Source organism: Pinus tabuliformis, chromosome 5_2 (assembly GCF_031772625.1).
Source record: "Pinus tabuliformis cultivar Carrire ecotype Pingquan chromosome 5_2, CPIR1, whole genome shotgun sequence".
Lineage (NCBI taxonomy): Eukaryota > Viridiplantae > Streptophyta > Pinopsida > Pinales > Pinaceae > Pinus > Pinus tabuliformis.
The window spans coordinates 689,745,344-689,889,522 of NC_142306.1; the positions used below are offsets into that span (position 1 = coordinate 689,745,344).

The 144,179-nt window shown below is 39.0% G+C and overlaps 1 protein-coding gene across 2 annotated transcripts; it reads right to left on the reverse strand.

Moving 5' to 3' along the window:
* Window positions 1-401: 401 nt before the first annotated feature.
* LOC149160985 (maltose excess protein 1-like, chloroplastic) lies at window positions 402-117,278 on the reverse strand. 2 transcript variants are annotated; one of them, XM_089435457.1, is made up of 7 exons: window positions 116,421-117,278; window positions 114,387-114,677; window positions 114,187-114,276; window positions 113,548-113,649; window positions 113,280-113,398; window positions 113,105-113,167; window positions 402-486 (listed from the first exon to the last, which is right to left on the reverse strand). In XM_089435457.1, exons 1-6 carry the CDS (start codon window positions 116,868-116,870, stop codon window positions 113,149-113,151), a joined length of 1,071 nt encoding a protein of 356 aa, XP_089291583.1. In that variant the 5' UTR covers window positions 116,871-117,278; the 3' UTR covers window positions 402-486; window positions 113,105-113,148. The 2 variants fall into 2 exon arrangements, with proteins under 2 accessions (XP_089291583.1, XP_089291584.1); XM_089435458.1 differs by lacking the exon at window positions 402-486 and adding an exon at window positions 10,242-10,608.
* Window positions 117,279-144,179: the final 26,901 nt, after the last annotated feature.

Genomic DNA, 144,179 nt, shown 5'->3' on the forward strand with positions numbered 1-144,179 from the left:
AGATAAACACACTAGCAATATGTGTCATAACACTAACCAAAGAAACACCCCCCTCCCCCGTAAAGAACTTGCTCAGAGCATTTTTTCAATGTCAGTGTCAAAGCACTCATAAACGAAATAACCACTCGTGAAATGAAACCTTGAATACCCAAATTCATTATTTCTAGTTTATAGCTCTTTCTAGTTGTGCCTATTACATTACGAATTAAAGTTTATCTTCCTAGTTAAATTAATTTCGCGTCTACGAAATAAAGTTCCATTTGCACCCCCATCCTCCGCACATCCTTCATTTTGAGCAGATTCATAACTCTATGCAATTGCTCTCCTTCACAGCTAAATATGTAGACATTTTAAATGGAAAAGAGTTTAAAATTAATTTTGTCCATGGAATAAAGTTCCCTATGCACCCGTGTTCTTCCACACATACCTCGTCCCCCACACATCCTTCATTCCGCATAGATTCCCAACTCTATGCAAATTGTTCTCCTGTACAAGTAAATTTGTAAAAGCTTTAAATAGAAAAGAGACTAAAATGGAATAATAAAATATAAACGCACTAGAAATATGTGTTAGAGAACTAACAAAAACGAAACCTTGAATACCCATAAAGGACCTGCTTAGATCATTATGTTAATGAAAAATTGAAACCTTGAATACCCATATTTGTTATTTCTAGGTTACAAACTATTTTTTTCTAGTTGTGCCTATTACATTCCGAATTAAATTTGCATCTACATAATAAAGTTCCCCCTATACGCCCATTCTCCCGCATATACCCCATACGTCACACATCCTTCATTCCACACAAAGCTTTATGCAACTTTGCTCCTGCACGACTACATCTATAAATAATAAAAGAGAAACACACTAGCAATACCTATCTTGATGTTAGTCTCAAAGCACTAATAAAAGAAACACCCCCTTCCCCCCTATCATGTAAAGGACCTGATCAGAGCATTCTGTCAATGTCAGTGTCAGAGCATTCACCAGCGAAATGACCACTCACAAAATTAGCTTTTTTTTTTAATGATTTGTTAAGCATTGACAAATACCAAAAATAAATTTCCCTCCACTAGGAGAATTACGTCACATCAAGGCTTGCTTAGCCAATGGAAAATTAGAAATAAGATTTTTAGAAATTAGGAAATTATTTTTGAATTTACAATAAAATAGAAATATTCAACATTTTCTGAAATTTTTGGTTAAAATTGTAAAAACTCAGCGAAATAATACATATTCAACACACTTTGAGAGCAAGGTGAATGCTATAGTCCCTGACGAGGCATGGACTAATAATTAGGTTAATGTGAGCACTGAGAAATGATATATTAAATATAATCATTTACATTAAGACATTCAATTTTCATATACTATTTGTATATAAGAATGCTATATTATACTTTTTAAAATAACATTTACAAATTTCTATTATTGTCATTGTATGAAAATAGTAAAGAATTAGATAAATAAAAACATGAAAAACACCATTTTTAAAATATACAATTACAATATATTAATTACCCTATATTATTTGTATGTAAAAATGCTACACTAAAATTTATAAAATAATATATACCATTTCTATATAATATTTTTACTCAAAAATACTACATTAAACATTAAAAATATCATATACAAATTCCCATTATTTTTTTCCATACAAATTCCCATTATTATTATATGGAAAAGTAAATCATTACATGAACGTGAATAGTAAGAAATGTTATACTAAACAAAACCATTTACCTTTAAACCTACGATTTCCAATACATTAGGCTTTCAGCAACATTTTATCTTTTATATTATCACGTGTCCATTGCAAATCTCAAGTAGTAATTATACTAAAAAATTTAGATTTTTACCAATATTTATTATGTTATTTTAAAGTAAAAAAAATTGGAATGTATATTACTATAATTTATCTAAAAGACGAATTTAATTATTTTTCAAAAGTGGATAGAATTAAAGTTTAAAGTATATTATATTAATGGAAAATTTTTTGTTTTTTGCTTACTAAGTTATGATAAAAAATTACGTTAGTGATAGCCGCTAGGGGTAGTGCAATTCATGATCGATGTGATAATGAAGTGTCATGTTCCAAGAGTTATGATGTTCATATCCTCTCAATTTACTAATGTATGTGGAATTGGTATATGTAAGTACCTAGAAGTTACACTGATAGTAGTCAAAATCCATTTTGTATCATGCGAATACGAGACTGACCCCAATTGCCAGTTCCTCTAGTCATATATTAAAAAAAAAAAAAAAAGAAGAAAGTTTGAAGTTACTAATGAAGTTTTTTGACTCAGATAAATTATGCATTAATTTCCACTTCAATAATTAATTTTAATTTATGTAATGCATTTCTCGAGGAGATATAGTAAGCACTTTCCATGACTTTAAATATGATTGGACTATATAAAAGTTTGAAACTTCATCAACAATATATTCATTGAGAAATTCAAAATGTCATTGATGAAAGTAAATCTAGAAAAGGAGGATGATGTTCTTCTTCTTAACCACTAAGGCTATACCCAATTGACTTGATAATTATTTCATAGATATTTAGTTTAGAAATATCATACATATTTTAACAAATGTAAATGCAATATATGACATATCTATAATGGATCTAATTTTGTTGCTAAAACTAACAGTGAGCAAGTGGTCACCCTTTGAATTTATGCTCTAGTACGATTTATATATTTTCCCTTGAAAAAAAAGCAATTTAAAAAAAAAACATAGTTGTATATTAACATAATAATTATTAGTACAATTATAAAAATGACATTAATTTTCAATATTAATTAAACTTTTAAATTAAATAATCATAATTTAAAGCAAAATCACAAATAATCATGTCATCTATTTTAAAATCTCCCCCTCGATGTCTAGTTTCTTTATGTCGTTATAACAACTGGTCCAAGTTTCATAAGGTGGATCAAAAATTTCCTATTTTAAATTGGTATGTCAGAGCTCTTGCTATGAGGGTGAGGAATTTTGTTAACAGTTCTCTGGTTCTCTGGGTGGTGGGGAGAGTTGTAGCAAGTGGGGGTAGTAAGGTGGAAGATGGAGTATGTAGCGAGCACTCAGATGGCTAGTCGAGTTGGACTCAACGGACTTAAGACTCGGGGCCCCTGATTGTCCATACATAGTTCCTCTCCTCAACGTTAAACTAGTAATCTTGTCCTTTGGGCCTTATGCACTTCTTCCCTTAGTGTTTGTCTATGACTAGTCCGTTGTGGGATTTGGAATAATATTTGTGAAGTTGTTTATTGTTGGTCTCTGGCTTTTACGTTTACAGGTTTTGTTTCATTATCAAGGATTGGTGATCACCCACTTTGGGCGTTGAGTGATCTCCCCTAGTGACTTGTTTGGTGGATTGACTTGTCGTTGTCCTACATTCTATTGTATGTCTTTGAGTTTGTTTGGTCAGATCTAGGGTTTAGCTAATTGTTGGTCTCAGGTGTCCTGGGGAGAAGTAGTATGTCTCTTTTATTTTACTTTGTTGTTCACCTCTAAGGGGTCGTCCTCTGATTAAAGTTATGAAAGTTGAGGGATTTGTTGTTTCTAGCTTTGTACTACCTCAATGTTCAATTTTGAATTCATATTGCGTTAGTGAATGCAGGGGTGAGATGGGGTACCTGTTCATGGCAAGCAAAGCCTCTCACTGACCCAATCGTAGGCCCAGGAGGGTGCGACTACATATTATTCAACTAGCTCTCCAAGGGAGGGGGGGAGGTATTTAGAGGCTTGAGAATCATGTTTCCCAAGTGTGAAAAACTTAGATTATGAGTTATTGGAGGAAGTTTCTCCCTAGCTTCCTGAACCTTGCCACACTAGGGGAAGAAGGGACTAGTACATGCATTTTTTAACTCTCCATGGGTAGCTCAAGACCATATTAGGAAGGATCTTAAGAGGAAAACACGAGGAAAAGAACAACATCATTTCTTTCCTGAATGATATTCAATAGAATCAATGGAAACTGCAAGCTTTCCTTAACATAGTGGAAGCTCGTTTAGCTCACATGGAGAGTCATATCTAATGTGAGTTTAAACCTACATTACCACCATGTTCGAGTGCAAAGGATATGGTTCTTATGACGTCATCGAACACCTAAATTGGCTACCATATTGTAGTTATCTCTTAGTGGCCTTCTTTTGGTTTTATGTTATTAGTGTTGTTCTTTGTTTCCAATGGATACTATGAGCTTTCATAAACCATCCAATAACTATGGTTTCCTCGATGGCAAGTGAGTTCGACTCATTTTGGTTAATAGTTATGTAATCCATTTTCTGAGGTAATATAGTTAACTTACAAAAACAAAAACAAAATATAAAATAAAATAAAATAAAAAATTTTATTAATTATTAATAATTAAACTATCCTAGATCCATCTTAAATCAGGGTCTATCAAGCGCTAAAAGGGATTAAATCTCTCGAGGTGCAAACCTTTCCTCAATTTTTGCTTCGAGAGGCATTTTTTAGCCCAGTATGGAAGAGATGTTGTAAGGTTATGTTATGTTATGTTATATAAACATTTTGACTTGGTCAAATTACATAAAAATGAAATAAAAAATAAAAATAAAAATCAGAGTAGATCTATCTTGACTTTGGATATATCAAGCATTAAGAGAAATCAAATCTCTCAACATGCAAACCTCTTTTTTGAATGCAAAATTTGAGAAAAGGTTTACACCTTGAGAGATTGATCCCCCTAATGCTTGATAGATCTAGAGCTAAGATGGATCTAAGTTGGTTTAATTATTAATAATTATAATTAATAATCTTATTAATTTATTTTATGGTATTTATTCGTATTATTTTTATTTTATTTTATTTTTATTTTTATGTAATTTAACCAAGATAAAATGTTTACATAACATCACACCACATCACAAAACGTAACATACCCTAACTTTACAACATCTCTTCCATATTTGGTTGGAGAGAACCTCTCGACGCAATAAAATAAAATTATAATTATTAATTAAAACATTCTGATGTCAAATGGGTGTAACTTGGGTGGTAGGGAGGAGTCGCTCTTATACTCCCCACACGGGTTCTAGTCCCACTGAGATTGATATGTTCGCTCCTTGGAAGTAATTTTTACATGATAGATAATCGACTTCACCCATACACGGGTGGTTTTTCCATGGATGTAGCTAGTATCAATCTTTGGTACACTGAACCATGCAAAGAAAAAAAAAATTAAAACATTTTGACTAGGACAAATTACATAAAAATAAAAATAAAATAGAATAAAAAAATAAAATTATTAATTATAATTATTACTTATTACTTATTCATAAGGTGGATCAAATCCAATCTGTCTTAACTCTAGATATATCAAGCACTAAGAGGGATCAAATCTCTCAAGGTGCAAACTTTCCTTGAAATTTTGCACTCAAAAAGGACGTTTGCACCTTGAGAGATTTGATCTCTCGACACATGATAAATCTGGAGTTAAGAGAGATCTAGGCTCATGATAAAGCACACCTAAATTTTAAATTGGTGCAATATTAAAAATAGTAATTCGAATAAATTTTAAAATATTTGATGTTTGTGATATTAAGTGGCCTTTTTTTCTCTATTCCCATCCATGTGTAATCACATTAAGCGCATAAAATTATAACTTTGAATTATCTCAAACATGGTCGAGTATTCTGGTGGAGTTATATCATGGTTTTGGTACCGCTTTAATCATATTTATTGGAATTATTTCAAAATTAATTATTATAAATTATTTAAAAAAATTATATACAATGGTTTTACATGTTTATTGCAACTTACTTTTGAATAAAAATTTTGTATTTCAATTTATCTTAATTATAAAAATAAAATAGAAATTAAAAAATGTTGGAATAATTTTTAAATTATTTGAATTGTAAAAAATATATATATTTAAACTTTATAAAATAAAATATATATATTTCCATTATTGTCGGGGTAAATAATTAGATGAACGTGAGTGTTCAAAAATATTGTATTAAATATAACCGTTTACATTAAAACATACAATTTCTGTATATTATTTGTATGTAAGAATGGCAATACGGTTCGCTGTATACAAGACTATTATATTTCCTTAATATAATCTATTTGGTTTTTTTTTCTTCTGAAAAAAAAAAAAAGAATGCTACATTATGCTTTATAAAATAGCATATACAAATTTCTATTGTTGTCATTGTATGCAAAAGTAAAAAAATTAGATTAATAGGAGCATTGAGAAACACCATATGAAACACAATCATCTACATTGAGACTTACAATTTCTATATACTATATTTGTATATAAAAATGCTACATTAAATTTTATAAAATAGTATATAGAAATTTTCATTGTTACCACTATATGAATGAGTAAATAATTGAATAAATTTAAGCTTTGGGAAATGTCATATTAAACACAATCATCTACTTTAACACAACAAAATTTCATATATTATTTGTATGAATGCTACATTAAACATTAAAAAATAACCTATTAAACACAATAATCTACTTTAATTTTCCATATACTATTTGTATGAATGCTACATTAAACATTAGAAAATAACATATACAAATGGTCATTACAGTTATTATTGTTATTATATGGAAAAGTAAATAATTAGATGAATATAAATATATTTTAAACAAAACCATTTATATTTAAATATATACTCTACTAAGATTTATATATTTTCACTCACTCGAAGAAAAAAATATTAAAAAAAACATATCTATATATTAACATAATCATTATTAATAATAGTTATAAAAATGTCATTAATTTTCAATATTAATTAAAATTTTAAATTAAATAATCTTAATTTAAAGCAAGATCCTAAATAATAATGTCACTTATTTTGTATGCTGGCACTTTTAAAAATATCAAATGAAACCATACTTGAGTGAGAAAACTATGTGGAAAGAATATTAAAATACTTTCAAAAAGGTCGTTGAGTGCCACCTATGGTCCATGTCCAAAAGTCAAAACGTTACCATAACTCATATACAGATGGATATCTCCTCAAAAAAATTAAGGAAAAGGGAACCATTAGATGCATAGATCTTTGGGCTAAAGACACCAAATATCAAAAACCCTGTCTAATCATTCATGTGACTTTTGGAGTAATGTATTTCCATCACCCTACCAAATCAACGAGTCTTCTTTATTTTGCAATTGTTTCATAAGGCCCATCAAAGTCTGTTGGGCAATGAAACTCAAAATGGGTTGCACCTCATCGTCTTTTTCATTGTTTTGCTTTAAATTTGATTATGTATAAATAATAATAATAATGTTAGATTTCAAGCTGCTGTGGTAGTCTTTTTTGGAGTAGCATGATCCGGATCATGCTCCAAAAATAATAATAATATCGAAGATGTGGCCATACGGTCTGGTGGTGGCCTGTGGTGGTGGGAGCAGACGAACCGGAATCCCTTAGGAGGAGCTACAGGAAATCGTAATAATCATATGCCATGGTATGTATGATCAGCGCTGCAATGTCACAGTGCGGTGTATTAAATGTTGAATATTGCTTACCCCATTCTCATCACCATGCATAATGATCCGCGGATGCAGAGGTGTACTTCAGGCTGACCAGGATGCAGAGGTGTACTTCAGGCTGACCATGACTCTCTTAATGGTATAGTCCTCTCTTATGGGTATTAAATATCCTATAGACTCGTAAATATGGCTTGCCATGACAAAGTGGGGCACAAGGTCTACCATGTCACCTTTCTTATCCCCTTAAAGTTGAAATTATTTTAATGTATCCCACTTTAATTCCCTTGGATTTTCTCGTCCACTTTTAACTTTATATTTTAATTTCTCCATATTTAAATCAAAGTAGAAACATTTACCATGCGTCGTGTCATGAACTCAACGTGGAACTTTGACTTGCTATTGACTTGTGCTTCATGTGATGGGAACCACATGGTTGCCCTATCGACTTTGACCTTCATTGGAATCTGCTATGTCAAAATTTGACTTATTTTGAACTTGTAAAATTTTCTAAATTTTTCCAATTAAATCATTTTTTTGAATTTTTTCCTCATTTTTGTCACTGACATTAGATAACAATGCTTTTGAAGGACTATAAGTCGTTTTTTGACCCTCAAAGTGGGTCCTAATATTGTGGTGGGTCTCTGAGAATCAATTTCGAGTAGTCGCACGCCTTTGACATTTTTACATCATTACATAGAAATTAATTAAAAAATCATGTTTTGCGAGAAATTTTTAATTATTAAAAAAATCTTACTTAGACCTAGTCAAATTTCGTAAAATTTTAGATATGACTTAGCATGGTAAATTACATTGGCTCTAGACACTAAGATGCATTAGGGACTCAACCTTCAAGCTGTCACCCTGGGTTTGGGATAATGCAATGAGTGAAAAAACCTAAAAAATTATTTGCCGCTAAAAAGCAAGAATAATTAACCAAGTAAAAAAAACACTCCAAGATGCACTTGCTTGTTGATAAAGTCCCAACACCCTAGGCATGTTACACGGCTTTATTCATCATGCTAGTGACATTTATACAATATCCCCATAGGGCTGCGAAATCTAAGAACTGAAGAAGAAACAAAAGTTTAAAAACTCTGCTGATAATAAGAACTTTGATGGTATATTGAAGCCTCTAACATATCCTCCGGCATGGAGTCTTCAAATAAAAAAATTCGGGTGCAACTTTAGTGGTCAACAGGTCCTAAGTTTATCAACTCTTACAAAAATGAGAGAGCAAGACATCACATATTTCGTTAAGGGTTTTATTCAACCATGTTTTCACAAGACTTGTGACAACATTTTCAGATCAGCGTTCTTTTGGCAAGTGTCTTGAACTTGACTTTATTAGTAACAATATTCTTGATTCTGCCTCTAGATGGCTTCTTAACCAGGATTCAACACAATCATTGGAGACTATCCAGACAAGCCTAAACGAAAGTTCTTGTCTAGGCTTCAATTTGGCTTCATTCAGTCTCATACTCAGTCTTGGTTCCTTTTTCACTGTAAATTTTCAAATGCCCTTGACTTGATCATATCCAATTGAGTATGCCAATTTTGATGTCTCAGGAAACCTTGGAACTTCTTAGGATTTTGATCAGCATCACCCATGCTATTGATTAGTGGATATATCTTCACTGGTTGTGACGTAGTGACCTTACAACATCATGTGTAAGGGTTGAAATCTGTCTCTTTCACACATGGCATTCCAGAGAACTTGATTTATGAATCATGACAGTGATCCCCTTCGTCATTGCTTTGATGTTCAGAGAATAGACTTCGGCAAATCATATTGATAGAGTGCTTGGAATGCTAGGATGTGATACTTGAAATGGTTCTTGAAAATACTTCACACGTATCAACCATGAAATTTTATTGCCATCTTGCAAGATTTGGCATAAATTTGGATGCTGCTACAGACTTCATAACTTAACACCTTTTAGCAGACTTCTTTTTCTGGGCTCTTTACAGGTCTAATATCTGATTTCCCAGACTTCATCTCTGTCATCAAACATCCCAGCATTGTAGGTGTAACAGTTGGCATGGAAACCTTATATAACAGAGTCCTTCACTGATAGAATGGACTTTCCACTTTGGGCCATACAATTTACAGTAATGACAAATAACATTTACCTGTGGAATGAAATATGTATCTTATTGATGTGACATATAGATTAACTGTGGCACTTCAGACTTCCCCGGATTCAGGCACCTCGGACTGAGGTTGTTGAGACTTTTTCGGTCCTTCTGTCCAAACATCACAGAGGTCCTTTGGTTTTGTCACAGGCTTAGGTTTTGACTTGACCAGTGATCTTAGGATAAGGATATGTTTGTCACGTCCTACCACCCCCTAGAAAAATGGATGGGACTAACCTAGATCATAAATCATATAGGCCGAATAGAACATGGATCTTCTAGGGCACAAACAAAAGAAACAGATCTTGACTTCCTTTAGGAATATTCTTTATCCTCCTTACAACCAGAGTTGGACTAGGGCTAGAACAAACCCTAGTGTTTAACTTGAAACAAGCTGTCTGCTTTTTCACCCATGCTCTGATACCATGTTGAATTTTCATGATTTCCTAGACTGATAATTACTTCCAATGATTTCTCCATTAATTTATCTTGTGTCACATACATCATTAATCAATTATACAAGAAAATCTTCAACAATAAAACAATAATGACAATAGGATCATGAAGAGACAGCTAAACACAAGAGACACAAAATTTACCCTGGGAAAACCCTAACTAGTGAAAAAAACAGCAGCCTTTTCTTAGAGAAATTTTCCAATTCAACAAGGGATACAATTTGATTTCCTGGTTAATAACAAAGTCAAACTGACCAGCCATCAAACCCAGGTCAAACCTGGTCAACTAGAGACAAATTTGGCCTCTTGCAATTTCAGCCTTCCAATCTGCCTCAGAACAAACAGAAATTCGTCCTCTAACTCTGCCTCAGGTTCGTCCTTCTGTTTTGCCTCATATTCGTCCTCTTTAGTCTCCCAATTGGTGCTTCGGAGGAGATCGATCTGCCTATATATAGTGGACTAATGGGTCCGAATGGGTGCCCCTACAAGCTGGGTCGACTTGAACACTTGGAGGGCCGACTTGATGTTCTTGGAGCCAAAAATTCAATTTTAAAAATTCAAAATTCCCTCTTTTTGAAATCGACATGAAGAACATGTTTTGTATTAATCATTACATATATTTTGGACAGCTAAATTATTAAATATGAAGACTGACCATAGCTACAAAATTCAACACTAGGTAACTAGAGAATCCAAGAATGATACCAAGAATGACAAGTAGCCACATTTGTTTGTTTTAAACCACCAGAATCATCTTCTTTCTTGGTCAGAAAATATCTTCTATTATAAATTTCCAAGAGGTGATTATATTTTTAGTCTCTTTCAATATCAAGCAAAGAGGTTGCTAACTACTAAAATTTTCTTAGCATCGCAGTTTAAGGAAATGACAATGGTAAGCGATTATAAACAGTTTTTCCAAAACAAAATTCAAATAAGAATTCAAAGGTGAAAGTACACACTAATTGAATGTTAAATTCATACTTTGAATGGACTTTCATATGCAACAAGAGAAGTGAATTCCATACTACCGCTTGAGTTGAAGAGATGTGCAATGTCCATGTGTAACACTAATAAAACAAAATAAATAAAAATTGAGGTCTGACATCAAATTAGTCACGATTTACATGCTATCTAATGGAAAAATAAAGCAAACCAGATTCTTATTTCAGAACTTAAAAGGATTTCCAAAAATGTTAGTGACGATCTAGGGCAGAAAACTATAGAAATATAGGAAATCTTGATTCTTGAAAGAAGGAAAAATAATTCCATATTTGCACGTGAAATTGAACATGAATTGTTCTTAAACTCTAGTTTTGCCAATCCTATCAAGAGTTACTAATAAAAATTAGGAACATAAAATTTAACAAAAATAGATAAGATTAGGAATGCGTATGAAAAAAAACCAAAAATAACAAAATGGGCTAACTAAAATAATACCAGGTAACAGATTTTGATTACAAATATATATTCAATTTTGTCCCAACCATAAGTTGTTGGTTGAATATCCTCAGTTCTCAGCCTTGTGGTTTATTCGAAAAAAATAGTAATGGCCAATGATTTGTTTCACAGTCATGAGGGGGGCCGGATCCCATGGCCATAGCTTTAGCAAAGTTTTGAGCTGGCCAACCCTGATAAGATCATGCTAGATAGAGTTTAGGATCTGGTTCTAGATCACTCTAAGTCTATTCTGAAGGTTGGTCTTTACTTGGCACACCACTGGTAGCAATAATGGAAATGGGGCAGATCCAAAGCCTTCACCAAATACAAGCTTGCCAATGGCTACAAGCAACTTTGCTCCAGGCCAATTCTTGATGGTCTACTCAGTGAAATATGGAGCTTCAGATCCAAGCAGAAAGACTTGGCCCTTCTAGCTGTGAATACTGTGCAAGGCAGCGTTACAACCCAAGAAATCTTTCTTCGTTTGGTAATTAGTCATGGATGGTCTGCCTATAGATAAAATACTTACTCACCTGGGAGTACAAAATCCATGTTGCTCCAATATGAGTGAATTTAAACATTGAGACATCATTTCTTGTTCTGTCCCTTAGCCAAGTTTGCATTGACCTGGGCAAAGTCGTTATGTAATATTCCAATTTTGACCCCTGGAATATATTAGATTGGATTATTTACAAATTTTAAATGTGTGATTATAATGAAAAGAGTCAAGCCATGCAAGTTTGAATAAATGACCCCATGTGACAAATGGTGTAAATATGCTTATATGGATTCCTAGTGCAGAGCTCAAGGCCAACGCTCAATTAGTGAATGCGTAATGAACTAGGGTAATTCTTCCCTATGTTTTCCTGTCACAATTACTATTCCTTTTTCTAGTACAGTGGTTGAACAGTGAAATTTTGTTCCAATGAGGTAGTAAACAATGTATCATCCAACAATTCAATTTCATTCAATCAGCAGTATAAACCTTGGCAAAACAATATATTATTCAACAATACATTCAACCCAGTAATGCAGAGTTAATCTGCCAAAACAACTCCATACAATATGTAGTTCAATTCAGGACAAATTCGGTTCCATAGAACAGATATGGAACAGGTTGGATGCCCCTACGTAATAATAACACACTTCTGGTCAACAGGTTGGATGCCCTAACCAGGGGCCACAGATTAAGAAATTCAAGTTCAGATAAACCCTCTGGCCTATATTGAATCCTAATCTATTTACAATGTCAAACCAGAGGATACTCCAGCATTTGGCCTCTCCTTCTGTTTACCAATTCTGAGTTTTCAGGAGCCCGATTTCGATCTTTCTCCTGTCTGATCTCGGCCCTGTCTGCTACAGAATTGAGCCACAGGGAGATTCGGCTACAAGAAGGTGTCTTCACAGATTGTTCAGAGGTGTCTTCTCCACAGAACTTAGTCGGATGGCCCAAAATGTTTGCTGGCTTCAGTCCAGAATCCAATCACAGAGCCACAAAGCAGCAAGTGCAGAACCTGAGTTTCCAACCAGAGGAATATGCCTAGTGATCTGAGCTTCAGCCACAGGGATGCGAAATTAACCACAGAGACCCGCAGATCAAGCCACAGTTCACGTTTCCCCAACCAGAAAACCTCTGTCCTTTGCCCAGAACCTTGTTATGATACTACAGGAACTTCGATCTCCTTATTCCTCAACCATCAAGGATTAAACTTCACTCCAGAAACTCGTCTGCTGCAGAAGATGTCTCCTTTGCTGTGCCAGAACAGAGATAAGAGAGAAAGATTGATTGATGTCAACTAGGGTGGAATCTTTCACCACCGAAATTGACAATAGAGAAAGGGGTCTTAAAACCCTCAGAGCTAATGCTCAAGAAGCAAATGAGTTGATCCACAATGATGATCCTTTGGTCTAAACTCTTCTCTTATTTATATATTTCCCCATAGGCTTCAAGATGTGAGGGATTGTGGGTGCAACCCCTAGTTTTGGATTCTTTCCCCCAAATTGGGAAAATTTGGGTTTTCACCCCTTTATCAAGACTATAGCCTAAAAGGTTGGATAGGCTAATTCCTCATTAATCCTCAATTTGAAGAGGACATTACAGAATGGTTATGCATTTAGATGATTTAAATATACTTGTAAGCACCATGCCGTAAGCTTGCCATTGCAAACTTAAGATATGTAAATACTAATGCCTGAATATAATAAATAATGGTCAATATGGTTACAAGGGCACAAGCAAGGTTGTAAGCCACCAAAGGGAAAGAGAAAGAGGGCCTATTAGAGAATAATCCTATATTGCCAAGTGTCAACCTATAAACTCATCTCTTTTCCACCGTGTGCTTTAAACAAATCCATCTACCTCCTTTGACTTAGAGAGCCAATAATAAAGGTAGATAGAGGTTGGTAAGGAAGTCAACCTCACATAGTTATTTAAGTACTACCTCAAGTAATTATTGAAGCTTGGGTCAAGTAGAATTATTATGGGGGGAATGCAAGAGTACTTCAACTTCCTACTAGAAGGAAAATCTACCATCATTCATATTACCCATCCAAGTGGGTGACCCGTAGGACAAAAAATTTCTCCTTTTTGTTCAGCTTGCCAGCCAGCAGCCATATAGTAATCCACAAATAGCTTTGCCTAAAATCTCTCCATGCATGCCCCAATCAGTGCTTTCCATCATTTAGTTTATTTCTTGAAGGAAGGTGGGTCATCTATTATAAGGTACATTAACCATTTCTATCATCATGTTATTTTATTTAATGTTAAGGGCATTCTAGTATGAATCACAAGTTGAGTTAGATGATCGACAATTCTTAACTGTATCCTTGTTCCCACACTTCACCCCGGAGGTTATCCCTTGCCTCCAGCCCAATGTGACCTTCCTTAAGGCCTTTCTTTCCATTGTCCAAGAGGGGCATGAATAGGATACACTGATTGGCATAGTGTGCCCAAGGTAATTCATACTTATCACATTCCATCTGTCCCTTGTATCCATCTCCATTCTTCAAGCTGGTTGTCATTTGTCACCAACACTAGCACCCTTTGTCCTCATCTTTGAGTAAGGGCCTGAATACTTATCCCTTAAGAGGTTGATGCAGCTAAAAGGGAGTTAAAAGCATATATAACCACAAAGGAAAGAAAATGTAAAAATTTAAAATGCAAAAGATGGTTGGGAGAATTAACAATGTGTGGACAAAATCCTAACCTGAGTTCTACCCCTCTCATTAGCCCTCACCCAGTTCCTAGCTTATCATACTCTATCTAAATGAAATGAATTAATCAATGTTAGGTTTTGTAGCATCGTATGGTGTTCTAGTCTCGAAACTCTGTGAAGAGGCTAAAACACATGAGATCTCCAAAACCCATAAATCGTTTCTGGAAATTCCACCTAGAAATGGCTCAATTAAATTAATTAGCCATCATTTAATTTTTCCTAAGTCTAACTTAGGAAAATGGGTTAATTAATAGTAATTAATTGAGAAAGGTGTGAATTATCTAAAGACTCACACGGATCGACTTAGTGATGATCTCAGTTATTGATTAAGATTTAATCTTGGCCGTTGGAGTCCCAACTAGAGGAGTCGATGGGTAGATGGAGAACAAACTTTGCAGATACTCAGTGATCTAGACAGTTTGAGAGATTGAATCAGAGATCGAGTAGCAAGTGTCAGAGGGGCAGGGGCAGTGATCCGAAGGAAGATTTCCAGATCCGAAGAGGCACAAGGTGAGTGACTAAAGTATTCCACATCACAGCTAGCCCAGTTCAGCTGCAAGGGTCGCATGGATTTTTCTAACGCCACAGATTAGGGCCACATGGGTTTTCCCAGAACAAACACGCGGATCGCGCAGGATTTCCTAGCACAACGGCGCAGATCGTCATAAACAAATTCAGCGTGCACAGAGGTTGTCGGCCAGATTTCAGAGGCCGTAGGTTTGCTTGTGGAGGGAGAGAATTATTCTCTCTAAGTATTTTCTATCAGATCTTGTTATTTGGATAGCCAGATGGTCTTCCAAATATTGTACTCAGAATTCAATGTTGCATGATAAAATAAACCCTTAGTCGTTGCACCACTTTTCCCACATTGGGTTTTTCGGGGACTTTTGTCCAAAAATAATTGTTTTAATTTTGTGTGTGTGCTAGCATTTCTCAGTTCCTATTTTACTTCCACAGTATTTATTTTTGGTGAAGAAATTACAATGTGATTAATTCGATATTAATCTGAAAATTAATAAACTGCTAATCAATTAGGAGAATTAATTCTAGTTGTGTTTCAAGGAATTTTCACATGGTATTAGAGCGTATTTGGCGGACATGAAGCTCAGAGGTGGAAAGAAGAAATTCGCAGCTAAGGGGGAGTTGCAGGATGAATTTTTCGGATGGACGTGCGAGTTAGCTCAGAATAGCCATGATAGTCGCGCGATATTTTTTTGTACAGTAGCGAGGATCGTGCGAGTTCAGATTGAACAGCCGCGTGAGTATGGAAAAGCCGCGAAGTATAGCACAGGAAAAGTAGCAGCAGCTCATATTTTTGCAGAGAAGATTCTTGTCTAGGCACAGAGGGTTCGCAGTAGTTTGCTAGAGCAGATTCAGTGGCAAATGAAAGAGAAAAACACACACTAGAGGGAAAATTTCTCTCAAGGAACTTCGAGTTTCAAAAGTTCGATTTTCCAGAGCAGATTGGCAGTAGCAGCTTTACGACCTGCACATTCCAGAAGGGAGTGTGAGTAGCAGAGTAGCAGCAGGGAAAATTTTAAGAACCACCCTAAATTTATATGTATAATAAATGGGCAAATCCCCATGATACATAGGAAAAATGGGAGGCGATTTTATCAATAATATAATATGTATATATAATTTTTTTGGCGAATCTCTCACCGGATTATATTATCTTGTAAATTCATGGCAAATCTATCACTAAATTATAAAATCTTGTAAGATCTTGGCAAATCTTTCACTGAATAATAAAAATTGAAGTCTTGGCGAATGTTTTGTTAAAGTATGAAACCATATATGATAATAGGAAAACATATTCATTAAATTGTAATATACTAACATACATGTTTGGAAAAAAGAAACATAATTTTCTCTTCCTACAAACAATGTTGCAAGTTTTAGTGGCCATGTTTGTCAAGGTTCTCACTGTACACTCTTTCATATCCTTCTATTAGTTTTGATAATATTCCACAACAAAGTTCTTGTAGGTGTTGATCTTGACCACCAGTTCTGTCAAGGTAGGAGAGATTAATCTTTTCTCTACCACTTTTGTCAAGCTATCAAATTTCTTTCTTATTCCATAGAGTCCAACTACGAGATAAAAAAAAACATATTTTGTACCACTTTTGTCAAGCTATCAAATTTCTTTCTTATTCCATAGAATCCAACTGTGAGATAAAAAAAACACATTTTGTTTACCCCAACACGCCAACAAGTAGCAAGCCCCAACTATATAATATAAGAAAGTAGTAGGTATCCCAAAGGCCTGAAGGGGATCTAATGGAAAGAAGTGACCGTTGTTAGAAGCCTTCCAATCAATATATTAATATATACATATAGATTTATTATTATTTTAATTGGAAATCTTCAATTAAATAATAAAATTTAATTACGTCTCTCCTAATCTAAATTGCTTATTAGCATAATTCACTACCTTCATACGTCTTGCATTTTTCAACAACGTTGTAACATGTGGATTAATTTCCTTTTTGGTGCATAATCTCCGTCTTTTAGGACAATATGGTGCACTGGCCCAACCCCTACAGATCATTACGACAAATTAAGAAAAACAGAGAAGATGAAAGGTTGTACAAACCAGCATATTTTTCAAGCACTGGCCCAACCCCTACAGATCATTACCACAAATTAAGAATAACAGAGAAGATGAAAGTTTGTACAAACCAACATATTTCTCAAACAACTAATCCAACATCAGTACCTTAACTTTTTCATGAAGATATCATATTGAGAACATTTGAAAAATGGTGGGAAATCTGGGCACTGACTATCTCTCTTCTGCAAGGGTGATGCGGAAAGAGTGATAAGATTTCACTGTTTTGAATTTTTTTTTTTGTTAAATCAGAAAAACCAATATTAATGGAGATATTGGTATTTTTTACTAAATTTTGTGAAGTGACTAAATGTAGCTTTAACCATTCACCTTAAGATGTTTTTTATAATATAATTTCCTAAGTCTATTTAATATCTTCATTATCATAAAAACCAACCTATATCCATCTTAACTCCACTTCTACCACTCTTGGAGGGATGAAATCTATTTATCCCTCTCAGCACTTGGTAGACCCGGAATTAAGATGGATCTAAGCTGATAGAATTTCCCCTTTAAATAGTCTATGCTCACATGAATACCATGATATTACCATGGGTCAATACCATGGGTTATCATAAACCTGGAGCTTAAAAACTACTATTAGTAATTTATAAAAATTAATAAAATTAATAATTGATTTTTATTTTATTTTTTTATTTTAACCAAATTAAAATGTTTAAGTGACATTAAATTACAAGATCCATTTTTACCCTTGATCTACCAAGCCCGAGGATCAAATATTTTTTCACTCTATGCTAGTTTGCATATCACGATATTTGATCCCTCCCGGGGCTTAGTAGATCCAGAGTAAAGATGGATCTATGCTGGTTTAATTCCCCCCTTTAAATAGCCTACATTCCACGTGAATACCATGGGTCAATACCATGTGCCATCTTTTTTTTATTAATACTAATATTAGGGTTAATAATGGGTTAATAATGTTTTTTTTGCATGGTATTAATAATAATTTGGCCCATGGTATTTGGCCCATAGTATTTGGCCCATAGGCTTCACCTAAATATAACACATTTTTTGAGTGTTCTTAAATATAATGTGACTTCTGGAGTAAATATAAAAAATGTTTTATTTATTTACCATACCTCTCGTTTATTTATATTTTTATTAATTTACCATACCTCTTTTATAAATATGGTATTTGGCCCATAGGATTCACTTAAATAAAACCTCTTTTTTGAGCCTTCTTAAATAGAAAGAGGGTTATGGACTAAATATAAAAAGAGGTTTTATTTATTTACCATACCTCTAGTTTATTTATATTTATATTTATTTACCATACTTTTGGAGTAAGTATAAAAAGAGGTTTTATTTATTTACCATACTCCACTTTATTTATATTTTTATTTATTCACACGTAAATATAAAGTGACTTATGGAGTAAATATAAAAAAATGTTTCCATTATTCTTTATATGATTATGACTAAACAGATGCAAACTTGGAATATGGCAAGAATATTATTCAATCTTTAAATAAACATGAAAATAAGAGACTTGAATTTTTAAATAAAATGAATTATTCTTTTGTGACCATTTGTTCCAAAAAATAAGGTCATTTTCTCGAAATTAACCCCAATACCATGAAATACGGGAAAATGAAAGAAAAAAACCTTTTTTACACCGAATGTGGAGGGTGAAATAACTATCATAAATACTTATTCTTGAAAATTAGGGGAATGGAAGGTTGTAACTCCTAATTTCAAGGGCTAAATTTACTTTTTTTACTCTCTCCCTTAAAATAAGGTGGGTTAACCTCCATACCTAATTTTTTTATAAAATAAATTTGAGGTGATTTGTAACAATGTACTGTGATACAAAATATTCGCCCAATAAAAATATAAAACCCCTTAATTTCGCCCAAGGGCGAAAATTCGCCCCTAAAATTTTCCATGAGTAGCAGTCAAGTTGAGGGAAAGAGGGAGTTTTCGACTAAATCAGAGATGGCCACAACTAGGCTTAGAGATCAGGATAGGTTGGAGGGTTCCTCTAACTATTTCATCTAGAAGGCCAGGATGTCCTTCTTGTTAGATGAATATGGCCTGAAGCTCTATATAGACAACTTTGTGGCAGTAACCTAGGATGTCGATTAGCTGAAGGAATACAGGAAGGAGATAGTGAAGGCGAAGGCGAAGCGGTTGATCCTGGATGGAGTCGGGGACCATATAGTCTCACATATATCTGGCAAGGATACTGCCAAACAGATGTGGGATGCTCTCGCCCAGCTATATCAGGGTACTTCTAAGCAGCGGAAGATGTTCCTGGAAGAAAAGTTGAGGTGTATCAGGATGCAGAAAGTGTTGGACATTGGACAAACCAACTCTCCCTATGTATTTCACGACATGGACTAACCGTCTCTGTGGATCCTTATCTCTAGCAATGCGGTTGTTGACTAACACTTGCGGTTTTGGTCTAACGACAATCGTGATTCCCAACAAGTGGTATCAGAGCGTAGGTCACAAGTTTAATACACACCCAGCTCGCATTGGGGGGGAGATTGTTAGACATTGGATAAGCCAATGTTCCCCGTGTGTTTCGTGACATGGACTAACCATCTCTTGTGGATCCTTATCTCTGGCGATGAAATCATTGACTAACACATGCGGGTTTTGGTCTAACGACAATTGTGATTCCCAACAGAAAGGGGAAGGCATAGATCCCTTCCTCACCAAGATTCAAAAGGTCTGAAATCAGCTTGTGGCTGTAGCACCTCAACAAACAGAGCTAGTACAGTTGGCACTGAACAGTGTCTCGGATGAGTGGCAAGTTTTTGTCCAAAGTATATTTGGCAGAGACAAGCTACCAGAATGGGACAGGATGTGGTCCGACTTGCAGCAGCAAGAGTTGAGGCGAGTTCTACTAAAGAGCTCCATTAGTGGTAGTAGTTGTAGCTGATCGAAAGGGTGTGAAGGAGGAAGAGAATGTGGCCCTAGCATCAAAGGGTCCCAATCACGGACAGGGGGAACAAAAAAAAAAGAAGGACGTGTCAAAGGTCAAGTGCTGCAGATGTGATGAGTACAGTCACTACAACACGCAATGTCCTCTCAGGAAGAAGGACAAGCAGAAGAAGCAGGACCAGGTGGCAACATCAACTGAGATCGACAAGTTATCCTCTAGGCTGGAGGAAGACATCGCTGTGTTTGCAGCCATACTTCTAGGAGAGAGGTGGGGCGATTTGGAGTTGTAGTCCCAGAGATTGCAGAGATGGGCAGGGTCCTTGAGGTGTCCTCCTCATGGGTCATTACCTGGCTACGGGGGCCCACAGTATTCAGTAGCAGGATGAATTAGTGTCAGTGCTGCAGTCAGATCCAGAGTGACAGTTGTAGACTAGCAATAGTCAGGTGCTGAGGACCGTAGTGCAGTGTTGACAATAGAGCAAGTGGCTCAGTGTAGAGTTGGTAGTAGCGTAGATTCTTCAATGACAGTGCAGTAGCTAGTAGCAGTCAAAGACTCAGGAGACAGAGGCATCATACTGAACACAGTTGATCCAGTATTTCGGATGCTTCTCAGTTGCAATAGTTGCAGTTGGAGTAGCAACAAATGAGAAGGAGTTGCATTGCAGATGCAGAGTTGGCAGCAGTATGGCAATGTCAGCAGCATCAGAGTTGCGCAGTAGTTGGTGGGCAGTATCCAAACATCAGCAGCGTGATAAAGGGTGGTACAAAGACAAAGGTGTTGTAGCAACAGTGGTGCAACACTAGAACACCTTCCTTGCTAAGAGGGAGTGCTAGTTTTTGTAGCATCGGTGGTGGTGTTCTAGTCTCGAAACTCTATGGAGAGGCTAAAACACACGAGATCTCCAAAACCTAGAAATCCAATTGGAAATTCCACCTAAAAATGCCTCAATTAAATTAATTAGCCATCATTTAATTTTTCCTCAGTCTACCTTAGGAAATGGGGTTAATTAATAGTAATTAATTGAAAAAGGTGATGATCTCAACCATTGATTAAGATTTAATCTTGGTTGTTGGAGTCCCAACTAGAGATTATAAGGAGTTGATGGGTAGATGGAGAACAAACTTTGCAAATAGTAGATACTCAGTGATCTAGACAGTTCGAGAGATCTAGTAGCAAGTGTCAGAAGAGCAGGGACAGTGATCCAGAGGAATATTTTCAGATCCGAAGAGGCAAAAGGCGAGTGACTAAAATATTCCATGTTGCAGCTAGCCCCGATCAACCGCAAGGGTCGCACGGATTTTTCTGACGTTGCGGATTAGGGTCATGTGGGTTTTCCCATAACAAATGCGCGAATCGAGCAGGATTTCTCAGCAAATTTGCGCGAATCGTTAGAAATAAATTCGGCCTGTGCAGAGTTTGGCGGCGAGATTTTAGAGGCCGCGGGTTTGCTTGTGGAGGGAGAGAATTATTCTCTCTAAGTATTTTCTGTCAGATCTTGTTGTTTGGACAGCCAGTGGATCTTACAAAGATTGTACTCAGAATTTACTACTACATAATAAAATAAACCCTCATCTGCTGCGCCGGTTTTTTCAAAGTGGGTTATTCCGGGGACTTTTGTCCAAAAATAATTGTTTTAATTGTGTGTGTGTGCTAGCATTTCTCAGTTCCTATTTTACTTCCGTGGTATTTATTTTTGGTGAAGAAATTGCAGTGTGATTAATTCGATATTAATCTGAAAATTAATAAACTTTTAATAAGTTAGGAGAATTAATTCCAATTGTTGTGTATCAAGGAATTTTCACAATCAGTGTCCCAACCCTAATGAACAATGAACTGTTACACCTGTAAGGGGGATTGAAGTGCATTAAGTAAGTTGGTAACCCAAGCAATGCAAGAAAGAAAAAAGAAAAATCATTGAAGTAAAAGGCACACCAAAGGGAGGTAAAAATAGATCAACGAAAGAGGTAACTCAGGGCTCACGATTACTCCCTCTTCACATCAATACACTCAAGATGTTGGACCTCCATCAACTGGTGCCACTATGGTGGCATTCTCCTCAAAGTCAATCCCCTTCCATGTCCTCATTTCTCATATGTATTTATTGATTGACATGTCAACATAGGCATTGTCCTTCCCCTTAGGGTTGGAAACACCTAATAGGACCTTTGGATAGCTCTCCATACATAAGCGTAGTAACTTGCTTACAAATAGGTTGTTATGGTACATTTTTCCCTGTCCAAGGCCTGCCACATTTTGTTTTAACAGTACCTAGGAAGAAAAATTTGAGACATACCCTTAAGATCAAGTGAGATAAACATCATTAGGTAAAGAAACCATAACAACATCATAGTGGACGTTTTTCCAAACTATCCCGATGATGTTTTCTGAGTAAACATCCGGAACAAACGCCATCTATGCAATATACCATAGGAAGACCTGTCACCATATTTTCTTTACATAGATTTTGAAGGGAGCAATAAGCTTAATTGACCAAATCGCTCATGCCAAAGTTTGTTCACTTCATCATTATGAGCAACAAATACCGAGGGAAGAGTTGATGACCCAAAGTTGTCAAACTTATACAACCTTGTAGAATCATCAGCAATGCTAGTAGCTAAAATCTGTCTAGGATCTCTTAGGTCCTTAATTACAACATCATGAAGTGAAAATTCGATGGTTTTACCTTCACTTGAATGAGTTATCTGATATACAGATAGAAGGTTGCAGGATAAGGTAGGAACACATAATACATCATTAAATTAACCATTGTTTAGATGAATAGTTCTAGTTCCTACAACACTAAGAGATCTATCATCACCAACATATATATTTTTGATGTTACAATCATTTAAAGAAGAAAACATGGCTTTGTTTTTGGCCATGTGATAAGAAGCTCCAAAATCAATGAGCCACTCATGCGAATGAGAAAAAGAAGATACATTTAGTGCATAACCAGACCGAGATGCTTGACAACGACATGCAGAAAGTGTTACTCCTGAAGATGAAGTTGAAGTTGAAGAGTCCTCCAAATGAATGTTATGCTTCTTCATTGCTACTTCCAAAGCTTCCATCTTCTTAAAGCATTTGGATTCTAAGTGGTCATCACGATTACAAAAGTTGCAATGTCTATCAGTCTTCTTCTCTTTGTTTTTATTTGCCTTATCATTTTGTTGAATTGATTTTTCATTTTGAGACTAAAATTGCTTAAGACCCTTGTTTGGTTTAGGACCATTCTTTTTAGGATGCTGCTTCTTAGGATTCTTTGAACTTGGTTGTTGTTGGGTTGCTAAAGCTTTCTTAGAAGAGTTTCCAATATTAAGAAGATCAAAATGTAAGATTTTTTCTTGTTCTCTTATTAAAGAATCACAAAAGGCATCAAAAGAGGGGGACTTGTAGTTTTTTCCTTGAGAAATAAAGACTTCTCTAGTGGAATGGAAGGTGGAAACAAACACAGAGTACGCTGGTCCTAACTTAGTAAGAATAGAATAGATATGGCTACCATCTTCTTTCTTAACCTCAACACCTTTCAAGAGAAGTCTAAGGGTGTTAAACTTGGACAAAAAAAATTCAATGGAAGAAAAATTATTGGGGTCTAAAGTAAGCAACTCATTTTCGAGTTGATGGGCTCTAATTTCATTTTTAATTCCAAAAACAGTACTGAGCATTTTCATGCTTCATCGAGGGTATCAATTTTTGCTATATGGAATCTAAGGTCTGGAGAAATAGAGATCCCTATCAACCCATGTGCTTGATCTTGCTTATTTTCCCATTTGTCTAGCTTATCTTCATCTTTAAGTTTAGACTCTTGGCCTGAGGCTAGTCTATAAAAACATTTACTTTTAAGTAAATCCACCATGTAGGATAGCCATTAGAAGTAGTAGGTGTTGTTAATAATTAGGGATGGACTTTCCATTTTAAAAGAAACTGAAGCTGTAGATTCTGAAACTAAGTGTTCCAATGGAAATATCTTGAAAAATTAGACCAATTAAAAAAAATGGCTCCGAAAATGGCTTCCGGATGAAGAAGTTATGCCTTTTTGAAGAAAAGTTGTTGAAGATGTCAAGGAACCACGTGAATATTTGGAAATTAAAGATAATGTTATATTTTTTTAAAAAAATCCCTCGCCCCCCCACCTTCCAAACTTAATCTAATTAGCTCACCTTTTAAAAAAGATTACTTTATGTGACCCATTTTTATAAATAAGTGAGAGTCACTTTTACAATGGTACTTTATGAACTATCTACTAAATTGTAAATGAAATAAAAAATAAACTGACTTTAGAATTATAAGTGACTCACATTTTATAATGGGTGAAAACACTTTTACATAAAGTAACTGTAAAACATAAGTTACATGTGTTTTTTGAAAAAGTAATTCAACAAAAAAATAAACTTGAACCCAAAATCTCTAATCTCATAAAGAAAGTTTAGACCAAGTGAGCTAGTTAAAAGATTTAGTAATGGTTGGAAAGGAGGAAGTTTTTTTTTTTAGCTCACTAAAGCTTTGGGGTGCGTGCTTACTTGAAAAACCTGTTTTTTCCTACAAAACAAAAAACAACCACACAAACCAAACAAACAAGCAAAAATATCCAAACCTTATGGCTTAAAGTTAGATTTAGGATTAGTCCCCCGGAAACTAGATATTTTTCTCAATGTTTCTGATTTTCTAAGATCACACTAAGGCGCGACTAAAAAGAGCATACACATGAGAAAAATCCTTTCTTTCTGTTTCTAGTTTGCCTAGATCGCACAGAGACGCGGGGCAAAGAGCATACATTGAAATGAAATGTATAAATCCAATAACAAAAAAATTATATATGACTATAAACCGAAATAAACAAAGATAAATAACTATAACTGCAAATTAAAACTATATACCTCCAGATCTTAAAAATGACGTAGCTAGGGCTATTGAAAACCCTCTCGCGTGGAACGAAAGAGGTTCTTCACTGGAACAGATGCTCCTAACACAATAAAGCAGTCCTTCAGCCCGAAAGCGGTTAGAAACAGTAGATCTAGGAAACGACAGTCGGATGCAATTGTACCAGCATCAGGTTTAGATCACCAACGAATGCGGCTCTCAAATGGCTCTAATACCATGTAGAGAATGAATCGTCAGATCACTTCATGTCTAGAACATATTGTGACCGTCAGATTGTAAGTTACAAAAAGTACATACTAAAGAAACACACACTTTACCTAACTATACACTAGACCAAGTTCACATAGGAAATAATTAAGTATAACTTGGTCTAGTGTATAGTTAGGTAAAGTGTGTTTCTTTAGTATGTATTTTTTGTAACTTACAATCTGACGGTCATAATATGTTCTAGACATGAAGTGATCTGACGGTTCATTCTCTCCTTAGTATTACTGATACTTGATCAATGGCTTGACACCCAATTGGTCCATGATCTCTATTTAAAGAGCATGGAGAGTCATTTGTCTATGACCGTTTATGAGAGAATCTTGTGTAAAGTTTATTCCTTTTTATTAATAATATTGCCTGAAGTGGTAGCATTGGCTCAAGCCGTGGACTGTTTCCCTCTTTGAGGGTTTTAACCACGTCAAGAATACTGAAGTATTGATCTGTGATTTGTTTGTGAGCGGTGTCCTTTGGTGTTCAATCTAAGAAACTTACCCTGTAAATTCCTACATGGTATCAGAGCCATTCTAGGGCTGCATCCGTTGGTGATCCAAATCCAAAGCTAGTACAACTGCATCTAACTGCCGTTTCCTAGATCTACTGTTTCTGACCACTTTCAGGCCGAGAGGATTGCTCTATTTTGTTAGGAGCATCTGTCACTGTGAGGAACCCCTTTCGTTTCACATGAAAAGGTTTCCGGTAGCCCTAGCTACGTCATTTTTAAGGTCTGGAAGTATATAGTCTTTATTTGCAGTTATAGTTATTTATCTCTATTTATTTCGGTTTATAGTCATATATAACTTTTTTATTACCAGATCTATACCTTCCATTTCTGTGTATACTCTTTGCCTCGCGACTCTATGTGATCTGGGCAAACCAAAGACAGAAAGAAAAGATTTTTCTCATGTGTATGCTTTTTTCCGCCGTGCCTTAGTGTGATCTTGGAAAATCATAAACATTGAGGAAAATATCTAGTTTCTGGGGGACTAACCCCAAATCTAACTTTAAGCCATAAAGTTTGGAGACTTTTGCTTATTTGTTTGATTTGTGTAGTTGTTTTATGTTTTGTAGGCAAAAATGAGTTTTTCAAGTAAGCATGAGGAGTTTTTCAAGTAAGCATGCACCTCAAAGCTTCAATGAGCTAAAAAAAAAAACCCTTCCTCATTTCCAACAATTACTAAATCTTTTAACTAGCTCACTTGGTCTAAAGTTACTTTATGAAAATAGAGTTTGGGTTCAAGTCTTTCTTTTTGTTGAGTTACTTTTTCAAAAAGCACATGTAAACTTGTGTTTTAAAATTACTTTATGTAAAAATGTTTTCACCAATTATAAAAAGTGAGTCACTTATAATTCTAAAGTCACTTTATCTTTTATTTAAGTTACAATTTAGTGGATAGTTCATAAAATACCATTGTATAAGTGACTCACTTATTTATAAAAGTGGTTCACATAAAGTAATTTTTTTTAAAGGTGAGCTAATTAGATTAAGTTTGGACGGGGGGCGGAATTTCTTTTAAATATAACATTATCATCAACTTCCAAACATTCATGTGGTTCCTTGGCATCTTCAACAACTTTTCTTCAAAAAGGTATAACTTCTTTATCTGGAAACCGTTTTCAAAGCCGTTTTTATTAATTGGCCTAATTTTTCGAGATATTTCCATTGGAACACTTAATTTCAGCATCTACAGCTTCAGTTTCTTTTAAAATGGAAAGTCCATGCCTAGTTATTCTTAACATCACCAACTACTTCCAATGGCTATCAAGATGGTGGATTGACTCAAAAGTAAAGGTCTTTATAGAATAGCCTCAGGCCAAGAATCTAAACCTAAAGATGAAGATACGCTAGCCAAATGGGAAAATAAGCAAGATCAAGCACATGTGTTGATAGGGATCTTTATTTCTCCAGACCTTAAATTCCATATCGCAGAAATTGATACCCCCCATGAAGCAATGAAAAAGCTCAATATTGTTTTTGGAATTAAAATGAAATTAGAGCCCATCAACTCGAAAATGAGTTGCTTACTTTGGACCCCAATAATTTTTTTTCCATTGAATATTTCTTGTCCAAGTTTAAGACCCTTAGACTTTTCATGGAAGGTGTTGAGGTTAAGAAGGAAGATGGTAGCCTTATCTATTCCATTCTTACTAAGTTAGGACCAGCGTACTCTGTGTTTGTTTCAACCTTCCATTCCACTAGAGAAGCCTTTATTTTTCAACGAAAAAACTACAAGTCCCCCTCTTTTGATGCTTTTTGTGATTCTTTAATAAGAGAACAAGAAAAACTCATACATCTTGGTCTTCTTAATACTGGAAACTCTTCTAAGAAAGCCTTAGCAGCCCAGCAGCAACCAAGTTCAAAGAATCCTAAAAAGCAGCATCCTAAAAAGAATGGTCCTAAACCAAACAAGGGTCTTAAGCAATTTCAGTGTCAAAATGAAAAATCAACTCAACAAAATGATAAGGCAAATAAAAACAAAGGGAAGAAGACTGATAGACATTGCAACTTTTGTAATTGTGATGGCCACTTAGAATCCAAATGTTTTAAGAAGATGGAAGCTTTAGAAGCAACAATGAAGAAGCATAACATCCATTTGGAGCACTCTTCAGCGTCAACTTCATCTTCAGGAATAACACTTTCTGCATGTGGTTGTCTAGTATCTCGATTTGGTTATGCACTAAATGTATTTTCTTCTTCTCATTCTCATGAGTGGCTCATTGATTCCAGAGCTTCTTATTACATGGCAAAAAACAAAGCCATGTTTTCTTCTTTAAATGATTGTAACACCAAAAATATGTATGTTGGTGATGATAAATCTCTTAGTGTTGTAGGGTCTGGAACTATTCGTCTAGACAATGATCAATTTAATGATGTATTATGTGTTCCTACCTTATCCTGCAACCTTCTATCTGTATATCAGATAACTCATTCAGGTGAAGGTAAAATTGTCGAATTTTCACCTCATGATGTTGTAATTAAGGACCTAAGAGATCCTAGACAGATTTTAGCTACTGATATTGCTGATGATTTTACAAGGTTATATAAGTTTGACAACTTTGGGTCATCAACTCTTCCCTCGGTATATGTTGCTCATAATGATGAAGTGAGAAAACTTTGGCATGAGTGATTTGGTCACTTAAACTATCGCTCCGTTCAAAATCTATGTAAAGAAAATATGGTGACAGGCCTTCCTATGGTATCTTGCAAACACTGTGTTTGTTCCGGATGTGTACTCAGAAAACATCATCGGGATAGTTTTGAAAGACGTGCCTTGTGGCACGCCTCAGCCCCTTTACAGCGTGTGCATAGTGATTTATGTGGTCCACTTCTAGTTGTTTCATTTTCTAGCTACAAGTATTTCTTAACTTTCATTGATGATTTCTCCAGGCGCACTTGGGTATACTTCTTAAAACTCAAGAGTGAAGTATTTAACATGTTCCTGGCCTTTAAGGCCTTTGTTGAGAAACAATCTGGACATCAAATTCTTAAACTAAGATCTGATAATCGCAAAGAATATGTTAACAACAAATTCATCAACTTTTGCACTGAGCATGAAATTCAATTGCAACATATTGTTCTATATACTCCACAGCAAAATGGTGTAGCTGAAAGGAAGAATCGCACCTTAAAGGAAATGGCTAATTGTATGCTTCAATCTAAAGGACTTAGTCTTAATTTTTGGGCAGAAGCAATTAACTGTGCAAATTACATAGTAAATCACACTCCTACTAAGGTTTTAAAGAATATCACTCCAGAAGAAGCATGGAGCTCAATTAAACCAGATGTAAGTCACTTTCGTGTTTTTGAAAGTGAAGCATGGGTCCATATTCCAGATGAGAAACATAAAGCCTTAGAACCTAAGAGTGAAAAATGTATTTTTGTTGGATATTCTGAAGATGTCAAAGGATATAGACTTTGTCAACCTAACTCCAAAAATGCTATCATTAGAAGAGATGTAAAGTTTGATGAAAATATATCGACCTCCGAGCCTACTTCGGCGTATGTGCCACCTCTCTCTATCTCTTCTACTTCTGAAAATATTCCTTCTTCAAATGATGACAGCGAGGATGACAATCCTCCCCCACCTTCTCAAGATCTTCCTTCAGCTCCCTAGCGTCCAAAATGGGTCCGTGCTACTCGGGATGCAGCAGGTGATCCTACAGATCAACGTCGTACACGTTCTCAGTTCGATAGAGCCTCTTCTTTGCTGGCTCAAGTTTCAACAAATTATGATCCTAACACCTTTGCAGAAGCTTCAGGCCATCCAGATTGGGACGCAACTATGAATGAAGAATATCGTTAATTATTCGCAAATGATACATGGGACCTTGTTCCTCTTCCAAAGGGACAAAAACTTGTTAGATGCAATTGGGTTTATAGCACCATGTTTGGACCAGATGGAAAAGTTGATAAACATAAAGCTCGATTGTTGCTAAGGGTTTTTCACAAGTTGAAGGCATTGACTATACTGAAACCTTCTTCCTAGTGGCCAAAATGAACTCTATCCGCCTTATTCTTTCCCTTGCTGTCTCTTTCAAATGGGAAGTCCATCAGATGGCTGTTAAATCTGCCTTCTTGCATGGGGACTTGCATGAAGAAATCTATATGGAACAACCTCTTGGCTTTATACAAAAAGACTCTAGCCTTGTATGTCAACTTAAGAAATCCCTTTATGGTCTCAAACAAGCCTCTCGAGCTTGGTATTGCAAAATGGATAGCTTTCTTTTAGATACAGACATTTCTAGGAGTCATTCTGACAATACTGTCTACACCAAGAAAGTGGGTAAGTCCCTAATCATTCTTGTTCTTTATGTTGATGATCTTATCCTTACTGGTAGTGATCCCAATCTTATAAACCATGTGAAGTTTAGCCTTAAAAAGAAGTTTGAAATGACAGACTTAGGACACTTGCATTTTTTTCTTGGTCTTCAAGTCTTGCAATCCAAAGAAGGTATTTCCCTTTCTCAATCCAAGTATGCCTGTGATCTTCTACGCCACTTTCACATGGAAGACTGTAAGCCAGCCCCTTCTCCCTTTCAGTCTGGAGTCAAACTTTCAGTCACTTGTACTTCCCCTGAAGTTGATGCTACCTTATACCGTCAACTTGTTGGAAAACTTTTGTATCTAACCCATACCCGTCCTAACCTTTCCTTTGTTGTTGGCCTTGTTGCTCAGTTTATGCACAAACCACATGAAAGTCATTGGAAAGCAACTAAAAGAATACTTTGTTATGTTCGAGGTACAGTTCAGTTTGGGATTCATTACAATGCAGAAGTATCTCCTCTATTGGTTGGTTTCATTGATTCTGATTGGGCTATTGACCCTGATGATCGAGAGTCTACTGCAGGTTATGTCTTCACTCCTGGTTTTGGACCTATTACATGGGATTGCAAGAAACAAAGTGTCATTTCTCTTTCTTCAGCAGAAGCAGAGTATCGTGGCGCCGTTGAAGCTAGTAAGGAAGCCCTGTGGCTTCGTCAGATCCTGTCAGAGTTTGGTTTTCAGCAGCAACATCCGACTACACTTTGGTGTGATAATCAAAGTGTCATTCAACTATGCAAAGATCCAGTCCAACATCAGCGCAACAAACACATTAAACTATACATGCACTTCATCATAAAGCTCATTCATGACATGTTCTTGAAGTGCAATATTATTCAAGTGATGATGAAGTTGCAGACATCTTTACAAAGGCTCTCACAGAGGCGAAATTTACTAAACTTTGATTTATGGTTGGAGTTCAGGAAGTTGTCATTACAGGGGGATAGGATCCAATGCCTCCTTCCTTCTCCTATTGTGTCATCTTTGTACATCCTTCAATCCTATCCCAAGTTGTTCTTAAGGGGGGATGTTGGGATATCTCAACACATAGGAAATAATTAAGTATAACTTGGTCTAGTTTATAGTTAGGTAAAGTGCGTTTATTTAGTATGTACTTTTTGTAACTTACAATCTGAAAGTCACGATATGTTCTAGACATGAAGTGATCCAACAGTTCATTCTCTCGTTGGTATTACCGATACTCGATCCATGGCAAAACACCCGATTGGTCCATGATCCCTATTTAAAGAGCATGGAGGGTCATTTGTCTATGACTTTTTATGAGAGAAGCTTATGTAAATTTTCTTTCTTTTTATTAATAATATTGTCTGAAGTGGCCGCATTGGCTCAGGTCGTGGACTATTTCCCTCTTTGAGGGTTTTAACCACGTCAAGAATACTGGTGTACTAATTTGTGATCTATTTGTGAGTGGTGTCCTTTGGTGTTCAATCTAAGGAACTTACCCTGCAAATTCCTACATGAATAATGTGAATGAACCTATTAGGTGTTCCTAGCCCCTAAAGGGAAAGACAGGTCCTTGGTACATACTTCAATCAAAATGTGTCATGTGAATAATGATGGAACGGAGGGGGAAAAAGGGTCTCAAGGCCAAATGCCATGGTCAAAGGGGTAGCAATGATGAGGAATTCCACATTTTGGACATACAAATGTGAGGAGGAAGCAACCGTGGATGCATGAGTTACCTCGGCCTTTGTTTTTCCACCCCTCTTATTTCCTTTTGTTTTTTCTTGATTTTTCTTTGTATCACTGCTCGAAGCTCAAAGATATGAGAGCATGCTTTGAATGATGTGCAGCAGTGGTGAGGCAGTTCATCACCCACCAGGTGTTGGGGCATGCAAGGGTTTCTTTCCATGACGTGGTAGCGCAACATTGGCCCCAGGAACTAAGTGATGGCCATAACGATAAGGAGTAGAGCTCATGCTTAGCTTTTGCCCATGTGCAAATGTTAATGTCCCAGTGATCTTTTGCATTTTATAATTTTTTTTCTTTTGTTTCTTGCTTGTGGCCATGATATGCTCTTTCCTTTTCTTTTAGCTATATCAACCTCTCGGGGCAAAGTTTCCAGGCCCGACCTAGATATCCGGAAAAGGGGAGGGGGTGTGCTAAATCCCAATGGACCTAGAGATGGGAGGTGGAGTATAGGGCTTGTAATGTATGGCAGGAAGTCATAAGTATGGAATGGGGAAAATGGAGCCATGCTATCTCGATCAAGGTTCCCCAAGTAGAGTCCTTCCTAAAGCCATGGGCCATTAGGGGAGTTCCCACTGAACTAGGATTAAAGATTAACCCCCAATTTAAGGTGAGGGAACAAAACCACGGTTAAAACCCTTCCTTTTTCCAAGTCACCCCATAATCCATGCCAAATGCCCAAATGAAAAACAAGCATAAGCACCCAATTGCATAATGAATAAAGTACCTTTTGGGTCAGATTGCCCACCTTCCAACATATGTTCTTAACAAAATGGGTGAGGAAACATACAACTGATGCAGGTGGTAGGAGATAAGAATGGCACATCACAATGGCTACTCGGTGGTTGTCAGGGGTTGTTGGTTTCCGGCTGGAAGAGATGACTAGGAGAAAATTCTCCTATGGGTAGACCAAGTAACTTAGAAACGAACGCTTTCCCCCAATATAGGAGCAAGGATACAAGTTGCTTGTCCCGACCATCGGGAGGGCAAGGGTAGACAAGAGGGCAAGGGTAGAAATACATAATGACATATATAATAGCAGCATTTTTGAAGGATTGATCTACACTACTTTCCCCCCCACTCTAAGTCAACTCGTATCGGAAAAGTGAATTCAAAATCAACGTGTCATCAGGTCACTCGACCCTTTTGGTGGGTAACATCTGGCTCCAACTAGGACATAAGCTCACTGTAGAGCGCATGATCCATGGACTTGAACGGGGAGTTCATGAGAACTCCAACAATCTCCTGGGATCGCAAACCTATATCATGCACATTACAATACAACTATTTGGGAGCATGTGCACAGGGTGTACTTTAATTGCCCATGTTTTTCATCAAATAATAAACCATACAAAAAAGTAAATCTATTCTAAGTGAAATCTAAACTACATGCAGTCTAATCTAGCATGAGAACATGATATGATGGTGTTAGCTATGCAGACATAAAATGCAATGCACCTAAACTAACATGCATGACACGTAAGAACATGTCCCTTCGAGAAAATACTCTTTCAAGGGTTGCCCATTCACAGGGAGGGGAACAGGTTCTCCATCAAATATCCTATAGGGACCAATCCCCAAGTTGTTAAGCTTTTTATGCATGTTGGGATTTTCCCTCCTCTTGTCCCACAAGACAACGAGGTTTATGGGCTCAAAGGTTCTATTCTTGACATGTTTATCAAACGAATCCTTCATCTTCTCTTAGTTTCGAGCCAGTTGGTCGATGGCTTTCCTACGAACCTCATCAGCCTCTATAATTTGGTCAATTTGTGTTTGTATGGCATCTTGTTGATCAAGGAATGCTTTTAAGCACTCCAGCATAGTCAACTTTAGTTGTACAGGTAAATTTTGCTTCAACTCCATAAACCAACTGAAATGGGCTATATCCAGTGGAAGCCTTTATAGTGGTACGATCAGCCCACAAAGCATACTTAATCTTACTATCCCAATTTTGCTTATTTTCTCCCACTATTCTCTTGATAATCTTTATGAGATTCTTATTACTGGACTAAGCTTGACAATTTCCTTGAGGGTAGTAATTGGAAGAGTGTGCCAATATTATACCATAATTGCAACACATTGAGGCTAACGCCATAGACTCGAACGCCTTAGCGTTGTCGGTTACAATCTTGGAGGGTACACCAAACCTCGTAATGATTCTTTCCTCGAGGAAATCGATGACTACATGATCAATAGCTCTCTTTGTGGTAATAGCTTCTACCCACTTTGTGAAATAGTCAGTAGTAGTAAGTATACATTTATGCTCATTGCTTGAATTATCTTTGAACTCTCCAATGAAATCAAGGCCCCATTGTTGGAAAGGTGCTTCAACTATGATATTTTTGAGGGGCGTAGTAGGCAGTTGTTGTTTTCCCGTGAATAGTGGGCATGGTTGGCATCTCTTAACGAAGTCTAATGTATCAGCAAAGACAGAAGGCCAGTAATACCCTACCCTCAATATTTGTGCGCAGTGGTTCTAGCAGCATAATGCCCTCCGCAAAAGCCTGCATGAAACTCTTTACTAAGCTCTGGGATTATTCCTTATTGACACATCAGAGAATAACCCCATTAGGGCTCATCCAGCCAAGGCCATCTTGGGTTAGGCAATACTTAGTGACCTTTAGACTAAGGACCCTCCTCTTGTGATCTACTAATCCTGGGAGAGCAGTCAATAATTGTAAGTAGTATGTAGTGTCAAAATATCATTCATCATTCTCAAGTTAAATAGTTGTGGCACATACCTGCTCACCCTCACCCTCTTCTATAGCCTCACTATTATTTTCAATGAACATTTCAGTCAACCCCTGCCCCTTGATAATCTTCTTGGGACAGATTTCCAAATCATAATCCTGGATTTTAGATACTCATTTTCCCCTTGATCCAAGGCAACCAGTTTGTGATAATACACCTTTCACTGCATGATATGGGACAAAGACATATATCTTGTTGTACCCCACATAGGCCCAAAAATACTTAAGCAACCTGAAGAAGGTGTACGCTTCTTTCTCAGAGAGAGTGTACCTTGTCTCTGCATCTCTCAATGGTTTGCTCATAAATGCTATGGGTTGCTCATTTCCTTCGTCATCCCTTTGCATTATTGTTCCTGTAATTGTGTCCTTTGAGGCGAAGGAATAAATGATGAAATCCTTGGAGTAATCAGGGCTAATGAGGGTGGGAGCCAAAGCAATCCTACTCTTAATTTCTTCAAAAGAAGCATCTTTGTTGCTATCCATACATAAGGTACATCCTTTTTAATAGGTCAATCAATAGTTTGGAAATCTCAGCAAAATTTGGCACAAATCTTCTTACAAAGTTGATCTTGCCAACGAATGACCTCAAAGCTCCCTTTTCCTTTGGGCTAGAGGGCTTTTTAATAGCCTCTATCCTTTTGGGGTCAATGTTAATCCCTTTCTTAGAAACAATATGACCAAGCAATTTCCCATGATCTACCCCAAATATGCATTTCTTAGGATTGAGAGAAATATTATATTGTCTACACTTCTCAAATACCTTTCTTAAATGTTTACAGTGATCATGTTGTTCTTTGGAAGCAACAATCAAATCATCTTGATATACTTCCATAAACTTCCCCATATAATTCCTGAAAGTAAAGTCCATAGCTCTTTGAAAGGTATATCCAGCATTTAATAATCCAAAAGGCATCCTAGGAAATTTACAAGTCCCCTAAGTAGTGAATGAGGTCTTTAGTTGATCTTCTTCCTTGGCCACTACTTGATTATACCTAGAGAAGCCATCAAGGAATGACATTATCTTAGATCCAGATATGTGTTGTAATAAAGTCTCCATATTTGGCAATGGGTAGATGTCCTTTAGACACACTTTGTTTAGATCCCTAAAATCAACACATCCTAATATTCCCAGTTTTCTTTCGGGTAACAATAAGATTAGAGATCCATGAAGAATGCTTAATGGGGGTTATTATACCAGCGTCTACCATCTTTTGGAGCTCTTCCTTAACTATTAGTTTTTGTAGCATCGAATGGTGTTCTAGTCTCAAAACTTTGTGGAGAGGCTAAAACACATGAGTTTTCCAAAACCCAGAAATTGTTTCTAGAAATTCCACCTAGAGATAGCTCAATTAAATTAATAGACCCATCATTTAAATCTTTCCTAAGTCTAACTTAGGAAAACTAGTTAATTAATATTAATTAATTGAGAAAGGTGAGAATTCTCTAGAAACTCACATGGATCAACTTGGAGATAATCTCAGCCATCGATTAAGTTTTAATTTTGGCCATTAGAGTTCCAACTGGAGATTAGAAGAAGAGGTCGATGGGTAGATGGAAAAACACACAACAAAGAGCCAGCAGAGCGAGTTCCTTGGGGTAGTTCGAGCCAGAGAGGGGATGCAAGGCTAGAGAGGTGCAGAGACAGTGATCCGAAGGAAGTTTTCCAGTTTCGAAGAGGCATAGAGAGGAGGTCAAATTATTTCTCTAGGAGGCAGCGCAAAGCTTGCGTAGAGCCTCAAAGAGGCAATTCGACTTAGCTGGAGTGGAGGTCGTCTCAGGTTCTATTAAGGCTGGGAAGATATTCCAGTAGACAGGAGAGACCCTTCCTTAGTCAGCAGCAGGCAGGACAACTTGAGTAGCGGTTGTTTCGGGCTGAGCATGTGATAGGCTGTGCAGAGGGTTTGGACATCTTGTTTGGAGTTGTTAGTTTGTGTCAGGATTGCTTGGAGAAGAGGGTAATTTCCCTCAATTGATTTTGTTAGTATTTTTCTCAGATTGGATAGTCAATTGGGCATCCATATTTATTGTACTCGGAATTTCACTACTACAAAATAATAAAACCCTCAGTTGTTGCACCGGTTTTCCCACATTGGGTTTTTCCGAGGACAATTGTCCAAAAATAATTGTGTCATTATTATTATGTGTGTGTGCTAGCATTTCTCAATTTCCATCATTTTTATTTCCACGATGTTTATTTTTTTTATGGTAAAGAAATTTCAGTGTGAATAATTCGTTATTTTGTCGTAAACAAAATATAGTTTATTTTGTCGTAAACAAAATATAGTTTATTTTGTCGTAAACAAAATAAACTGCATAATTAATTTTTCAATTATAAGAATTATTTCCAGTTGTTGCATTTCAAGGAATTTTCACATGGTATCAGAGCATACAGGAGGCTCAGAGTTAGAAGAGGAAATTTTCACTGTTCAAAGGGAGCAACAGGACCAAATTTTATGGGGCTACACAGTGCCTAGCAAGGCAATGCAAATTGTTGGACAGTGGCTCAATTTTCGAGTAGCAAGTGGCAAGAAAATTCGATTTGTCTGGGGAAGTGATTCTAGCAAGCAGAGGGAGCAACAACTCAGTATTTTCATAGAGCAGATCTCTTGTTTGGGTAAAGAAGGGTTTTGCAGCGGTTTGCAGAAGCGAAATTAGCATTAGGTGTGTTAAGAAATCAATGCTAGTAGGAATTAGGGTTTTAATTCCTCTTCTTGATTATTACTCGTGAATTATGTTGGTTTCTTTATTAAATTATGTTTCATCAAGCAATTACCAAATTATATGTGTATGAGATCACAAGAATAAGAGACACAAGATGTAGGCGAACAACCAGGGCAAAACCCCTATGAGGGGAAAACCCACTCAAAACTCTTCCTTCAATAGATTCAAAGACAAGATGAGATAATCAAAGACTCTTTGACCTAGACACAGACTTCCTCCAATCACCAAGTCAACCCTTCCTTCTTCTCCAAGTGATAACTTCCCAGCAGCAACTTTGATTTAGAACTTCGACCTTGCAACAACAGAATTTCAACCTCCCTACAACAGAACTTCGACCTGTAGTAAAATTCATATTTTCAACCCCTGCAAATGCCCACTAACTTCGCACGTGTGAGAGATACATAGATGACCCAAAACTTCAAATTTGTTTCCCCTGCAATCTTCTTCCTTCTATAGGAATTTCGCAATTTTTTTGCCTCCCTTTCTTGTGTATCAAACTTGTTGAGTGAGTGGTGCAAATGGATCGAACTTCCTCTCTATATATAACCCTTTTTGTGGGTCGAATTGCCCTAATGTAGGCTGAATTCATCAAGATAGGGCCGACTTGGTGTGGAGGTATCAAATGACCTATTTGACTCAAAAATAATTATTTTTACATGATACAAAAGCTCAAGAAGGGTCTAATAAAATTGACAATGACTCTATTGACTCAATATAAAACCTAGAAGCCTACAATGGAGGCTTTTGACCTAAAAATGATGACCCAAGCATGAAACTCATGCTTTAATAAGTCATTTTTATTAATAATAAAATTTCTTTTGACAAATATATTACATTATACAATTATGAAGACCAAACCTAGTTACATTCTTCAACACTCCCTCTTAACTAGGGACATATTCATATATATATACAAGTACATGGAAGATCTCAAAAACACATGAACTACGAAGAGTTCAGGCACACTCAATGCCATGGACTAGATACCTGACCAGGGTTATCTATCCGGGTGGGACTAAGATGGACTAAAGTTTTCAGCCAGTCTAGGTACCATCAGGCTTACTAATTAACCATCAACCCAGAGATCTAAGTGTGTATCCAAGGTCAGAGATCCAACACCAACGCCACCCTCCCTCTTCAGGATCTAGACATCAAGCACACATAGGCCGGCCAGATGTCCTCCCAAGCATCTGCCATTAGATGCTTCATCTCTCCTTATCAACTAAATCTGCAATGTCAACCAACCCAAGCATGATTCGAAAATACTCAAACTTCTTATTCGGAAGAGAATTCGTCAGCACATCAGCCACCTATTCATCTGTGGGAATATATTATAGCTTTACGACCCCATCTTGTACCAAGCTTCTAATGTAGTGGTACTTGTTGTTGAAACTTAATATGCTTCATCCTTGCATGGAATATAGGATCTTCGAACATCTTGATGTTGCTTTGATTATCAAATTTATTATTGCATGATCTATAAGCTTTCCAAACAAATCTGATAAGAGTTTTCTTGACCAAACAACTTTCTTTCCTACTTCACATGCAGCGACATATTCAGCTTCGGTACTACTTAACGCATCAGGATCTTGCTTTCTACTCATCCATGAAATCATTGCAGCTCCCAAACTAAAATATCCACTGGTAGTGCTTCTGCCATCAATCTCACTGCCACGCAAATCTGAATCTGTGAAACCTGTCAACTTGACTTCCTTTCCATCATACTTTAGGCAGTGATGTATAGTGCCACGTAGATATCTCAAAATATGCTTAGCATCTATCCAATGGTCATGACGAGGGCTCCAACTGAAATTGACTAAGAATATTTACAGTGAAACATATACTAGGCCTTGTATTTACCAGGTACGTCAGAGAGCCCACCAACTTATGGTAGCTAGTAGGATCGACGAGACTGGAGTCAGAGCTTCTCGACTTCTTGAGATTAGTGATCATGGGAGTAGTCATAGGTTTGGAATCCACATACCAAATTTTTGTAATATCTCGATTATGTATTTACCTTGACCCAGATATATCTCTCCAGGTTTCTTCCAAACACAAGTAATAGTGCATAAGTTCCAGATCTTTCATTTCAAATTCAACCGCCAGCATCTTCTTGCATTCTCTTATTCTTCGCTCCACTCCTGTAATGAATAAATCATCTACAAATAGTAGTATAATGACTAGTTCATTGTTCACTACCTTGATGTAGAGATTTGGATCTGCAGAACTTTTGACGAACCCAATTCTTAAGAGATGTGCATCCATCCTTGCATACCATGCCCTATGAGCTTGCTTCAAGCCATAGAGGGCTTTATTAAGTCTACAAACATGTATCCTTGCTATTTATTTCAAACCCTTTCGGTTCTTCATCGATGGTCCCATTTAGAAATGTTGTTTTTACATATGCATCCATCCTTGCATACCATGCCCTAGGAGCTTGCTTCAAGCCATATAGGGCTTTATTAAGTCTACAAACATGTATCCTTGCTATTTATTTCAAAGTCGTTCGGTTGTTAAATGTATATTTCTTCATCGATGGTCCCATTTAGAAATGTTTTTACATCCATTTCATGAATATTCCATCCCATTGTAGCAACTAGCGAAACCAAAGATCTTATAGTAGTATATGTTGAATTTCCACGACCTTGGATCTAGGATAGAATCTTAAAATCTCTAACGCTACCATACCAAGAATCTCAACGATACTACTTTGCACAATAGAATATAAACAACAATAAATCACACATGCACAGAATATAAACAACTTTTTACACTTTTCAACCCAACTTCGTTATATTAAACAACATATAATACAACAATCTAGGGCTTTCATACCAGGGATAATGGCCCTCATACATCCATTAATACAAGATACAAAACTGGGACTTGGTGTCAATACATCGACAACCAATCTACTCTCAACAAGATACTCTATCCATCTGGCTGATGTAGTCGACTCTCTTAGCTCCTCTAGGTCGTACCCTGAACCTGCCCAGTCCTTAGAGTCCCGATTTGTTGCAACTCCTGCCTCTATCAATGCTCCAAGTCCATCTGGTCACTGAATCTTGGCTATCCAATCTGCTCTCTAGTTGTGCCTTAGTCCATCAAGGCCACAACACATCGAGACTCCTGTCGAGTTGTTCACAGCTCCACTTGTGAACAACTCTCAACTGCCCACTACTTCTCCTCAGCTACTCAGGGACTTCAGCCCACTATGGTCTTCCTGCACTGCTCCGATGAAGACCAACATAGGGCACAGAGGGCTGCCACCTATCACTGCAAGATGTCCATCTCCCACAATGAACATGGGCTAGGAGGACTGCCCATCATCTGCTGTAGAAGTCCTCCACACACATCTCGGGCTACTCAAAATTGCCCCTGGCTGATCAGACCCTTGAGCTCAACAACTGCCTCTCTCGCAACTACCTTTGTCCATCAAGGTGTTGCTCACCGGGCTCCAACTTGGACACTATCTCATTGTCCTCCAGCAGACCATAAGTGCCCAATCACGTCCACACTTGGTCCACTCTCATGTTGCCCTCCAACAATCCACGAGTGACCAATCCTCGTTGTAGCATCTACTCCTAGTTAGGGCATCCAACACCTAGGAAACCCTTCCACATGGCTGCTAACAGACTTCCAAACTGTCATGTCCTAGGACATCATCCACTAGCATCAATTCAACCTTAACACATCAATACAATACATACCTAGCCTGTTCCTGCACTTGTGCGTTCTTGTACTCGCATTCCTACACTCGTGTGTTCCTGCACTCGCGTTCCTGCACTTACATGTTCCTGCACTTGCGTGTTCCTGCACTTTGCGCGTTCCTGCACTCATGCGTTCCTGTACTCATGCGTTCCTGCACTCGCATTCCTGCACTCATGTTCCTGCACTCACGCTGCCCACACCCGAGCTAGCTTTCTTGATGTGTAGACTATGAAAGATGCTTCTTGGATGTGTTAAATGACTCTCCTCCACCTTATATTTATACACAATACAAGGGCTCCATCAAATCACATGTGTGGGCTTGACAACCTGTCACAAGGCTTATTAACATCAAGCCGACCTTGACACTTGTTGTTCATGCCCACTCTTTAACTTCAAAAATTCATAACTCAACAACGACAACTCGGAATTAGACGATTCTCAATGCGTTGGATTTGTCTCGTCATCTACTATCATCCTCATCCATCACATGTCGTAATCTTGTCACGGTTTTGGCCCAAACACCGATGGGTGCAAAACCCCAAGCTTGCGTTTCAAGCCCACAAGGCCATTTGTGGAGCTCCTTCCTCCAACCCTTGAACACTAGGGCTTGGAGTACCTCCCATGCTACACAAATCAACAGTGTACCTAGCAATAGGTGCAAGGTTTCTTCATAGTCTATACCTTCCTTTCGAGAGAATCGCCTTCCAACGAATCTAGCTTTGTATTTATCTATACTTCCATCAATAGCATGTTTGATTTTGTCAATCCATTTTGTGGTGACAACTGATTTGCCACTTGGCCTAGGAACAATTTCCCAGACTCCATTCTTCATGATGGATTGGTATTCTTCTTGCATTGCCTTCTTCCATTCTTCTTGATGAGAAACTTCTTCAAATGTAGTTGGTTCAACTTCTATTAATTTTTTCATATATGTTGCATATCTGTTGGCTTTATATGGGCCTGACCCTGGTTCGGAAGAATTATTCAGCCAAGCAAATCCCGCAGCTACCGGCCCTTTCGGCAACAGCCCGCGAAGCACGGACTGAGGTCTCACCCGAGGTAGCAGGGGAGGGTGTTGGAACCAGGTTTCCGCACCCATGGGATGTCTAGATGTGGTCTAAAAGGTTTGCACGTCGTCCTGTAGCTTTGCACTGCGCTAGAACCGCGGAGATCCAGGTAACCTTAGCTTTCTTTTACCGTGCAAATTACAGATCTAATTTATTGATTAATTATTATAACCCAGATCTCCTTAGAGAGGTCTTTAAGCAAACATTTATTCAGTTCGCGTATTAAGATTAAACCCGATTCACCAGTACTTAATAAACATACGTGCGCAGATCAAAACAGTTTCATTAACCATAAAAGAACAGAGTTGCGATAGTTCAGAATTAACATAAACTTCAGAAGAAACTTATCTTTATTTCCACTTATCACTCTTACATCCAGATCTGCCTTGCGTACTCAGCGGCAAGGGTCCGCGCACACAACGGCGGACTCTTCTAGGCCTCTGCGCACACAGCTGCAGAGCCTCTATCCTCTACCCAACCCTCTGACTCGGACTTACAGACGCTCTTCGAATGCTCTTCTTAGACACCCATTACATATCAGATCTCCAATTCATACTCTCTAAAGAACTGCTTTTCCCCCCATACAACCACGCTCTATTTATACCTATCTATGGTCCGCAGACCGACTTACTTCCTATTATTTTACATTATTTCTTGGGGGGACAACCCTTTGACTCGACCTTTTACATTTCGCACTCTGCATACTTCGGAGTTTTTACAATAATTTAATCCTCATTTCTAGGCTTTCTATCCCAAAACCGTTACGTGGGACCTCCGCTACCCAACAATATCCTGAATACATTTTTGGTCTTTTGCTTTCTCTAAAAGTTCCTTTAGCATCTTCCTTGTTTCAGGTATGATCACGAGTTGAATCGGCTCACTTGGTCCTTCATCTTCTTCTTGGTTTGTAGTTGTCTTATGATGATGTTCTTCTTCTTCAAATAGTGGTGTATCTTCGTCATCAGAATCAATTGGAATTTCCTTGGATCATTTGTAGGCATGATTCTCATCGAATATAACATCCCTGCTTCGATTTGTCTTCCTTCCTTGATATAGATTCTATATGCTTTTGAAGAAAGACTGTAGCCGACGAAGATCCCTTTAATAGTTGTAGAATCTAGTTTCTTTCGCTTGTCTTTTGGAACATGGATGTATGTGGGACACCCAAAGATTCGAAGATGATCCACACATGGCTTCTTCCCTGTGAATGCTTCTTCAGGTGTCATATTCTAAAGGATTCTATGAGGACTTCTATTTTGTAGATATACTGTTGTCATGGCTACTTCACCCCATAGAATTTTTGGTAGATCTTGATCAAATATCATAGTTCATATACATTCTTCAATTGTTCTATTTTTCCTTTCTACAACTCCATTTTGTTTGAGATTGTAGGGAACAATGGGCTCCCTCTTAATCCCCGCTTCTTTACAATAAGCAACTAGTTATTTTGAAGTGTACTCCCCACCATTGTCGGATCTCAAGGTCTTTATCTTTCTTTTGGTTAAGGTCTCCACTTTAGATATAAACTCCTTGAATTTTTCAAATACTTTGTCCTTTGTCTTGAGAAGGTAGAGCCATGTCTTCCTAGAGTGATCATCAATAAAGGTTACATAATAAAGATGGCCTCCAAATGATTTGTTAGACATAGGCCCACACACATCAGAATGAATGAGGCCTAATATTTCCTTAGACTTTGTATCACTACTTGTAAAAGGCTTCCTTGTATTCTTTCCCAAAGCACATCCCTTGCATGCTCCTTCACGATCTTCCTTGATGTTAGGGATTCCATTTACCATTTGATTTAGAGAGGGAATGATCTTGTAACATATATGCCCATATCTTCTTCTATGACATAGTTCGATAGGATTGATTTCCATGTGAACTAAGGCTTGAGGAGATGGTGTTATATCTCTATATAGTCTTCCTTCACGAACACCAATAACCCTTGCTTTTTCAATGCTTGAATCCTTTCCCCAAACCAAAACTTTACCATCTACAAATGCAACCTTATCTCCTTTATCTTCTAAACAAGAAATTGAAAGTAAATTATTTTTCAAACCTGGAACATAGAGTATACTGTTGAGGTGTAGCTTTGCTCCATTTTCCATCTTCAAAGTTGTAGATCCAAGGCCCTTGACTGCATAATTGTTGTTGTCTCCTAGCTCCACTGCACGAGATGATTGTTCCTTTGATAGAGTATGAAGTTGTTCACTTTCTCCTGTCATATGTCTTGATGCTCCATTATTAATGATCCATACATTGTCATCATCAAGAGTACCTATAAGTGCATCCAAGAACCCTTTGCTTTTGACTTTCTTAGATAAGTTGTAGATGATCTTTCCAATCCAGCTTCCTACAATTCTTATGATATTGAACCCCATCTTCAAGTAACTTGTCACGGAGGGAGTAACCTTTTCTTTCAAGCCAACAAAGTGATCTCCAACCTTCTTCAACCTTAGCTTTGATACCATGTTGATAAATCAATGCCAGTAGTAATTAGGGTTTTGATTCCTCTTCTTGATAATTGCTTGTGAATTATGTTGGCTTCTTTTGCTGCTTTATTAAATTATATTTCATCAAATAATTACCGAATTATGTGTATGAAGATTACAAGAACAAGAGACACAAGATGTAGGCGGACAGCCAAGGCAAAACCCCTATGAGGGGAAAACCTAGTCAGAACTCTTCCTTCAGTAGATTCAAAGACAAGATGAGATAATCCAAGACTCTTTGACCTAGACACAGACTTCCTCCAATCACCAAGTCAGCCCTTCCTTCTTCTCCAAGTGATAACTTCCGAGTAGCAACTTCGATCTAGAACTTCGACCTTGCAGAATTTCGGCCTCCCTGCAACAGAATTTTGACCTGCAGTAAAATTCATATTTTCGACCCCTGCAAATGCCCAGTAACTTCGCATGTGTGAGAGATAGATGGCCCAAAACTTCGATTTTGTCTTCCCCTGCAATCTTCTTCCTTCTCTAGGAATTTCACACTTTTTATGCCTCTCTTTCTTGTGTATCGAACTTGTTGAGTGAGTGGTGCAAATGGATCGAATTGCCTCTCTATATATAGCCTTTTTTGTGGGTCGAATTGCCCTAATTTAGGCCGACTTCATCAGGATAGGGCCGACTTGGTCTAGAGGTGTCAAATGACCTATTTGACTCAAACATAATTCTTTTTACATGATACAAAAGCCCAAGAAGGGTCTAATAAAATTGACAATGGCTCTATTGACTCAATATAAAACCTATAAGCCTACAATGGAGTCTTTTGACCTAAAAATGATGACCCAAGCATAAAACCCAGGCTTTAATAAGTCATTTTGATTAATAATAAAATTTCTTTTGATAAATATATTACATTATACAATTATGAAGACCGAACCTAGTTAAATTCTTCAACAAGATGGAAAAGGAAGTGCACATACATAGGGTTTCTAGCTTTAGAAATCCAATAGTTTCCAGTTGCAAAAGGAAATAACAGCAGGCAGATTTTCTCACTCCAAGAAGGAGTGCGAATAGTAGAGCTAGCAGTCGAGTAGGTGAAAGAGGGAGATTTTCATATCAGTTCGAATTTTTGCAGAGATGGCTTCAGCAGGACTCCGAAATCGGGACAGATTAGAGGGTGCATCAAACTATTGTATCTGGATAGCCAAGATATCCTTCCTGTTGGACGAGTATGGTCTAAAGACATACGTATAAAGGGTCGTTGCAGTACCTACAGATGCGGAGCACCTAGAAAATTACAATAAGGAGATGGCCACGACAAAGCGGTTGATTCTCGATGGTGTTCCAAATCATATTGTCTCGTTGTGGCGGCCATGAATACGGCCAAAGAAATGTGGGACAGTATTGCGTTACTATATCATAATCCTTCCGAGCAGCGGAAAATATTCCTGAAGGAGAAGTTGAGGAATGTTCGTATGAAGAAAGGTGAAGGCATAGATCCCTTTCTCACCAGAATTCAGCATATCTGGGATGAGCTTGCAGTCATAGGAGAAGCGCCTTCAACTACATAGCTTATGCGTTTGGCCCTGAACAGTGTCTTCAGAGTCCGAGGAGTGGGAAATCTTCATCCAAGGCATTTTGGGTTGAGATATGTTACCTGGGTGGGACCGGATGTGATTAGACCTGCAACAGGAGGAGATTAGGCGTTCTCTAGTAAAGAGCTCCATCAATAGTAGCAGCAACAAGGGATCGAAAGGTGTGAAGGAGGAAGATAATGTGGCCCTTGCATTGAAGGGGAAAGCAAAAGGTCCCAGTCAGGGACAAGGCTCACAGGGAGAGAAGAAGAAGAAAAAGGATCTATCTAAGATCAAGTGCTTCAGGTGTGGCAAGTTTGGCCACTACAATACTCAGTGTCCTCAAAGGAAGGACAAGAAGAAGCAGGACCAAGCAGCAGCATCTGAAGAGATAGACCAGGTGTCCTCCAAATTGGAGGAACAATTCGCCATGTATGCAGCTATACCTCCAGGAGAGAGGTGGGGCAATATCGAACTTTAGTCCCAGAGTTGTGCAGAGATTTGGGCAGGGTCCATTGAGGGGAGCATCAGATGGTGGTTCCTCATGGATCATTATCTTGCTACAGGTGCCCACAATATTCAGTAGCACGAGGATCAGTGTCAGTTGATGCAGTCAAATTCCAGAGTGATAGTTGCAGTCAGATGCTGAGGAGCACAGAGCAGTGTTGATAGTAGCGCAGGGGGCTCAGTGCAGAATCAACAGCAGCACAGATTTCCCAGTGGACAGTGCGTAGGTTAGTAGCAGTGAGAGACTCTAGAGACAGTCGCAGTACAGAGACATAGTTGATTCAGTATTTTGGATGCTTCTCAGTTGCAATGTTTGCAGTGGTAACAGCAACAGTGAGAGGGATGATAGTTGGGTTGCAGTGCAGATGCAGAGTTGGCAGCGGTATAGGTTGTACAGTGCAGTGTCAGCAACAACACAGATGCAGCATGGATGAGCTACAGTCAGTGGCAGACGAATCAGAGTTAGCACAATAGTTGATGGATAGTGGTAGACAGCTACAATTGTCAGACATCAGCAGTGAGGGAAGATGTTATGGAGACAAAGTTGGAGAACAACTTCCTCGCTAAGAGGGAGTGTTAGTTTTTGTAGCATCATATGGTGTTCTAGTCTCGAAACTTTGTGGAGAGGCTAAAACACATGAGTTCTCCAAAACTTAGAAATCATTTCTGGAAATTCCACCTAGAGATAGCTCAATTAAATTAATTGACCATCATTTAAATTTTTCCTAAGTCTAACTTAGGAAAACTGGTTAATTAATAGTAATTAATTGAGAAAGGTAAGAATTCTCTAGAAACTCACATGGATAGACTTGGAGATTATCTCAGCCATTGATTAAGTTTTTATCTTGGTTGTTGGAGTTCCAACTGGAGATTATACGAAGAGGTCGATGGGTAGATGGAAAAACACACAATAGAGAGCCAACAATAGAGTTCAAACCAGACAGGGGACACAGGACTAGAGAGGGGTAGAGACAGTGATTCAGAGGAAGTTTTCCAGTTCCGGAGAGGAATAGAGAGGAGGTCGAATTATTTCTCCAAGAGGCACCGCAGAGCCTCAAAGTGGCAGTTTGACTTAGCTGGAGTGGAGGTCGTTTCAAGTTCCAAAGGCTGGGAAGATATTCTAGTAGGCAGGAGAGACCCTTCCTCAATCAGCAACAGGCAAGACAACTTGAGTAGCAATTGTTCCAGGCTGAGTGTGTGACAGGCTGCGCAGAGGTGATGCAAAGCCTGCGCGGAGGGTTTGGACGGCTTGCTTGGAGTGGTCAGTTTGTGCTAGGATTGGTTAGAGAAGAGGTTAATTTCCCTCAGTTGATTTTGCCAGTATTTCTCTCAGATTGGATAGCCAGTTGGGCATCCATATCTATTGTACTCAAAATTTCACTGCATCATAATAATAAAGCCCTCAGTTGTTGCACTAATTTTCCCACATTGGGTTTTTCTGGAGACAACTGTCCAAAAATAATTGTGACATTTTCATTGTGTCTGTGCTAACATTTCTCAGTTTCCAGCATTTTTATTTCTGCAACGTTTATTTTTTTTAATGGTGAAGAAATTGCAGTGTGATTAATTCGTTAATTTGATGTAAACAAAATAAACTGCATAATCAATTTTTCAATTAGAAAAAATATTTCCAGTTGTTGCATTTCAAGGAATTTTCACATTAACAAGAGGGGCCAATTTCAGATTCATTCTTCTTAACTTTTGCCTGACGGGCTTAGAACCATCTTGGAGAGGGATGGTGTGTTGTATAATTTCAGGGCTATAAGCTTTCAAATCTTGATAAGACCAAGCAAATACATCCTTGAATTCTCTTAGCAACTTCTCAAGCTCATTTCTCTCTTGCTTGGACAAACTCTTGCCTATTTTGAACATTTGAGGGGTTGAAAAAGTTCCTAGGCTGAGATCTATAGTATCAGACGATTCTTGGACAATGGACTTCTTCTTTGGCTAAACTTTCATCATCTCTATCAAACTATTGCTCACTAACCAAATCCTCGTTTCTATAGTCAGGGATAGCTGAACGATATAGTATCAACTACACACCTTCCTAATTTAGAGATTTCATCATCAAGGTGTTGAGAGTTGGATGTTGCTACCAACAGGGCATCGACAATGGAATTATTGCTTATGGGAACCGCCATGATTGAGAATTTTTCAAATCCCTTTATAACATTTACTACCCATTGTTTATACGGTATCAAATTCTCATACTTGGTACTAAAAGAGCCTTTAACTTGGGAAACAATCAAATCAGAATCACCTATGGAAATCAATTGTTGGATTTTTTTGGAACATGTAGCATCCAATCCTAATATCAGAGCGTCATACTCAGCTACATTGTTGGTACAATCGAACTCGAGATTTAAGGAAAACAATGTATAATTTTCAAATGGAGAAATCGAAACTATGCCAGCTCTAGAACCTACCTTTGGACAAGCATTGTCAAAGTACATGGTCCAAATCCCCTCAAGTTTAGAGTCAAGGATAGGCTCATTTTTGTAAAGCTTCCATTCACCAAACTCATAATCTTCTTCAAGCAATTCTTCTTCAAAAACACAAGAATGGGCAACCATAAGACTAGTGGGGGTTTGTTTATTTGTGATGGCATAAGAATTTGCCCCCATAGAGATCTTAATGCAAGACCTATCCTTTAAGGTCAGCTACCCATGAATTGGAGAGAAGCATCCCCCACTTAGGAGACATATTTACCACCACTATATACATGGTCATTTCTTGTTGAGGGTAACCTTCTAGAAACACCTTCTTCTTTTCAATGATTCCACAAACCTCGGCTTCTTTGGAGTTATTTCTGCATGTATTTCTGAATTTTCTGGATATGCTTAATCCTAGATGGAATTATTTTTAGAGGCATAAGGTTAACCATGGACCAAGAATCAAGCACACAATTTCGTAGGGTACATTCATCAATGTGTACGGCTATATAGAATGGAGAAGAGCTTAGCTCGTATTTGCTACTGTATACAATTAGGGAATCCACAATGGCTGGTTCAGTTTACTATCTCTTTTTGTTGGTCCTATTTACTTGGGAATGGACTACACTATGGTCGTAAGAGTTGGTAGGAGTTTTCTTTATTTTGAAATTCCGGTGTAGGATCATTATGTTCATCAACTACCATGTATATGACATAGGCCATCACTTCATCAATGGCCTGACTAGCTTCAAGGACCAAATTTTGGGCTTGGAAGTCACTTGTTGGCTTCTTATCCCTTGCAGCATAGGCTATTTCCCCAACAAATGCTTGGAGATATGCAGCAAGGGTTGCTTCATCTGGAGGTTTAAGCTTTTCAGGGATCAAGTGAACAAGGGTATTGAACCTTGATTGAACTCTTAGATGGGTACATCCTCCTTTCCTTTGACAGAGAGAAGGTCCATATATAATTCAACCACATTTTTCTCTTCCACCCACCTTTCCCTATACGTTATGAGGAACTTATCCCAAGATTGTACAATCTTAGAGGAGAGAGACATGAACCAATCCTGGGCATTATCCCTAAATGTGAGAGCAAGGAGAGTCAAAACGATGTCTTATTCAAATGATTTACCAACAATGAAGTATTCAAATAATGCCAAGTGTCTCTTAGGGTCCTCATCCTTCCTACCATGAAAGATATGTTGGAAAATGTAACTAGGTTCAATTTTCATTAAATGTATTTGAGTCATCTTGTAATGTACTTGTCAAAAGAATAAAGAAAAGAATTTTTATTATTATTATTATGACTTATTAAAGCATGGGTTTCATGCTTGGGTCATCATGTTTTAGGTCAAATTCCCCATTGAGGATTTCTAGGATTTATTCTGAGTCAATAGAGTCATTGTACTTCAAAAGAAACGCTTCTTGGGTTGTTGAATCATGTAAAAAGGTCAAGTATTGAGTCAGATATGAATTATGTTGTCTCCACACCAAATCGGCCTTAAGATGATCAAGTCGGCCTCAAAGGAGGCTATTTGACCTCACCAAAGGGCTATAAATGAAGCCATTTGAAGCACTCTCTCTCACAAGCAAGTTCGATCTCTCTTGAAGTCGGAAGAAGTGCGAAATAGAAGGAGGAGGAGAAGGAAGTGTGAGTTCGGTCTAAGAGAAGGAGAAAGGGAAAATCAAACTTTTGGTACAACTATCTCTCTCTCATGCCCTAGTTTGGAAGATTGAAGTTCTCTTATTGATGCCGTAGCCAATTGTCATATGATGTCGTAACCAGTTGTCATGTTGATGTTGTGGCCAGTCATCGTGTGATGTTGTCACCTCAAGAAATTATATCGAGCCAAGATTGAAGGTTCTAAGTAAAGATCGAAGTCTTTCAGTGAAGATCGAAGTCCCTAAAGCTAGGTCGAACTTGTTGGGTCGAAGAAAGTGTTGTCGTTGTTGTCGCTGTTGCTAGGTCAAGCAGGATCATTTGCAAGTAATGAAGAAGGTTGACCTGGTGTGGAGAAAAGTTTGTGTCAAGGTCAAGAGTCTTGGAATATCTCTGCAAACTATTGAAGGAAGAATTACTAACAGGGGTTTCCCCTAGAGAGGGGTTTTGCCCTCGCTGTAAGCCTACATGTAATGTCCATTGTTTTATGTGCTATTGCTTTGGTAATTGCTTGATGAACTTAAAGAAAGAAGATATAAAGAAACGTAATAACAAATTGAGAACATCACAAGTAATTGTCAAGAATAAGAAAATCTTTATGCCTTTTGGATTTTCTAACATGGTATCGGAGCTTTGGATAAGAAAGAAAGAAAAAGGATAGTCTCAAGCAGTTGATCAGGGAACAATTCAAAAGGATTATCTCAGAGAAGGAGTCTACTATATTCAAGGAAGATGTCTAACACAATCAAGGGAGAGAATGAACTTGAAGGAGCCTCAAACTACAAGTCCTGGAAAAAGAGGATTGACCGCATCCTTGAAAATAACAAAGTACTTGACTTGGTCAAAGGAAAATTAAAGAAGCAGACAGAAGACTCTAGTGATGCTAACAAAGTGAAGTTAAAAGAATTAGAATTGGTGGCCATGACTCTAATGGTAGAAGGAATAAAGGACAACCTTGCCCCATTTATAGCCAACATCAATCATGCTCAAGAAATTTATGAAGCCTTGTTAAAGTTATTGACTATTAAGAACATTGGTCAAGTGGCAAGCTTGAAGAAAGAACTAAGGACCCCTAAGATGACTAAAGAAGATACAGTGGCCTCCTTCTTTGTGAAGATAGCAAGAATCAGGGATTATCTTTTGGCCATTGATGAAATTGTCCCAGACAAAGAACTCGTGAACATTGCTCTATTAGGATTGCCACCTACTTGGGGTGCATTTGTTTAAGGACTTAACAGTTGGAAGGAAGCTCCCACTTTTGAAGAACTATGGACTGCCTGCAGTCAAGAAGAAATTGAGGATCTCTTTAGTTGTCAATCCTGAAGGAGTATCAAATGTTTACACTACTCAACACAACAGAAAGAAATCGAAAGGACCAAGGAAGAAAGTAGACATGTCCAAGGTAGAATGCTATCAGTGTCATAAGAAGGGTCACTACAGGAGTGACTATCACAACAATCCAAAGAATAAGAAGAGGGAGATCATGTTAACATTGTTGAAGAAGGAGACCCAAAGAGAGTCAAACTCGAAGAATCCAATATAAGGGATTTACACTATTAAGACTTTTTCTTTTAGTCTTAGATATTCTATTTTGTATTTTTTATGTTTAGAATTTATAGGTTTTAACATGCTTTTGGAAAATACTTTTTCTTTTGTTTTATAAGTTTATAGGTATCCCTCAGGCTTTGGAGGAAGCCCCCAACATCTCCCAAAGATAAATATCTCATTTCTTTTCAGTTTTTGGTTTCATGTACTTATTTAAGTTTTGATTATATTAATACTAATCACCATTCTCCCTCTATTGTATTGATTAGGAAAACATTTGCCATATCCTCAAGGAGTATGGAAGAGAGCCACCCAAGATAAGGTTTGTCAAGAAACAAAGGTATGTCGTAAACTACAAAACACTAATTTCTTTAAATGTTTATTCATTTGACAGTCTATTACTAACATTGTTGTGACTAGCCATATTGAATCATATTGATTCTTATTTTGGGAGATTCATCACTTGATAAATCTACCCCACTCCTATTCTTCACTGATTTTATAGAACCCTAGACAGGTTCTCTGGAAAACCCTGACCTAAGGGTATGCTAATGTGAATGTTTGAAATCTTAAATTGCTTAGGGATATTGGGAAATGCTATTTGACGTTTTTATTGATGATGTCATGTTTAGGATTTTGGTATGATCAGGAAAACCTAACTTGTTATGGTTGAATGATAAAGTATAAAATCCCGAACCTTTGGAATATTGGTAAGCTTGGGTTTGCTATGTTCCTCTATTGAAACCCTAACTCATTAGGGTTTTGTGGAATGTGTAAGCAAAACCCTTATAATGTCTTAGAAGTGATTTCCTTGGTATGTATGTGTTTGTCTGATCAAACCCTAGTCTAATCAAGTTTGTTGTATGTCTAACTCTTATTGATCTTTGTGAAGTTGGGTTTGACTAACACATGATATGAAATGCTTATGCATGATGATGAAGTCCTAGATGTATGAGTTGACCTGTTTGTCGGTGGTCATGAATCCTACGGTTTGGAAACAAGCTCTAGTCAAAGTTTGTCTGTCTAGGATAATAGTATTTGTGAAATTCTAGGGTTTTGGAGTTAAACTTTAGTAGAAGTGAAAATATCTGATGAATGATGACAATATGATAATATGATAATTTGAGATTTATGTAAGATTGTTGAAATCTGAGTTTTCGTTGGGATTGATGTTTGATTGAAAATCTAGGGTTTGCAACTAACCCTAGTGGAAGTTGGTCATATTAATGACTAAGTTATGATTGGGTTTGATTGATTCTTTTGAAAGCTAGGATTTGTATGAATCCCTAGTGGAAAGTTTAACATATGAATTCTGAAAGTTGTTAGATGCCTTGTAGATCTATATTTGTTTGAATTGTTTCTAGGGTTTGCTATATGTTGTAGCAGGGTATGTCACACCTTTGAAAGAAACATTGAAACCCTAGATGGAATGAAAGTTTTTATGAAGTAGTCTAGGGTTTATGACAAAGTCCCTAGCAAGATGTTGAAGAGTATGTATCTCTTGTTTAAGTTTGGGTATCTGATATATGTAAAATGCTTCTGTAATTCTGATATGGCTAACTTCATGCTTCTATAGATTTGGTTGTACTTGCTATATAAGTTGTGTAGGTACACAATCTTCAATATGGTGAAGATGTTCGTTGATGTGATAAGCATGATGGGGATGATGATAACTCTGATGAAATGGTTGGAAGCCACAAAAGATTCTTCGATGACGAAAAGAAGAAGTTGATCTCCCTAAGATTAAGAGGGAGTCTGGATAAAAAGATGCTCCCTGGTTGAGAGGGAGGGCATAGCTTGGTTTTGATTAAAGAATGAATTTCGGAGGATATGTTGCTGCATGAGAAGTAGGAAAGGAAAGTGTATGATTGAGGAATATTCTGTCAAAGATTCGGTTGATAGTCCTACAATGAAAAGTTGAGAAGCAACATCAAGTTGTCTGGAAGACTCCAGGGATTTGTATTTTATTATGTACATATGAAAGTATATTATTGATTGGGGTTGTGTTTGTACATGTGAATCTCTCGAAGGTTTTGATAGCATGCTGGTTACCAATCAGTTTGATTGAGAGAGATTGGTCATCCTTGATCTAGCCGGCACTTTGTGTTGATGTCTAGGTCCCGAAATTGGAAAAAGTGGTGTTGATTATAGAGCTTTGTTTTCAGATACACGCCTAGATCTTTGGGTTGATGGTTAGCAAGTACGCTTGATGGTACCTACAGAGGCTGAAAGCTTGAGTCCATCTCAATCCCACCCGAATAGATTTCCCTAGTCAGGGGTCTAGTCTGTGGCATTGCAATGCCTAAATTGTTGAGAGACCAATGGATAGATTGCCCTAGTCAAGAATCTAGTCCATGGCATTGTGGTGCCTAAAGTTCTTCATGGTTCATATATTTGAGATCTTCCTTGTACTTGTATATGATGAATACCTCCCTAGTTAAGAGGGAGCATTGGAAAATGTAACTAGGTTCGGTCTTCATTAAATGTATTTGAGTCATCTTGTAATGTACTTGTCAAAAGAATAAAGAAAAGAATTTTATTATTATTATTATTATGTATTAAAGCATGGGTTTCATGCTTGGGTCATCATGTTTTAGGTCAAAGTCCCCATTGAGGACTTCTAGCAATTATTCTAAGTCAATAGAGTCATTGTACTTTTAAAGAGACCCTTTTTGGGCTTTTGAGTCATGTAAAAAGGTTAAGTATTGAGTCAAATATGAATTATGTTTTCTCCACACCAAGTCGGCCTTAAGATGATCAAGTCGGCCTCAAATTATTCTAAGTCAATAGAGTCATTGTACTTTTAAAGAGACCCTTTTTGGGCTTTTGAGTCATGTAAAAAGGTTAAGTATTGAGTCAAATATGAATTATGTTTTCTCCACACCAAGTCGGCCTTAAGATGATCAAGTCGGCCTCAAAGGAGGCTATTCGACCTCACTAAAGGGCTATGAATGAAGCCATTCAAATTCCATTTGAAGCACTCTCCCTCACAAGCAAGTTCAATCTCTCTTGAAGCCGGAAGAAGTGAGAAATAGAAGGAGGAGAAGGAAGTGTGAGTTTGGTCTAGGAGAAGGAGAAAGGGAAAATCGAACTTTTGGTACAGCTATCTCTCTCTCTTGTGCCCTAGTTTGGAAGATCGAAGTTCTCTTATTGATGTCGTAGCCAGTTGCCATATGATGTTGTAACCAGTTGCTGTGTTGGTGCCGTAGCCAGTTGTCATGTGATGTTGTCACCTCAAGAAGCTGTACTAGGTGAAGATCAAAGGTTCTAAGTAAAGTCTTTCAGTGAAGATTGAAGTCTCTAAGGCTAGGTCGAAATTGATAGGTCGAAAAAAGTGTTGCTGATGTTGTTGTTGCTGCTAGGTCAAGAAGGATTATCTACAAGGAAGAAGGTTGACTTGGTGTGGAGGAAAGTTTGTGTCAAGGTCAAGAGTCTTGGAATATCTCCGGAAAACTATTGGAGGAAGAATTATTGACTAGGTTTTCCCCTAGAGAGGGGTTTTGCCCTGGCTGTGAGCCTACATGTGGTGTCCATTGTTTTATGTGCTATTGTTTTGGTGATTGCTTAATGAACTAAAAGAAAGAAGATATAAAGAAATGTAATAACAAATTAAGAACATCACAAGTATTTATCAAGAACAAGAAAATTTTTCTACCTTTCTAATTTTCTAACAATATAGGTATCATGTCATAGTTATGAGAGAGAGGATGGGGAGCTCCTAGGATTTTATCCAAATTTAAAGGCTGCATCACACGTTGCATCCAAGTAGCAGTATTTCTTCTCATGCTAACCCTTTCCAAGAAAGGAGTACGAGGAGATCCTTCATCCCTCCTATGATATGTGAACATGGGTTGGGCATCAACTCCTATTGGTAGGGATTATTGGAGTCACCATAAGAGGATCTATAATGCTATCAAGGAAATTACCTCTTCAAATGTCAATCTAGAGGAAGTAAGACTCGCTTCCTCCCCGACAACGGCACCAAAAATGTTACCAAAAAATCTAGCAGGGCTTGGAGAGGGAAACCCTACAAGACAAAATCTAGACAAAGTGTTAACAATGGGGCAGAGGTCCAATGTCACATCAGCCAAAACCCCCCGCTCTTTACAAATTCTCACTGATGGGAGGAGTCCCGATAAGGATGAGATCACTTGAAATAGATATGTTATGGATAAGGTGCACTATGATCTCACTAGGACTCATTCAAAGAGAGAATCAAAGTTCAAGGCTTCACAAGAAGCAATTTGTTCTCTATGAAAAGACCTAGAAAAGAGAGGTGCAAGACCTAGGGTTTGATGTGATTGACGATAATAGGAGTTTCAAAAGGCTAAGACCAAAGAGATAAGATTTCCTATGATAGATGCCAACAATTACAAGGCTCATGAAACCTTCAAGAAAGTCCTCAAGTTGAGGGAGAAGAAACTAAGGTTTCCCTCTTAGGGCAAAACCTAAGGCAAGAGATTTTATGGATGAAATTTGAGTGGATGCCCACCAAAATGATAGGTCATGTAGTCAAGACCTACCTCTTGATGTTTAGGCTCTCAAATCACCAAAAAGCCTCCTCCCTAAAATTTCGCTCTAAACCCTAGTTTTTCTTTCTAGCCTTAAAACTTAAAACGACTGAATTTTAAGGAGAGAAATTTATGGAGGAAACTTTGGGATGATCACAACTGACTTGGACTAGTGCCTTGTCCTTTAGGCATATGGAGTCAAGGATGCTCTAGATAAGCCTAATTCATTTCTAAGGAGGCTGAAATTTGATGCCCTAGGTATCAAAATTCCAGCATTTACCCACTCAATGATAAATGGAGTTTCTTGGGAGAGCTTTAAAAAGATTCACCAATAGGAACATTCATTACATGTTATGCATGAGTAACATATGCAACATTCATCTAGATAGCCTTCAAAATTTATTTTCAACAAATTAGGGCACAAACTAGCATAATCTAGAAGCAATAGTTCCATACATTAGACATTCAAAATGATAATATTCAACAAAGAGCACTTACAAGATAACATGCAATATATCCATCCATTTGCCAAAGAATAGCTCCAAAGACAATCCAAATTTAGCTTCCACACATCAAAATGCATTCCAAGAATCTCCAATAGCCACAAAGAAACAAATGCGAGTTCCTCTAAGAGGTCTAAAATCTCCCAGTGTGATGACGAGAGAGATCAAATGAGGTCTCTCTAATATATATGAGTCCTACTAACTTGAAGTAGGACAAGAATCCCCTCCTAATTCATAAAGTAATGTTAAATAACACTCTAGGTCAGAGGCCGACCTAGTAGTCAACATATAAACATAAGAATTAACCCACAAGATGGTCGAAATGCTAACGTCATGCATGTGTAGGCCTCTTGGAGGCATGCGTTGAGATCCTCATATGCCAAAATGTGTGTAGAGGGCTCCTAAAATCAAGCCTTAGGGGTTGGCCCCTAGAATTCCATGCAAATCATCCTGTGGATTCGAGTTTGGGACTTGGGGCACAAAATTGGTCTCATGGGTCTCCTAGTGGTGAAATAGCCTAGTTTTGCTCCAACGTTGAGGGCTCTAAGGATGGTTCTAGCCCTCCCATGTCTCAAGGGGTGAGACAAACCTCATATGGGCCTCAAATCAACTGCCAAACCATGTGATCACTGCTAAGTCTGTTGGGGCATTCTGTTCCAAGTGCATCATCTCATGAATAATGTAGGGCAAAGTGCAAGCCTGCTGAGGTATTGAGGGTGCCCACAAATATGAAGGATGCTCTCTACAAGTGACAGAAGTCCCATGGCTCTCAACGCTTCACCTGCAGGGTGTCATATGCTCCTCTAGTGGGCTTGGGTCCCAGTTAAGTTGCCCAGCCCATGATGAAAACCACCTGCCAATCACACACAATATCTAGCATTGCATCTTCACCATTAGGTACAATAATCATTACTGCATCTAAGTGGACCAAGCTTGTTAATCAAGGGCAAAATGACACTTCATTCAAGGCTTCCCTTCAAAATTTAGGGCTTTGATCATGTAATAGTGTTACCTCCCTAAGTAGGAGTGGCTAATGAACAACTCTATTAGGTGTTCTCAGCCCCTAAGGCGAAAGACAAGTTCCCAGTACATCCTTCAATTAATAGGTGTCATGTGAAGAATGATGGAACGGAGGGGAAAAAAGGGTCTCAAGGCCAAATGTCATGGTCAAAGGGGTAGCAATGATGAGGAACTCCACATTTTGGGCATACATATGTGAGGAGGGAGCAATCGTGGATGCATGAGTTACCCCAGCCTTTGTTTTTCCACCCCTCTTATTGCCTTTTATTTTTTCTTGATTTTTCTCTATATTACTGCCCAAAGCTCTAGGAAATGAGAGCATGCTTTGAATGATGTGTAGCAGTGGTTACCCCCTTAGTGGTGGGGCAGTTCATTGCCCACCAAGGGTTGGGACATGCAAGGGTTCCTTTCCATGATGTGGTAGGGCAATATTGGCCCCAGGAACTAGGTGGTGCCCATCATGACTTAGATCACAAAGTTCGTCGAACTTCAAGTTCAAAATTTGGTGAACCTAAGCTTTGAGGTTTCAAATTTGGTAAACCCAAAAAAGTTAGAGGTTTTGGGAACTTCATAGTCATTAGCCAAGTCCATAGTTCAAGACCATAACCTCGTGTCACAAGTTAAGCTTCTAATCTATCCTTGGAATTTCCAAGTCCATGATAGCATTTTTTTATTATCTTTGTTGATGTTGACTTCCATATTTGATTTTTAAAAAAATATAAAATAAAATAAAATATATATATATTAACATAATGGAAAACTTGGCAAACTTCATCGAAACCTCATCAAAAAACAAAAAATTCAAACTCGAACCGAACCTAATCATTGTCAAACCCAAACCGTGTGACTTAGATCATGATAAGGAGTAGAGCTCATACTTGGCTTTTGCCCACGTGCTAATGTTAATGTCTCGGTCATCTTTTGCATTTTATAATTTTCTTTCTTTTGTTTCTTACATGTGGCCATGATATGCTCTTTCCTTTACTTTTAGTTGCATCACCCTCTTGGGACAAAGTTTCCAAGCCCAATCCAAAAATGCGGAAAAGGGGAGGGGGTGTGCTAAATCCCAATGGACCCCGAGATGGGAGGTAGACTATATGGCTCATAATGTACGGAAAGAAGTGATAAGTATGGAATGGGGAAAACGCGACCACTCTATCTCAATCAGGGTTTCCCAAGTAGTGCCCTTCCTAAATCCATGGGCCATTAAGGGAGCTCCCGCTAGACAAGGATTGAAGATTAACCCCCATTTAAAGCGAGGGAACAAAACCACGGTCAAAACCCTATGAATTTCCACAACCCTGGTGTTTGGGATTGAATCTTAAATCACTAATGCTACCAAACCAAGAATGATAACGAAAATACTTTGCACAACTGAATATAAACAGCAGTAAATTTACTAGTGCACAAAATATAGACAACTTTTTACAATTTTCAAGCCAACTTCATTATATTAATCAAACTGCATAATACAACAGTCTAAGGCTCCTATACCAGGGATAATGGCCCTCATACATCCACTGATACAAGACATACCAACTGGGGCTTGGTGTCAATCCATCGACAACCAATCTACCCTCAACCAATCTGGCTGTCGCACGCACTAAGCTCCTCTCGGTCGTACCATGTACCTACTCGGTCCTTCAACTCCTGACCTGTAGCACTGCCTCTATAAATGATCCAAGTCCATTTGGCCATTGAACCTCGGATATCTAATCTGCTCACTAGTTGTGCCTTATTTCATCAAGGGCACAACACATCGAGACTCTTGTCGAGTTCTTCACAACTTCATTTGTGAACAATTCTCAATCTGCCCACTACTACTCCTCGGCTACTCAGGGACTTCAACCCACTATGGTCTTCCGACGCTACTCCAATGAATACCAACATAGGGCAAAGAGGGTTGCCACTTATCACTGCAAGATGTCCATCTTCCACAATGAACATGGGCTAAGAGGATTCCCATCATCTGTTGTAGAAGTCCTTCTCCACACACAAGTCTAGGGCTGCTCAACTGCTCCTTTGGCTCATCAAACCTTGAGCTCAACAACTGCCACTCTAGCAACCACCTAAGTCCATGAAGATGGTGCACATCGGGCTCCAACTTGGGCATTATTACGTTTTCCTCCACCAGACCATAAATGCCCAATCCACGTTCACACTTGGTCCACTCTCACGTTGCCCTCCAACAGACCACGAGTGACCAATCCTGTTGTAGCATTTGCTCCTAGTTAGGGCATCCAATCATCTAGGAGACCCCTTCTCTTGGCTACCAATAAACTCCTCAATTTGTCCTCTCCTAGGACACTCGTCCTCTAGCATCCAATCATCAATCAAGATTCCATCTACAACTTACTATTATTGTCCTCTTGCCTTAGGTTATGTGCATACTTCTAAGCTCTGGTTAGGGCATCCAACAACAACCCTAAACCCTGCTTCAAGACTGTGGTTCCCTTCCTCAACAAGTTTGGTTCACTCGCTGTCACTTCCATCCCTCTTAATGCATTAGTTTAGCCTTGGGTTCCTCCACAAGGCACCTTACTGCCTACAGCTAAGCTATAACAAGAAATCTGAACCTTCTAGCAAGGGTATCCACCCTCCATTCCACTTCGTTGCTCATTGTACACCTGCGGCATGCCTTAGATAGACTGTGTCTAGGGGAGAATGGCTCTAAAATAGGCCTCTCGACCCTAAATAGTCCTCCACACAATACGCTACTATAGTAAGTCCCTGCGGCCCTTGGACAGAGGTACAACTACAATTAATTAAGCACAGAACAAACTACAAAGTTACTTTTTTAGTTGTGGCATGATCTAGCAAGGGAGACACCTTAATTTTGCCCACAAACCTAACCTTACTGGCTACCTTGGGCTGCGTCCTATTCCACAGAATATCTACTCCAAAAACACAGAGAAACCCTCACAAAAAAACTCGATTGCACTGTCTCCTTTCTCTTGCCTCAGAACCGCACTAAATCGCAAAGGTATGTTGATGTGAATGCTCCCTTGGATGTCTCCATGAGGTCTCACAAGGTCACTTATTTAAATGTTTCATGTGGGGATCGAACAAGGCCAACTTGCCTTTATGTCCCTCCTTGCCCACCATAACACATAAAAACTAATATATTCACTTGTAGACCTCAAAATTTGATGATTTTCATTGCGTTAGATTCTTCTCAACATCCTCTATCATCTCGATCCATCACATGTCAAAGTATCGTCACGGTTTTGGCCCAAACATCAATGGGTGCAAAACCCCAAGCTTTGGTTTCAAGCCCACAAGGCCACTTGTGGAGCTCCTTCTTCCATACTCTCGATCCTCAAGGCTTGGAGTACCTCCCAAGCTACAAAAATCAACACTCCCTCTCAGCGAGGGAGGTACTTCCAACACTAGGAAGTCTCCATCAACATCACCCCCGACGAAACTAGCCCATCTGACGTCCATCACTGCAACATAACCTATAGAATGAACCCTACAATCTTGGTAGTGCCTCTGCCTCATCTCATATGAACCTGAAGATCCCAAACTTCCATAGGGCCCTACAATCTTGGTAGTACCTCTGCCTCATCTCATCTGAACTTGAAGATCCCAAAACTCCATAGGGCTGCTCCCTCTAAGCCTACATGATCTCCACTGGCTCAGTCTTACAAGCACTCATCTTCTTGGATCAAATACCATCCGTGCAAATCCCTCCAATCTTGGATATGCAACATCACAATCCAATGAAGACTCTAGCCTGCCAACCAGTAGTCCATCACATGAAGCAATCTCGATCATGTTGATCTTGTCCATGCCAAAGAAGTCCTCAAGTTGTCCCAACCATCCATGACAAGACATACGAAGTCCACAATCTGCAACATGTACTATAACAAACTATTGTTCACCAGGCTCACCACCAATCCACCAGAACTCCCAACCAATCTCGTTGCCAAGCCAGTCAAGATCACATCATCATGTCTTCAGTTGAACCCTCTGCTCCATGATCTAGACACCAACAACTCCCTTTGATTTGCTTTGTTGTGGACACTCTTATTCACTGTCCCTCAAAGTAGCTCAGATACCCTCTGATACCATGTTGAATTTCCACAACCCTGGTGTCTAGGATAGAATATTAAATAACTGACGTTACCAAACCAAGAATCACAACAAAACTACTTTGCATAGTGTAATATAAACAATAATAAATTTACTAATGCATAAAATAGAGACAATTTTTTACAATTTTCAACCCAACTTCGTTATATTAATCAAACTAAATAATAAAACAATCTAGGGCTCCCGTACCAGGGATAATGGCCCTCATACATCCAAGACATACAAAACTGGGGCTTGGTGTCAATCCATCGACAACCAATCTACCCTCAACAAAATACTATGACCATCTGGCTATCGCACGCACTCTCAACTCCTCTCGGTCATACCCTGTACGTACCCGATCCTTCGGCGTCTGATTTGCAGCATTGCCTCTATCCACAATCCAAGTCCACCTGGCCACTAAACCTCGGCTATCCAATTTGCTCACTAGTTGTGCCTTAGTTCATCAAGGGCATAACAAATCGAGACTCATGTCGTGTTGTTCACAACTCTGTTTGTGAACAATTCTCAATCTCCCACTGCTGCTCCTCAGCTACTCAGGGACTTCAACCCACTATGGTCTTCTTGCGCTTCTCCAATGAAGACCAACATAGGACACAGAGGGATGCCACCTATCACTACAAGATGTCCATCTCCCACAATGAACATGGGCTAGGAGGATTGCCCATCATCCGCTCTAGAAGTCCTTCTCCACACACAAGTCTAGGGCTGCTCAACTGCTCCTCTGGCTCATCAACCCTTGAGCTCAACAACTTCCACTCTAGAAACCACCTACGTCCATGAAGATGGTGCACACTAGGCTCCAACTTGGGCAATATAAAGTTGTCCTCCACCAAACCATAAATGCCCAATCCACGTTCACACTTGGTCCACTCTCACGCTTCTTGGCTTGGTTTGGGTTGACCCAAGTTCAATCTATACTGCGCACCAACAAAACCCTCAATCATTGGCCCTTTCGGCAACAACCTACAAGCAGATCGCAATCTCACCTAAGTGACTATGGAAGGATGCGGAACCAGGTTTCTGCAGCCTTGAGGGACTAAGGGATGTGGTATTATTAGATTTCTTTATTCTTAACATTCATAAATCACTTCGCCGCATTACATCAATCACTTAAACATGCCATCTAAAACCATAAACCATCATTGTGCTGAAATTAAATGTAACTATAATAACTGCAACTCTAAAACATATAATAAGCAAATATACACATGAAGACACCAAATTATTGTGGTTCACTCCAATGTGGGGCTACGTCCACAAGAACTATTGCTTAATATAATAAATCTTGTACAACAAACAGTTCTTGGCCTGCGCACTAAGCTACAGGTTGTCTGCACACTCAGCTATAGACTCAGGCCTCTGCGCACTCAGTTGCAGAGCCTCTCCTTCGCTACAAAACTACAAATCACAATAATTCAACCATAACACTAATCTAGATCCAAAGATAGATGATTTTCTTCATATCATTTTACCGTATATGTACTATTACATCGAAGGGTTACATCGTTACAATACCATGATCCAAACTTCAAATACCATGGATTCCACAAAACAAGCAACTATGTTCCAAAACCCATTGATCCTTTAAAAAACAACATGCTTTTACAAAAAGGAGGAGCTTCGACTCATCCCGAAGCCCTTACACCGTGCAATATATTTACTTCCTCAAATTGCACTCCGTTGTGCGGTCCACTGCATGCTCCATTACGCGCTCCGCCCTGCAAAATGTGGAGTTTTTGCCAAAATCGAGGCCAAGTTGGGTTGCGCCCAACAAACCCCCCAACACTCACATGTGACTCGTCCCAAGTCACTCAGCCGATTTGCCTCTGATCTTTGCTGCAATATTGTTGCCTCCTGAATTCTATCCCTGTTGAAATTTGGTACCGGAGGACAGGTGGTTCCCTTAGGCTTTGACCTTTGGCCTAGGGAAAAGTGTCCAAAAGAATTTAATTTTTCTCCTAAAGTGACTTTATAATTTTATAAAGTTAAATCTAATTTAAAAGTGACTTTAAGTGATAAAGTTACTAAGTCTAATTTTAAAGTGACTTTTATAAAGTCAATGAAAAATTAGAAAGGAAAAGTGACTTTGGAAATAAATGACTAAGTGGGTCTTTATTAAAGTGGGGTGAATTAAAAAATAAAAAGTGAGATTTAAATGAGCATTTAATCTCAGCCATTAATCTAAATCTATTTCAGCCATTGGATTTAGAGATCACCCAAAAGTCACTTGGGTCACCCAAAAGTCATTTGGAGTTATATTAAGGGAGGAAAAGGAGGAAAAGATCACATTCGATTCAATTCTTTCATGAGCAGATTGGGAGAAGGAGAGCAAGAGAGATTTCTGAGCAGGGAGGAGAAGGAGACAGCAGCTTGGCACACATTCCAAGGCAGCAGTTGAGCAGATTTGTACAGCTGATTCAGCACACAGTGAAAGGCAGATTTTGGCACGATTTTCGAGGAGAGGTTTGCACAAAAATCGAGGAGCAGTTTGCTGGTTTTTCTGCACGCAAAACGAGGGCCATACAGCAGCATTTAATGCTGAAAGTGGGCACGAAAATCGAGGAGACCGTACAACATTTATTGCTGTCCTGTTTGCTGTAATTTCCAGTTTGCTGTGAAGCATGGGAAAAGAGATAAGTTGTAAATTTGTTTGCTGATTTTTTTTTTTTCGCTGAAAATTTCTCACTGTAAAAGGCAATTTTCAGAAATAAAGAAGAGCACTCAAACTGGTTTTCCCCAAGAGTTGTAGGGGGTTTTTCCAGGGTCACATTGACCAAAAATCTCAGTGTTTAAATGTGTTTTAATGGCTGTTTATTACTGCTGATTTTTATTTCTACAATTTCCAGCATTCTGTAAAATTTCCAGAATTTGTGTTTTCAGCAAATTTATTTTTTTCAGCTTGTTAAATATATGGTTATGGGAAAGGGCATTTAACTATATGGGAGAAATAAGGAGAAACTGAAAACCGGGGTGGGAAAACAGAAATTTCTACATGGTATCAGAGCTTGAGTGCTGAAGGGCAGTTTGGGACAGCAAAAGGAAAAATTACAGTTGCTGATTTTTCACTCAGAAAATTCCAGCAAGCTGATTTTTTCATAAACAGCAGTTTTATCTTTACTACAGCAGTGCTATTTTTCAGTTTTAGGACAGCAGGATGTCATTGGGATTGAGGGTGGAGGATAGGCTAGATGGGCATATAAATTACAGCGTTTGGAAGGAGAGAATGCAGAGTATCTTTGAGGAGGCAGAAGTCTGGGATATCATGGTGCATACCACACAGAACCCTGTTGTTGTGCCTACTGATGCTACTCAGTTGACAGCTTATAATAAAAAGAACAACACGGGTAAGAGACTGATTCTAGACGGAATCAAAGACCATTGCATTCCTCATGTGAGAGGAAAGAGCAATGCCCATGAGATGTGGACAGCATTGTCCAATCTCTACCAGAGTACCAATGAGAACTGGAAGATGGTCCTGAAGGAGAAGCTGAAGAACATTAAGATGGGTAATGATAGTGCAGCTGGATATCTCACAAAGATTACTAATGTGAGAGATGAGTTGGCAGCGATTGGAGAGGCCATTCCACCCACTGAGTTGGTGCGGATTGCAGTGAATGGCCTCCCCCGTTCATGGTTGAACTTTGCTGATGGGGTTTGTGCACGTGAGACCCTTCCCACATGGGAGAGGTTTTGGGATGATTGCATTCAGACAGAGATCAGGAAAGGTCAGCTTGGGGCAGCCAAGCCAGTTGAGCAGGATGAGGATGTAGCACTGGTGGCAGGAGGCAAGAAAGGCAAAGGGAAGAAGTAGGCTTCCACAAGCAGTGGTGGGGGCAAAGGCAAAGGTAAAGGTAAACAGGGGAACACACAGAAGGACTATTCCAAGGTGAAGTGTTGGAATTGTCAAAAGATGGGACATTATGCAGTTGTGTGTCCGGAGAAGAAGAAGAAGAAGGGGAAGAACCAGGACGTGGCAGCTTCAGCAGAGATTGAGGACTTTGCTGGTCGTTTTGACCGAGAGTTTGCGTTCACTAAGTGTGAGTCCTCTAGTGCAGGATCACCTGCCACACAGGTTCAGAGGGAGCATGCTTTTCCCTCGATTAGCGGAGCATCTTCAGGTAACTGGTATGTGGACAGTGGGGCTTCACGTCATATGACAGGAGTCCGTGAGTACTCAGAGCTTTCAGAGAGTGGCACTGATATTGAGGTAGTACTCGGTGATGACAGAGTTGTTAGAGCAGTCGGGGTGGGGACAGTGACATTTCAGAGGGAGTCCAAACCTCCCTTGAAGGTGTCAGAGGTTCTTTATGTGCCAGGGATGAGTAAGAACCTCATATCCGTCTCAGCTTTGGAGAACAGAGGATACGAGGTACTGTTCAGGGGAGGACAGGTGTTGATGTATCCCAGGGGCACTCCAGCTGATTCAGCTAGAGTGATAGGTGTACGCCATGCAAAGGTGTACAAGTTTGCATTCCAGCGCCTTTTGGCATTGAGCAGTAGTACCGACAGCAGAGCTAGCAGTTCTGAGCTGTGTGAGATTTGGCACCGCAGGATGGGACATATGTATCATGGAGCCTTGAGGACATTGCGGGAGATCACTACAGGTGTGCCAGATTTCAGTACTGATCACTTTGATACTTGCAGAGATTGTGCGATGGGAAAATTTGCCAAATACCCTTTTCCCAGCAGTGACAGCAGAGCGACGGGGATACTTGATTTGATTCATTCCGATGTGAGCGGTCGGATGTCTCATGTTTCCTTGAGTGGATATGAGTACTATGTTTTATTCATTGATGATCACTCCAGGAGGACCTGGATTTATTTTTTGAAGACCGAGAGTGAGGTCTTCAAGCGGCTTCAGGAGTTCAGAGCTCTTGTGGAGACTCAGACAGGTTGAAAGATCAAGTCCTTGAGGTCGGACAATGGAGGAGAGTACACCCTTGGAGAGTTTGTTGACTATTGTGCGGAGGCAGGCATTAGGAGGGAGTTCACTGTTCCTTACAACCCCCAGCAGAACGGGGTTGCGGAGAGGAAGAACAGATCCATCATAGGGGCTGCCAAAGCCATGTTACATGATCAGGGGTTGCCATTGTTCTTGTGGGCAGAGGCCTGCAACACAGCTGTTTACTTGCAGAACAGGAGTCCGCATCGTGCCTTGGGGCACATGACTCCGGAGGAGGCTTTCTCTGGGAAGAAGCCTGATATTGGTCATCTTCATATCTTTGGATGCATTACATACTCCTATATACCCAAGGAGAAGAGGACCAAACTAGAGCCCACCGCAGAGAAGGGTATCTTTGTGGGCTACAGTGAGACCTCAAAGGCCTTTCGAATTTATATTCCTGCACAGAGGAGAGTTGTTGTCAGACGGGATGTGAAGTTCGAGGAGGACAGGGCCTTTAGGAGGTCACGGGAGTTAGAGTATCTGGATCAGCTAGACCCTCAGCAGCAGTTGAGTCAGTCGCAGGGATCCAGTAGGCAGGGATCAGGAGGATCCGGAGGTACATCTATGAGGATGTCAGGTCCGTCAGTGAGTAGTGGCTCGCCGAGCCAGAGGGGTGGTGCTCCGGGCAGCATGCAGAGCAGTTCACAGAGCAGTTCACTAGGGAGTCCATTGATGGACAGTTCACACAGTGCCTCAGCTTCTACAGGTTCAGGTGCAGGCAGGAGGACAGCGGACAGACAGTCAGGAGTTCAGGCTGCTGATGGTGATGAGGAGGAGGAGTTTCATTCTCCTATGGGAGAAGCATGCTCAGGGAAGAGAAAGCCCAAGTGGCTTCAGGACATCTTGAAAGATGCCACATCTGTTGCTGAGCCGAAGAGGCCGGTCAGAGAGAGTAGACCACCTGAGAGGTTTTGTAGCTATATGGCGATGGTTACCAGCATCCTTGACTCTGAGCCTTCTAGCTATGAGGAGGCAGCTAGCCAGCAGGTCTGGAGAGAGGCCATGCAGGAGGAGTATTCTTCTATCATGAAGAATGATGTTTGGGAGGTGGTGCCGAGGCCTGAGGGCAAATCCGTGGTTACTTCCAGATGGCTTTACAAGGTAAAGCATGCTGCAGATGGCAGCATTGAGAAATTCAAAGCGAGGTTTGTGGCTAGAGGGTTCTCCCAGGTAGAGGGAGTTGATTATGAGGAGACCTTCGCCCCCGTGGCTCGATATACTTCGATCCGCTCCATTATATCGATAGCAGCAGAGATGGGTTGGAAGATCCACCAGATGGATGTGAAGATGGCATTTCTCAATGGCTTCATACAGGAGGAGGTGTACATTGAGCAGCCACAGGGCTTTGAGGTGCATGGGAAGGAGTCCCATGTGTGCAGACTGAAGAAGGCCCTTTATGGCCTCAAGCAAGCTCCCAGAGCTTGGTACTCCAGGATAGATACATATTTGCAGGGGATGGATTTCACAAAGAGTGAGGCAGATCCGAACCTTTACTTTATTGTGATTGGTGAGGAGCCTCTCATTCTGGTGTTGTATGTGGATGACTTGATCATTACAGGTGCAGAGAGACTCATAGAGCACTGCAAGAGAGATCTTGCGATGGAGTTTGAGATGAAGGACATCGGCTTGATGCATTACTTTTTGGGTTTGGAGGTGTGGCAGGAGGAGGGGCATTTCTTCCTGGGGCAGGGGAAGTATATTGTGGACATCCTTAGCAGATTCCACATGGAGGATTGTAGACCCATGTCGACACCGATGATCACCAACTGGAAGAAGCTTCATGCTTCAGATTCCGAGTTGGTGGATCCCACATTGTACAGGCAACTGATTGGTTACTTGATGTATTTGGTCAACACTAGACCAGATATCTGTTTTGCAGTCAACACGATGAGTCAGTTTATGTGTGAGCCTAGGAAGGTTCACTGGGTGGCTGCAAAACACATTTTGCGATACTTGCAGGGGACAGTGGATTATGGTCTGGACTACAGGCAGGGAGATGGAGTGAGATTGGCAGGATACACTGATTCTGATTGGGCAGGTTGTGCTTCTGATAGGAAGAGCACTTCAGGGTGCTGTTTTGGGTTGGGTTCAGCAGTAGTGTCATGGTTCAGCCGGAAGCAGCAGTCAGTAGCACTGAGTTCAGCGGAAGCAGAGTATATGGCAGCCAGTCTAGCTAGTTGTGAGGCTATCTGGCTTCGCAAGATGTTGTTTGGCTTATTTGGTCAGCCGTTGAGACCTTCAGTGATTTACTGTGATAATCAGAGTTGCATTAAACTCACGGAGAATCCAGTATTTCATGACAGGTCAAAGCATATCGGGATCAGATATCATTTCATCAGAGACTATGTTCAGAAGGGAGTTGTGAAGCTTGAGTATATTTCCACTGATGAGCAGGTTGCAGATATCCTTACCAAAGCCTTACCACGGGGCAAGCATGTCTACTTCAGAGACAAGATGGGTGTGGTGAGGAACACCTTCCTCGGTAAGAGGGAGTGTTGAAATTTGGTACCGGAGGACAGGTGGTTCCCTTAGGCTTTGATCTTTGGCCTAGGGAAAAGTGTCCAAAAGAATTTAATTTTTCTCCTAAAGTGACTTTATAATTTTATAAAGTTAAATCTAATTTAAAAGTGACTTTAAGTGATAAAGTTACTAAGTCTAATTTTAAAGTGACTTTTATAAAGTCAATGAAAAATTAGAAAGGAAAAGTGACTTTGGAAATAAATGACTAAGTGGGTCTTTATTAAAGTGGGGTGAATTAAAAAATAAAAAGTGAGATTTAAATGAGCATTTAATCTCAGCCATTGATCTAAATCTATTTTAGCCATTGGATTTAAAGATCACCCAAAAGTCACTTGAGTCACCCAAAAGTCATTTGGAGTTATATTAAGAGAGGAAAAGATCACATTCGATTCAATTCTTTCATGAGCAGATTGGGAGAAGGAGAGTAAGAGAGCAAGAGAGATTTCTGAGCAGGGAGGAGAAGGAGACAGCAGCTTGGCACACATTCCAAGGCAGCAGTTGAGCAGATTTGTACAGCTGATTCAGCACACAGTGAAACGCAGATTTTGGCACGATTTTTGAGGAGAGGTTTGCACAAAAATCGAGGAGCAGTTTGCTGGTTTTTCTGCACGCAAAACGAGGGCCATACAGCAGCATTTAATGCTAAAAGTGGGCACAAAAATCGAGGAGACCGTACAGCATTTATTGCTGTCCTGTTTGCTGTAATTTCTAGTTCGCTGTGAAGCATGGGAAAAGAGATAAGTTGTAAATTTGCTTGCTGATTTTTATTTTTTTTGCTGAAAATCTCACTGTAAAAGGCAATTTTCAGAAATAAAGAAGAGCTCTCAAACTGGTTTTCCCCAAGAGTTGTAGGGGGTTTTTCCAGGGTCACATTGATCAAAAATCTCAGTGTTTAAATGTGTTTTAATGGCTGTTTATTACTGCTGATTTTTATTTCTGCAATTTCCAGAATTCTGTAAAATTTCCAGAATTTGTGTTTTCAGCAAATTTATTTTTTTCAACTTGTTAAATGTATGGTTATGGGAAAGAGCATTTAACTATATAGGAGAAATAAGGAGAAACTGAAAACCGGGGTGGGAAAACAGAAATTTCTACAATCCCCAATCTCATCCAAGTCCCCATCAGTGAGGAAGCTCGCGTTATATCCTTTGTCTTGTTTGCCTTTTGTTTCTTTTTGGTTCTTGTGGCAGCTTCGGCGCTTGCCTTCCTCTTTTCTTTGTGACAGCTAGGTCTGTCTCTGTCTTTCCAGATCCTTTGTTCTGTTCATCACCTTCAAGAGGATCCTGGTGACCCTCATCGTGTTGCTCCTCTTGTTCTGACTCCAGCTCATCCTTATCCTTCCCACTAGCTTCCCCATGATGCGTTATGTCCTCCTCTATCGGACTATCCTCTACCTTTGTCTCCAACGCAATCATCCATTCGGCGGGCCACTATTGTACCTGTGCTAGGAGGTCATCTTCTGTTACTAAATATGGCAGGGTATGCCATTTCTTCTTTGTGTCCCTGTGAGTCTGTATATAAACTTTGTGGAAATCAGCCTTAAACAGAGCTATACTGCTATATAGGTTTAGCGAAAGGCGAGGGTGCTGGTTCACCAACATGTGTAAGCCCATATGATATAACACAAAAAACATCATGTTCTCTTGTGCTCGTGACAGTTTAATGGTATACCACAGCAAGGCATACCGCGCGGCTTCACAAATGTCTGAAGCTTCCAGAGGGAACTACGAATCTTCCGGCTCTTTCCATGCCAGCATCACAATTATCAAAATTAACCATGCGTAATGAAATGTAGTACATTTCTCCTGAACCTCGCGATAGTCATCCAGAAACTCATGGCATAGATATGCGGCCCAGTTGTAGTGAACCCCATTAGCGCGTTGCACAGCTAATAAAACCACCGATGCAGGGACTTCATTAGCCCGACACTTCCTCACGATCTTCCCAACCAATATATGTGCTGCGAAGCGAACTCCCTAGTCACTAGTTGAGTTGATATCGTAACCTCGCTTCCCTTTTGTTAGTCCAAACTTCTTCATGTTTTTGGCTTTTGCTCTGTCCTCAATGTTTTAAAACTCCAACTCCGACTCCGACTCGGCTGAGGATCGACTTCGACTCCGACTCCGAAACGGTAATGACTCGGCCAGCTCGATTTCAATGACTCGGTCGTTGTAAAAAATACATTAAATATTTATTTTTTTTATTAAAAAACATAATTTTAAATATTTTTAACATAATTTTAAAGATTTTCATTCATGTTTCCAAAGACACGGCATTATAATATAGATGGAAGACAACATATGATCAAAGTAGGCTCATGAACCAATCCACTATATCAAAATGGTACCCAATGGCAATACATAGTCAACTGTCATACATGATCAAAGACTCAAAACAAAATACAAATAACCAAGGAGGCTAGAAATGGCCTCTACAACAAAAGTAAACTGTGATGGTGACCAGACTGCAATACTAGTACTACTAGGCCCTGGCTAGTAGCTACTGCCAGAGGAGCCAAGATCATCTCGACCAATCTCTGGATCATCATCATCAGAGTCAGACAAGGGGCCCCATGGCTCCTCCTCATCATCATCGTCTCCAACTGCAACTGTAGAAGTGGTACCAGTACCACTAGCAGGCCGTGCAGCAGATGCAAGCTGAGATAGAATAGATATGCGACTGCGATTCTGTCGTGGCTGAGCAGAGGAAGCACCTACAACTGGAGTGCTTGCTGGCTGTGAGACTGAGGCTGCTGGATTGGGATCTGCATTCAACTGAACAGGCTGAAGTTGAACAACATGTTCAAGTTCAACTGATGTCTCCATATCTATATCTACATCAAGATCCTCATTAGGATCAAACTCTGGTGGACGACTCTCCACTACCCAATCTGATGTTGGATCAATGTCTTCCAACACAATGGGATCTGAATCAGGTCTTTTGTTTAGCAATTGGTTTCGTCTAAGCCGAAGGTTGTATTGGACATAAACTAGATCATTCAACCGTTTTTTATCCAAACGGTTTCTCTTCTTTGTGTGAATCCTCTCAAAGACAAACCAATTGCGCTCACACCCAGATGCACTGCAAGTTTGACTCAAAATACGAATTGCAAACCTTTGCAATTCAGGGCACTGGCCACCAAAGGCCTCCCACCATTGTGCTGCAAAAAACATAGGAGTGTAATGAATTATGAGTTAGATGAAGGCTGAAGCTCAACAAAATTACAAATTATATCTAACTTTCAAATTATAAATGATTTAACAAACTTTAATAAAAAAAGTAAAACCATTAAGAAATTGAAAATTGAAATTTTTGTTTACCTGGCTCATCTGCTTCTCTTGCAATCTTTGCTAGGTTCTTCCCAAAGGTACCTGATGCATTGCTGAAGGATGTGACCTGTCGATGTATCTCCAGCTGATCAGACTCAGATGGGATCATGCGTTCAATGCAATCAACCAGTCCATCTCTGACCTCCCCCCTCAAAGCTCCTGACTCCTTAGCTTTATAATGATACCGTGGGTTCAAAAAATACCCAGCTGCATGTATAGGGCGATGGAGTTGATTGTTCCATCTTTCATTAATGATTGCCCAAATGGGCCCATACTTTGCCACTCTATCCTTGTATGCTGTCTTTATTTGCTCCTTTGCTTGATCCATAGCCTCATAAATGAAGCCCATAGCCAACCTTTCCCCATCCACCAACCGCAACACCTTAACTAGTGGCTCAGCAAGCTTCACAATCTCTGTTGCCTTTCTCCAAAAAGTTTCTTCATGGACTTTCCTTTTCAATTCTTTGCCTTCTGGTTTGTTAGACCAATTGCTTTGATTCCATTCATCACTGGAAAACATCTTTTGCAAGTTTCTATGTTGGGAAAGCATAGATTGCAATGTCAAAAAATGTGTAGCAAATCTAGTGATGGCAGGCCTAATAATATCCTTGCCTCCAGTGTGTTTCCTCATGAGACTCAGAACCAGTGTATGATTGTAGATAAATTTTGTTATGCTTTTGGCATGATCTACAGTGTTTTTGACCCAATCTAATTTTCCAATATCCTCAAGCATGAGGTCTATGCAATGTGCAGCGCATGGGGTCCAAAAGATGGTCTTGTGTTTTTCCTCTAACAGTTTACCAGCAAGAACATAGTTAGAGGCATTATCTGTGATGATTTGAACAACATTAGCCACCCCCACCTCCTGAACAACCTGATCCAATAGCTGAAACAACAAGTGGCCATCTTTTACCTTATCAGATGCATCAACTGATTTTAAAAACATGGTTCCCTGTGGGCAGAAGACAAGAAAGTTTATGATGGTACGGTTTCTTTGATCAGTCCATCCATCTAACATGATGGTACACCCTGTTCTTGCCCATGAGTCCCTGAACTCTTGCAAATGCTCATTAATGGATTGAATTTCTTTCTGCAAACGAAACCCCCTTAGCTCATGCATAGTAGGGCCTTTGAAGCCTTTTCCAGCAGCATGTATGGCATCAAATATAGGCTCATAATATGGTGAACGAGCAGCATTAAAGGGGATATCAGCATCATACCACCATCTAGCTATGTACTCACAAGCAGTCTCCCTCAATTCTTTCTTCCAATGGTCATCTAAAGTGGGCTGAATTTGACCTTTACTAACTTCAGGACCATGTGCATCTGATGGAGAGGAGGGAGTGAAATAACTTTTGATAGTCACATCACCCTTTTTCAAATTCATTCTACCCTTTCCCTTATCTTGAACAGAACCAAAAGAGGGAGGAACATAACGGAAAGGGTTGGATGCCTCAGTTTGAGGGATAGAGGAAGAACCCTCAAAATCATAGTGGGGGTTGGTAGCCATCATTTTTTGTATCTCCCTCTTCCTCCCAATTTCAGCCTGTATCTCTTTTTGTCTAGCCTTATCTTCTTTAAATTTCTCAAAGCTGGCCAACAAATTCTTTCTAATCTCCCTAATTTCTGGTGAGGTACATGGGGTAATTTGGCCTCTAATCCCTGCCAAGTGTTGTTTCAGCCTATTAATGCCCCCAGGACCTTCCTTAATTTTCCTATGGCAAAATTTGCAATGCATTTGACTATCAACCATTTCAACATATGCCCAAGCAGGATCTCTTGCTCTAGGTGCCATTTTTTGACTAGGAAAACAATCTGAAAATGAAAAAAAAAAAAAAACATTGATTCAATGTTCATTTATTTGACAAAAAACACTCTCTAAGCTTTCTTGATATGCACCTAAAATTTACTAAGCAAAAACAGATTTATAGAGGTGGAAAAAAATACCTCCAGGCACAAACTGCCTCCTCAAGCTTGCTCCAAGAATCAGCTCCTCAACGCTGCTCCAAATGGCTGCCCAAGAAGCTCCTCACTCCAGCTACAATGCTCCTCCAAGACTCCTCACTGCTGCTCCAAAACAAGCTCAAGAACTGCTCACTAATTCTCAAAGAAGACTCTCACTCAAATGCATAAGACTGCTGTGAGTGAATGAGAGCATTTGGGTGTCTTAAATAGGGTTTGGGAGGGGGAAATGGACCCCAAAAACATTTAGCATATTATTATAACAGTTTGGGATCCATAAACTTCATTAAACAATTCAAAAATACCAAAAAAATGATTATTTTTATGTGTTTAACGCATGCCTGGCCGTTCCTTTGTGACTCGGCCGAGTCATATCGGAACCGGCCGGGTAGACCGAGTCACACATGACTCGGCTGAGTCATGTGTGACTCGGTCTACCGGACCGTTTCCTTGGCCGGGTCAGTCCTCCAGGCATCAACTCGGTTCAACTCGGCCGTTTCGGTTTCGAAACGGCCGGTTTTTAAAACATTCCTAATCTTTCCCAACAAATTCTTCTGCGGGGTTCCGCCCTTGATACGACAATCTTGTGATTCTCCATATGAGCATTTGGTCTATAGGGATCCTCTTCCCCATCCACAAGCATCCATCGTGCACCAGCACGAGTAGTTGTCTCACACAGGCTATGCTCCCTGGACTTCTGCCGAAGTGCGGCACATTCAACATGTTCAGTAATCCCGACTACGCCAATCCAACCGCCCATTGTTGTGGTTCTAACCTCGTCACACCACTCTCAGGGTAGTGCACCTGTTTCAAGTATCTGTCTAGTGCGAACTGCGGGTATTTCTTCCTGTCATTGAAATCGTAGTCCGCGAACTTCAGCTACGGAATTTTCCCAAGGATTTCTCCAGCAAATGGCACTGACTCCGGCAATAAAGGTGTGAAGGTGCCATACTTCGCATCCTTCGACTCTTTGACTAGTTTTGCATCCAATTTTCTCGATGGAATATATGGTGGTAGAGGCGATGGAAACGTTACGCCATCCGTTTCCATTTGCACTTGCTCTACTTCTTCCTCGCTGTCTCTCACCTGTTCAGGTTTGCTCAACGAGGTTCTTGTCTTGTTTCTTCTTCGTTCTCTCCTCTTTGATCGGTTGCTTTTGCGGGGATATCCGTTGTGTCCATGATGATGCTGCTATAGGTGATGCTGCTGTGGACATATCAGTTGATGCTGCTTCAAATGCTGCTCTAGATGTCGCTTCCATGACTCTGGCTAAGCCCCCCCGTTAAATATACGAATGAATTCTTCAGTCGTCAAGATGTTCATGAAAATTTCTACAACTTCTTCACAATAGCAATACTCGAATTCTCAATTCAGCAAAGTGCCAAATCTGGGTGGGACGCGGCTTTTTATAACAATTCTAAATTTCTAACCTCATCATTAACTCAGATTGTGTTCAGATTGTGCTCATTAATTGCATATCTATCCCTAGATCTTGTCAATCTGTCCTCATAAATGCAACTTCTTGTGTGTTTTAACGTTAACTTTCCCTTTTAACGATCATATTTTTCCGGTGAACTTTGACGCATCCTATAGTGTAGCGAACAACCCCTCTTATGTCGCAGCTCCTATGAACTTCGACACAATCCATATTGTAGCGAAATAACTTCCTACGTCGAAGCTCTCTCTGCAGCGTAGTTTATAGTCCAGTGCCCACTTTCAACTACAGGTGGCACTAAGACTTTTCTCCTTTCTTCTTCAGAGCGAAGTTGTAGGGGCAGGGTTGTCCCTATACAGCTTCAACCTACTGCCATTTACTCTTCCTTGAATCAATTCTCCATTTAACTTTGCTAATTTAACTGCGCCTCCATCAGTAATATGCTTGCTAATGTATGAGCCCAACTAATGCATCTTGAATTTTCTTGGAAATTTTACAAACTTACTATCATAAAGGAGAACAAGAACTCCTACCTGGAATTTCTTCTGCTTAATATGTATGTCATGCTCGGCCTTTTCTCTTGCTTTCTATAACTGTTGATGGAATCCTGCTATAAATTTGTCTTCCTCCAAAGCAAGCAATTATGCCATTCTTTCCTTCATTATATCAGGGTCTGCCATATCTATAAAAGTTGCAATCCTCAAGCTAGGCACGATGTACTCCATGGGCATCACAGCTTCTTGCCCATAAACTAACCTGAATGGTGTTTGACCTGTCAACTTTTTACATGTGGTCCTATAAGCCCATAACACTGTTGGAATTCTAAGGTCCCAGTCATCTCTATTCACATTACATACCTTAGTAAGTGCATTCTCCAAAATCTTATTAAATGCTTCTATTGTTCCATTGGCCTGAGGATGATAAGGGGTACTCTTCTGATGATAAACTTGGAACTCCTCAGTCAATGCTTCAATAGTCTTATTTAGGAAGTGTGAACCTTGGTCACTCATCAAAATCTTTGGACATCCAAATCTAGACAATATGTACTCAAAAATAAACTTCGCAGCAGTCTCTGCGTTACAGTCCCTTACTGGTTGTGCTTCGGCCCATCTTGTCAAGTAATCAGTCGTTGTAATTATGTACCTTGCACCAGTCCTTTTTCCAGGTGGGTTGATGGGTCCAACAAAATCAATGGCCCACTTATCAAAGGCCTGCAATGTAACTTGTGGTACCAATGGCATCTCATCTCTTCTGGAAGGCTTCCTTGTTCTTTGACACACATCACATGCTCGACAGTACTCCTTTGCATCTTTATGTAATGTAGGCCACCACAATCTTGCTCTCAAAATCTTCTGCGTAGTAGTTTTTCTTGTATAGTGTCTTTCATGTTCAGGAACATATCTGCGCAATATCTCATCTGGTCCCATCTTATACAAATATCCTGCTATTAATGAAAAGTCGGTTGCCTTAACCACGAATTCTTTCTTTTGCTGCGTAGTATACTCTGAAGGAGCCATTCTTGTGGTCAAAAACTAAATGATATCTGCGAAATGGTCATATGCAACTCTGATTGCAAATAACTTGCACATCAAGGAGATTATCCTCTATGTTGGTTGGTTCTTCCCCTGTTTCTAGTCTTGACAGATGGTCAAGTCCTGCATTCAGTCTCCTTGGTTTAACAATGATCTCAAAGTCATATTCTTGGAATAATAGTAACCATCTGCAAATATTTCCTCCTAAGACAGGCTTATTAACCAAATACTTCAGTGCAGAATGATCTGTAAACATTTTAAAGTGTGATCCCAGCAAATAGTGTCTAAACTTCTGCAAAGCATATACCATGGCCAGTCCTTCCCTTTCTGTAGTGGTGTAATTCTTTTCTGCTTTAGATAACTTTCTACTTGCAAAAGCTATAGGATGATCAATCTCTCCTGCACCAGGTTGTGCCAGTACTACTCCCAAAGCTATACAAGAGGCATCCACATGGACATGGAATTCCTTATTCCAATCAGGGAATACTAATATAGGTGCAACTACCATTTTTTCTTTCAATATGTTGAGGCTCTTCTGACATTCTTCATTCCACTAAAAAGTTATATCCTTTTTCAACAATTTCTCCATAGGCGTAGTAATTTGAGCATACCCCTTGATGAAATTCCTGTAATACCCAGTATGTCCCAACGTAGTGCAAAGCTGTCTTACTGTCTTAGGTGGAGGCAAGTTCACAATGATAGCAATCTTAGCAAGGTCCACCATTAGTCCTTGCTTACAAACAATATGTCCCAACAATATGCCAAAAGGTACACAAAATATACACTTCTTTAGGTTCAAAGAGATCTAATATTGTCTACATGTGTCGAGCATAAGTCTTAAACTTCCAACATGTTTTCTCAACAATCCAAATACTGTCCAATCATCAAAATATACCTCTAAAAACTTGTGAATGTATTCCTTAAAAGCTGCAACCACCACCCTAGAAAATATAGCAGGGGCATTTTTTAATCCAGAAGGCATTACTGTGTATTGATATGAGCTCCATTATGTAGAAAATGCGGGTTTGTATCAATCTTTAGGTGCAATCCTAATCTGATGATAACCTGAGAATCCATATGTAAATGAGTAAGCTTCTTGGCCTCCTACATTGTCTAGCACTTCATCTGTGAAAGGGGTAGGGAAGGGATCATGTAAACATGCATCATTCAACTTTCTCAGATCAACACAGATCCTAATCTCTCCTTGAGTCTTCTTCTCTTGCACCACCATAGGACTCACCCATTCTGATTCTTCTACTGGTTCAATAATTCCTGCTACTATCATCTTATCAAACTCTACTTTCACTTTCTCTTTATACTTCGGGTTCAGCCTGTAAGGTCTTTGTTTGATTGGCTTCGCATCAGGCTTAAGGGGAATCTTCATGATTCCTAGATCTCCTATTATACCCTTCATTTCTGAAAACTTGGTGGGGAATAGTTCCTGATATTCATGAAGTAACTCTGTAACTTTACTGATTGTCTCTTCATCCCAATAGTCTCCTATTGTTGCAAACTTGGGTTCCTTTTCTGATCCTATGTTCACCTTCTTGGTCTTCAGTGGCTTCGTTATATTTGGTATCTCTAGCTCAAGTCCAGTTACTTTGCAGTATCCTTCTGACTCTACTATGTCGATGTTGCGAGGATCTTCTTCTTCATCTGCAGTAAGGTTATAACATTCCAGTGCATTTTCTATCTATGCAGCCCAATCAGGTTGCTTCCATGTCAATGGGGTCACTGTCTGAAGGACCAAATCTATTTATGGACAATCATCCTCAAAGCTAAATGTTAATATGAAGCCATCAACCATGTTTGCCCAATTAATAGTACCACGTCAAAGCTCTGTTTCTAGGTACCAGTTCTTAGGGATTGTCTCTAATGTATGAATGAATCCATGTACCCCTTCTTGCTGTGGAATCTTCTTCCATGTTGTAGTTGTTAAATTTTGGTTAACATGCTCTTTGCTTAGGATAGTTACTTCAACATTTCATATAGCCCATTTATCAATTTACATAAATAATCATCATATTGACAGTAACTGAAGAAAGAACACAAACGATAAATGAAGAAGGCAAGCCAAGACAAGAGAACATGAGGATATGGCACAAGCCAGGGAAAAACCCCAAGATGGGAAAACACTTGATCAATTCTTCTTATTATTAATATCAAATGCTCAACAGAGAGAGTACAATAATTCAAGGTCAAATTTTGACTTGCCAATTTTGAAGAGCAATATCACTGCTTCTTAGATAAATAGATGGCTGCAAACCTAAGGTATACAAATAGTACCCTCCAGTCATACTGCTGAAGAGGCTTCTGCTTTCTGATACTCTGGTTAGGGCTTGACGATAAGCTACTACAACCCTTTTCCACAACACTTCTTTGGTTGTGGCCTTCCTTCAAACTACTCTATCATCATTCCTCTATGGTCCAGCCCTCCAATATTCCTTACGACCTCAAAGCAGAAGGAAGATAAGGCCTGCGACCCTCCTAGAAGTGCTCCTGAATAATGCGGCCTGCTTCTAGGAGAAAGACTCCACCTCAAACAGTCCCAAACCATCATCAAAACAACCCTCAACAGGTGCGACTCCTCTCTGCTCAAACTCGGACCTATGATGAAGATAAAAGTGCCCAAAACAATTCACAAATGTGCCCAGACCAATCTCGGCCTCCAACCTGTGGAACTCGGCCCTTGAAGATGACTAGAATGAAGCCAACCTTGCCCTCATCTCCTTCACTGGAGATCTTCTTCTTCTGCAGCTACTTCAGAGAGGAGAAGAATGATATATCGATGAACTTTGAATAGACTATTTATATCCTTCATGGGTAGGCCCGACTTGGTCATTTTAGGAGGGAAATTTAAATTTCAAATTTTCAATTTTTCTCTCCTTGATAAGGTCATGCCTTATGAAATTTCTTTTGAATGAATAAACATTTTTCCTTATCCAAATTTAGTTATCTATAGGTCAATTTTGGACTTCTCGAAAAGAGGAATTCAATGCCACAATAGTCTTCCTCAAAGAAGCAGATAAAAGTGGAATTTGGCCCTAGTTTCCAATTTTAACACGCCCTCTCAACTAGGGACAATTCCACCTATCAAACCATCAGCCGCTGTCACCATGAGCCATCTCTAAATCTCGTCTTTGCTCTGCTGAAAACTGATATAGTAATAAAGAAGTATTGATCAAGAGTGAGTCGCAAGACTTTATCACTCTCTACTGACAAAAATCGGTCCAAAGGTAAAACCTCAATCCTCTATCAGACTTGATCACAGATCAAGTTGAAGAACACCATGCATCTTAGTCATAGGGAGTACGGCAGTACCCGATGCATCCATCAGTAGTGCTATGGTCCCTAACCACTTTTCCCAACTCATTGGCCAAATGAGAGGTACTTCCCATGTGTCCCAAACTACATGAGTAGGATGATACTGAATCAATAGCAAGGAAAGAATATATCACATCCTGTTCACAACCACACATAGGGAAAGGACGAATCACATCCTACAGTCACACATCACAATCACACGTAGCGAAAGGACGAACCACATCCTACAATCACATATCACAATCACACGTAGGGAAAGGAGGAACCACATCCTACATTTATGTAAACCAACAATAGTAGTAAGGATCCTACACATGGGGAAAGGATGAACCACATCCCACCAACATGTCAACCATCAATCGTAGGGAATGAGCATCCTATATGTGGGGAAAGGATGAACCACGTCCCACCGACATGTCAACAGATGCCTATATGCATTTCTCACTGGAGTACCTACAGGGGAAGGTGAACCACTCATCTTGCTCATATGCCATAGGAGAAGGTGAACCACTCATCCTATGCATATGTCATCAACAGTAGGGGAAGGTGAACAACTCACCCTACACACGTGTCAGTGATCATAGGGGAAGGTGAACCACTCACCCTACACACATGTAAGCCACCATAGGTATCACAAGGGAGGGTGAGCCACTCACCTTGTACACAGTGCACCACTAGCGGAAGGTGAACCACTCACCCTATGGTCGCTCTTAGCTCAATAAGTACCCCAAGCTCCCAGAGCTCAATCTTCAGCCAAGAATCCCTTCATATAGGGAATAGTGCCAAGCTGTTTGTTGGAAATCAAAACTAGATCAATGGGAGCCTCATAGCTCCATTCAGCAGCATGCAGATGTATACATAGCAAAAGATCTCAACAGCACTTAACAATTCTCTGCTTCTTGCATATTTTGATGAAGATAATATTTAACTGCTCCCTCTTACTCAAGGCGACCACAGCTTAAACTTGTTTTTCCAAAGTGCACAGTGTCCATCAGACAACCTGCTCATCATGAGATCTATCCACTCAAGCCATATCGCAATATACAACGGTGTTACCAGCACATGCTCAAATGGCTCATTGAGCAATTTGCTTCATAATAAGCCATACTTGCTGCTATATACATTCAGCCTCAATAGTGCTTCCAGAACAACCGAATCAAGAGATATAGCACTAGATGTGCTCTTTCCATCCATCACACTGTCAACCGAGTTATCATCAAAATATTCATGGAATCTTAGATTCCAGTAGTGTACCTCAAATTATAGATAATAGAATCACTGAGATATCTCAATAAGCAGTTGTCCAATATATGAGGCTCATCCATAAATTGACTTCAGAGTTTTCATAGCGAGACATATGACTGATAGAGTGTTGATCAAGAACACCAAGGATCCTACAAGATATACATATGCAGACCATCAGCTTTTCCATCAGTCCTTAAGTGTAGGGAATAATGCATCAAGGCTAGGTCTTCCATCTTGTCTTCAAAAGTCAACTCCCTCTTACGTTGATAAACGAGAGTGTCATCAATGTTAATAGTTGCATCCTTACAATCCAATTATCATGGCTTGACATAACTCCCTCTAAATATAAGGAAAGTGACCTTGCCAAAATCATAGTCATAGAGCTATCTGCAACCTGCTACTTTTCCTGTCATTATTCCTTTGGTCCATGTGCCAAAGTCATCCATACAGCTCCCTCTGAATTCTTGCTTCAGCCTTTTATCAATCTGGTCCTTATCTTTAAGATGATACGTTAGCATACAAAACCTCAGCAATACATAAGTGAACTCTCTCACATGCTCTGCCTTAACAGCTGACAGAACTCAATAGCAGTATATCAATAGAACCTTATTACTGATATTATAAGAATGACTGACATTATAAAGATACCAAGGGAATTACTCTGAATTTAGCCTTGGAATGATTTCCAAGTCTGATTATGCCATGGATCCAGGCTTCTAGCCCGATCTTAACATCTTCTAGATAGACCAAGGAAATTCCAAATTATGCCAAGTTACTTCTCAGCCACAAATACTTTATCTGATGTACTGAATTTCTTCCAAGGTTCAGTATTATTGCAAAAGAATGTGGCAAATAGTTAATGCACTTTAAACTGTTGAAGAAGAGTTGACTTTTTCCTTCCAGGTTCTGATGCTTGTCATTAATGGCTCTGAATACTTGCTGTATTGCAGGCTAATGGAGGGTCCAACCTGACTTCTTAAGATTATCAGATATATAATGTGTGTAGTGATTTCTGTCACAAAGGAGGTTTGATTTTCAGATTTATACACCTACAGAATTGCTTCTTTTAATGATGCTACTATAGGTCTTTAAGGTAAATGACTGATCCTTCTCAAAACTGAATAAGGATTGATACTGCTTGATGCCTGAAAAATTTCATAGGTCGGTTTAACTAAGAAGTTCAAACTGTGTATCTATATATGTGCTGACATTGTTGAAGGAACACAATTGTGAACAAAAATCAATACTGCCCATACAATACAGTGATCAATAATAACAAAAGCATTGGTATCATAGATGGAGGATATTGCAGCTATATCACTGTGACGTCATTCTTGTATAGGATTCCTGATACCATATAATCTTGAGCTTTGAAGCCTGAATATACTGTCTTAGGGGATCTTACTGCTCTGAATACAATGCCAACTCAATGAATATACATTGAAAAACAGTGTAGAGGTACCATACATATAAAGCAGAGAGGCCACACATGGATGCACTTCTATATATTCATACATTGTACCATCATACATAGGGATGCCATACATATTTGTGAGATTGATACATATATATATGTATACAACTGTTGAAGTTGAGGTCATGCATATACTGCTGTAATTAGAACATAGCAATACCATACTGGAGCTATTTGCGCAGTGACAACCATACATAATGCTGAGTGCATATAAGAATGAATAAGTCTGTGCGTAAAGTCTGTGCGTATAAGTTGATACCCATCATTGCCAATATTGGGAAGCCAAATCAATGTTGATCTATATGAGAAATGATAACATATATATGACTGAAGCAATTGATGTCATGAACAAATGTCATAATGCAAAGAATCATACTGAAGCATATGCCAATTATAGGTGAATCATACCAGGATCAAGAACATAGCCATATAACGAACGTCCAATTATACCAGAGGCACAGTATCAATACATTTTGTGAGAGTAGATCTGAGAGACTTCCTTCTAAAGTCTGCAATTCTTGCTAATGTAGTTTGTTGCCTTTACCCTGCTCCAAATCACTGTGATCTCATGTCCAACTATGCTTCCACCTATGCTGATCTACTAGGCATTCAAAGTGCTGTTGGTAGGGCTTAAGGTTCCTCCTCAAGCCTTCTACAATTCACGGTTTGGCTACAGCAAAGTCTAGGACTTTATATACATGAAAATATACTTGGTTCTAACTGCACTGTTCCTCAGGATGACTGTGGCCTGGGTAGAGGACCTAAACTAGGCCTTTATACCCTCAAAACAGACCTCCCAAGCTGTTGTAGAAACAACCCTTCTCTGTGGCCCAGAGCAGAATGAAAATCTCCTTCTAGGACAAGGAACCACCCCCGTTTACCTGCGTTGTTTCTTGAGATGACTGCAGCTAGGGCAGGAGGTCCCTTCTAGGCCTCTCAGCCCTCTCAAATCCTCCTCCTCATACAGCTATAGCAGCACCTTCCTGCAGCCTTGTAAACAGAGACAAACCCTCCACAAAATAGCACAGAAAAACCATCAATACTTACCTATTGACCTTTGGTCTGATCTAGCAAGTGAGATGTTGCCCTAAACAGTCTTGAATCCAAGCCTCCTTGTTGGCTGCTTCCATTAAATGCTAAAGTAGGATTTTGCAATCATGGTTTGCAATTTCAAATTTGATTTGAGGTTCTGACATATTCCCAAACTTGAATTCTAGCAGTCCTTTGCTTGATGGAAACTTGATAACTTTCCTTGTGATTGCATTCCTTCTCTTTCTTGGGCTTGTCCTTACCTAGCTTTGATACCATGGTAAATTTTGGTTAACATGCTCTTTGCTTAGGATAGTTACTTCAACATTTCATATAGCCCATTTATCAATTTACATAAATCATCATCATATTGACAGTAACTGAAGAAAGAACACAAACGATGAATGAAGAAGGCAAGCCAAGACAAGAGAACACGAGGATATGGCACAAGCCAAGGAAAAACCCCAAGATGGGGAAAACCCTTGATCAATTCTTCTTATTATTAATATCAAATGCTCAGCAGAGAGAGAGTACAATAATTCAAGGTCAAAATTTGACTTGCCAATTTTGAAGATCAATATCACTACTTCTTAGATAAATAGATGGCTGCAAATCTGAGGTATACAAATAGTACCCTCCAGTCATACTGCTGAAGAGGCTTCTGCTTTCTGATAATCTAGTTAGGGCTTGATGATAAGCTGCTACAACCCTTTTCCACAACACTTGGATTCCTTCTTTGGTTGTGGACTCCCTTCAAACTAGTCTGTCATCATTCCTCTATGGTCCAGCCCTCCAATATTCCTTACGGCCTCAAAGCAGAAGGAACATAAAGCTTGCGGCCCTCCTACAAGTGCTCCTGAATAATGCGGCCTGCTTCTAGGAGAAAGACTCCACCTCAAACTGTCCCAAACTGTTGAAGTTTCTAAGTTTACTTAGTTAGAAACCCTTCATGCACTTTATCTGATTTATTCTTACCTACTTGTTATTTTTCCTTAACAAGTTATTTACAAAGTAAATACTGAAAATAAGCATCAGTGCATGCTCAACATATTACAGATCAGCAACTAAACGAAACAAGAACAAACACATCAAATGACACCATTATTTTTGGACTAATGTCCCCAGAAAAACCCAATGCGGGAAAACTGGTGCAGCAATCTAAGGGTTTTCTTATTAAGCAATATCAGAGTACAATCTGGGTGCCGAAACTGGCCTACTCAACAGAGAATTTCCTTAGCAGTAATACCTTTCCGTTTCTAACAAATCTACTAGCTAAAACCCCGAATTATCCTTCCGGCAACTACTCAGCACCAATCTGCCCCAGAAACCCCAGCGTCTGCCCACTCTGGACTGCGTCAGCCTCTCCTAGCCCAGCATTGGCCCTACATCAACCCCAGGAGGCCCTACGTCAGCTCTCTGAGCCTCTGCATCAGCTACGTTGGCCCCTCTGGTGCTTTGCACAACACTTAGATGCCTCTGTGTGGCCCTGCGTGAGCACTGGTTTCTCCTGCGTCTCTCTATGTGGCTGCTTTGTTGTTATCCCAGCACTATCTTTGCCTCTCTGTCTCTCTGTACTCAATGCCCCTTAGTTACTCTCCCAATCATTGATTCTATCTCTCTTAGCAAACCCTGCTCTAGAGAATAGAATCACTGATCACTCTGGTGTATCTCTCCAAGTGACCCTCAAGCCTCCTCTTATAATTTTCCTGTTGACATCTCAACGGCCTCCCTAATCAACGGCTAAGATTAGATCTGGCTTGATCCATGTCTTTTGGACCATTCTAACACAGATTCATATTAATACCCATTAAATATTAATTATTTTAATATCTCCTGATCTATTTAGAATCTGCCCAAACCCATTCTAGGTATTGGAGATTTCATGTGCCCCAACCTCTCCATCAAATTTCGTGGCTAGAGCACATCCGATGCTACCCCAAATCAACACTCCCTCTTAGCGAGGACTGTGCTCTAGCAATACTCCTCACTGAGTATTACTCTAATCATCCGGCATCGGTACCTGTGTTGATGCTAGGTATTCCTGCCTAACATCCTCTACACTGTTGCCCATGGTTCTGCCACTGCCACTACTGCATTTGTACGACAGCTCCCTCTACATCCGTGTTGTTGCTGGTCCTTTCTCCCATCATTGCATCCGCATTGCACCTCCTCTCATCATGTTGCATCGTGTTGCCCACTGCTCCACTGCAACTCAGTTACTAAGAAGTAAATAACTGATCTCCCAACTGACCTCCCTGTTGGGCTAGAAACACCCACTGATGCTGAAGCTCCTTCTGTCGTTGACAAGTGCTCCCTCTCTGGCCTCTCTGCTGCTGCAACAACTCCCTTCATCTCGCACCGTTGCACACCTCATTGTGCCATCCTGCACTGGTGCAACACTCTCGTGCCTCTCACACTGTTGCAGCATGCTAGCCTCGCGCTATCTCGAGAATCCTGCACTGTAGCTCTCTGCTACTCCATCCGCATCCATCTCTACCCACATCAACCAGTCCTGCTACTCCTCTTCGGGGCTCCCGTAGCAAGGTCTAATTCAAGAGGCTAGGTACCTCGAGGATCCTGCCCCTCATTGCCTGTAATCCGCCTGACTACAACTCAATGTCTCCCCACTTCCGCTCAAGTGGTGCATGTGCACTCATGGCACAGTCATCGTCTGTCAAAACTTCCTTCTCTGCCGTGCTAGAGCTGCCTTGGTCTCGGAAGACTCTCCCTTACTCTTCTTCTTTGGACACTGGGTCGCATAATGACCCAGCTCCCCACAGTGGAAGCACTTGATCTTGGAGAGATCTTTCTTCTTCCACTTCTCCTGCTTTCCCTCAGATGTTAGGGCCACATCTTCCTCCTCCTGCTTTACTTTGATCCCCTTGCTGCTGCTACCTGTCTTCCACTGCCGTTTGATCTCTTCCTGGCAAAGAGCTGCCCACATCTCATCCCACGGTGGAAGTGTCCCTCTGCCCAGTATACTCTGGACAAACACTTCCCAGTCTTCTGAGACAGCATTCAGGGTTGTCCTCACCATTAGCTCTTGATCCGATGTCGCTCCTATAGCAGTCAACTGGTCTCGGATCTCATTCAGTCCTCCGAGGAAGGTGTCTATCGATTGTCCCTTCTTCATCTGATACGACCTCATCTGATTCTCGAGCAGCATTCTTCTCTACACAGAAGTATGCTGGTACAGCTTCTTGAGAGCCTCCCACATCTCAAATGTCGTTTCCTTCTCGGCTATATGTGGTACCACATGATCCTTGACCCCATCAAGGATAATCCACTTGGCTCTCGCCATCGCCTCCTCGTACCTATCATTATCACTGGGGTCGACTGGGACAGCTATTACCTTCAAGGCGAAGTTCTTAACACGATTCTTGTCAAGCACTGATAAGATTATGGCCTTCCAAACTGCGAAATTCGATGCTCTGTCCAATCTATCATGGTCTCCTACCCCGTGTAGTGCCATGATGCTCCTTTACTTCCCTTCTGGAAGTTCTCTGTTCGACTCCTCTGAGTCTCTACTTCCCGTCTGGAAGTTCTCTGTTCGACTCCTTTGAGTCTCTACTTCCCGTCTGGAAGTTCTCTTCTAGACTCCCTCTCAGTCCTGATTTCCCTCCTGGAAATCCTTTTGCCGCTTGTCGAGATGCCCCCTACTCTGATCGTCTTGTGCAACTGCACTGCTGATCCAATTTCCTCGGCTAGAAACCCTCTGTAACAACTCCTCTGGCCCTGCTCTGTCAAGTACTGTTATGACTACAACACCTCACCAGCTCCACTCTGCAATATTCCTGTAGCCTTCTAGACCCCAGCAACTGCGTCTCTGTAAACTGCGTCAGCGCTCTAGCCCTCTGTGTCAGCAATGCTGCCCTTTCTGGGGCTCTGCGCAGCCTCCGACTTCCTCTGCATGGCCCTGGCTGGCTCTGCGTCACACTCCTTGGATTCTGTGTTGCTAGAAACAACTTCTGTCACCTCGGGACAACTGTTTTCTATTGCTATTGCTCTGCTCGACTGATGTCTTTTAGTCCTCCTGTGATCTACAACCTGCCTCTGATACCATGTTGAAGTTTCTAAGTTTACTTAGTTAGAAACCCGTCATGCACTTTATCTAATTTATTCCTACCTACTTGTTATTTTTCCTTAACAAGTTATTTACAAAGTAAATACTAAAAATAAACATCAGTGCATGCTCAACATATTACAGATCAACAACTAAAATAAACAAGAACAAACACACCAAATAACACCATTATTTTTGGACTAATGTCCCCGGAAAAACCCAATGCGGGAAAACCTGTGCAGCTATCTGAGGGTTTTCTTATTAAGCAATATTAGTGTACAATCTGGGTGCCGAAACTGACCTACCCAACAGAGAATTTCCTTAACAGTAATACCTCTCCGTTTCTGACAAATCTACTGGCTGAAACCCCGGATAATCCTTCCGGCAGCTGCTCAGCACCAATCTGCCCCAGAAACCCCAAACGTCTGCCCAATCTGGACTGCGTCAGCCTCTCCTAGCCCAGCGTTGGCCCTACATCAGCCTATCTTGGCCTTCGTCAGCCCCAGGAGGCCCTGCGTCAGCTACGCTGGCCCCTCTGGTGCTCTGCACAGCACTTAGCTACCTCTGTGTGGCCTTGCGTGAGCACTGTCACTGCTTTGTTGCTATCCCGGCACTATCTTTGCCTCTCTGTCTCTCTGTACTCAATGCCCCTCAGCTACTCTCCCGATCACTGATTCTATCTCTCTTAGCCAACCCCGCTCTAGAGAATAGAATGACTGATCAATATGGTGTATCTCTCCAAGTGACCCTCAAGCCTCCTCTTATACTTTTCCTGTTGACATCTCAACGGCCAAGATTAAGTCCCTAATCAATGGCTAAGATTAGATCTGGCTTGATCCATGTCTTTTGGACCATTCTAACACAGATTCATATTAATACCCATTAATATTTTATTTTCCCTAAGTTTAGACTTAGGGACTCCATTAAAAATATTAATTATTTTAATATCTCCTGATCTGTTTAAAATCTACCTAAACCCTTTCTGGGTATTGGAGATCTCATGTGCCCCAACCTCTCCACCAAATTTCGTGGCTAGAGCACATCCGATGCTACCCCAAATCAACACAAACCATCATCAAAACAACCCTCAACAGGTGCGACTCCTCTCTGCTCAAACTCAGACCTGTGATGAAGATAAAAGTGCCCAAACCAATTCACAAATGTGCCCAGATCAATCTCGGCCTCCAGCCTATGGAACTCGGCCCTTGAAGATGACTAGAATGAAGCCAACCTTGCCCTCATCTCCTTCGCTGGAGATCTTCTTCTTTTGCGGCTACTTCAAAGAGGAGAAAAATGATCTATCGATGAGCTTTTAATAGACTATTTATATCCTTCATGGGTAGGCTGACTTGGTCATTTTAGGAAGGAAATTTAAATTTCAATTTTTCAATTTTTCCCGCCTTGATAAGGTCATGCCTTATGAAATTTCTTTTGAATGAATAAACATTTTTCCTTATCCAAATTTAGTGATCTATAGGTCGATTTTGGACCTCTCGAAAAGAGGAATTCAATGCCACAATAATCTTCCTCAAAGAAGTAGAGCAAAGTGGAATTTGGCCCTAGTTTCCAATTTTAACAGTAATGCATAGCTGGATATGTTTACTAGGATTAGTTTCACCATCTTATTTATATCAATCTCTGTTTCTATCTGTCCAAACCTTATCCACATCAATCTTCGACATTCCTGCCAACCTCCTATATTCTTCTTGTGTGCATTCCACCATCTAGCAAGGGTAGCTTTCAGGGCTATATCCAAGGCTAGCAACCTTTGATTTTATGGAACTTGTTCTTCATAATCATTAAGAAAAGTATTTACATCACCTAAGCCATCATAAGAAGGCAGGTTACATACCTCAGATATCATACATCGAATTGATTTAGTAATTCTTGCACAACGCCTTGTGGATACTTCATGCAGCCTATTCTGCCAATTTTCCAATTCTTCTTTTGAGTCTAAGGTACAAGAACTATCACGCTCCCAACTCAACTTGCCTTCTGTAATAGGGTTAACACAATCATGTTCCTTCGTTGTCATTTGATAGATATTGTCTATGTCAGTTGCGTAGTATTCTTCTTTGACTGGTTCTGTATATCTTACTCCTTCTGATGGATCCAAGGGAACAATTACTCTCATATTGTTTCCTTCAAATATCATTTGTCTCTTCTTCAGATTAATTATGGCCATATTGTCAAATGCCCAGTCAATTCCAAGCAATGCAAGATAAGGGTTACTGTCATCGACGATCTCTATTACTTCAAAATCAGCAGTAGTGCGAACTCCTTCAATATCCATTGTGACACCTAGTAGTCTTCCTAGAGGGAAGATCTTTTGCTAATTTGCCATCCTTAACTAAATAGGTGACCACTGTAGCTTTGGCTTACCCATTAATTCCCATGTCTGCTTCGTCAAGACATTAGCATCAGATCCCAGATCCAGAATAATTTGATCCATCTCATATACTCCTATTTGCGCACTAAGCCTCATCTCTCTTCCGGTTCTCTTCTGTCGATGCAAATTATTGACTGCACGCATCTCACTTCGCGGTGTTTCTTTGGATGCACAGGAATCTATCAACTCCTAAAGCCCTTCTATAGCCTTTTGATCTCTTAACAATTTCATACAAGTCTGCATAAAAGACTTTAAAATACCTACTTGATTTGCTAAATCTTGGTCTTGTGTCGGAGCTCGATCCTGTGTCAGAGCTCAGTCCTGTGTCGAAGTTGATGATATGTCGCAGTTACTTTTCTGATTAGGCTTTGGCTATGCACTAGAGGTCGAAGCTCCAACATCCATAAAACTTCGCTTTGCTTCTGAATCCTGGTCTTGTGTCAAAGCTCGATCATGTGTCAAAGCTCGGTCCTGTGTTGAAGTTGATGATATGTTGCAGTTACTTTTCTAATCAGGCTTTGGCTATGCACTAGAGGTCGAAGCTCCAACATCCATAAAACTTCGCTTTGCTTCCATAAATACTTATTTTTCTTTCTGAATATCAAAAACAAGAACTTTCTCAGCAGTCTTTCTAACCCATGCACTTTCAAATTCTTTCTTTTCATTCACTTTATCACTACCGGTCGCAGCTCCACTTCTAGTGACAATACTAATTCAAGGTTCGTCAATCCTCCTTTCAGCAGTCATCATTTGAATATTTTGTGTCAGCTGCTGATTCCTTTTTTCTTGCATCTTCGCCATAAGTATAGGACATTCTTCAATTACATGGTCAAAGGATTTACAGTACTTACATGTCGTTGTGGGATTCTGACAATCTCTCGCAAAATGACCTGGCTGGTCATAGTTATAGCAAATGATCTATCCACGTCCTCAACCAACTCCACCACCTCGACCTCTTCCTTGGTAACCTCCTCGACCACCGTGTTGTCCATTGTCCTCTTGTCCATGCTCTTCTACTTTCATTCTATAAGTGTCAGCACCACGCTCCATCATTAGTTCGTAAGCTTGACAATTATTCTCATCATGTCCTACTGATTTACAGAATTTGCAGTATAGATTCCTCGGAGTCTGTACATATTTCTGTAACAAGTAATAGTCTTTTGAACGATGTTCGCCTCTAGTCTTACATATTTCGCACCATAGGCTGGATCCTGCATTCAAGGGATTCGGTGCCCCACTAGCCATGTAATTTCTGAAGATAGGGCACTGTTCTTTAGAATGGCCCTCCGATCTGCACTTCGTACACCATACTTCTTCTCTAACTTCTTTGCTTTTCTTGATGTCTTGTATCTGTAGGGTTAGGTTCACCAGTTGACTCTGAATCTGTTGCATGCCTACATTAGTATCTCCTATAGGCGAAGCTTCCAATTTCATTGCAATCTATAGAGCTTCGACTTGACTTTCTATCTTTTGTTGCATTAATGGCAATCTAATATGTGGTAGCAGCACAGCTATAAACCATTCTTGATGTTGTTGCGGAGCTATGTCGAAGCTTACTTGATCCAATAACACCTTAAATCTCTGATCAAACTCCCAAACAGACTCAGTAGGTTTCTGTTTGATCTCTTTCAACTCGGTGATGCACTGCGACTCAGACTTCGGTTTCTTAAACTCTCTTATCAATGTTGTTTTAATATCTGCAAACGTTATGTTCTGATTATTTGAATACTTCATATACCATGTCAATGCTCTATCTCGGAACGTCGTAATGAGCTGCGCTTTCTTTACATTCTCATCGTTGATCTGCTTCACTGTCCATACTGCTTCACATAAAAACCAAAACTGTTCCAGATCCTCCAATCCAGTTCCTTTGAAAACAGGTAGCTTAATATCATCATCCATACTTCTTCTTGGAGGGGGAGGGGAAGGGGCAGGGAGAGGGAGAGAGCCAAAAACACCCTGGCTATTACTGGATTCTGGCTTCTGCAAACTTTCAGGCTGGAAGGGTGAATACTGCGAAGCTACCTAGGGGTTATCAGGGTGGCTTTCTTCTCTTTCACTTTCAGATTCACTTAAAAGAGGACTATAATCAATCTCTATAAAGGTCTTCGGATCTTGTCCACGAGATCTCTTTCTAGTATCTACTCTATATCTCTTTCCACTTCGCGTTATTGTGATCTCTTGCTCAGATTTATTCCCTCTTCTTCCAAACATAAGTAAACTAACAATCTGACTGCATCTGTAAAACTCCCTTTTCACACAGAAGTATCTTAATCCATAGTTTCATAGATTTTAAATACTTACCTTGTGGTCCTTTGAAGAATTGTCGTTCTGCTTTGTTGTAGGACACGGTCGAGTCTACGGCGAACTCAGTAATGAATCCTCCCAAGAGGATATCAATCTCAAAATTGACAAACCTTGAAATCATATTGTCAATGTGCTTGAGTCGTTGTAGCAGTTCAAGAGTCCACACCGTAGGTTCTTCACCTCTAAAACAGTTCTTTCTTTCGGTCAACCTTCATATCCACTCGTACAGCTCGGCAGGAAATGAAGCGAAGAAAATTTCATGTTGATCTGTAAAAATATGCTTCTGCAACCAAGCTTCGACTATCAGACAAGGGATTCTGTTTTATTGATCCTTCAATTCTCACTCTTTTAGTTCTATCCAGTCTTGAATCTGCCACATCCACGTATACCTCAAACAGACCTCGGTCCCGGCAACAAAACCATTTGTTGGCTTCGTTTGGGCTGACCCAGGTTCGATCTATATTGTGCACCAACAAAACCCTCAATCACTGGCCCTTTCAGCAACGACCTGCAAGCAGATCGCAGTCTCACCCGAAGTGACTATGGGAGGATGCAGAACCAGGTTTCTGCAGCCTTGAGGGACTAGGGGATGTGGTATTATTAGATTTCTTTATTCTTAACATATATAAATCACTCCGCCACATTACATCAATCACTTAAACATGCCATCTAAAACCATAAACCATCATTGTGTTCAAATTAAATGTAACGATAATAACTGCAACTCCAACACAGATAATAAGCAAATATACACATGAAGACACCAAATTACTGTGGTTCACCCCAATGTGGGGTTACGTCCACAAGAATTGTTGCTTAATATAATAAATCTTGTACAACAAACAGTTCTTGGCCTGCGCACTAAGCTATAGGTTGTCTGCGCACTTAGCTGCAGAGCCTCTCCTTCGCTACAAAATTACAGACCACAATAATTCAACCATAACACTAATCTGGATCCAAAGATAGATGATTTTCTTCTTATTATTTTACCCTATATATACGATTACATCGAAGGCTTACATCGTTACAATACCATGGTCCAAATACCATGGATTCCCCAAAACAAGCAACTATGTCCCAAAACCCATTGATCCTTTACAAAATCACGTGCTTTTACAAAAAGGAGAGGCTTTGACTCATCCCGAAGCCCTTACACTGTGCGGTATATTTGCTTCCTCAAATTGTGCTCCACTACGTGGTCCACTTCGCACTCCACTACACGCTCCACCCTCCAAAATGCAGAGTTTTTGCCAAAATCTAGGCCCAAGTAGGGTTGCGCCTAGCAACATTGCCCTCCAATAGACCACGAGTGACCAATCCTGCTGTAGCATCTGCTCCTAGTTAGGGCATCCAATCATCTAAGAAACCCCTCTTATTGGTTGCCAACTAAGTAACATGACACGAGGACACGAGATACGGAAGACACATAAATACGAGTATTTGACACGAGACACAACGACCTCAGAAACAGGACATGAGGGACACATTTTATATATATATATATATATATATTGAAATATAGTTCCTGATCCATATTAAGTTACAGGAATATAGTATAAGATTATTAATTTACTACATCAATGATGTTCATTGCTCACAGTTCAATGTTCATTCTTGAATCTTCATGTTATTAACTTATTAAACAAATTAAGAACCAAATCAAGGATCTCAACAAGGGCATTTTGCGTATTGCACATATGACATCAAACACTGATATTTTATTTCTCGGCAGTTATAGCTCTCTTGTTGACTAGTATATGAATCTGACTTACTCAAGTTGCACATCATGGAAAATGTGGGCAATTGCAAGACAAACTCAATTAGGTGGAGCCCTATATATTTAAGTCAACTCTCTGTAGCCATTGAAATTTGCAATTAAAACAATACAATGGCTATATATGCATGCTTTCTTCATTGGTCAAACTTGGAGATATGCAGGGAGTCGAAAAATGTTTTGAAGAGTGGGAATTCGATGGCCTAAGTTATGATATCAGAGTGCCCAATGTACTAATTGATGCCTATATCACAAAAGGAATGATTGAAAAGGCAAGCCACAAAGTCTTTCTTGAACATGTTTTAGAAAAAGGAGGAAAACCAAATTTCAAAACATGGGAAATGTTTGTGGATGGATATTTAGAGAACAAGCAAATGAATCGAGCTATAAAGACCATGAAGAAAGCTATTTCAAAAGTTAAAAATCGTGAATGGTAGCCAACACCTGAAAAGGCTCTTGAATACATTGATACAAATTATATAGGTATGGGTGTATGGAATACAAGAAAATGCTGACCTGGCTCCCACACGCTCAAAAACAAGAAATTTAAGCCCCAAATCACAAGCTCCAAACCATGAACACAAATATCCAGAACCCAGGTTGATGTGAAGTTGACAGTTGGGAATCGTTGAAGGAACTTCCAACACAACACAACAACGACTCCAACGAGCAAACAATGACCAAGTTCCAACACAACAACGACTCCAACGAGCAAACAATGACCAAGTTCCAACACAACAACGACTCTAGCAAGCTTCAACGGCGAAAAATGACCGAAAAAACCAAAAAAATGAACCATGTGCGGGCTTTATGAGTGACTTTTTGTGGGACACGTGTCCTAAGGGGCAAAAATGTTAGGACACGTTTTCGCCATGTCGAAAACGTGTGTCGCGATTGGAGGACGCAATAAAAACTGTTTTGGACACGTTTTAGGTCGTATTTCATGTTTGACACGTGACCTTGATGGACATGTCCTGTGCCTTAGGCTGCCAACAGACTCCTCAATTTGTCCTCTCCTAGATGACTCATCCTCTAGCATCCAATCATCAATCACAAATCCATCTACAACTTATTATTGTTGTCCTCTTGCCTTGGGTTCTGTGCATACTTCTAGGCTCTGGTTAGGGCATCCAACAATAGCCCTAAACCTTGCTTCAAGACTGTGGTTCCCTTCCTCAACAAGTCTGGTTCACCCGTTGTCACTTCCAGCCCTATTAATGCATTAGTTTAGCCTTGGGTTCCTCCACAAGGCACCTTACTACCTACGGTTAAGCTACAACAAGAAATTTGAACCTTCTAGCAAGGGTATCCACCCTCCATTCCACTTCGTTGCTCACTATACACTTGCGGCATACCTTAGATAGACTGCGTCTAGGGGAGAATGGCTCTAAACTAGGCCTCTCGACCCTAAACAGTCCTCCACACAATACACTTCTACAGTGAGTCCCTGTGGCCCTTGAACAGAGGTACATCTAAATTTAATTAAGCATAGAACAAACTCCAAACTTACCTCTTTAGCTATGGCCTGATCTGGCAAGGGAGAAACCTTAATTCTGCCCACAAACCCGAGCTTAAGTCACCTTACTGGCTGCATTGGGTTGCGGCCTATTCCACAGAAGATCTACTCCAAAAACACAAAGAAACGCTCACAAAAAACTCGGCTACACTGTCTCCTTTCTCTTGCCTCAGAACTACACTAAATCGCAAAGGTATGTTGATGTGAATGCTCCCTTGGATGTCTCCATGAAGTCTCACAAGGTCTCTTAATTATATGTTTCATGTGGCAATCGAACAAGGCCGACTTGCCTTTATGTCCCCCCTTGCCCACCATAAAACATAAAAATTAATATCTTCACTTGTAGACCTCAAGAATTCGATGATTTTCATTGCATTGGATTCTTCTCAATGTCCTCTATCATCTCCATCCATCACATGTCAAAGTCTCGTCACAATTTTGGCACAAACATTGATGGGTGAAAAACCCCAAGCTTTGGTTTCAAGCCCACAAGGCCACTTGTGGAGCTCCTTCCTCCAAACCCTCGATCCTCAAGGCTTGGAGTACCTCCCAAGCTACAAAAATAACACTCCCTCTTAGAGATAGAGGTACTTCTAACACTAGAAAGTCTCCATCAACATCATCCCCGGCAACACTAGCCCATCTGGCGTCCATCACTGCAGCATACCCTGTAGAATGAACCCTATAATCTCGGCAATGCCTCTGCCTCATCTCATCTGAACCTAAAGATCCCAAACCTCCATAGGGTTGCTCCCTCTGAGGCTAGACTCCCTCTGAGCCTACACGATCTCCATTGGCTCATCCTTGCAAGAACTCATCCTCCTGGATCAAATACCACTCATGCAAATCCATCCAATCTCGGATATGCAACATCACGATCTGATGAATACTCTAGCCTATCGACCAGTAGTCCATCACATGAAGCAATCTTGATCATGTTGATCTCGTCCATGCCAAAAAAGTCCTCCAGTTGTCCCAAGCATCCATGACAAGACATAGGAAGTTCACCTGACTCACCACCAATCCACCAAAACTCCCAACCAATCTCGTTGCCAAGCCAGTCAAGACCACATCACCATGTCTTCAGCTGAACCCTCTGCTCCATGATCTAGACACCCACAACTCCCTCTAAGTTGCTTCGTTGTGCACACTCTGGTTCACTGTCCCTCAAAGTAACTTAGATACTCTCTGATACCATGTTAAATTTCCACCAACCTGGTGTCTAGGATAGAATCTTAAATCACTGACGCTACCAAACCAAGAATCACAACGAAACTACTTTGCACAGCGGAATATAAACAACAATAAATTTACTAGTACACAAAATATAGAAAACTTTTTACAATTTTCAACCCAACTTCATTATATTAATCAAACTGAATAATACAACCGTCTAGGGCTCCCATACCAAGGATAATGGCCCTCATACATCCATTGATACAAGACATACAAAACTGAGGCTTGTTTTCAATCCATCGACAACCAATCTACCCTCAACAAAATAGTCTGACCATCTGGCTATCGCGCGCACTCTCAGCTCCTCTCGGTCGTACCATGTACGTACCATGTACCTGCCCGGCCCTCCGACTCCTGATCTGCAGCACTGCCTCTATCAACGATCCAATTCCATCTGGCCACTGAACCTCGGTTATCCAATCTGCTCACTAGTTGTGCCTTAGTTCATCAAGGGCACAACACATCGAGACTCCTATTGAGGTTGTTCACAACTCTGTTTGTGAACAATTCTCAATCTGCCCACTACTGCTCCTCAGCTACTCAGGGACTTTGGCCCACTATGGTCTTCCTGCGCTGCTCCAATGAAGACCAACATAGGGCACAGAGGGCTGCCACCTATCACTACAAGATGTCCATCTCCCACAATGAACATGGGCTAAGAGCACTGCCCATCACCCGTTGTAGAAGTCCTCCACACACAAGCCTAGGGCTGCTCAACTACTCCTCTGGTTCATCAACCCTTGAGCTCAACAACTGCCACTCTAGCAACCACCTAAGTCCATGAAAATGGTGCACACCATGCTCCAACTTGGGCACTATCACGCTGTCCTCCACCAGACCATAAATGCCCAATCCACGTTCACACTTGGTCCACTCTCATGCTGCCCTCCAACAGACCATGAGTGACCAATCTTGTTGTAGCATCTACTCCTAGTTAGGGCATCCAATCATCTAGGAAACCCCTCCTCTTGGCTGCCAACAGACTCCTCAATTTGTCCTCTCCTAGGACACTCATCCTCTAGCATCCAATCATCAATCAAGAGTCCATCTGCAACTTACTGTTGCTTTCTTCTTGCCTTGGGTTTTGTGCATACTTCTAAGCTCTAGTTAGGGCATCCAACAACAACACTAAAGCCTGCTTCAAGATTGTGGTTCCCTTCCTCAACAAGTCTGGTTCACTCATTGTCACTTCCAGCCCTCTTAATGCATTAGTTTAGCCTTGGGTTCCTCCACAAGGCACCTTACTACCTGCAGCTAAGCTACAGTAAGAAATTTGAACCTTCTAGCAAGGGTATCCACCCACCATTCCACTTTGCTGCTCACTGTACACCTGCGGCATGCCTTAGATAGAATGTGTCTAGGGGAGAATGGCTCTAAACTAGGCTTCTCGGCCCTAAACAGTCCTCCACACAATATGCTACTACAATAAGTCCCTGCAACCCTTGGACAGAGGTACGACTACACTTAATTAAGCACAGAGAAAACTCCAAACTTACCTCTTTAGCTGTGACCTGATATGGCGAGGGAGACACCTTAATTCTACCCACAAACCCGACCTTAAGTCACCTTACTGGCTGCCTTGGGCTGCGGCCTGTTCCACAGAAGATCTACTCCAAAAACGTAGAGAAACCCTCATAAAAAATTCGGCTGCACTGTGTCCTTTCTCTTGCATCAAAACCGCACTAAATCGCAGAGGTATGTTGATGTGAATGCTCCCTTGGATGTCTCCATGAGGTCTCACAAGGTCTCTTTTTATATGTTTCATATGGCGATCAAACAAGGCCGACTTGCCTTTATGTCCCTCCTTGCCCTCCATAACACATAAAAATTAATATCTTCATTTGTAGACCTCGAAATTCGATGATTTCCATTGCATTGGATTCTTATCAACGTCCTCTATCATCTCCATCCATCACATGTCAAAGTCTCATCACGGTTTTGGCCCAAACATCAATGGGTGCAAAATCCCAAGCTTTGGTTTCAAAATTCAAGCCCACAAGGCCACTTGTGGAGCTCCTTCCTCCAAACCCTCGATCGTCAAGGCTTGGAGTACCTCCCAAGCTACAAAAATCTACAAACCCTTCCCTTCTTCCAAGTCACGCCATAATCCATGCCAAATGCCCAAATGAAAAACGGGCATAAGCACCCGATTTCATAATGAATAAAGTACCTTTTGTGTTGGACTGCCCACCTTCCAACATGTGCTCTCGACAAATGGGCAAGGAAACATACAACTGATGCAGGTGGCGAAGAAAAGAATGGCACATCGCATTGGCTACTGAGTCGCTATCAAGGGTTGCTCGCTGTCGGCTGGAAGAGATGACCAGGAGAAAATTCTCCTATGGGGTCACCCACTTTTGGTGGATAACAAACTACATTCTAAGATCTGAATTTCTTGAATTAGCAAATCTTGTGACTATCAACAAGAATGAAAATAATTTTGAATTCTAGCTAAATCGAATAAAGATCAAGACCCCCTTATTTTTGGAAGGGAAATGCAAAACCAGGTAAAAGTAAAAGAATTCTTAATCAAGCAAGAAAAGACAATTGCCTCTGATGACTTAAACAAAATGGAAAGGAGCATTTGTTATGCACAAATTCATGCAAAGATAGTCTTGGCTCCTATCATTGAAAGACCAACATAAGATTGCACATCAAAGTCCCCTAATGCCTTTTGGCATAGGGAAAAATATTTTGTTTCCCCGCCATATATTCCATTAGTGAAGGTTAGTCCTCAAAAGGCATTAGCAACCTTGATGAGTCCCTCAGAAATTCAAACTTGCCAGCAAGAGATCAATGAGCTTTTACAAAAGGGATTGATAGAACCATCAAAGAGTGCTTGGGCACACAGAGGATTTTATGTCATTAAGCATTCAAAACATAAGAGAGGAAAGCCAAGGTTAGTAGTAAATTTCAAACCTTTGAATAAAATATTACTAGCTATCAGGGATCCTTTGCCCAAAAAAAGTTCACTCTTGCAAAAAATCAAAGATAAAACCATTTTTAGCAGGTTTCATTTAAAATATGGCCTTTGTCAAATAGGCATTGTCCCAAATGATAGACACAAAACTGCCTTTGTAGTGCCACATGAGCTCCTAGTCCAAAGAATGCATGTCTTAAGAGCATCTACTTTTGACTTATAGGTGCCGATAAGGGTATCCTGAGAAGCTAGATAACACCCTACAAATAAACATCGAATCTTCTCATTCGATCATTCGGGAATGGATATCTAAGAGTCTACATCTTAGAGTCTAGACTCTAGAGTCTATATTTGTCGTGTTTTGTATTATTCTCTGTGTGTGTGCTATTTGGGCGATCTTGTAGATCAAAACCAGACCTACATTTTGTAAATAATGAGAGTCCATAAAATCTTTGTCTGTATGCTCTCTCCTTGCACCATTAGCTGATCTAAGAGACCAAAAACAACATAGCTTTGTCAAAATATAGAAGTGTTTCTGAAAATCCTGGGAAAGCTTAAGGCTGGAGTTCGATCTTGTCATGCATCCTCTTCTTAGAATTGCAATTATTAGAATATTAAGCACCAAAATGTAATAATTAAGTTTGGATTCTGGAATACGCTTAATACATAGGTCTGTCTATATGAAATGGAAAAGATAGATACCAACTTGAAACTAAGCTTGACTTGGACCAACTTGAAACTAAGCTTGTCTTGGACCTACTGGAATTCTAATTTTGCATATCCACCTATGCATCTTGAGAATCCAACGTTATTTTGCAAAAGTGGCATTCATAAGCTAAGAGCACTTTCCATATAAGATTATTGAAAAATAAATGCAATCATTTAATGTATGCCCTTACACTACAAAACCATAAGCATTCTTAACTTAACCTCAAATGATAATCATAATGGTAAAATATGCCAGCCAGCTCAAGGAGGACATTCATGTCAAAATAGAGAAATTGAATCTAAGCTTTTACTTGGACCTATTGAATTTCTATTTTTGCAAACCCATATATCTAAATTGAGAACCTAAAGTTATTTTCCAAAAATGGCCTTCAAAAGACAAACAATTCCCTTAAATGCTCAATAATGCATATATGCAATCATTTAATGTGTTCCCTTATACCAATAAAACCATAAGCACTTTGAACTTAACCTTTGGTACCGAATCATGATTTAAAAATATGCCAACCAGCTCAAAAGACATTAACATAAGAAGGGAGGGGGAAGTAAAGATGAATGCAGTGTAAACAAGAAAAAGGACTATAGAACCTCATGTTAGTTTTTGTAGCATCAAATGTGTTCTAGCATGAAATTTGGTGGAGAGGCTAGAATACATGAGATCTCCAAAACCCAGAAATTGTTTCTAGAAATTCCGCGTAGATATGACTTAATTAGATTATTAACCAGTTTTTAAATATTTCCTGTCTAAACTTAGGGAATATGGTTAATTAATCAGTATTAATTAAGTCAAAGCGAGAATCATCTAGAAACTCACACGAATCGATCCAAAGATGATCCTATCCATTGATTAAGTTTTAATCTTGGTCGTTGGTGATCCAACAGAGGATTATAAGAGGAGGTCGATGTGGTGATGGAGAAGACACTTGAGTAGTTTGATTTCTTGACAGATCAATTTCCAGAGTAGCAACAGTCAGTTGTCGGAGAAAGCTAGACATCGAAGCAGTGTGAGAGGGGCAAAGATAGTGAGGCTGGAGGAAGTATTCCAGATCCAGTGAGTGCATTTGCAGAGAGACAGAAAATCCACAGAGAAGCTGACACAGGGGCAGCACAGCAGCTTCTAAAGGCAAGTTTGATTTGCTGAGAGGGAGGGACGTCTTCAGTTCCAAAGACCTGGGAGGAGTCCTAGAGTGTCGGAGAAGCATCTTTCCAGCCAGCAGAAGGCAGAACAACTTCATCAGAGACCAATCAGAGGCTTGACGTCCAACAGGTTGCGCAGAGCAGCGCAGAGGCTAACGCAAAGGGTCAGAGGGCCGAGTTTCTAAAGGCAAGTTGTGCTTAAAGTTTTCCTATGGGGTGAAGAAAATTCCTCACTAGATTTTTGTCAGTATTTTTCTCTGCAAGATTGCCAAATTTCGGCATCCAGTTGCAATCAGAATTTCTCACTATTACTTAATAATAAAACCCTCAGTTGTTGCACTTTCCCGCATTGGATTTTTCCGGGGACTTTTGTCCAAAATAATTGTGTTAATTTTATGTGCGCTAGCATTTCTTAGCTTCCAGCGTTTTATTTTTCCGCAAAATTTTATTTGTGAAGGTTGCAGTGTATTTATTTCGATATTTGTCGTAGCCTAAATAACCTGACATGGGGATTCGAGATTCGAGTGTTGAATTCGGACACGTTGAGCCCCCGAAACAGGACATTATATATTATTTTATTAAAATATATATATTAAAAATTAGATATTTCTTACACAAATTCTCATTAATGATACAAATTCATTGATTGCAAATATAGATCTTCATCTAGATGTAAGTTTTACTATGTTGGCATTATGATGCATGTGTTGTACTTGATGGCAACCCACTTGTAGCAGAACAACTCACTTGTATATGGTAACTAGATGAATCTACGTAACTAGATGAATCTAAAGGAGAGATATCAGATGGAACAGAATGCATGGCAGTTGTATTTACAGAAGTGACAAAATGCAGGGCAGTTCAAAGGAATCATTTCAGAAGTTATATGGCAAATCTCAGTGTAACAAGTCTATTCAGAGGTAACATGGCATTGGCACAGAAGAACAGGAAGATGGAACTAAGGTCTACTGATCAGAATAAAGAAGTTGAAGGAAAAGGATGGTGTAAAGCAGTTTAAGATGTATACGCAGGTCCACTTAGTCAAAACAACGTATACACGCTGGTTCACAGAACAAAAGGAGCGTATATGTATACACGCACTTTCACAAGAAGAAAAGCGCGTATATGTGGGAAAATCAAGGAGATTCAAGAGTAAACAATACCAGGGGTCAATACCATGGTATTAGCCCACAATATTGAGCGGAGTAATGACTATTTGATCCCATCCAAGAATACCATGGGTCCTAAGTGGTTTTGGTCCGAGGTATTGAGAAAGGCCAAAAACTATATAAGGAGGAGAAGATCAAAGGGATAGATATATAAGGAATGAATATCTTATGAAGTGTTAGATCAAAAAGCAAATATGCATGTTATGGGTTTCTGATGCTTTGCTTGATCTAGACTATGTATGCACCTGAGTGTTTGATGATGGATGAGACCTAATGATGGATAAGGATCATAATGACTTATCATTGAATGATTTGATATTGGTTGGACTAGATCTGATTGTGTAAAACTGTTTTATTCTTTAAATGCCATGATCTGGGTATGTCTGAAGTCGGGAATTGCAGCGAATTTATAAGTATTTGCAGATCTATACGCTGGTTCACTTTGGTGAAGGTGCGTATACACGCTGGTTCGGCTCTTCCAAGTAACGTATGCAAAAGAAAAGCTTGATTTTCAGGGATGACTGATCTATTAGATCATTGTTGTTTGTCAATGATGTCTTCTTAGATCTTAAAGTAGAACAGAATGTATAAGGAAATTGAGTCTAGTTGATAAATTGATTGAGAAAGAATGGTGACGCTTGTTGCTATCTATTTAGAACTCTGTAATATGGCAGTAGATCTTCATAATGTCACTGATTGGTATAGTTTGTGGTTCAGAGGTTTTATGATTCAGTATCTTTAGAGGTATACGCAAGTTGGGCTAAAGGAAGTAGCGTATACACGCAAGTTGGCTTCATTGAAGGAGCGTATACATTTTGACACATGTCTTTTGAGGTTACAATGAGTTATGGTTGTTGATGCAGTGTTTTGGGTTTAGATCGGTGTATTGGTTACAGTGATCTGTCTGTTCCAGTTGAAATTGATTAAGTTTGAATGAATGGTTGGTTCAGTTGTGTCAAAGGTTCAGTGATTGTTTGATTCAGTATGTCAGAGGTTCAGTGATGTTTGATTCAGTATGTCAAAGGATTCAGTGATTGATTGATTTAGTTATGGTTGATTCACAGATTGATGATTAGGTTTCAGTTATGTCAGAGATTGATGATTGAGTTTCAGTGATTGGTTGATGCAGATGTATTTGATGGATGTATTGCAGTGGTAATTGATTTTGAGCTTCAATGTTACTGATGGGTCCAGCGTGAAAAATTGATGAAACGTGGCCTACATATTGTGTTGTTGTGTACCAGGAGTATCCAGTATGAAAATTTATGAAACATGGTCCCTAGAGAATGCTGAGGGTTGAAGCCTTCGGTGAGGAAGTGAAAGCTCCCTGCCAGTAGTGGCTGGTGATTTGATCAAGGGGTTGGAGCTCCCTTCCAGTTGCAGTTGGAGAACGAGTGAAGGTTGTAGCTTTCTATAGGCCAGCGCCTACGTACTAGTAAACATATTGACTAGTACAAGAGCTAGGGGGTTGTAGCTCCCTTCTAGTAGAAGCTGGAGAACGAGAGAAGGTTGTAGCCTTCTGCAGGTGGGTGTCTGCATACTGGTATGAGTCTGCACTAGTACAAGATTGTAATCAAATTATTCTTTATATTAAAAGAAGACAGAGACAACAACACAAGGTGGTTTTTCTCCCGCATTGGGTTTCCACCTTAAATCTTGGTCTTCATGTGTGTTGCTTATGTGTGATGGTCTATTATGTTATTACTACACATGGTTACTGTTTAATGTTTAATAAAGCATTGATGCACTGATTAAAAAATCAACATATGATGAATTAACTAAATCATAAGTTCACTGGATATATGTTGGTTGCCTTAAGAACAGTTGCATGCACACGCGAGTTACCTTCACTGAAATAGCGTATATAAATCTGAGTATGGAAATGAAAAAGTTATTGATTTGTAAATACTAATTCACCGCCCCCCGCCACCCCCTTCCCCCTCCCCTCTCAGTATTATTCCCAACATATTGTTTACAAAGTAAGTTAGTAACATTATAGCATGCATAGTACATACAAAATTCAAATACATGTCACATAAATGATAAATCAATGAATCATAAATTCTAAATTCATAAATGATAAATCATAATACATATTCAATTCATCAATGATCCAATAGGAGAAAGACAAGATAGTAAGATAAAGACACTGACAGCTGTAGTTTTCTCATTAAGTCATCAAAATCAAAATGTGTTACATAGGTAGTGCAATGCCAATGGCAAATAGAAATAGAAAATACAAAACAACTACAGGTATACAAGCCTCAAGGCAGTAGGTAGCCCATGACTCATGAGTCATCAATCCTCATAGTCATCATCAGAATCAACATCACTGTCCTCATCATCATGGTCACCATTGCTCTCCTCTGCATCCTCCTCCTCCCCTGTATCCATAGTCGTCTCTGCATCTGCTGGTGTGGAGGATGACCCCTCTACAGTATCACCATCATCAAATCTAACAAGCTCTAGCACTGGATCATTGAGATCCATGTTAGCCAATGCCAACTCAACACTGTTGTCTAGACCCATATCATCAGAAAAAACATCCCACATCTTTGTCTTTCCCTTCAACCACTCTTCCCTCTGCCTGTAAATAAGACGAAGGCTGGAGTGCACATACACCATTGTCTCTTCCCTAGACAACTCAAGCCTGCTCTTCTTAACACTATACAAATTCCCATGTGCTCCAATTCCTCTCGCAACAAGAGGATGAAGTCACCTGAGAGAGGAGCCTCATGCTTAACTGTTGTAGAGGAGGGCTTGTTGCCCCATGATTTGCCCACCAAGAATAGGGCTTCTTAGCCTCCCTGTCTCTAATCACATCATATCATGCAAATCAACCAGTGCCAGTGGAAAACTCTGCAAAGGCATCCTCCACCTCATCAAGCAATGCTCTATCCTGAAAAACCCACCTGAATGCATCTTTCCTCCCCTATGAGATTTCACCATCCATGTGACGAGGGAATCTGCGGGAAGGTCCACCATTCAGCCACTCATGGTTGTAGTATTTTGGGTTCAATGAGTGAGCCAAACAATGTAAAGGTGTGCAATTCTTGTCCCATCTGCTGACAAGAATATCCTGTATAGTACCACAGAAAGCCTCTGGTGATGTCTCATACTCGGGGCACTCACTCTGTAGAATAATGCTCCTCACAGACTCGATCATGGAATCCCATCCCTCATAAACCTCTCCTAGGATGGATTTGTCTGTATCTGCAAATCGAAGCAAATAAATGATAGGGTCCATGATCTGAATAATTAAATCTACCCTCTCCCACCAAGCATCATCTAGCACTGTGTCCTTCACTCTTTTAGAGGCTAGTTGATCTGTCTTTCTCCGAAAATACCAAAACTCTGAAATAACCATGGCCCCAAGAGCAGTGTTGACCTCTCTCAACCTCTTCAACATGACGAATGAAGAGGCAAACCGTGTATCAGCAATCTTCAACAATGATAAATTGTTGTACTCCTTGTAGATAGTGAAGGCATTTGTATAATTTTGCACAAAGTTACGGATATGTTATGCATCTTTAATAATGTTACCAATCCAAAGCACATCAAAAGCAATGGATTTCAGTGCTAAGTTCAATGAATGGACAATGCAAGGTGTCCAAAACACTTGTGGATATTTAGCTTCCACAATCATGCTAGCAACCTTGCAAACAGGGGCATTATCTATAATGATTTGCACACAAGAATCAACACCTACATCTTCAATAACTTTAATAAACAACTCACCCATAAATTGTGCATCCTTGTATTCTCCAAGTGTATCCACTGCTTTCAAGAAAACTGGACCATTCAAGGAAGACACCATGAAGTTGATGAGTGGGTGTCGTGCTGGATCTGTCCATCCATCAGAAACAATGCTAACCCCAGATGTTGGCCATAATGCTTTAATAGGGTCAAGCATTTTTTGCGCCTGTTTTTTGCCTTCGTCAACAATTTGGTTCTAAACTTCTCTGAACCAAAAGGCACATACCATGATGGAGACCCGTGAGTTAAAGCTCGGCACATCTCAATAAATAGAGGTGAGCGTGCAACATTAAAGGATATGAAGTTTTGATAGAAAAAAAAGGCAATGGTGAGATCAAGCTCTTCCCGTTTCTCTTTTTGAAAAATCTTGTCCATTGGACCAAGTGAAATTGCCTTTCTTTTTGTTGCTTGTCCCCAATAGAACTCTCAAATGGAAATTTGGTGGTGTCTTTCCTCAAAAATGGAAGGGGGTCATCATTCTTGCTTTTTCTTTTATTTTGCAGCCACATTTTCCATACCAGTAGTGAACTCTTTTTCCATTTCTTTCCTCTTTTGTAAACAAACTTGTGTACAAGCTCTAACTCCACAACCTCGTAAAGCCAACAAACGGCCTTTCACACAGTACTATGTGCTTGTGAAAGTATTATGGCAAAAGTTGCATCTCCAATTCACATTGCCTCCTCCCTTCCCCTTGCTGCTTGGCCCATCCTCTCTTGTGACATATTTCCACAAGGGATATTTCTCTTTGTTACCTTTAGGAGGAAGTCTTCCCTCAACATTACTTGCAGCAGACTCTGATGATATTGGGGGAGGAGGGCATCTCCAATGAGGACATTCTTCCCCTTCCTTTGCCCCCTACCTGCTGCCTTTGATTGAGCCATGAATATTGTAAAAAAAATAAACAAAACATGCACAAATTTATAAAAGAAATGCATATACAAACTGCTGTAATACAAATGCAAAAAAAAATAGAGAGGAAATGCATTTTCTTGTTGCTTGAATCTCCTTGAAAACGCTCCAAACCCTTGGCTCTTTGCTCCAAACTTCTAATAGCAAATCCACAGCTCACTTCTTGCAAAAGGAATGACACAAAATGATAAAAAAATGAGCAATTTCGCCCTTTTATGGTTGCGCGAGTCCCAATTTGCCGGATTCGTGTCCGGATTTTGTGACACGTCGTGTCCGAACGGGGCACGATCCGAATTCGATCGTGTCCCATTCGGACATGACGTGTCATGAAATTCTGACACGATTTAGGGCGAATCGAATTTGATTCGCCGGATTTGTACACGTGGCCCTCAAACAACGAATTCGATTTCAGAGGTCGTAGCGGATAAATTGTTAATTAATTAACAATTAGGAGAAATAATATCCACCGCTACAATAGGGTTCCAGTTTGGAATTTTCACATGGTATCAGAGCGCAGTTGATTAGCCGAAGAGCTCAGAAAAACAAAGGAAAGGAATTTTGCTGCTCAACAAGGGCGGCGCAGTATTTTGCCAGGAGGCCAAGTTGCTTGAGAAAAGTTCGATTTTTCTGAGAGGGCTAGAAAAATTCGATCCTTCCAGATCGAGTGATTCCAGAGGCAGAGGGAGCAGCTCAGTACTTTCGTTGGGCAAATCTCTAGCTAGACGCAGAGGTTTTTGCAGCAGTTCGCTAGAGCAGATCCAGCGTCGAGTGGAAGATAGAGAAGCACACACAGTTGAGGAAAAAATTTTCTCAAGGAACTTCTAGTCTCAGAAGTTCGATTTTCCTTGTAGATTGGCAGTAGTTGTTAGCAGATCTTCTCACTTTAAAAGGAAGTGCAAATAGCAGAGCAGCAGCCGAGCAGAAGGAAAGAGGAAGGTTTCGACAGTTCGTTGAGATGGCCACTGTTGGGCTTCGTGATTAGGACAGGTTGGATGGAGCTTCCAACTACATTATCTGGAAGGCAAGGATGTCCTTCCTTCTAGATGAATATGGCCTGAAAGCCTACATTGATGCAGTGGTGGCGGTTCCTCAGGATGCAAATCAGCATAAAGAATACAAGAAGGATATGACATGGGCGAAACGGTTGCTCCTAGATGGAGTCCGGGATCATGTTGTTTCACATATAGCTAGCAAAGATATTGTCAAGCAGATGTGGGATGCTCTCTCCACATTATACCAAGGTACTTCCGAGAAGCGGAAGATGTACCTAGAGGAGAAGTTGAGACTCATCCGGATGCAAAAAGGGGAAGGCATAGACCCCTTCCTTACCAGGATTCAGGAGGTCTGAGATCAAGGGTCAGTTGTTGGGGCATCACCTCAACCCACAAAGCTAGTGCGATTGGCACTCAACAATGTTTCAGAGGAGTGGTAGGTCTTTGTCCAAAGCATATTGGGCAGAGATAGGCTACCAAACTAGGATGGTACATGGGCCGATTTGCAACAGGAGGAGTTGAGACTAACTCTATTAAAGAGCTCCATCATTGGCAGCAGGAGCGGATCGAAGACAGTGAAGGAGGAGGAGAATGTGGCCCTCACATCAAAGGGGTCCCAGTCAGGGGCAGGGGGAGCAGAGAAAGAAGAAGGACCTTCCAAAGGTCAAGTACTTCAAAGTTTAGGGGTGGTGAGCTTGGTCACTACAGTACCCAGTGTCCTCTCAAGAAAAAGGCCAAGGAGGAGAAGCGGGACCAGCAAACAGCGTCAGCAAAGATTGATAAGCTTTCTGCCAGGCTGGAGGAAGACTTCGCTATGTTTACCGATATACCTCCAGGAGTGAGGTGGGGTGACTTGGTGTTGTAGCCCCAGAGCGCTACAGATGGGCAGGATCCTTGAGCAGTCCACCTCATGGATCATTACCTAGCTACGGGGGCTCACAGTGTTCAGTAGTAGGATGGATCAGTGGCAGCTGATGCAATAAGAGACCGAGTGACAGTTGCAGAGACTAGTAACAGCGAGATGTTGGGGAGCGCAGTGCAAAGTTGGCAGCAGTGTAGTTGGCACAATACAGAGTCAACAACAGCGCAGATGTTAGTTGCAATCAGAGACTCGGGAGACAGATGCATCATATTGATCACAGTGGATTTAGTATTTTAGATGCTTTTCAGTTACAGATGTTGCAGTTACAACAACAACAGATGAGAGGGAGTTGCAGTGCAGATGCAGTGTTGGCAGCAATATGGCAGCGTCAACAGTTGCACAAATGCAACGTATATCAGAGTTGCGCAATGGTTGGTGGGCAGCAACAGCCATACATCAGCAGCGTGACAAGAAATGATGCAGAGGCAGGGTGTTGTGGCAGGGAGTGCAGTGTTAGAACACATTTCTCGCTAAGAAGGAATGTTAGTTTTTGTAGCATCGGATGTGTTCTAGCCACAAAATTTCGTGGAAAGGCTAGAATACATGAGATCTCCAAAACCCATAAATCGTTTTTGGAAATTCCGCCTAAAAATTACTGAATTAGATTATTAACTAGTTTTTAAATATTTCATAAGTCTAAACTTAGGGAATATTGTTAATTAATCAGTGTTAATTAAGTCAAGGCGAGAATCATCTAGAAACTCACACGAATCAATACAAAGATGATCCTAGCCATTGATTAGGTTTTATTCTTGGTCGTTGGTACTCCAACAGAGGATTATAAGAGGAGGTCGATGTGGTGATGGAGAAGACACTTGAGCAGTTCGATTTCTTGGGAGATCGATTTCTAGAGTAGCAGCAGTGAGTTGTCGGAGAGAGCTAGAGATCGAAGCAGTGTGAGAGGGGCAGAGACAGTGAGGCTGGAGGAAGTATTTCAGATCTAGTGAGTGCATTTGCAGAGAGGCAGAAAAGCCACAGAGACGCTGACGCAAGGGCAGTGCAGCAGCTTCTAAAAGCAAGTTCGATTTGCTAAGAGGGAGAGACATCTTCATTTCCAGAGGTCGGGGAGGAGTCCCAGAGTGCCGAAGAAGCATCTTTCCAGCCAGCGAAAGGCAGAACAACTTCATCAGAAACCAGTCAGAGGCTTGACATCCATCCCGCTGCGCAGAGCAACATAGAGGCTAATGCAGAGGGTCAGAGGGCCGAGTTTCTAAAGGCAAGTTGTGCCGAGAGTTTGCTTGTGGGGTGAGGAAAAATTCTCACTAGATTTTTGCCAGTGTTTTTCTGTGTAGGATTGCCAGATTTTGGCATCCAGTTGTACTCAGAATTTCTCACTGCTGCTTAATAATAAAACCCTCAGTTGTTGCACCGGTTTTCCCGCATTGGGTTTTTCTGAGGATGTTTGTCCAAAAATAATTGTGTTAATTTTATGTGTGCGCTAGCATTTCTCAGTTTCCAGCGTTTTATTTTACCACAGAATTTTATTTGTGAAGGTTGCAGTCTATTTATTTCGATATTTATCGTAGAAGATAAATTGTTAATTAATTAACAATTAGGAGAAATAATATCAGTTGCTGCAATAAGGTTCCAATTTGGAATTTTCACAACTCACATATATGTTATAATAAAACAGTAGAAAAAAAAATATGATACATTATATTTAATTTAGGACAAACCTAGCCACAAGACAAAGCACATGTCACTCCCCAAAACAAAACACTACTTGTTGCCTTGTTTCTACATAAGGAATCACTCACATAAGAACCTTGCAATAAACATAAACAACCGAGAAAGACAGCTGTGTATAGATAACATAATATCGGTCAATCCTCCATATATTAACCTAATTTACAGTTCATTTCAACCCAGCACTTGAGCACATAGCTTGCTTCAAATCTTAATAATGGAAAGATCATATGTGGCAATGCAAAACATCCTAAACAATAGTGCATAAATTGCTTGCAATTTTTCAAGTCAGTGAAAAATGAGAAGAAAAGTCTAGTCCAAAAAACTCACATATACATGCTCAGCAGTATACCCTAACGTTGCATTGAATAACCTCATGAACTACCAATGAACCTGTAACAAAGAAACAAGCAGAAGTAATGCTCTGCAAGAGGCATCTTGATAAAGCGATAATGATAATGTGAAAAGAAGTGTGAAATTTGGTAGGTTAAGCGTCAAGACAAACCACAACGGATCCCGTATGAACAGAGAATGGGGAATAATCATTCCATTTCCTATAAGAGTGAGTAAAATTGTAAAGACTGATAGCCCATTGAGGTTTGCAGGATTCCTGATTATTGCATTCTGCATAAGCAGTCAATATTGCTTTAGTTATTGAAATTAGACTTCTTGAAAAGGAAAAAACATGAGATAAGCAGATTCATATACACTCGGAAATTTCTCAATTGATTCATTCAAGAATACAATAGATGGCTAAAGTCTAAACTTTATACCAACTGAGACACAGGAGACCACATGAAAAGAAGCATTGCTACCCAATCAGAAATGCCTCCTGAAACATCCACTAACACACTCGGCATCTGCCCCCAGCGCACCTGTTAAATAAAAAAGAGCAATGTATAAATTAACATTGAAATGACAAAACAGAAGGGAAATGAGTAAAGCACCTTGCAAGGATTTTATAATACAGAATATAACAAACACTTCATACAGAAATTTAATTTCTTAATTTGTTCTATTATAAGTAGTGACAGTGACAGGAATATGGATATTCAAAGTCTGCTTTTTTCTCTAACAAAGTCCGAAACAGTATGTCTAAGGTTAACAAGAAGGAAATAAACAATTCCTCTAGGTAACCTCCTCCTAAATGTTGAATTGTGAATTTCATCAGCCTACCCATATTTCTACTATCTAGTAGGTTCGAAATAGCAAGGAACAAAAGTCTCAGGAAAAAAATTAAAATAAGGGCCTAGTTATTTCTTTAATTAGCAACAAAAATCACTGAAACGAAGAACAAATTGAATCTGTTGGTGAATATTCTATGTCTGCTATTCCATTACGCACATCAAGATTGAATCTGTTGGTGACTATTCTATATGTCTGCTATTCCATTATGCACATCAAGTTCTCACCAATTCTATCAAGACCAGAACTAGTACAGCTGAAACTATTCCAGGCCATTTACTCCTCGGTAAATACGGAACAAAATTTGACCAAACAACCTGCAACAGAAACGGAACCGCAGAAAAACAAATTTGTTAGCAATCCACTGACGTACTTCAATCAACTTCGATATTGAAAAGATTCAAATCTTGACCTGTTTCACACTAACCTGTGTAAGCACATACACACCTCCTATGCATGTGATCTCTATCCAGACCTTCCAAACACCATCAGCGATAACATTTGTGTAATTTAATGAGTTCAAGGTGAACCCTGCCAAACATGCTACAACTGTAGCAACAAAGACGTCCAAGGGCATAGCTCCCGCTATAGTTTGTTGTAACAGACCAATAAGTGTGGTTAACACACCTGCAGCCTGGACTGTACTGGCTCCCCTCTCCTTCTTACTCACAAAATAAGAAAGTAGGAAGAAGTTGCTCATCAGGGATGTAAGCTGTGCCTGCATTAAATATCGATTATAAAGATGACAGAAAATCACATGCTGAAAAGAACAATAATTTGTCATTTTTACTTGTTTCTTGGATGTAGGCTTGTAGCAAATTTCATAAGTAGCTTTTCTATTGCCTCAGCCAGATTTCATAAGTAGCTTTTCTATTGCCTCAGCCAGATACTTTAAAATAGAACGCTCGGAAGAAATCTGAATAGATTCCTGATGATGGCATTTTAAAAGAGCCTTCTTAGTTCCCCGAGGTGGAGCCCATGACTGATTATTTTCACTACGTTCGCAAGAGTTCAAATCAAATGTGCAGGACACCGTGACATTGAGCAACTTATTGAAATCAAAGCTTCAAAAGCTACACACTCAAGGAAGCCATGCTGTTTAAGTAAAAAGGCTTCCCTCAAAGAAGTGTAGACTCATGGTATCTCCATCTCCACAACGAAGAGAATATTGTCCTAAAACCTGTTGAAAATAGCAATACTTTTATTTATGCTTTTACATGTTATAGGAATGTCGAAATTTTCGTATAATGACATTGTAAAGTTTCCTGAAATGGCTTGACCTGTTAGAAAAGGTTAGAGAGAGTATAAAAGGAAGGAAGATGTGTTGAATTCGATGGGAGTTTCGGTAACGAGCGGATGCTTTTGTAGGCTGCTGTATTTGTGTGTACTTGCTGGAGGGAGAATTGTTGTAATAGAATTTGTCTCAGCTTTTCTCCCCATATTCTATCTCATGAGGTTTTGTCAAACTTCAACCTTAAGGATGGTTGTAATAGAAATTGTTTCAGTTTTACTCTTTATATTCTATTTCATAAGATTCCTCGAACTTCAACTTTGAGATCCTGAATTTGGTAATTCATGAAAAATTTTACTTTTTATATTCTATGTCATAAGATTAGTCGAAACTTCTATTTCATAAGATTAGTCTAACTTCAACTTTGAGATTCTGAGTTTGGTGATTCATGGATAAAAAATTGAGAAATTGAGGTTCAGTGAATCTCATTGAACTTCATGGTCATGGACCAAATCTATAGCTTAAACTCATAACCTCATGTCATAATTAAAAATTGTAATCTATGTCATAAGATTAGTCGAACTTCTATTTCATAAGATTAGTCGAACTTCCTGAATTTGGTAATTCATGAAAAAAAATTGAGAAATTGAGGTTCAGTGAATCTCATTGAACTTCATGGTCATTGACCAAATCCATGGCTCAAACTTATAACCTCATGTCACAATTTAAAATTGTAATCTATCCTTACCATTTCCAAGTCCAAGTCCATAATAGCATTATTTTATATTTGTTAATATTAAGTGTAATATATCCTTACAATTTCCAATTTCTTCTATTATAACATTCTTTTATATTTATTAATGTTGATTTCTATCTTAAGTTTATATATATATATATATATATATACAAAATGTATATAAACGAACTTAATGGCAAATTTCATCATAAACTCATTAAAAAAATTCTAAAGTAACTTAACCTAATCATTACAGAACAGGAACCGTGTGACGGCCGTGAACCTAATCTTTGTGACGGCCATATCCCTGTTTTTATGTTTTTTTTGCTGGTTAATTTTTGTCAGATCTCTGCTCTGTTTTCTCACCATACCTGATTTGTAAAATATCATATCATATCATTTCATTTCAAACTATAAATAAAGAGTGGTGCACCATAAACACTGAAGAGTATCATGCTCTGTTCCACGAAAATAAACGAGTTTTAGGAACCTACCTCACAGAACTCCCGCCATGAATAGTCATTCATTTTCTCGGAATCATCTATCTTCTTTGAAATGAAAGCAATTCTCCTCAAAAACTGACTGTATGAAGCAATGTGCGATTTGGACTGTCTGTGTGCATTAGTTCTTAAATTACGTTTGGCCTTTGCATCAACCCATAATCCCCTAATTCTCAAAAACATATCTCTGAAATGAAATTCTCCAAAACCGTTCACATTGTTCCATTTCAATTTTTGGTCACCGCATTTACCCAATACTTGATTAGCTGCAACCTTAATCCTCAAAAGGGCACCATGTAAATTTGCCCTAACAGACACTCGAAGGAGTCTGGATTTATTCTGGAAAAACCAACCCCGGGCATTAGAAATTTTCAATCTAAAACGAAATCCTTTTGCTCCTGTAGTCACGCTGAGCTTCCATCCCTGAAGCCTCCCTGTTGCCATTTTTGTCTGTTGCTCTAGCTATTTCCCCGATTCACCTGATTTGAACGAGCTACTTTGTTGCATAGGAAAAGAAAAAGGCAATCATGCCCAGACATGACCAAAAAACAGCCAATGAGACTGGTAAGGTAAGTACACAATGTAGAACATTGTATGTTAGTACCTTGCAGGAAATCAGCTAAAGAAAGAATAAAGAACTTCCGTTCTCTGTTCAGTGGGCATTTTAGAACTGTTTTTTATTCCGCTTGAAAAGATAATGTTGCCCGTTTCCAAGCTTCAGGTCGGGCCTGCTTCGAACTTTGGGGAGAGCAGCTTTAATAAATTATATATACCTACTTCTATGCTCAAATTTTGAACGTTTTGAACGAGGGGTTATGGTGGAATACATTGGGTGCACAACGGCTACGACCAAACACCCGGCCTCGTCGACGAATAAATGGTACTGCAGAAATGTACAGCTCGACTGGTCAATTCTACTTCTTGAAAAATATAATAAAATGTCGTAAGAGTTTTTGAGATCGTGTACATCATTTTCAGTGAAATTTAATTACATTATTAAAATAGCAAGATTCAAGTTATTATGTTTGTGGTTGGTATTGGTTTTTTTTTACTCAAAAAAATTAAATATTTATTTAAAGTTTAATGCTATGAAATTAAATTTATTATTTTTAAATAAAATTTATTTTTATTTATCTCAAATATGATTGATTGATTGAAATTTCTCAATTTTATAGTGTAATGATGGCAATAATTAATTTTTGTGTAATTTATTATTAATCACTATATACTATATCACTAATTACTATGTACAATAAATATAAAGCAGTTGTCTATAATGCGACTTTTTGAAAGCATTTCCGGCGGATTTTTCCGGTCGAAATCCAGCAGGAATTATTGGAATCGCAAGTTTGATAGCTAGTTTTTGCACAATGAAAGCTTCCCAGGGGTTTTTCAGGGTGCTGAATCCAAATATGCAGTTAAAAAACCATTTTAACTGCAAGAAATCAAGATTTGACCTCAATTCTTCCGCCGGATTCCGTCACCGGAATCTTCAAAAAGTCGCATTATAGACAACTCCAAATATAAATAATTTGAAAAATAACATCATATAGTAATTACTATTTATCATAAACACAAATGGTTTGTAATTAAATTTAAAAATGTCATTTTCTCATTGGTGTAAAGTATTGAATAGACTCTCTCTGAAAAAGTATTGAATAGACAATTTTTATGGGTTTTATTTTTTAATTTACAAAAAAAAATTAAAAATATAAATTTGAAAAAATATGTAAAAATAACATATGCACAATTTGTACAACTTTCATTATATCAATCTATACTCTAATGACATGACATGTGTACTATAATATGAGCATTATATAAAAAATTGTCATCATTCAATATTAAATAAATAATTGTTAATTTGTTATCATTCTATTCAACCTGAATTATATATATGTATATATATATATATATAATGTTTACTTATATTAAAAAAATTAATTAAAAAAAGAGGTTAAACAAAAATATATATATATATATATATAACTTTTATCTACGAAAAAATGTTTAATTATATTTAAAAAATTAATAATAAAAAAAGTTAAACAAATATTCATATAATTTATTTTACAATTTTATTATTGTTTGGAATATATACAACATATCATGACATTAAAATATTTTATTAAATTAAATGGCAGGAAACTTAGCTATTATGCCTTATTAAAATATATATTATAAATTATTGATTTTAAATTAAAAATAAAATTAATTCGTAAAAAAGATAAAAGCCTTTTCCAATTTGTATTTAATTTATATAAAAAATAAAATATAAAAATAATTATTTTTTAAAACTTAAAGTTTTACCGCTTTTTTATTGGTTTTTCCTTTTAATAAATTTTTAAAAGTAAATGGGAACACGGCATGGCTTGAAATTATAGGTGTGTGGATTTATGAAATACTTTATATTGTTTTTTAACATATTAAGTTTATCATTTTTGTATATTTGAAACACTTCAAAATATTGGTGTTGTTGTTGTTGTTGTTTCTTTTGGGCGTAAAAACAAAATTTAAGAATATGTAAATATTTAAGATAAGAGGATATATGGAAAGTAATGTATCTTCTTTATAATGTATTAGGAAAGGGAAAGTGAACTTTTTTTGTTATCTTTTTTGTAAATATTAATGTGAATTGTAATTCATGAAAATAATGTTGGAATGTAAATATTGATTGGTTGAGAGGAGTGGACACATATTCAGAGTTCAAGTATGAGGAGTTGTTTGGCGAAATGGCTGAACTCAGGTTGTTCTTTTAATACACCACCAATATTTTTGACTGGGTTTAATGGCTTGCCCATAAGGCAGGGAGGTGGAGTATGGGCTTCCTAAGCGAAAGACAATCCCCATACCACCTTTGCCCTCGAGGGGCATGTTGGGTGGTCAACACACAAGAGGGAGAAGAAGGTCGGCGAAAGAAAAAAGGCCGACAGGAAACAAACAACGTATAGTGGCAGATGCAAAGAGGATTCATTCGAACATTATGTGGCATTCAGTGATAAGTTGATTGTCACTAGGAGCAGTATTCTATGATATATTGTGATTGCAAGAGAACTCTCAGACGCTTGGGAGAAAAGCTAGCATAGGAGCAAGAGCATACTAGGGAGTGTGGGAATGAAGGGAAGACTAGAAAAGAAAAGGTGGAGACATTGTGTATTATGGAGATCTGCAGGGTTGAGTAGGTGGAAACATGGTGTACTCTAGATTCCTATTAGTAGAGTGGGTGAACTTTGTTTGTTTTGGATATAGGGTTAGCAAGTTGAAATATAGTGTGCTCTGGATCCCTGTTTGCGCAGGGGGAGAGATGTGGGATACAATCATGTATTAAGCAGGTGGAGATGGGGTGATCTTTGGATTCTTGTGTGATCTGAATGTTTAGCATTGGTGTGAATTCCCTTGGGCACTTAACTCCTTGGAATCTAAATCTGCCTCGAGAGTGGTCAATTGCAAGAAAGATTGTAGTGTAGTTGACCTATGGTTGGATGGAGAGTTGAAGTTCCTACCTCAGTTGTCAGTCATTCCAACTATATAAATAAGTGTATTTACTCATGTATGTATATATATGTGTTGAACTGTGAATAATGGATGATGTTGTTATGGGTCATAACAATGGTTGTATTAACACTGTTTGAATTGTGTTATTCTTAGTTGTCTTTAATGAGATGTATATATGCTTGTTATCATGGTTTGAGGGGCTTGCAAATCATTGTGATTGTCGATATTTTCCTAAGTTACAGAGTTACTTACATGGTTTTGTAAGGGTGCTTAGTGTGCATAGCTAAGTTATTGTTGTGTGTGTATGATTTTCATTGTTTGGCATGCTAAGGATTTGATGGATCCTTCATTGTTTGAGACTGTTTATTTTCGTTCTTGGTAAAAGGAATAATGATACTGCCATGAATATTCTAATTAGTGGATCTAATAGTAATATGTGAAATTCGATATGTGGTTTAATATATTGCTATTGTGCTTAAATAGCAGAGCGGTCTTGCTCGTGGCTTGGTTGTTGTTAGCGCCTGGTAGTAGGCATGTTTATAGTTTTATTAGACTATATTACAGTCATGAAAAGATATTTGGAATGTTAGCATTGGAACGAGGGTTTCATTCGTATAGAAATTAGTGTTATGGGCAACGTTAGGCTTCAAGGGAAGCTTGGGTAAAATCCTTGAAAATCCCTTGGAATTTCTAAATATGAGTATCGTTAGATATCAGACTTGTATACGGGGTCGAATAAGCCTTTGACAATATTTGTATATGGATCCTTTGCATTCTAATACTAGTGAATGCATCCGGGAGTCCAAGTATTTGGTTGGTTAACACTCATACATTTTGGTGGAAGCATTAGATTTGAGATGCTCTAGATATGTCAGGGTGAAAGCTAGTGAAAAGTGATATCTTGGGTGGGGTCCATTTTGGGTGCTTGAAGGCTTAGAGCTATATTTTTTATAAAATTTGGGGTGGGGCCTATTGGTAATTAGTTGGCGCGAGGTCGAATTTCCTTGTGAAGTGGCAGATGTATCCGAGGATCTGAAACATCCGTTGGTGCGACCAAGGTGCTAACTCATGGTTCCTTGATGTGTGCCATAGTCGGATACATCTAGGGTCAAATGTGGGCCATGTCTGGATACATGGTGGAATGTGATATCTAGGAGTCTAGGAGTCTGGGAGAGTTTCCAAGGTGCAAAAGTCAGGTGCACCCATATTTTCCTCTAAAACAGATACAAAGGAATTTGTTGCAAAACACAAAGAAGTGGGGCTTTGTGTGGTCCGTTAGTTGGGTTGAGCTAACAAAAGCCACGTAAGTCGGATAAGGCTACGTGGATTCCATGTGGACGAGTGGCATGGAGGTAGTGCTCATGCGGCGCCTCTATGGCGTAACACATGGCAGGTAGCAGTGACCCTTTTGGATAGCCAAAGAGTTAGTTTTGGATGACAAGTAGCATTGTTGGAGAATGCCATGTGGCAGGGTGATGTCACCCTAGCGTTAGTATAACAGAAGGCGTGACGTCAATTTTTGCGTTGAGAGATGGGAAGGTTCTCGTTAGCACCTTTTGTATAGCATTAGGTTTGCTGTGGTACCTTTGGGATATGTGCATGAAATAACAGAGGGCATTGGACAGAGATGTCACCAATAGTTTTTTTTCGTGGGGGTGTTGTGGGCCTAGAGTGATGTGGAGATACCGCATGGCCTGGATACATCAGCCACATGGCGGGGTTTGTTATAACGTGGAGCATTGAGTTGCGCAAATAATTAGACCCCGTGGGTCCAAAAATTGAAGTAAGGTGGCAAGTGCCACAGATGTTAGACTGTACCGTGTGATATCCCTTAACTTAGTATTATTTGTGAATTTGTATATGTCAAGTGTGATGATGTTGTGATTTTAAGACTTAAATGAAATGGTTTATCAGTAACATAAAATATTTTGTTATTGATAGTTACTTTATGTAAATATGTTTTTATTAAGTTATTAATAAAAAAATATGGAAAATAATGTTGAGGCTATAAATGGCTAAAGAGAAGTTATGGGATGCAAGAAAATGATTAGATTTGTTCACCCTTGGATGATGTAAGACCTAGGCATCTAATCTGAGGATTAGATTATTAAATTATGGAATATTAATTGATCAATAAATTCCCCAAATAGGTAGGACATTGTCTTAGGAGCTAGGGAGAGTGGAGCTCATTAATGAGCAAAGTAACCGCTTGCCACTTAATGGATAAAGGAGGAGGAAGTTACTAACTATTAACAAAATCTTGGAAAAGGGGTTTTTTGTCTTGTAATGCAAGTAGACTCATGAGGACAATGGTACTAAGGTGAGGAGGTATACAAAGTATTTTGCTTGCAACCTATTGAAGCTCGGGGGGACTCATCCGGGAGGAATAGTCAAGGTTGGGAGGAGTGTTGCAACTCCAGTATTATTTTCCAAGAAAACTTGACAAGTTGGTGCTCTAAGCAATTTGTATTTTTAGACGTTGTTTCATGCTAAGTATTTCATTGTTGAGATATGTGTAGTAATATTGTTTAATGGTTTGCAAATTTATAGAACAAAATATGAATTATGAATGCCTATACATATGAATGAAAAAGGAAAACAAAAATATATTATTTAATTATTTTTGAAATTGTTCAAGTATATTGTGTATTCACAATGTAGAAAAGATTATGTTTAGAAAAGCATATGTTTCACTGTGTAAAGATTTCTAGAACAATCTGTGATAAAGATTTACCATGGAATACAATGATAGTATTTATAAATTAAATCTCTCGTTTACAAGTAAAACATGAAAAATATAGACTTGATCTATTTGAGTAAAAGTCCAATACAATTTGTATAGGGTATGTTGGTGGCAATCTTTTCTGGTATGAGAACCCAGTGAAAAAAACAATATTGTAACCATATACTAATAAATACAAATGGTGAGGTCAACCTGACCCAAAATATTAAGAAATGAACAAAGTTTGAGTCATGGCCCTAGGCCAAATTTAATCTCAACTATCAAAAGATATGGACATGCATATTTTTCCAAATAAAATGTTAGAGAGCAATAAACTTTCTACAAGTAACTTAGAAAAGTCCATTTTGATGAAGCAAGTGAGCTAAAGATGAGCAATAATGCAAGCAGGCCAGAGGGCACAAAACCAACCTATATGCGATAAATCTGAAATGCGTTATTAAGTTCAACAAGTTTGTAATAAGTTGCAATTGTACTAAAGGGTGTCAAGATTACCCGTAACAGAGAAAAGAATATTTTGTTAATATAGTATAAGGACTGAGAATTTGACAAAATAAATAACTTGATAATAACCATACCTCGAAATTAGTGAAGTGGTTTACTTGTGAAAGGTCATTACCAAAACTTATTCAACCCTATGCAAATTAAAATATTATACGTATAAATTATACAGTTCTCAGACAAACTCTTTGAGAAAATAAATAATAAAAATAACTTATAATGAAACAGGATAAACTCTTGCAAAGATAGTGAGACTTTTTTATAAAGTATAAACTCTTTAATCTTTGACCCAACCGAAGAAATATCCATGACCATACAATTATAAGTCTCATCTTAATCAAGACCTTGCACTAAACTAGGGTGTGTAGTGGTTCAAAGACAACCTTGGGTTGTCACCCTACTGAAAATTACAAGAAAAACATATAATAGAAACCCTCAAGGTTTTTACTAAAGAGGAATTGATTGGGTCAAAGAGATTAGTTACCTGAAATATGAACTTTCGTCATGAGGAAGTTCCAGGAAGAGTCCATATCTGAAATTCCATGTTTTCTACTTGTAATAGATGTAAACTATGTCAAAATATTTATAAAAGGATTTTAAGGTAACAAACTCAGATAGGATTAAACCTTATTTATTAAACAAAATCCACATAAGAAAGTTCAGCCACGATACGACATTTACATATGTGGCCATGGAGAAACACTTAAAACATGATTTAATTGTGGCCATACAAAAACCATTATGTGCTAGGGTTTCAACCTTTAAACCCTAATTCGTAAATTGAACATAAAATAAATAAGAAAGGCGAGAAATATACTAAGATTTTTTCCCTTTTAAATAAAGGAACAATACAATATTACCTTTCGAAATTGAATCCCCTGCTGAGAGCGAACCCCTGCCGAGAGGAGGTCAGAAGTAACTCCATATCTCCCTATTGAACCTACATACAAAAAGAAAAGTGTTAATATAAAGCCCCAGTTTGCTTATCAGACCAAAATATGTCATATACAAGGAAACAAAAAATAAGGTTTACCTAGAGAGAAAGGGGAACAAAGTAAATCATCTGCAACAAGTTTAACCAAACCAGGATCCAACTAATGAAAAATTCTTGCCAGCGATGGAGACTGAGAGAGTCCAATCGTCATTAGGGAAATAATTCCTATGAACTTACATTTCTAAGAAGAACAAGTGGTTAAATCAAACATACAAAACAATTGATGAGAGGAAAATGTAGAAATATACTTATATAAACCTTAAAATTGACCTTATGCTCTGAATCATACTAGTTTGCCCATATGGAGCCACAATGTGATTCCACGGAAGGAGAATGATTAAATCCTGGAAAAGATATTATGGTAATGCAGTAATGGGTGGCAGATCGAAACTAGGTCGCAAAGTAGAGCAACACTCTTATTGTAACCCCAGTGAAAATGATCAAACGATCTGGTGGAGGGAAGGTAATTCAACACAAAAAGAAACCCTAGTGTTGAAATTTGTCGATCCATCAAAACTCAATTATGTCCTCTAATTCGAAGGTCTACACCTTACCATGCAGAGCCATGTGAGGCTAGGTGGGGAGCCCCTTCATGGACCAATATAAATGATCTTGTGGTCAAGCCTGGTCAACACATTAAAATTCATATGTTATAGGTAACCCTCATACATAGTCTTAAACCATAGAGCACAACAATCGTAATACCATATGCCATGGTTAGAAATTTGTAAATAATGTTGGGGTAGGACTTAGTCATAAAGGAATGAAGGAGGAGGGGTGAAATCTCATGGTATGATTGCATGACATATTTACAAAAATAATCTTGTGTAAAACCTTGTATGAATTCAATAAGGGGTAAAAAGAACATTTAGGCCTAGTTATATATGTACAAGACTAAAGTCAAGTTGAAAGGTATGGTGGTTAAAAGACCCCATAGTGAATTTAAGAGTAATTGTATTTTTATATGTCACTAGCCCAAAACATAGACCAAAGAGTGTCTTGGGAAAGGTTAAGGTCAATCTAAAATATATATGTTATAAGTGAGCAAATCATGTGTTAAAACTTAAAAATCAACTTGTACCCAAGTATTACGGAGGAAAAGCAGGTCAATGATCAAGCTAGTGTCATAGTATTAAGTCATAATCTTGTGAAGTACCACTTGAATATTGTAATTCAGTCAGCAAGAAGAAGAAAAAATAGGGTGTGTTTCGAGGTTCATTACATACAGTGTGGATTGCAAGTTGGCATTGTAAATGATACGACAGAGCCACGTGGGTTACACGTGGCATAATCATGTTGATGTAGTAGGAGCTAATTGGTTAACTTTAGGAGGGCATAACTTTCAATACAGGAGTCGAGTTGAGATAAAATTTATATTGTCAGAAAATCTTGTCGAGTTGGATGCGATAGTGTTGTCCAAAGTTATTTCTACTAAATTTGGAGAAGAAGGAAATTTTGTAACCCCATTTCCATAATGAGACCATGGAGGTTGGGTTAATTAAAAGTAACACCTCTTTTCAGCCTGGAAATTCCATGGGAGAGGGAATGTTACATAGTGGTATTAGAGCGCCCAAGTTCAGTACTTTGATTGAATGGGCCTAGAAGGATAAAATATAGAGCTATGTTACACAGTGTGGTGTTTTCTAGGGATTGTTTTCTTTGTGCAAATGGGTGTTGGTTGTAGCACTTTGATTGATGATTATGTGTTGATTGTAGACTATGTGTTGTATGCATATCAGTGTCGATATGATAATTGTGAAATGATAGAGATAATAGATTTTGATATGTTAGTTGTTTTCTAACATGCATGCTAACTTGAAAGTTAGTGTTTCAGATAGCCTTCCATCAACATGCTTATTGAAAATAAGCCAAGGTGACAGGTAAATGTGCTTATTTATACTTTGATTGGCTAACATTTATGTGTGTGTAACAATACATAAGAAGACACCAAAGAACAAGAAGAGGGTGAAGGGATGAGCAACAAAATGGCGCAATAAAATGTTGATAGATCCCATCATGGTCAAGAAGAGGAGATAGTTGGAAAGAGGAGAGAGGAAGGCTTCACTAACTAGATGGACACTCTTAGAAGTTTAAGGGTTGAGCTAATAAGTTGTAAGGTTAACAATGAGAAGATTATCACAGCTTGAGAGAAGCAAGCTAAAGTAAATGCAGTTATACTATAGAGCCTGTTATAATTTCAAAGATAAAAGAAACATGAGTCAGGTGTCAAACACCTAGGAAAGTATAAATACAAGAAATGCTCATTGGGACTTTGGACGCATGAATTGAAGACTGTGGTGCAAAAGGCAACAGATCCATTAAAATACATAGGAAATCAAGAGGGGATACAATGAGAGGTGAAACTCCACTAAGTACTTCGGAGAGGAGGACGGGTAGTTGTGAGAAATTGTTTAGTGTTGCAACTAAGAGACACTACCAGCAAAAAGGAAAGAAAAATGATTGTTACCAGAAGAATTTAAGAAGGAAAAACCTCTTACATTTGATAGAGAGGTGAAGAAGGCAAAGGAATCAAAAACATGGTAGTTATGAATGAAGAAGTATTTCAGGGTGAATGATTACTCTGAGAATATGAAGGCAAGGGTGGCCATTTTCAACTTGAAGGGAAAAACTTATATTTGGTGGGAAGACCTAAGGAATGTCAATAATATCAAAGAGAAGGAGCTATATTGAAGGATATTTTAGAGATATTTCCAGGAAAAGTACCTGTCTGAAAGGTACCATGATCGCAATGTTAAGGAGTTTCATGAACACAAATTGGGGCAGCTTACAACTGATGAATATACCAATATATTCTTGGAGATATTGAGGTTTGTGCCTTACCTCAAGGATGAGAAGGTAAAGATCCATAAGTATCACATTGGGTTGACACAAGAATTCCGGGGCATAATAGAATTTGAAGAGCCAAAAACATTGGAAAACACCATCAAGAAGATAAAGCATTGCTATGAATAGTCCAAGCATAGGAATGAGTCTCGAACTAATTGGAAAACAAAAGGCAAGCCCAAATTTAGAGGAAAAGGGCAGAAAGTTGTGAGACATTAGCCCAAAGGAAGAAATTTGAAGTTTACCACTCTTGTCAAGGATGAGTTTTAACAGAGATCCACTACTGCTAGTAGAGACTGGTTCTCTTAGCTTGCACGAGGAGAAGAAAAGGGTTTCAAAGAACCTATAAAGTGTTAGACTTGTGGATAAAACCACATGAAGAAAGATTGTCCTCATCGACAGAAAAATGGCCTAAGATTGTACAATGTGCAAGAAGTAGAGACAATGAAGGATGTGGCTCAGAGTGTACCATGAATCTATGTCGCGATGGACAACAATTGAGTCGATCATCAAGCAACAATGGTCAATATGGAAGGTATGGTAGATAACCAACCTATTTCAATTTCGATAGACTCGAGTTCTAATTTTAATTATGTTAGTCCAAGGGTTGCAAAGAAGTGTGCAGTGCAAAATATATCCCATGAAAAGTCATGGTTAGCCCAACTAATAACGGGGACTAAGAGGTGAGTTGAAGACATGGTGAGGTCTTGCAGAATGGTAATAAATGACATGCCCATGTGCACAGACTTGAACCTATTTCCATTGGGTTCATATGGTGTGTTGGTTGGCATGGATTGGATAACAGGTCACAAAACCAAAATCAACTGCTACAACAAGTCAATAGAATGCCTCTACGAAGAAAGTGAAAGAGTGATGTTGTAAGGGAAGAGAAAACCTATGACGGTTCAACAAATATTAGCACTGCAATTGAAAAGGTGCAGTTGAATTATACATTGTTCAAGTAACCAATGAATCAAATTGATAAAGACAGAATGGAAGAGTGCCCCATCTTAAAAAAGTTCAGTGATGTGTTTCTTGAGGAAATCCCAGGACTACCAGCAAGAAGAGAAATTGATTTCTCAATTGAATTATTTCCAGGATAGACATTGATGTCAAGAGCTCTATGTAACATCCCTGGTCAAAAATCCATGTAATAAAAGTTAATAAAGGCAAAATAATAACCATGGTCACGGGATACGTATTCCAAGCTAAATGTTGGGCAAAACATCCTAATGTGGGTGTTCATTTAGTTTATTATGGCTATGGAAATTGGCAAAGGAAATGGCTAAGGATTTGGAAAGGCAAATTGGCATTTATTTATGAAAATAATGGAAATTAAGATAAAAGGAAGGTGAAAGGTCACAGGTTGCATGTGAGGAGGAAAATGAAGAAAATGGAGGTCTCAAATAAAAGTGCTTCTGAGGATCAGTTCATGGCTTTTGATCAGTTCATTTTTGGAGCTCTCATTCTATTCTCTCTCTCCCTCATACTCTTGGACACTTAGAGTTTTCTTGGAGAACTCTTGGAGGAGTGTGGCATACTTTGGATTTGGAGCAAGAAGGCAAAGGAAAAGAAAGAAATAAAAGTAGGACATCGGGATCAACAACTACAGTGGATTTTTCTTACAGGTACCGAGTTGCATATATGATTTCTTACTAGTTTTGGCATGCATGGCATATGCATGTGGTTTCGTGGTCATGATTTGTCATTAGCATAGAGGATTGCCTGGATTCACAATGGTTTTTCCTAGCCTTGCCATTTCCTGGATAACCATGGTGTTGTGGGAGTCTTTACCCTTATTTTCTGGTTGGTTCTCATGTTCCTTTGGTTGTGGGTTGAGTTATTAGTTCCTGGAGTGTTAGTTGGACAAACGCTCTAGAGCCCTGTAACTGCTTGGGTTGAGTTATTAGCCCTCAAGCCTTGGTTGGACAAATGCTCTAGAGCCTGCCAACAGTTGTAGGTTGAGTTACCAATCCTAGATCCTTGGTTGGAACAAATTCTCTGAAGCCCTGGACAACTTGGGTAGAGACCAATCTGGTGATGGTTAGTGATGTCTGGCCGTGAGGTGGAATCACTAGTTGAGGGTTGAGGTGGTTTGGCCTCTAGAAGCACTAGTTTGATTTTGATGTATTTGTTCTATGAGAAGCCTCATTCATGCTTGGAATATGGCACGGGGGTGATTGGCTGAAGAGAGACTTGGTTCAGTCAATCTATGGTTGGGTGGAACATGGAAGCCCTGAACCTGGTTGGCCTTTGCATTCATCAATAAGAGCTTCATTTCCCCTTGGTATTTTATGAGTAAATATACTTGTTCATATGTGGTTTATGTGGTTGTTATATCCTTGATATTTATGTTGGTTATGAATGAGTTTTATGACAATAATAATGTATGGTTGTCATCATGTTTTGGTTAATCACTGAATGTACAATGAATATATGGCTTAATAGATGGTAATGCATTTATTTTGATGATGCATCAATGCTTCTTAGTGATTCTCAGATAAGTATGATACCCCTATGCTCAGATCTGTTGTTTAAACCTGTAGAATGCATATTTGTGACATGTTTGACAAAATGTTTATCATGGCTAGTAGGGGTCCAGTCAAGTCCTTGTTCAAGTATTTGCATATGTATCATTGTTTCAATGTTATTTTTCATTTCTGTAAGTTTCATGGAGTTTTGGGAAGTGGCTTGAGTCTTGGCCCTTAAAAAGTGGCACAATATCCGGAGTTGCTGGCACAAAACTACCTGCAAAAGTCCCCAATCAAACACATGTCTTGTTGTGGGAGTGAATGGAGGGTCCCAGTTGCATGCATGCCCATGTCAAGGGAGCGGATGAGGCTTTAAGGTAGCAAAATGTCAGTTTGTCTCAAGGGCTGGTCACCTGGATGGGTTGTATGGCTCCTGGGGGTTCTGTTGCAAGTGTAGAAGGTTAGGTTGTCTGTGTTCCGTCGATTCCACTTCCTTAAATGTTACTTGGGTAAATGTGGGAGGAGGGTGTTACACTTTGTATGGCATGACCGCACCAAAGGTTGTGGAATTAAAATTGCAGCTAAAAGAGATGTTAGACATAGTATATATCAGACCCAACGTATTTCCCTAGGGAGTTCTAGTGTTATTCATAAAGCAAAAAGACGACACAGTAAGACTGTGCATCGACTACAGACAATTAAACAAGACCAAAACAAATAACTTATATTCCCTTCCAAGAATTGATGACTTATTTGACCAACTGAGAAGAGCTATGATATTTTCAAAGATAGACTTGAGCTCTAGGTACCATCAGGTGTGAATTAAAGATGAGGATTCTCACAAGACGACATGTAGAACTAGGTATGGGCACTATGAATTTGTGGTGGTGCCATTTGGTCTCACCAATACTCCAACAACATTTATGTGCTTAATGAACAACTTTCTCAGCCCATACTTGGGCAAGTTCGTGTAAAAAAATTATATACAAAAAGTATGTATATATATATATATATAAAAGAAAGAGAAATTATAATAAAAGTTAAAAAAACAAAATTAAAAGTTTTGTTAAGAAACAATGTAAACTTTCAAACGAGAACTGATACGATTACCCGTTTCGTAGAGGTAGCAAAAAAGTGACCCGATTTTGAAAAGTGGCGATGTAGAATACATTTTTTTTTCGAAGCATATTTTTTACACTTTAAATTTTCTTATGTATCAAATATAAATATATATTTTTAAATGTTAGTGATTTTCATGCTGATTTTAAAAAGTGTTGATGCAGCATCAACCTTTTTTTTTAGAGGGCTTATTTTTGACACTTTAAATTTTTTAATGTATTGAATGTGGATGTTAAATTTTTTTATGTCAATTTTTTTTTTCATAAAATACATATATATATATATATGACACAAAAAAAAACATAAAAAATGTAAAAAAAAAAAATTATCTCATAAACCATAAAAAAATTTGGGGAAAATATAAAAATTAAATTAAATAACTAAAAATAGAAAATTTTGAAAAAGCATTAACAAAAAACTAAAAATTAATATTAAAAAATTAAAAACAAACTAGATTAAAAAAAATAAATAGAAAAAAGAATAAAGAATAAAAAACTATTAAAAATAAGATTAAAAAACATAAAAAAAAAAAAAAAAAAACCAAAAAACGATTAAATTTTAAAATATATATATATTAAAAAAAAAAAACAGAAAAACATTTTAAATTTTAAACATACATATATTTTGGATTTAAAAAAAAATACCATTTAAAATTTAAAAAAAATCATATATTTTCGATTTTTAAAAAATAAAAAACATTTAAAATTTAAAACGTAAGATATATTTTTTCGATTTAAAAAAAAAAAAAGAGAGAAAGAAAGGCTAAAATATATTTTTGATTTAACCAAAAAAAAAAACATTTAAAATATTTTAATATATAAAAGATTTAAAAAAAATACATTTCAAATATTTGAAAAAAAATATATTTTAAAAATATATATGAAAAAAAAAACATCTAACATTTATTTTTTTTAAATACCTTTAACATGTTTTAAAAAAATAATTTTTTTTATTTAAAAACAAAAAATAAAAATTGGTCGTCGCCCGTGGGGGCGTGACCCAGGGCCGCTGCGCTACACGCAGCTCCGCCACCCCCCCACAGGGGGTCGGGGAGCGATCGATCGTTTTGTTTTTGTTTTTAAATAAAATATATATATTTTTAAATATGTTAATTGTATTTTAAAACATAAAAAATTTAATATATATATATATATATATATATATTTTTTTTTTTTTTTTAATTATATATATATATATATATATATATTTTAAAATATTTTAATTTTTTTTTTACCAAAATCAAATATATATTTAGTTCTTTTAATTTTAAATGGTTTTTTTTCTAATCAATATTAAATCGAAATTTAAAATTTTTTAATATAAAATTTGAAATGGTTTTTTTTTTTTAAATCATATATATATATTTAATTTTAAATATTTATTTATTTATTTTTTTGAAAATATGTATATTTTAAAAAAAATTTAGTTGTTGTTGTTGTTGGTTTTGTTTTTTTTAAGTATGTTTTTGGTTTTTTAGTTATTTTTTTAATGTTTTTAATCTTAATTTTAGTGGTTTTTTAGTTTTTTTGTTTGTTAATTTTATATTATTTTTTAATCTAATTTGTTTTTAAATTTTATTTTATTTTTAGTGTTTGTTAATGCTTTTTAAAACAATTCTATTTTTACGTACTTTATTTTATAGTTTTTTTAAATCTTTTTTTTTCTCCTTTTTTCTTTCACTAAATTTTTTTATGGTTTAAAAAGAAAGAAAGAAGTTAAGTTAATTTTTTTTTAAATATATTTTTCTTATTATTTATTTCTTTATATATTTTTAATTTTTTTCTTAGTTTTTTAATTCTTATCGTTAATTTTGTATTTTTTTAACATTTTTGTTATTGATTTTTTTTTTTTTTTTTTTTTTTTTTTTTTTTTTTGTATATTTGATTTTTTTTTTTTTTGTAAGCTGAGGAGGGACCATTCTTTTTCCATTACTTCGAATTGAAACCATTACATTTTCATGGTGGCCTCAACCCGCCCCGAGGGGAAACCTGGTCTGTTGGCCACCTTAAGTTTTTGACAGCCATCCAAAAACAAAAAATATTAATTCTTCTTGTCCATGCTATGTAAACTAAACATTCAAAAAGATTACTACTGTTTCTTGTTTGCATTCTAAACTGAAAATAGAAACTAAGATTATCCAACCGCTTTCAAAAAACTTTAGACAGCATATACATATCTTCAATTATTAATCTGCCATGCCTTCCTGCTGCTCCTCTTCTTTCTTTATGCCCGGGTTGATCTCCTTTATCTGTTGCTGTATCTCTTCTAGTTTTTTATCCTGCATTATCAGAGTGACCTGAATGTTCTGCATTTCTTTCTTCAAATTTGGAATTCCCTGAGACAATTCTGCCATCTCCATGGCCACTTGTTCCATAGCCTTAGCCAACAGCCTTTTCATGACCCAGTATACATGGAAGGCCTGTTTATACAGGGTCATGCGTCCTCTCGTGTTCCCTGGATCCGGGAGGAGGTATTCCCAATCTTCCATTTTTGATCCCGATTGCCCCTGGGTCGCCTCTTCTTCTAGTTGCTGAATTATCCTTCTGATGTCCTTATTGGTGTTCTCACAGTAGGCTTGCTCCGCAAACTGTATCTTCTTCTTCAGTGTTTTCCTGTATTTTCTTGCTGGTGCTGGTGCATGCTCTTCCCGTTTTCCTTCCGACCATCCTCTCCCTCTGCTGCGTTGTCCTCGTCCCCGTCCTGCTCTTCCTCTGTTCCTGTAATTTCCCCTGCCTCCCCGACTCTTCATGCCCGAGGTGCTTCCGAAGTCACCTCCCTCCTCTCGCCCTTTGCTACTCCTGTCTCCATGCTCCCTGTCCTCCTGCATTTTATCCTTCGTTGACCCCACGTCCTTCCAAATCTTCTTTCGCGGTTGCTCCACTCTATCCTGATCCGAGTCAAACATTTCCACTTCATCTTCAGTATCGTCCTGAACAGTCAGATACTCCTCTGTCGTTTCTCCATCCTCGATTCCTTTCCCTTTCTTTTCCTGGCTTCTCCGTCCTCTGTTGTCTTCGCCCTCGTCGTTTCTCGTTCTCCTCCTCGTTGCCATTCGGTTCTTCCTTCCTGTGTTGCCTGCTTGCCTTCTCAGTCTCCTCTGCCTTTCTATTACCCTGTCCAGAGCTTTCACCACCCTACCTCTTCGCAATTCCTCTGCAAATTCATTTAACGTTCTCCTCTCTTTGTCTCGCCTTCCTTCTTTATGATGTCTCCTCCGCCAATTCTCCCTTTCTCTCCTCGCTCGCTTCACCTGCCACCTGCCGATTTCATCACCGCCCACCTCCTTTTGTCCTTCTTCTGTACAGTCGTTCCCACGTCCAATCCCTGCCGAATTATCTCTACCAACTTCTTCCTTCATTACCTCATCGCCGTCCCTCCTCGATATGATATCTTTTCTGGTGATCCCTCTGTCCATCTTCATCATTACCTGACTAACTTTTGCCTCGTCATCCTCTCTTATCTGACCTGTATTGATTATCCTGATCGCCGTCAATATCACCCCGATCGGGGGATTTTATGTTTTGTTTTTAATATATATTTGTGTTTACATTTTTATTACTCTTTTGAAATTTTAATGTTTTTCGGAGTCATGATAAAAAATTTTACACCATTATTTCAAAATGTTGAAAATTTACACTAGAAAAAAAGAAGTGTTATTCTAACATCAACACTTTTCGTTTTGAGGGTGGTTTTTACACAATTTTTGCACAAAAAATTGGTTTTCACTGCCATTTTTAAAATATGTTGAAAATTTACCCTTCAAAAAAGAAGAAGAAGAAGAAGAAAAAAAGTGTTATTCCAACGCCCACACTTTTCATTTTGAGGATGTTTTTTGCACAATTTTTGCGCCAAAAAATTGCTTTCACTGCCATTTTTAAAACATGTTTAAAATTTACCCTAAAAAAAATAAAAATAAAAATAAAAATTGTTATTCCAGCATCAACACTTTTTTTTTCACAATTTTTGCACAAAAAATTGGTTTTCACTGCCATTTTTAAAACATGTTGAAAATTTATCCTAGAAAAAAAAAAATGTTATTTCAACATTCACTTTCATTTTTAGCACCGTTTTTCATGTTTTTTTTGGTATTTGCTCCAACATTCGCAGCAGTCTCCAACCCTTGCCATCACTACCGCGAGCTCTTACTTGTGCCAGTCGCACTACACCTGTTACCATTCCTTCACTGGCTCTTGTCGTTGTCGAATAGAAGTCGTTCCCATTGCTGCTCGACTGCCTAAGGCTGTTTGACTTCCCTGGCACCCCGCTACGACGATTTTTTCTATGCTACTACCATTATCCACTTTTCCCATGTCGATGCCGCCTCCAATACCCCATCGACTATATGTGCCTCTGTCGTCCTTTGCACATGCCTCCAATGCCCTGTCGTTGTTATAATTCACCGTTACATTCTCTGCTCAACTCCACGAGTTAAATTTTATGCCAAAAGAATGTAATACAATTTCCGAATAGGTTGACATTGCTCCTAGTTATTGGCACGATCCCTCCTAACTCGTATTAATATTAGGAGTGTTTAATTAATCCAAGGATTTCACTCCAAGCCTAGTGTGGTTCCCTTAAGTCGACCAGACAATTATTTAGTTGTCATCGCTAGTAAAACACATGATTTTGTGAATGGGAAATGATACTTAAAAGAGTTACATAATAAAAAGAAATTTGATTTAAAAAACAAAATAGTATTTAATTGCGGCTATAATTATACAAAATAAATTAATAAAAGGATTAAAAAAAATTTGTTTATTAAAAAAAAAGTGTTATTAAAAAAAAAATTATAATAAAATAACACTGAGGATACCTAAGTGGTATACTAACAAACTATTAAAAGTGGTTATAATTAAAGGGGTTGAAGGATTAAGGAGTTATCTTTAAATCCCTAAGCTTATCTCTATATGAAAAAAACAACAACATGTAATCTAATTCAGAAATGAAGGAAGATTTTTGTATAAGGGTATTTTAATCACATATCACGATTTAATTACATTAAGAGGGATTATCCAAGGGAAAAAAGTTAATATCACTATTAGTACAAGCAATACAAAAATTACATAAATATTAATCTGGCGAATAGATTGTTAATTTCAGATGCCAATGTAGGCGAAACAACAGATTTTTTTGGAAAAAAAATATGAAATTAATTATTTACAAATAACAGTAGATCATATGAATACAAATCTCAATTTCGTGTTGTAAAAATGTATGACATAGAGGTTGACATACTTTGTGGTCAACCTTGGTTTAAAGAATTAGGTGTGTTCATGTTAAACATAGAGATTTTTTTTTTGATGTTTTCTTACAAGGGAAACATGATCACATTTCGAAACATGAAAATGAAGTCAAAATCGATAATGTCCTCATCATAAGACTTTAAAGATGTTGCGAAATTCATACCTCAAATGAATCAAAACTCAATATCCGAGAAGCAAAAAGTGTTTGAGGAGGCCATATCCAATAAAATTGAAGAAAATTCTTGTTTAAAAGATCATATCCAGAAACTACTTGCACAAGTCAAAAAGTGTAAAACTAAGAAACACAAGTTAGAACAGGAAAAATAAAGTTTTGACAAGAAATTCAACGAAAACCTATCATAAAAAGTAGAGGAAAATTTATGCTTAACGGACTTTAACAAAAAATTATTAGAACAAATCAAGTGTTTAAAAGAGAAGCTTGAATGCCAAAATAAAGTAGACTCAGAAAATGAGGAACTCTTACGTCTCAAACATCATAATCAGAGTCTGCTCACCCAAATTAATAAACTTAAAAATGATAAGAAATCGTTGAACAACAAATTAGAAGAATTTATCACGAAAGAAGTGTCGAAGTCTTCAATCCAAGTTGAAGAAAAAGATACGAACTCCGACCTAGTCAATATCACAACTCAAGAAGAAGATAAACATATAGAAGTTAAAACCATTTCAGATATTTCAATTCAAGCTGTGGAAATTCCAAGTGATGATTTAGTAACCTACTCAACAACAATAATAAATGAAGTAAATTGGGAAATCACCACAAATAGATTAGGGCAAGATCAAATTGCAAAGATCTCATTATCGACATGTGAATCACAAGAGCAAAAAACTAAGTCAGTCTACATATTTGAACCATTCAGAATAGAAGCAACAAATTTATGTTCTAAGGAATACTGAAGTTTACATGATCCAGTCCTATGATAACAATTCATTCCAAAATTCCAGTGATCGGAAGATTCCACAGAAGGTTAATCTAGGATGGTCTGGTCCATTCTCAGTTTGATAATTTTGTTTATCACTCAAAGCATCATATCATCTTGTATCAATGAAGATGAAAGTTCAAAGACGAGAAGATATTCAAAATGGGAAAATAGATCAAGCCCTTTTATTAGTAAGCTTTGATGACAAAGCTTTTTGAAGAGGAAGGCAATGTTATGAATAATATATATATATATATATAAAATAATAAAAATAATGTTTTCTTTCCAAGGAAAAAATCGTAATCTTTCATTATGAGGGAAAAATTACATGTAGTAGATGTCGGTGGCATATGTTGTATCTGAAAGATCAGTATAGATCTTTGTACAATACTTTGCTGTAGCAAAATTTATGGCCTTGCCATTTCCAGTATCAAAGCACTTGTCTCTTTTATCATCAGAAGTATAAATATATACATAACATCAGAAGTATAAATATATACATATTGTTATGTCTATGCAGTAACTCAAAATAAACGATAGTGAGAAAAGATACTAATATAACCTAGGGTCGTTCCACCCTGTAGTAATCCTGGTCTATATATGGTCTATGATGATATTGATAGACCTCTGTGCCCATTTGTTCAATGATTAACCACATGCCTCGGGGAAGTAGCGAGCCCTCCTTGGAAAGCTTGTCAGCATCTTCATTGTATTCCCTGTGTATATGTTGACAAGAGACCATATTAAAACCTGTTTTGAGATTGTAAACATCATTCAAAATGTTTTGAAGAGATATAGCATGACATTGATTTTTTGCATTGAACCAATTGATGATAATTTGTGAATCTCCAAAGATCTGTAGGGAAGTGCAATTATGTGCAAGTGTAAAGTGCAGCAAATGTCTGAGAGTGATAAGCTCAATGAAGTTATTTGTTCCTTCCCCCAGTCCTAATTTGACTTTGAAATGATGTTGATCTGAGATGTATAAGCGAAACCCCCCCCCACAGCCTTGAGGTTGTGCAGCCCTGTCAAAAAAGGCCCACGACCGAGTTTTCTCAATATTACTAGGTCCCGATATTATACGGGTGTGTGATGGTTCTTCATCCGGGATGTCATGATAGACTGCCACTACCTTAGCGATGAGCAGGGGCCAGCAAACGGTCTCATTCTTAAAAATAAGGCGGTTTCGGGCAAGCCAAATGGTCCAGTAGATTATAAGTGGTAGGCATTGTGCTTTTTTCCTCAGGTGCATTGTGTTCCAATTATTCCAAGCTTGCAGAATAGTAGGGCCCTGCCAAGCATTTCTCATTGAGAGATGTTGTGTTATTGATTGCCAGAGTTGGGTGACGGATGAACAGGACAAGAACAGGTGCTCATTTGATTTGGTTGCTTGTTTGCAAAGAACGCACCAGCTCGGCCCGAAGATGGATCTGTGCATAAGTGCCTCTCCTATGGGGGTTTTGTTGCTTAATACACACCACATAAATAGGTGGGCCCGAGGGGGAGCTTTTAGTCTCCATAGCTGCTGCCACCATTCATTAGCGTGGTTGGGCTTTCGGGGCTGTAGAAGATGCAAATATCCGAGTTTTGGACTGTATTTCCCATGATCAGTAGGAGTCCAAACTAAAACATCAGGGTCCTGATTGAGGATTATATGCGCTTTGGACAGAGCCCCAAGGTATGTTTCCCAAGTGTGTTGCCACTGTGCAGGAATATTCAGTTCATGAGTTGTTCGCCAACGTTGTCTAAGGATGGATCTGTGTTCTTGATAAACAATCTGGGCGATCGTCTTGACTTCCCTGTGATTAAGATATTGTAAGAGGTCCGGTGGAAGAAGGTATCTGTTACCCCCACCTATCCAAGGATCGATACCAATTCTCACAGAGGAACCATTGTTTATGCGCCATGCCAATTCTTCTCTGATGAAAGGCATTGTCTGTAATATAGATTTCCAAACAATGGATATTCCCCCACGTGGCCAGTCATGTTGACAAACCCAGTCCAGGATCTGATGAGGCCAGATGTATTTATGGTATGTCACTGTCGTCCAAAGGTTGTTAGTAGTGAGAAGAGACCAGCTCATCTTTGCTGCAAGAGCTTGGGAAAAATAAGATAGATCTTTTAACCCCCACCCCCCCATTTCTTTGGTAGGGTGATGTTCTTCCAGCTTACCCAGGCAAATGTTTTACCTTCCTTATGTCCATTCCAAAGATATCGACAACATATCTGTTGTATACGACTGAGGATTCCCCGTGGGATCCAGGCAAGAGACATCCAGTATACCAGGGTGGCTTCCAGAACAGATTTAATCAGGACAAGTCTCCCTGCTCTAGAGAGCAATCTATGGTTCCAAATTTTCAACCTCTTCTCCAGCTTGATCACTAACCAGATCCAGTCAGCAATCCTATAGCTATTGGGTTTTATCCAGAAACCCAAATATTTAAGCCCATCTGAGAGGTTGTGGGGGATGTAATGAAAGTACATTTGCGCTGCTCTGACCTCTTGAGGGGTAGTATGAGTCAGGGTGATCATAGATTTGGTTTGATTTGCAATCATTCCAGTGGCTTTTTCAAAGAGGATGAGAATCTCATGGAAGGTGATCGAGTCCCTGACGCTACCATCTAGGAATATCAAGACATCATCTACAAAGAGTCGGTGTGTGAGATGGTAGAGACCATTCATTCTTAGGCCTTTTAGTCTGCCCTCCCTTTTTGCTGAGGCAATGAGCCTACTGAGACCTTCCATCACTAAAAGGAATAGTAGAGGAGACAGGGGACAGCCCTGCCTCAGCCCTCGATCGGCATGAAAGAACTGGGTTGTCGAGCCATTGATCAGGATGCTGTAGGAGACTGTATTTATGCAACAGATAATCTAGTTTATGAAATCAATAGGGAATCCTAAGTGGATAAGAATCATCTTAATGAAGAGCCAACTTACATGATCAAAGGCCTTGGCAAGATCAATCTTGAGAATTATGCTTTTCAGATTCTTAGATTTGATAGAGTGAATGGCTTCCTGGGCTGTGCCAATGGCTTCATGAATCTGCCTATTATGGAGGAAAGCAAATTGCTTGGGGGAGATGTGATGGGATAGAATGGGTCGAAGCCGATTTGCTATGATCTTAGCAATGATTTTGTAGATGGTATTGCAGAGAGAGATTGGACGAAAATCATTGAAGGATACCGGGGAATCCAATTTCGGGATAAGAGCAATGAAAGTGGTATTGATGGCCTCATACATTCTCCTAGATGTCCTGCACTCTTTAACTACATTGAGAAGGTCATTCTCGATGATTTCAAAGAATGCTAAGTAAAATTCAATAGGCCAACCATTCGGCCCAGGGCTTTTGTCTTTCTAGAACCATTTGAGAGTCCCTTCCAGTTCTTCTCTGGTGATAGGTGCAGTGATCTCATCGGTTGTATCCTAGTTGACAAATCTAGGAAAATGCCCTGCTACACGGATGATCTCAGCTAGGTTTGAGACAGGAGGTTCCTTGAAGAGCTGTTGGAAGTGTGATATGCCCAGCTGTGAGAGTTGGTGAAAAGTTTTAGCAATTTCTCCGTTAGGGTGGGCAATTGCCAGATAGTATTAGAGGCTTTTCTTCCTTTGGCAAAGTTTTGGAAGTACCTAGTGTTCTCATCCCCTGCTTTGAGCCAGATAGCACAACTCTTGAGTCTCCAAGTTTCCTCCCGGTCCTTCAAGATCTTTGCTCTTTTGTTTTCCAGTTCAATCAGATAGGATTTGGCTTCAGCACTCATGAATCCCCTATTGTTATCATCAGTAAGGTCCACCAGAGCAGCTTCCACAGATGAGAGGATATGGTTATCCTTCTGATGTTTTTCTTTGGCCCACTTAATAGTGAGCTTCTTGAGCTGAAGAAGGTTTTGACAAAAGCCTTCAGCCCATGTATGATACTGAGAGGGTGGGTTTTGTGTCCAATGATTAGTGACCAGCTCAATGTATGAGGGATCCTGTAGCCATACAAAGTTGAACTTGAAGGGGGCCTGAGGTTTGTTTGGTGGACCAGATACTTCCAGGTAGATAGGTGAGTGGTCAGATATGCCTCCTGACCCAACCCACTGCCTATAATGGGATAAACGCTGCAACAACTGATTCTTGATGACAAACCAGTCAAGTCTCCTGGCGAGGGCGGCCTCCCCAACCCTTCTATTCCTCCAAGTAGGCAGGGGCTTTATCATTGGGACATCAGTGAGCTGGGCCTATTCAAGAAGATTTTCCATAGTATCTGAGAGTGGATCAATCTGAGCCAATGAGCCCCAAGACTCACTGAATCCGATAGAAAAGTTAAGATCCCCTCCCAATATGAAGTTGTCAGCAGAGGACAAGGATAGATTAAGGAGGTGGTTCCAGAAGGCCTCCCTTCCTTGGCACGACCCATAAACATTCATGACCCTGAAATCCATTCCCAATTCAGCTAAGAAAAAATCAATGCCCATGTAACCCTTTCCTCCCCAGGTCGATATGGGTTTTATGGAACGGGGATTATATCCCATGGCCAAACCACCAGATTGTCCCATGGCATCAAGAGCAGTGAAGACCCACCCAAGGCATATAGCCTGCAGAATATTTGTAGCATGATGTGCTTCCCCTAGGGTTTCTTGAAGGAGGATTAAGTCAACCGGTTCTGCAGTAAAGAGTCTACGAAGGTCTAGTTTTTTGGGAGAACTAAAGGAGAGGCATTTCATGGGGAAACCATGTCTAGGGTTTGCTTTGCTCTAAGAACCCGATCTAAAGAGGATTGTCTGCCCGAGATCACCTCTACCGCAGTGCGAAGGATAGCATGTGTGAGGTATGATTTGCGCCCTCTAAGTGGTTTAGCAGAGGATGCAGGTAGAGTCAGGCCAAGGCCTGTGTTGTAAAGATGAGAGTCCCCAAAGGGAGTTCACGAACGAAGGTTATAGGGATGAGAGGGTGCCAAGGGAGATGGAGGGAGTGAGGGGGATTTCACTGGGTGGGTAATGGGGGGGGGGGGGGGTTGGTGGAATCAACCAAGTGATGAGGGAGAGGTGAGCAGGTGATGGAGGCAGGGGAGATGATACCATGCAAAATCGGTGCAGTATGCATATGCTGTGCAGTAGATGCATTAACATAAGATAGAGTAGGGGATGAGGGAAGAGGAGTACCCACTGAACGAGCCGCTTCTGCAGCTGCTCGAGCTCGAGTCAGAGGAGGGGATGGTGGTCCCGAAGATGTTCCAGATTCGTGTTGCACTGGCTTGGATGAGGTCGCCTTCCAGGGAGGTTCTGGGCCAGCCTCTGGATGCTTTCTACTGATGACAGGAGTTCCTTTGTTGATGCCAGCTTCTTGTCCTGCTGCTGTCTCCTGGGCTTTCACTACCAGAGGGCACTCTTTGAATAGATGCCTGACCTTATGACATCTTTGACATCTAAATGGCACTCCCTCATAGTCCAAGATCTGTACCCGGGTGAAATTCCTCCATTGCAGAGTTATCCTTTCTTCCAGACCCTCCTGAGTGTCCAAATGCACTAAAATATGGGCTAATGTTCGATTTTTGGATTGGACAATGGATTTTTCGTAATCCAGAAACATACCTAGGGTATTCCCTATTTTGATAAACACCTCTTCTGACCAGTACTGCAGAGGTAATCTTGGCAACCTCACCCAGAGAGGCCCTACTCCGATCTACTCTCTTTCAGGATAAAAAAGAGGGCTCCATCTTTTGAGTAAAACCGGCGCCATCTCTATGTGCCAAAATCGAGCCAAGGCCATATTTGTGTATTCTTCAAGTGCAAAGTGAAGCGCGAACCACCCGCGAGGCAGAGTTTGAACCTCCGACAGCTGAAGGAAGATCTACCCCCAAATCTCTTTCACCCATTGCCCTAATCGATCCACTGTATAGGTTTTGTCGCGAACCCTACCCACCAGAACTTTGCTTGCTCTGTCGGCGATATCCCCCATGGTGAGACCTTCGCCAAATTTAATAGTGAAATCTTTCCCAGATGCTCTGATGCACTTGGATTTCTTCTTCCCTGTCTGAGGCGCAGTAGGATGGTCTTGTAAAGGATCTGCTGGATTTTTTGTTGCCGAGGAGGGCTCCGCCGACCTAACCCTAATAACAGGGGTATCGAAACATCCTGATGGGATTGCAGATTCCTGTGATTTATCGCCTGATCCGGGGAGATTAGCTGGTAGCTGAGATTGAGTGGCCGCTTCCGAAGCAGGTCCAGGGCGGGGGTTAGGGTTCTGAGAGAAACAAAGGTCAGCGGGGGGTGTGGGATCGAAGAGCGGAGATGAGCATGAGGCGAGGAGGTTGAGGGTTGAAGGAGACAAGGGCAGACAGTCGAGGGCAGGAGAGTCGATGGAGAGGGAACCGATGCAGAGGGAGTTGTCCTTATGCCTAGGAAGGGAGACAATTGGCGTTGTTAGTGAGCAGGACGGGGCAGATGTAACAGTGGCTGATTTTGGAATAGGGTTTGGGAAAATAACCTGTTTGGAATAGGGATCCAGTGAATAGTCCACAACGTCAAGTTCCATTCCCTCCATACTTATCTGCTGAAAACGACAGTTGTGCAGGCTAGGACCGACGTGCTATAGGCTGGAGGAGGATAACCGCTACAAGTGCCTGCTGTAGTTAAACAGGGTCAGAGTAGGAGGTGGGTGTGCGCAGCAGAGCTCCATCCTCCCCACCCCACCCATGGGAGAATTCTTACATGGGAGCAGCTTTAGAAACGTGGTCTACAAAATAATGTAAAATAATAATAATAATAATTAATAATTAATTAGTAACTAGTTAATGAAAAGGTATGTCCCTAAGGACATAATTGTTGGTGAAGAGGTACTTTCCTAGGGTATATAAGAAGGCCCTCACCCTCATTATAATAATTTCATCAATTCTTTTATAATATTCAATATACAAGTACTTATCCTACAATGGATGTCTTTGTCTTCGAAATATTCTAAAGATTACTCCACTGCATATATGAACTTTGTTCGTTATAGTGGTATTAGAGCATTCCTTTTAGTATACGAACCTTGTTCATTACATTCTAAAACCAAGGAGGAACATGAAGAACATTTGATAATAGTGTTGTAACTGCTGGCAGAGCACAAGCTTTATGCCAAGCTCAACAAGTGTGACTTCTTCCAGTCACTAGTTCAGTACTTGGGACACATTGTATCCAAAGAAGGAGTAGCAGTGGATATAAAGAATATCAAAGGAATCATGGAGTGACCTAATCCTCAGAATGTGAGAGAAATCAAATCTTTTATGGGATTAGTTAGGTATTACAGAAGGTTCATTTGGAATTTCTCCAAAATTGGACATCCAATCACAACATTGCAAAGAAAAGGGATTAAATTCCAATCCACAGTAGAATGTGTAACCAACTTTGAGAAGTTAAAACATATGCTCACACATGCACCA

Coding starts and splice junctions, on each gene's coding strand:
- LOC149160985 (XM_089435457.1), bottom strand. CDS start 116,870: ATGGCAACAGGGAGGCTTCAGGGATGGAAGCTCAGCGTGACTACAGGA. Junction 114,678..116,420: donor CATGGCGGGAGTTCTGTGAG/GTAGGTTCCTAA, acceptor TATTTAATGCAG/GCACAGCTTACATCCCTGAT. Junction 113,399..113,547: donor GGTCTCCTGTGTCTCAGTTG/GTATAAAGTTTA, acceptor CTGCTTATGCAG/AATGCAATAATCAGGAATCC.